This window comes from Lytechinus variegatus, chromosome 16 (assembly GCF_018143015.1).
Source record: "Lytechinus variegatus isolate NC3 chromosome 16, Lvar_3.0, whole genome shotgun sequence".
Taxonomy (NCBI): Eukaryota; Metazoa; Echinodermata; class Echinoidea; order Temnopleuroida; family Toxopneustidae; genus Lytechinus; species Lytechinus variegatus.
In genome coordinates this window covers 29,388,995-29,533,173 of record NC_054755.1, presented here as the reverse complement: position 1 = coordinate 29,533,173, position 144,179 = coordinate 29,388,995, and the positions used below count along the sequence as shown (strand labels likewise).

The 144,179-nt window shown below is 36.8% G+C and overlaps 3 protein-coding genes across 4 annotated transcripts in view; 1 reads left to right on the top strand and 2 right to left on the bottom strand.

Moving 5' to 3' along the window:
- LOC121430381 overlaps window positions 1-11,873 on the bottom strand; it is a 16,320-nt gene extending 4,447 nt beyond the window's left edge. Inside the window, exon 1 of the mRNA XM_041627666.1 lies at window positions 11,619-11,873. The gene's annotated coding sequence lies outside the window, so the exon portion shown is untranslated. The remainder of the gene's footprint in view (window positions 1-11,618) is intronic.
- Window positions 11,874-46,833: 34,960 nt separating this feature from the next.
- Window positions 46,834-114,286, bottom strand: LOC121429601 (guanylate cyclase soluble subunit beta-2-like). Of its 2 annotated transcripts, XM_041626711.1 has the most exons (16): window positions 113,656-114,286; window positions 93,347-93,420; window positions 82,498-82,592; window positions 79,712-79,975; window positions 68,989-69,194; window positions 66,945-67,004; window positions 64,117-64,128; window positions 60,968-61,373; window positions 59,669-59,865; window positions 58,732-58,855; window positions 57,630-57,778; window positions 55,916-56,062; window positions 55,213-55,367; window positions 54,161-54,369; window positions 52,052-52,180; window positions 46,834-47,246 (listed from the first exon to the last, which is right to left on the bottom strand). In XM_041626711.1, the coding sequence occupies exons 1-16, from the start codon at window positions 113,656-113,658 to the stop codon at window positions 47,038-47,040; spliced, it is 2,439 nt and encodes an 812-aa protein (XP_041482645.1). In that variant the 5' UTR covers window positions 113,659-114,286; the 3' UTR covers window positions 46,834-47,037. The 2 variants fall into 2 exon arrangements, with proteins under 2 accessions (XP_041482645.1, XP_041482647.1); XM_041626713.1 differs by lacking the exon at window positions 66,945-67,004.
- An 18,633-nt stretch (window positions 114,287-132,919) lies between these two features.
- Window positions 132,920-138,648, top strand: LOC121430060. Its single transcript, XM_041627334.1, has 2 exons — window positions 132,920-133,433; window positions 138,022-138,648. The coding sequence occupies exons 1-2, from the start codon at window positions 133,271-133,273 to the stop codon at window positions 138,567-138,569; spliced, it is 711 nt and encodes a 236-aa protein (XP_041483268.1). The 5' UTR covers window positions 132,920-133,270; the 3' UTR covers window positions 138,570-138,648.
- Window positions 138,649-144,179: the final 5,531 nt, after the last annotated feature.

Sequence of the window (144,179 nt, the reverse complement as noted above, 5' to 3'; positions counted from 1 at the left end):
ATCCAACACAATGGCAAACACACTCAACCACGTTGGAATGCAATCGCCAGACCAGACAGATCAGTACATACAACAAAACATGTTCCCCTGGACAGAAGGTACACTTTTAAGGATCCATTTTAATAATCTCGATATTTGCGTAAGACCAAATGCTGAATTTTTCCTGAATAATGTTAAAAAAAAAAACCTTGGAGAAGAATCATATAAGGTGTATATGGATCTCTACCAAGGGCGCCGGAAGCGGGGGGGGGGGGGGCAGGTGTGGCACTTGCCCCCCCCAAATAAAATTTTGTGGGGGCAAAACGAGATTTTGCCCCCCCAATGTGCCCCCCTGAAAGTAGAAAAATGATAAATTATTTAAGGACAAAAGTAAACGAAGGAACTTTTCTGCCTGAAAATTGTCATTTCCATTGTCAAAAATAAAAAAATTTTGCCCCTGACGGGGCAAATACATTATCATAGTAAGCCTCGCGTCTTTTGACGAACAGTTCCTCTGTGAAACATACCTTTGATAAGCCCCTTTTCCATCTTATTACAGTGTGAAAACGTTTAACCTTTAATGAATACATTTCAGACTAAAAGCGAATGGCCAATTGATAGTGGTCCACCAATTATAAGGTTTATAACTCTATGATGCTGTGTCGTCTAACAAACGCGCGGTCGCCCAGAAACGCTCAGACCGGACCCGATATCACTAACGCGCGTGAACACTAGTTACTCGAGCAACATATGGAATCTATGTGATTGGTGATTGATTGATTGATTGATTGGTGGTGATTTTTTACCTGATTGCTAAGAAAGCATGAATGCTTGTAAGCAAGAAACCAGAGGACCGACGGCTTAAGGTCCTCTCCGAAGGACCTGGTACTGAGGATTAATGCCTTACCAAAGGGCACTAGCGCACCAAGTGGGAATCGAACCGGGTCACCGGAATACGAATCCCCCGCTCTACCGACTGAGCTATCGCGCCTCCATATGTCATAGCTGTCAAGCCCAGAAACCATAACATCTCGAGAAACTTGTTTCAAATATTTTATTAATACAGTGATAACAAGTCAGTGCCCTAAAGAAAATATCAAGGTCATTTCAACTCAATATAGACATGTTATCAGAAAATTACACACAGAATAATTATGTGTAGAGGATTATAATTTATAATTTGTGAAAACGGTGAATCCCACTCGAAAGCAACTTTGAGATAATGTTTAGACATGAAAAAAATAAAATCATCTGTGAAAGTGTCTTCTTGACCGGACTCATATTATCCGAGATATGAATAAAAATGTAAATAAAGAATATAAAAGAAAAAATAAGCGTTACAGTACTGCTCTACTATAAAAAAATAGCCCCGTTTTTTCCTCTATTCCTTTTCATTGGCATGATTGGAAGGCGTTTTGTCTGATACTATTTCAGCTCATATGATATAGCACTTATGTATTTTAGATTCCAAAACTTCTTCCCATTACCTGTTACTAATCAAATCGAGATGGCAGCTATGTTCTCTGGTTCATCCCAGCTTTTGTTATTCATGGACGTTTGCAAAAAAAACAAGAGAAAAACAATCCGGGAGCGGGTGGGGCTGCAAGACCTAAATTTTCGAAGAAACTTAAGAGCGAGGGGGTTTGTGATGGGGGAGCTTTTGCATTTTCTAGAATAAAATTGAAGGATTTCGTTCACATTTTTGGTGAATTTTGCCCTCTCGATCGGCGGCCCCCGGCTGCGTACGGTCATGTTTGTCATAAGTCTTTAAAAGGCCTATATTACATTGGTTTGAAACAATTTCGTTTGCAATAAGGCTCGTTGGAAGGCTGCTGGAACTGGCACCCTGATCATGAAGAAACACCATTCTGGGTCAGAAGGGAGGAAGCAGAAGGAGCAAAAAACTCCAAGACTGTTTAATTCTCAAGAAATTTATTGCTCTTAGAAATGCAACCTTTATACTCCATTTTTACACAAAGTCCTTACCGGGGGGGGGTCCCTCAGCCTCTCCCACTCGATCGTTTCGGTATCTCACGCTGTCAAAAATTTGTGCCCCCTTCGGGATTTTGCCCCCCCAAAACTGAAAGTGTTCCGGCGCGCCTGATCTCTACATATTTTTCCTTCGGCTGGAATTTTTCCAAAGCTGCTGCTCTCGACCCACTGACCAAGATGTGGTGAATGGGTACATGAAAGGATTAATTTTTGAGCGCCGTGGACAAAGTGTTAGCTTAGTGTTAGTCGCCTTGTATCCTCAGACAAAAGCGCTATATAACATAATGTACACAAACAATCAGTTACACTTTGAATTACTGAAGAGATTCAGTCCCTTCAGTCTGTTCGTCCACAAACCAGACGCTATTTTTCTGGATAATGTCATTGAAAACCTTGAGGGTGGAGAGTGGAACTGTTCCTGTATGCACAGAAAGGAGTATTCGGATGGATTAAAGTGTTCTTTTAGCCGCCGTTATCTAATTTCTTATATTTTTTCGCAGAATCCTCGGACAAGCGGAGAGATCTTGACAATAGGGGGCTTACGATTCGGATGGCAAAAAGTTATTTTTATACAAAATTTTACACAATCCTCAGGCAAGCAGCGACATCTGACAATAGGGAGCTTACGATTTATAACGGGAGCAGCTTAAATTAACGATCCAACACAATGGCAAACTTACTGAAGCACGTTTGAATGCAATCGTCAGACCCGACAGATCAGTACATACAACAAATGTTCCCTGGACAGAAGGTTCACTTTTACGGTTCCATTTTAATAATCTCGATATTTGAGTAAGACCAAATGCTATTTTTTTTAATGATGTAAAAAAAAACCTTGGGAAAGAATTATATAAAGTGTATATGGGTCTCTACATATTTTTTTTCCTTCACCAAGGAATTTTCCAAAAAACTGTGCTGCTCTCGACCCAGGTGTGGTGAATGGGTACATGGCAGGATTAATTCCTGAACACCATTTACATAGTTAAAGCCGCGGAGCAAAATATAGTTTCTTTGTATCCTCAGACAAAAAGCGCTATATAAATGCAACCATTATTATCAGTGTTATCATAGTATGTTTAAACTTTCCCGGAGTGGGGTGGTAGAGAACAAAAAATGGACATGGAAGAGGGGCAAATAAACATGTAAGATTTCTTAAAAGTTTGGAGGAGTATTAGAGTTTATAAGTACTTACAGCTTGAGCGTAATGCTTGTGACAGCATGTACCTACTATTTCAGTCTATTTACGAATTACTCTTTTTTTGATTTTTTTCCTCAAAAATTCTTGGGGGCAAATGGGTGAGGGGGTAATGGTTCCGACTGGATGAATGCCCATGCCCCCCTTTGGTGCCTCCAGTTGATCGTTAATACTTTTACAGCGGTCATGACAGTATTTTAACGTTTAGCTCTATTCTAAAAGATACTGTATTCATACATAGCTCTTTCTAGTCTTCAACCGTAGCCCAGTATCATTCATGCAAGTAAAATGAGACTACTTTTGCTCATGAAAATGGGATGTAAATAATAACTCGTCAGTAGGGAATGCACAAGGGCATGCATTAGACTAGGAAATTGAGTGAGATGTGGCACAAATGTAAAGAGCACCAGCAGACCATGTAAAGGGTATGAATGTTTAAATACCCAGCAGAACGCTTTGGGATTCGATGGACACTAACCGAGCCTCGGAGCTATCTAAATTTAGCTGATCGTAAACCAAGCTCTTCCATAATCTAAGTTATGATCTGGAAACATTATTAGTGCTGAGGCGACGATAAATATGCAAGGCGATTTCACTCATCTTCGTTTTTAAAGGGTATGTCAATCTCAGCAACCAGTTGATTTTAGAAAACATAGATAAACCAAACAAGCTTTTCAACGCATGCTTGTTCTGAGATCGGAGTTTGAATAAGAACATTATCATGGTTATGACGATTAGAATTTCCCCTCAGTACCACGGATGATAAATGAAAATCGGAGAGCTTGATTATGCTTCTGATTGTAAAACTAATAAAACTCATAGATAAAAAGAAAATTGGAGAGTCGGTGACAACACGCATCCGCCTTTTCGCTTGGTATCTACGTGTATTTCAATGGACTACTATATGTTTTATATATATTTTATTTGGGGGGATCCATATGAGGAATTTTTTTGAATAAGTAACGATCGTGACTCTACTGGCGATTCAACATATTCCAAATAATTGTGATGAAGGATTTTAAACCATGGAATCCCCCTTTACTAAAGCAATGAATAACAATATAAATATTTAGAATGTGACTTTATTGCATTGCTATCACTGTTGCGTACAGCCCGTGTTCAACATTTAGCGTTTTTGATTGAGCGATGAAATTCTTAGTGTATACCTTCTATTTCTGATCCAAATTTTGATAGGATTTTCAATGTTCTATCCGTTAGATCATTCTTTACTCTGACTATTCAAAATTATATTTTTAATGAGCCTCGCCTTTAATCTGTCAAGAACCATACAGTTGGATGAATAAAACGCCTGAGAAAAGTTCGATCGTTTAAATCCACACTGAGGAGGTGCCGTGGCCAAGTGGTCTGGGGCGCCTGGCTACATGCAGAGTCCGGGGTTCGATCCCCGGCCGAGGGAACATATGCCCGTGAGCAAGGCACTTGATCGACAATGTTCTTTTATACTGCATTCAAATAAATGGAAATGCTATTGGTAACTAGGTGTGCACTTGTTTGAAAAAAAGAAGATAATGAACCCGGAAACTCCGTACTTAGTTACATGTTTATATTCTTTTAAGGTTATCAGACTAAAATAATTCATCATCAACAATGAAGAACTTCATTCTTCGAGATCGGAAATGATCTATTACATAACAATATTGGTATAATTCTAATTCTCTCATGTGATTGGAAACAGTGCTTAATTATTGGTTTTTTATCTAAATATGAAGCGTTCTAATTTTTTTTTTACTCACCAACTTCGATCCTTCGATCCTAAATGCTAAAAAAAGTATGTACCGTATACAAACGCATCCCTCCCAAGAACACGGCTCGTTACTGCATGCATCACTGGCACTTGCATAGATAATTACCAAATTTATTATCGAATATGCACTTTGCAATTCGCACACGATTCAAAACCCATGGAAATTACCGTAGCACGTCCCAAATGCCTGGTTTCTTTTCATTCGCACTTGTTGAAAAGATAACAAGAGTAGGAATTCCCGATGTTTCATAATTATTTTTGGTTAGAACTTTGACGGTGTTTACAAACAAGTCTCTCCAGTCCACGCGGTGTTCCCCTCCCAAACAATAAGACATCACGTGAACACAACTCTGGTTTGATTTCTATTTTGGTCGTGTTTTCTATTTTTAGAAACCGGGTTGCATGGGACGAACAAAGGGAAAACTAAAGCTACCACAAGCTTCGAAATCCTTGCTTTGTTACGATGTTCCATATAAGATGATATTTTCTTTACTGTAAAATAGTCGAATAATCAGCACCACGCGGATGTCACATGTTTCTCTGTAAGTCTTTAGTGTGATAGCCTTTGGATTACTCTTGCTCATCCCAGACAAACAGTGTTTTTGAAAATAGAAAGACGAAACCAAACCATGAAATAAAAAGCAATCACGAGTACACGTGATATCTTAGTATTAATAGAGAGGTTGTAAATCGCGTGGCATTAAAGAGGAGTGTTTGTAAATACCGTCTCAAACTGTTATCGACAAGCAAGATTATTCCGTCAAAGGTAGATCGAATGAGTGTCCCGAAACACACGTTCAGAAATACCGCCACTGAAATCCCTTATTTTTATTTAAAAAAAAAAGAATTTCTTATAATAATATAATAACAACACGCTTATATAGTAGCGCATATCACTGCTAAATGCGCTTTCTGAAGAAGACAGTCAAATAAAAAAGAGAGAAATTTGCTGGCAATCCTGGCACAAACTCATTTAAACGTCTTTTTGAAATAAGTATGATTTCAAAGTGGATTTTAAACTTGGGTGTAGAAGGGTTCTTAACATATGATTGGGTGGTATTCCAAAGTGAAGGGGCAGCATGGGCAAAGGATCTTTCTCCATAAAACTTGGTCTGAGTACATACTGAACTAAACAATCATTACGATATTTTGGAGCCATTGCATGGATGCACTAAGAAGTTAAATATAGTACTTAAAACATTACACGCGAGTAGACAGGGAGCCAATGTAGTAATTTTTTGACAGGTGTGATATGGGAGTGTTTTTTTTAGTACGGGAGACTAGTCGTGCTGCAGAGTTTTGAATGACTTGTAATCTTTTTTATTTGGAAATCGGGTATCCTATAGAGTATACTATAATACAGTAATCTAGATGACATATTACAAGACCCTGGACAAGCTTTAGAGGATGTTTTCTGTACTGCGGTTCCTATTCTAAAATAGTAGAATAACAAGCAACAATCGGAAGTTTCCGCTTCACGACGCACGTTGAATTCAAGATCATAGAACACCCACTATCAGACATGTCTTTAAAGATAGCTGTTTAATTACATTGTCACTCTAAATAAATACTCTCCAATAACCTAGACAATATGGTGTATTGATTCCATTGCTCGAATGAACCTCTCACTGTCGAAAAACAGGAGAAGATGTGACAATCGTTTGTGTACTGTTCATGCCTGTGCCTAAAGCCTTACAATATCGTAATAACACATCGTCATGATTATATACGAATGCGTGGCACTGCTATGCTAGTTCATCATTAGTGAGACGCGAATGAATAATTGCAACTCAAATCAAGATTTTTTTTTCAATAATAAAAAAGTGAAAATCTATATTTTATTGTTCGAATTCGACATCAGAGCACCTCTTTCTAGATAGCCATAAATGTCGGCAATAATCATGATAAGACTGAAACGTGGGAGAAAATGCCACAAAGTGACAAGGCATTGTTGATCATAACGTACCTATGTGTTAGTGTATTGTGTAAGATTTATAATGGATACGCAAAAACCGATATTGCCTTTAATGCACAAAGCATTAATTTACTGTCAAAGTACCGTTAACGCGTGATGCATCAATATCCAAGACCTGATAATATTTACCAAAAAATGACCATAAGAAACTCATATCATTTGGATATGCTATATAGAAATCATCTTAATAGAAATCATTTCAACAACTCAGTCATTAACCGGATGGTCCATACTGAAAGTATTTATATCTTAATAAATAGAGTAGAATTCGCTGATCAAAATGCCGAAAATTTCATCAAAATCGGATAGCAAATAACAAAGTTATTGAATTTAAAGAATTCGAAAAGTAGAGATGTGACATCATCAGCCCACCTAATGAATATTCATGACGACTGTTTTGACAAAATATTTCTAAACCTTAAACTTCAATGACTTTATTATTTGTAATCCGATTTTGATGAAATTTTCGGTATTTTGCTCAGTGAATTCTACCCTATGTATTAAGATATAAATATTTTCAGCCCGGACCATCCCTTTAATGGTTGGAATTATATAAAGTAACGTGTCACGACCAGTGTGAGAAAAAATGGTGGATGTCTGTGACAGCTTCTGTATGTACATGCACATAATGACGTAGGCCTACATTATGGTTATCACTTTAACGGGCAGAGCATGTTTAATTTGAATAATCTTCTAATGTAAATGGAAATACAGAAGTATATTAATCTAACGATTATGAATGCCATCAAATTGAATGGAATGTATTATAACACCAGCATCCAATATTGTTGAAAATTAATATTCATGCATTACACAATCAGTCTATAGGCGTCAACAGCATTGATTGAAACAAAAATGAAACGATTCCGTCGATAGGGTTATTGAAAATGTCCTACAAAGGAAACGACCTGCTGGTCAAAAGGTTATCCTCTTCCTTCTTGTTCGTTCTCATCATCTTCTTTTTTCTTCTTATTTGCATTTCCTCCTGTTTTCTTTCCTTCTTTCTTCCCTTCATCTTTATTTCTTTCTTTTTTCCTTCTTTCTTCATTTTGTATTCTTCTTCATCATCATCATCTTCGTCGTCTTCTTCTCCTCCTTCATCTATCTCTTATTATCCTTCACATTCCCCTCCTCCTCCCCCTTTCCTTTATCTTTTTCTTCTTTTTTCCTTCCAATTTTCTTGTTCCTTTTGCTCTTTCATTGTACTTCTTCCCATCTTCTTCCCCGTGTTGCTTTTTCCTGATTCATTCTTCTATATTGTTTTTAATCGAATATATATATATTTATTTATTTAAGGATTAAATTCTATATATTAGATATTATCGTGAATGGCAAATTTAAAATATATTAGACATTTTAAGTTAAAATCTTGGGTTAAGATCTTTAATCATTATTTCTATTCATCGCTAACTGCAATCACACGAAACAAGATTTTATCACTGCAAACAAAATCCATCATGCCAAGAGAGAGAGATAATTATTTTTGCCACATTATTTTTTTCCCTATCCATTATTTTGAAATACCATTTTTCCTTCCCGGCTGCAGTAGATTCTAAACCTCATAAGAGGGACTTCGCATCACTTCATTATATCTAATCCCGGCGCCTCTGGGCTCATCATACCATTATGAAACTTGTCAAGATTATTTTCTCAGTGGTTAGCGCACTCTCAAGTGAGCGGGAGATAGGTTCTCCTATAAAAAGGTAGCTGACTTACCCAGGATGATCAAAATCTAGAGAAGTAATACATCATATAGATAGATAGATAGATAGAATAGGAGAGGGGGATGGGGGGAGCATTGCCTGACAACATTGATAAGATCATTATGATACCCGTGGCCAGAAACACAAAACTGAGCAGGCATCGTAGAACATGTTTTATCGATCGATTCTGTTGACTAATGTGTACAATATTAATAGTGAAAATTAAGCTTACGATTAATAACTAACATTTGTGTTAAAGGGAAACTGGATTTTCTCCGGAAGTCCTGTGAATTGATATTTGAAAAATATCTCGTTAGTATAGAATATTTACAAGCACACCTTATATGTAGTTACAGTAAAATGTCATTTCTGTAATAATACGGGAAATGAAAGATTCATATTGGCACATCACATCATCATTGTCGCAAAGGAGTTTCACAGAACGAAAATTATTTTCCAACCGTTATTCCGGGTGTCCCACTTTCTTTAATGAAATACTATTAATCCTAATGATTGGGATCTCAACTGTTTGTTCATTTGTTAGCAATTGTTTACCCCTTATGGATCCCATTATTTCCAAGTCACAGTTTTCTAAGGTGTTTGACCCTCACATTTTACAATGTAGAAATTCACCCATGTGATAATTTGCCTGACGAATGAAACTGAAATGGCATGAATTGAATTGAATTCGTTGAATTCCACATTTAAGTTCGCAAATAGTTTTATGAAATAATACCTGGCAGTGACATGGAACCATTACATTCATTTTTAAACACGTCCACATCTAACAAAGATCAAAGGATTATGAGATAATTCTTTCTTTCAAAAACAGAGAAGGGTCGATTTTTCATTTTTTTAAATTAAAAAATTCAGATCGGGTTCCAGTTGATGTGAACATTCTTCCGATCAACTGTGAAGAAATCTTGAATATATGCGAACCTTTAATCCGGCTACACATAAACTTGGCCATAAAATCGCCTCATCTTTTTAAACTTAGATTTAGGTGTAATGTTATCATTTGATTACTATTTTTATTGTTTCATTGCTATCTTATTATTTTCATCCTCATCTTCCTTCGTTACTTTAGTTCGCATTAGTTCTCCTTGTTTATACCTTCTAATTCGTATACATTATTCCGATTGATATTGTACTTTACATTTGACTATGTATTGTTACCCTTGATTTTGTTGTGCTTTGTGAACGGAAAATGAATCAAATCAAATCAAATCTTCATCATAATTATTTTTTATATTGTAACTCTTTATTATCAATATATCATGTTACCGTGATTTCTTTTAATGTATGTGCGTATAGGGATACTTGTGAGGTGTGTGTGCAAGTGTGTAATGATAAATGTAAAAATAGAAAAGGGAGATATAATGAAGAAAAAAGGTAGAGAGAAGAAAGTTATATTACGTTACGTTCGTTGCCCTACTCCGAAAGGCGATGCATGTGAACAATGATAAACACAGTTTCTGTCTTTTTGAAGGTTACATTATCGGAGCAGAATAGCGCCAAAATCGGGCACTCGGCCTTGCCTAATTCAATTTTAAACATGTTATTAATGTGCCCTTGACCCGTCATGCTCTGAGTTTGACACTGATGGCCACAATAATGCAGAAATCTCGTGCTAAAATTCATCTGACGTAAATTAATTTGAACGTAATGTTACTCATACAATAATGAATGTATATCTCCAGACTCCCAGAGCTTTTTTTATTTTTACCTAAAATTTAACAAATTCTGAATTCTTTCTTAATGGTCGTGTCATGAGTTCTTTTAAGTTAACATTTAAAAACGCATCATAAGCAGAACAGTGTTAAGTATTTTTTTTCCAAATATGACAGTATATTCAGGGGGTCCGTTGCAGAAAGAGTTGCGTTTAAACGCAAGTCAAAAAATCAATCGCAAGTCTCAAATGCGCGCTGTTGATTGGTTGAAAATCAAGTTGCGCATGATTTTTAGAGTTACGATTGATTGCAACTGTTTCTGAAACGGGCCCCAGATGAAATAGAAAAAAAAATCCTTAAGGTTTATTTTCCCTAGGGTTTTCCGATTTTTAGTCAGTATCCTAATATATTACGGCCTTGAGTGTGAATGAGTTTTTAGAGACGTATATCAATCAGATATGATTTTCTACGTCTGGACCGACCTTTAACGTCACCGTCAGATCAGAAAGGCGTGACCAGGGCTCGAACCTCGAACCTCTGCATAAATTTAACTTCCCCGCATAATTTGGATTAGAGGCACACGCCTCAACGCCTAGTTGTGCCATGCCTTGCATGTACTTAAATTTGTTGAAGGGTGAACTTACACCTGGTAACAGCTAAAACTAATAAATGGATAAACTTACCATTGGACAATGGATAAATTTAACCATTCAGAATACACTATACGTGTTTTAGAAGGGATGGTGGAAAACTGTATTCCAAATTTCAGATAAATCCAATAGCTTTATATTCATACATTTATTAATCAATAATAATAATCTAGCAGAGATGCTAATTTCGATAATTTATGGCCTTGTTCATTTCCCTGGAAAAAAATACAAAACATTACAACGCAACATTCTTGATGCTTGGAAAAAGGTTGAAGAGTGTCTATTTCGACATTGCTTTCTCTTTAAAGTGCTTTCATTCAAATTTAATGAATAAATTTGAATCTATAATTCATCTGCCATCTATGAAACCAACTCGAATTAGTTGGTAGTACGAATTCACCTTATGATCTTAGAACCAATTTGTTCACTTGCGTCTCTCTCCCGGTCTCTCTCGATTCTCCAAAGGCATTGACATTTAAGCTGTTTTATTTTATTCAAACAATTGGGTGAAAAAAAAAATTGGTGCCTTGAACACGTGTGCTACCTATGAAAATGAATATGAAAACCACGAAAAAAAATCTATTGGGTTTGTTTTAATTTGACCCAATTTTTTTGCACTTGACGTATTAATTTAGATGAAGGCAGTGAAACGGAAGTTTAGGAAAATACAGAAATAGTGTAATTCTTACCTCTGTTCTAACCTAATTCCTGCCGAGGGATGGTATTGTCGTCACAGGTGCATCGCCAGGTTTTATGTTCACTTTTCTCCCGCTAATTCTGATTTGGCGTGTTCGTCCGTATGTGTGTTCCTTTCATTCCATTAGGCTCCACGTAAATGACTCCTCTCCGTAAGCAACCATGTCACAATGAGACGCTTCCCGCATTTCAGCTTCCACGCTAGCCACCGTGCCACAGTGGGAACGTCACCCACGCACGTGATGTCTCCGCACTCGCATCCTCCACACACACGCGCGCGCACACACACTCCGTTTTCTGTGGCAGACGAAAAACTTCCTACACACCTGTAAGCAAAATGTATACTGCGCAGGCGCGTAACTTGTGACGTCAGGACAACGATAGCCAAGCAAATAGCGAGAAAGTAAATGTCTATCCTTTCTCTAGTTTCCAGGGCAGATATAACTGAGCGAGCGAGAGTCAGGGAAATGGATGTGGTGACAGTGTTAAATAAGACAACAATGACGTCATTTACCAAGACAGGACTGGGTGATATGAAACGCGATAAAATGTTGTTTCTCAAGATTTTTTTTGCAGAATTTGGGCAAGCATGCAAATGTTATGTAAAGTGGTTGAAAATGGATTTTGCTCATTAGATGATTATATATATATATATATATAGATAGATAGATATATAGATAGATAGATAAATTTTATTTTCACACGGCAAAAAACCCAAACAGATACAGAATCTGATTTGCATTGGGGCCGTGCCATGGATAAAAGGTACAAAGTAAAAGGCACCCAATCTTGGTATACATGAATAATATATAAAACATAAAAATCGTAATAATTACCTGGTGATAATACAAAAAGGGTAAGTTTATACAAATAATTACGAATTGTAATCAAATGATAAGTTCGAAATATACAGAATGTCTTCAATATGAATGCATAATACAGAAAATATAATATTATTGCAGGGTGAAATATTACTCAGATACATAATTAAAATGGATTAATTTGAATGTCTAACACCACTGCACACTCACCCTTACACACAAACAGATACACCCCAGACACCCTTCCAAACACCCATCATCATTAAGTCTTATCCCTATATACTGTATTACGCATACATGCAGGCATAATGGGTAAAAAAAATCATGTAAAACGTAAAAAAAGACTTACCCCCACCCCACCAACCTATCCCTTTGTGATTCATTTCCTTAAATTAGCTAAAGCCCTTTTAAAACTGGTAGTGGTATTAGATTGTTGCATTTGAATTGGTTCATTCATGAATAATTCCTGTCTGTGTACAAGTATTCAAACTTGTTTTGGAGGGGCTTTATTTTATTTATTTCTGAGAATGGAACCTTGTACTTCGATGGACTTTAAATTTTAAATTTGAATAAACAAATAATGTCTTCTTTGGATTTTACAAATTGCTGTCAAGGAAATATACCCATGATAGTCAGGGGTTCGATTGAAACAAGGAAAACAGAGATGGCCTACATGAAATAAGTCGCTGAAAAAAAAATAAATGTAATGGAAATGAATATAAAAGGGCATCCGTTTTACCAAACCATTTATAAAAGTAAACTAAGACGTAAGTGTAAACAACAGAGCATAATTACGTTAAGAAGAATTACCTGGAAATCTAATTTGGTAAAAAGAAAATGATTAAAAGTTATTAAACCATAGGATAACAGTGATATGATGTAACCATAATGCCAATTTTTCACTTAAGCAATAATGAATTAAAACATATGCTTGAAAAAAAATAACAAAAATACAATCTAAACTCAAGAAATATTGAGTAAAGGGTAGCAATACTGAGAAAGAGGCAAGGTGTCTGAGTTTGTAAGGTAAAGCAATGAAAATTCACGATTATTATGTAAAATTTAAACAGTTCTTTCCGTTATTTTATGAAACAAAGTGCATGTTCTCTCTTTAGTCATCATTTGTGCAAACTTTTATTTGCAGTGCATTCGAATCATATTCTATCCATGTGCTCTCATTTATGTGTTCTTATCTTTATAAAATCAATATTAATTGTGATTTCGTTTGATTTATGATACGTATGCATAATTATCACAAGTCAGCTGCGATTCTAAAACAAGACGAGAGTCAGTGGAGCTGTTTGAATGTAGGGGAGCTGAGACAAGGGGGTGGGGGGGGGGTCGGCTGAACATAAATATGACAATTTGATTGTCGTTTCAACATTGGTTCACATGGATGCCAAAAACTGTGGGATAAGAAGTCCAGTAACCACCCCCGGTTCTGCGGCCATACAAGAAGGGTCCTAATGGTAGATATGCAATAGGGATTTAGCAAGTGAACAAAAAAGATCCGAAAGAAAGTGAAGATATTCAGAGGGGGGAATTCGCATCCACATGTGATGATACAACGGAAACCACCAAGGTTAATTTTGACAATTTGGTCCGATGTATACAGATTATTTGAATTTCATTTTTTTATAATATAGAGACTGCCAGTTTTGTCTTTTTTATCGAATATTGTTACCAGGATTGAACTCCCCTTTAAAGTATTTCGTAAGCACTCCAGATTTAATAAAGAACCAGAAAAGAAAACAAAGAAGATACAAACACAGGACTCTATAAAAAGGTCATCTGCTTGTAACTCTTCCTACGAAGAGAAGTGTAGTTTCGTCAACAATTGTCATTTGGGGGTGGAAGCATGGATGCAAATACGTTTAGCCCGGGGATCGGGTGTCTTTATGGGTAGCTATCAAATGTTCTCTTGCCGCCTTGGTTTATTAGGTTTCCCCCGGCTTGTTACCGTACTTGGTCGATTTCTTTCTCGATCAGCTCGCTATTGGCCATCCAGACAACGGCTCCATGCTCGCAAATTGGCGGTCATCTTCTGTTCCGTCGACTATTACTCCAAAAAAGACAACGACTGGAAGCGTGCTAATCATTTATTTGATTTTAACCATCCCACAAAGTGCAGGGTCTATTCCATTTTATTTATATGCGTACCCATTATCATTGCTCCTTAAAATTGCTTTTAGCATTTCTAGCTGAAGCTGCTGTCTTAGAACATGTTATTACAATGTTAGGTAAGGAATTTAAGTTAGATCAGAGCAGCTTTCTCTTTTTGTCACGTATGCTCCTTCTCCTTCTCTTTCTCCATCTTCTTCTGCTACTCCTTCTTCTTCTTCTCTCCTCCTTTTTTCCTCTTCTTATTTTTATTGTTCGTCTAGTTCTTGTTCTTCTTCTTCATCTGCTTCTTCTCTTTCTCCTTCCTCCTCCTCATCTTCTCTCACTTACTCTCTTCCTTGCTGAATTTTCTTTTATTTTTTAATAAATTGCCACGATCTTTATGTATATATAAAGTTATATGATTATAAAATGATAATAATAATAATGACAATGATAAAGTGTATTGATGATTTTCTCTATGTTTGTTTTATACATGGTTTTGGAAAAAAAATACCCATCCACTCCCCCGTTCCACACCTCCTGATGTATATCCACACAACAACAGTGTTGTACAAAGATTATACGGAAATATCCGATTTTTAATAATTCAATTCAATTCAATTTATTTCACATTTGCATGAAAAGACAATACATACAATTACAATGATAAAAGGCATATAATACGTGAGATCACACAAAATACAGAGAATACAAATGTGTGGAATTTAACAAAAGCCAAAGGCCTATCAAAGGCAAATCCCAAACGGTTGTAAGCAGGAGATATTCCTGTCGCAAACATATAACGCATGATGTAACTAATATGAACACGATGGGGTAGGTCAGGGGACCGTTTCATGAAAGTTGTCATCACTGACAGGATGTCTTTCTCCGACAGTTACCAGAGTAACAGTCAGAGGCCAGAGCTTCTCAGCCAATCAAAAGCAAGGATTTCACTGAAAAAGTCAGCACTGACAATTTAGTCAGTGCTGACAACTTTCATGAAACACCCCCAGGAATATTGCCTCCTTCCCATGGAAAAGATTGTTCTGCTGTCACCTTAATGATACAGTTACAGCCACCAACTGGACCAACTCCGAACTAACCGATATGTCATTCGAACGTAATATCGTTGATTGTTCTCCAGTCGGTTTCATTGGAGTGACTGTAGCAAGAAGATGTAGCATGTTTCTCGTATTCAGACATGTAGTCTGCTTAGAAATCATTACAGAAAAATGGCGATTATATCGTAAGGGTAATACCGGTAATTGAATATTTTATGCCAATGACCAAGGTGATCAAAAATACACATGTATACCTTTTTAGGACTGGTAAAAATGAAATATTGCCATATAGTCACATATATTATGATTGATTTAAAACCTTTACATGTATATGATTGTGGGACATTTTTTTCCAAGGTAAACTGTTCATTTCTTATCGTCCTCATTTTAGTTAAGAAGAATTGAAAGTTTAAAAAAACGAAATGTGGCCATTTTCAATAGGCTAATGTGATGAATATATCACATGCAGCCTTCCGTACCCATGAGAAGGACAAGAGTACATGCCTGAAGTGCTGCTAAAGACTCCATGTCCATATTGATCAGTATTTTATCACTTACGCTCAGGTGATGATGTTCTCACAATTCGAAGAGCTCATTCATTATTTCCATAAACTTAAACATGTTAAGGTGCCCAAACGCTCTTCTGGATCTTTGTTCTGTTTTCTATGGAGGTTTCTGAGTTTTTAAAGCACCCTTTTTTCCAAATTACACTCAAAATTGAAATCCGTTTCCAATTTTAATATCATTTGGTTTCTTTATCATAGGCTCAGGTGATGGTGTTTTCACAATTCGAAAGGCTCATCCATTCCACAAATCTAAGTCGCTCAAACGCTCTTCTACCATGTCTACAACTTTGTTTTGTTTTCTATGGAGGTTTCGGAGTTTTTAAAGCACTTTTTTTCTTGTAAGTTACACTCAAAATTGAAATCAGTTTCCAATTGTAATATCAGTTGGTTTGTTTACCACCTAGGTTCAGGTGATGTTGTTCTCACAATTCGAAAGTCTCATTCATTTCACAAACCTACGCCGCTCAAACGCTCTTCTACAACTTTGTTCTGTTGTCTATGGAGGTTTCCAGGTTTAATGTACGGTGATTTTTTTTCAAAATTACCGTTAAGAATTCCATCAGTTTAAATTTGAGAAAAAAAATGATTTCAATTGTTTCAATCATTGCCGTTTAAATCTAGATACCCCTTTTATTAAAGAAAGTGCTTTCATCTTTATTCCAAACGTACATGTAGATTAAGAAAACAATAACTTCCCAGATGTCTACACTACACAGGTTCTATTGGGTTAAAGGAGTGTATACACACAAGAGGCTTGTCCATGAAAAATGAACAAGCCTTTTACATGAAGAATGGAAGTGATACCTCCTCGGGGTTAAGGGTGAGGATAATTTCTCGGAACGGATGTCAACGATATGTATGATGATGATGATAATAATAATGATAATAATAATAATGATAATACTAATAATAATAATATAAAAAATTTATATAGCGCCATCTATCTAGAAATATTCTATTCCGAGGCGCGGTATTATTATCATTGTCACCCCGGCTCTAGCTCGAGCTGCCTTTCAGCGCTCATGCATTCAGCGAATTAGGCCTGCCGGGTATCCCTTCACCTCACCTGGGTTGAGTGCAGCACAATGTGGATGAATGTCTTGCTGAAAGGAAATTACGCCATGGCTGGGATTTGAACCCACGGTCCTCTGCTTCAAAGTCAGAAGACTAATCCACCGGGCCACAAGGCTCATTGTTGCGCTGTCATTCCCTCCATTGTATGTTACTTTTTGACACCTTCGCACGACATACACTACACAATCAAACTTGACTGCGTACCTGTATAAGGTGGCTTAAATCTAATATACTCTTGCAAAATTCGATCATATAACTGTGCCTCTGCTATTCATAAAGAAGGGAGACATCAGAGTCATTATGATTATGATTATATTATATAGCCCGCATGACCGGTATTAAAGTCACTTCATCAAGGAAAGGTATATAAAAACAAAATTAGACTGAAGTAGTAAGAAGTTGAACTGAACTATTTCAGGTTTTATGTTAATGTATAAATCTAGGAACAGAGTGATTTTTTTTACGAACTATGAAGTCAGATGCAATGTTCGTCACTCTGTAATGGATCGTTTATAATCACCTTTAAGAAATGCTACGAACGCCGTACGAACGACTTTTAAATCACTTCGTGTGATGGCCGCTCCAAACCAGCATTCGTGGACTGTTCGTAAGTTCGGAGCTACGTCGATTGTCCTGTCTATTATTTCTAACGTCGTGCGAAACCTTCTCCTCGTAAGAAGACCGTTCGAACGTCGTTAGAATATTATACACATATTGGGAGACAATTCTAGATGCCTTACAATCTTGCGATGATCGTATCATCGCCTTGAGTTGTTCACGGAGATTCGCACGGCGCCCTGCGAACGACTCTTTGGGAATGTAAGACGTTCATAATAGACTCGAAAGGCGTAAGTAGCCAATTTGTAAAACTGTTGAGTAAAACCTTCTAACGAATAACTTAAGAAAGCATGAGTTGCACTTACGATCATCTTGCGATAGCATATATTTTAAGAAAGATGTAATGTCACGACAAAAATAATTCAAGCATTATAAGAAATGAATTACGTATGAATTATTTGGCCATTTTATAATAAAAAAATCATTTCGTTTCTAATTGAGGTCATCAGTTGTTTTTAGGAAGACCGTACGAATTCAAGCCATCCATGAGTCGTGCGAACAGTTCGGTTCATACGAACACATCGTTCGTATGAACCTTTGTGAACGTAGCTAAAGATATCTTGGATGGTGCTACAGGAGAAAACCACACTCGTACCCTTAAGTATTGGGAAAAGAGCGCGTGAATAATGACGTGAGCACATGTATATATAAGACACAACAAAACATTAAGATGAAATGACTTTTAAGAGGGGAGTTAACATTATTTTTTTTTACTATAGATTCGTAAGGTACTCGTCATATACTGAATACGAGAGTAAGGAATTATGTGAAGTAGCCTCGAAATACACATCCAGGAAAATAATTAAAAAAGGAATGTTACAAAGTAGAAAGCGTGGAAAAGAGGGTCGAAGTACATGTATAGTACAAGCAGCGGTTAAGACACGTGAGGGAGAAACATGTGAAGAGCAACAGACAAAGAGTAATTACACCTACATTCGAGTCTCAGCTGAGAGAGTTCTGCTTTCATTTCTAGAGTAATTCAAATTCAGTTACATGGGTTGCCATTAGACAGCTTTGTATAAAAGTGTCTATTGACTCCCTTTTCCTTGTTATCGATACTCGAGGGATATTTGGCGGAGTATCGTCGAATATTCCTTTCTTGTCCACCCCATCTCTGTTGCTACAGTGAAATCATAACATTAAAATGGTGAAATTAAAGGTCACATATTCCTTATACAAACAGATGATGGCATTTACTAATGGATGTTGTAACTTGGATGCTATTGTACGGAAGATTGCGTGAAGGTCAAATAGCTTGTATCCGATTTATAACAGCAAATAAGTTAATTAGATCCATGCGATTTCACCTATATTCAGTGTAAAATAAAAACAAAGAGGAGAATTTTAATGGCATAGAGGTACTAGAGAGCTTTCGCAATGCGAGGCAAAACATATTCAAGAACATAGACAATGTATTGTCGAATGCCTTTACTGCCGATGGACAACCACGATTCCATTAAGTCTTTGTCGAAAATTGGTGAATTAAAAAAGCAATTTTGTCCTGGAATCTGGACATAATTGCACTTTTTCGTGAGCTTCGAAACTTGGGAAGAATTGCTGTTCAGGTCCATCAATTTTCGACAAAGACCTTCCAGCTGCCCACTGCCATTTGGGCATTTCTAACAATTAATGAGTTCTTACAAAAATACACACACGTATTGTATATATCTATTTTTGTTAAAACAAACGATGTATTTTTTTATGAAAACCTTGATTACCTACGAATTCCATCTTAATGAATCAACATCAGAGTAAGATTTCGACCGATCAGTTTTGTACTGGTTTTGAGTGTGGGTACGTAATGCATTTTGAGTGGGGTATGGGTTATTTACGGGTGTGAATCTGCAAGCGTGTGATAATGTGTTGCGCGCTGTTGTGTGCGTGCATGTGAGCATGATTATGATTTTCACTTTGAAACTGTCATATTTGAACTAAAGTATAAGGGCATATTGTAAAAAAATGCCATTGGATAATGTCAATTTCTTTATTAGGAGCATGGAAGCAGCGTAGATGATAACTGTCCGTATGCACGCGGGTCAGTCCTGCGGGGATTTGTAGAGCAGTTAGGTATACCTGCGCCCACTTGACTCCAATCGGAGATAGCTGGAGGCGCAACTGGTGCCATTTCCACCATCTTTACACACCGCTGTCATGGAAATTGAGTGGTAACTGATCCCGTTCCTGACATAAATTGCGGGCGTGTATCATCTAAAAGAATGATTTACACCAATCTAACTTTATCCCGGTTGTCTAGATTCCCCGCTCTTCTTAGTAGCGTGGTATACGAGAGCTCTTCGAGAGCTACTCCCGGCCTCTTACGAGTTATCTGATGTACGGAGTCGCCATTCGTCATCTATTTCATAGTTCAGTTCGAGAAATTAGGCTAAAAAGTTATTCACTTTGTACTCCTTGAACCTGTAATTAAACTGTGAACGAGGATAAAGTTATCATTGTTAAATTCAATCTTGGTAACAAGATCAATTCTATAGGCGTAAAAGAAAATTCCTAATTGGTAATTATTTCGATTGTCTAGCATTCGAATTCCAACCAGTAGAAAAAAAACAGCAGCTTTTATTTTTGTTTTCATTTTTAAAGGATATGTCGATTATTTACTCTCAAATCAAGTCTATAACCAGTGAACTCTTAAAATCTAACCAAACTGATTCAGCTGCTCCGGGAGAACATATGTTTTGATGTTCAACAAACGCAACAGATGGAGGAAGCAAAAGCTATGATGTACCCAAAGGTCCCGTTCTTGGACCTGTCCTTTTCAACGTCTACACCAATGACCAGCCAATGCATCCAGGATCCTTGAAACTCCATCTATGCTGCTAACTCTGGAATTATCATTATCATAACTTTGCATATATAGAAGCTTGCAGATACCCGTTGACAAATCCAGTTCATATTATTAGAAAGCCAAACACTCTTAACATGGAGCTACTAAACACAGTAGTTCCATGCATGCTCTTACACTCTTAAAAATGTTGGGCAACATACATTCCAAACAACAATTGGATAGAACTTTATCCAATTATGGGTAGTTTAAACCAATAATGTGTGCTTTGGGTGAAAACTACATAATATTGGTTGAAAAGTACTCAGAGTTGGAAATTCATTTTAATCAATTATTGTATGGACAATACGTTCCCGAACATTTTAAGAGTGTACACTCGGACCACCTTGTTCCATCTTCAAAAGCATTGCTGTTAGGCCAATTTTCCTATATATATATATATATATATATATATATATATATATATATATATATATATATATATATATATATATAAATGCCATAATCCAGTCTACGTCGGAGTGATCCTCAATTGTCGTCTTTCCTACAAAGGTGAAGGGAAAAGTAAGAACAAGAACAACTCATTTCAAAGAATGATCAGTCCTCCAAGGTACGAAAACCAGTCCCATTGGAGAACTACTGCCCTTACACTCTCACATTCTGCTACAGGATGTGCTTGCCAGTATTTGATCGATTAGCTAACGCAGTAGGACTTGATGAACCCCTTGCCCTTTTCATTTCCACTAGGCCAGGTCCTACCGGTTGAGGTAAAGGAACACTGCCGTTGATACTGTCGAACCTCTACTCCATCGATGTCCAGCTACCTGAATGACCTTGTAGGATGGAAACGATTGACTTCTGGCTATAAATACGATAAACCTGGGTATAAATCCTAAAAGTATATGTTAACCGGCTTCGTTTCGGATTATGTCAATGGAGATGCGCTTTGGCAACATATTTAATGAAAGAAATGACTTTGGCCTGTTCGAAAAACCTCTTATCATTCGGCAACACTTTACAGCTTAGTTTCTGGGGAACAGTATTGGGTATACGAAGGGGCGAATTCATTGCAGGTCATACATGTAACATAATGCACGTTCATGTTTATTAAAGGGTGACAAAATTTAAATCATGAATCTTCAGGAACACTAGACATCCATTTGTCTGTTTTGAGAGTGAGGTGCATATCAGGTATACAAGAGATCACGGCTTTGACGAGAAACTATGCGTTCGTTTTCATTTCCATATATTCCTTCTACGGTAAGGCTTTAAGTTTAACTTTTTAGGACCATTCGTCACATTAACAATGGGGTGATTCCATACGTGTCGTACGGGGACATTTAGAGAACATTTGACAGTTTTTTTATAAGAAAAAACACAAAATATTCCAGTAACTAAAGGTGATCCCAAGTACTACAAGAGTGTTAGAAAATCCGAGACTTAACATGACTTGAATTCACATCCTGTATAATACAGATTTAAAATAGTAATGTGTCGTACGGACGCAGAAAAATTGTCTTTTTTACAAACCTCAAGTCTACTCAAAAGTCTGTGAGTTGGGCAAATAATTTTCATAGAAACTGAACTCAAATTGATATTCAATTACCCAAGAACAAACACATATATGAAAGAAAGCAAAATAAACATGAATAAATAAAGCAAATTACAATTTTCGAGAACATTGTGGCGTACGGGACACTCAAAATGTGTCGTACGGGACATCTCTAAATTGAAGCCAAACTCTCTCACTTTATGTCTCTTTGACCTCTTCAATCACATCATTTGGCTGATGATAATGATAATTCTATCAAACTAAGACATTCATTATGATAGAAACCGCTATTGGCTGAACATTTCTGTCAATATATCATAAAGAAAATAATGTGTCGTACGGGAAACTTGTGTTTTGTACAGGCACTTGCGTGTTGTACTGGGCAGCCTGAATAAAACAATAATCTTTTTATCAATAAGAAGGAGCATTGCCCCCTAATTCTTCCTTTTTAATGAAAAGTATTTTAATAAGTAGTCATTCAGGACAATATAATCAATTGGGAGCAATATGTTATCATTTTTTTCATGATGGGAAATGTATCAGTGTTCACAGCATTTTTACGAGCTGAATAACTTGAGGTTTTGTGTGAAGTTATATTTTAGTGAATTGATGATTTCCAATACACCATTTAAACAATGAATGAAACTGTTTGTGTAAATTATTGGACTAAAATGCTATACATGTTCATATAAAATGCATATATACATGATATATGTCACAACTGTCACTTGTAATTCCACAAAATATTTTTTTCTACAGAAATGCGGTTCTACTTTTTTAAACCTATCCGCATTTCATGAAACCACATGGTTTGTCTTATTTTCCAGATTTTTTTACAGCTTGAAAAAAGTAAGGAGTTTCAATAATGTATATACAAAAATTAGTGATCATCAAAGGAAGTCCAAGTAGATGATCATGATGATTGATATGTATTTATTTATTTTTTTTACATCTTATCATAATTCCACATTAGCATGGAAGAGGAAGTCATCTTCCAGACTAGGGTGAATTAATTGTAAAGGCTCTCTTTTCATGCTCAATGACAAAGAAATTAACTTGCTCTGACCAGTGAAAATCACCAGTTTAGCTGAAGGGATTCACAAAAGAATAAGCCTACATGAAATCAGTTAAAATGATTAGAATCACCTTTTTCATGTTCTATGGAGATTAAAAAAAGTACTCTTTCAGTTCACTTTATGTAAAATCAATTAAATGAATTAAAATAGGCCTACTATGCATGTTTTCTGAATCCAAATCCTGCAATTAAATGCAGTATCGTACGGGACATGTCCCGTACAACACAGCGTGTGTACATTATTCCATTGACTTGCAATATTTTCAATCTTCTCGTGCTTTGCAAATAATTGTTTCAGGCAGTGTTTGTACTTGACTATTCAATTAGCAACATTATTGAAAATTAAAATTCCATTGTCCCCCCCCCCCACTCCCCCCCAAAAGCTATATCTGTCTTCACTTTTTGGTTAAAACTCACAATTTTCATAAAATCTAGGTATCATAGTAAAATATAACACTACTTATGACTTATTGAAAGCATGTTGAAATTTAGGATATTTTTTAAGTTCTAGAGTGGAATCGCCCAATGAGTCAAAGCAAGGTACAGCGACCCGTTTCTTAAAGATTAAACACGATTGTAACTGTGCCAGTGTTGTTACTATCTTGAAAACCTTGAATGTGAATTGTTACCATGGATACTGCCATGATAGTTGCAAAGTTACCACAGTTATAATTTTAATGAAACGGTCCCCTGAACCTCGCCCCCCTCCCTCAAGACCGTAGTTACCCCATGGAATCTCTACCAAATACTACGGAAACAGAGCGTGAAGCGAGACATGACAGTCGTGTGTTTGGAAAGAATACAAGCAATGAGGCAAACCTGTTCAAACTCGGCAGCAGTGTGTTAGTTGTCCCAGTGACGTACGTGCATGTTTAATGTGACATTTTCGGCCCCCTTCTGAAGAATATACATACAAGGTGAAACATGCAGTACGGCGACGCAAATGAATTTTGTGAAAATTTAAAGACATGAGCATTAATAATGTTGTTGAAACTGTTAAGCAGCATGATGAGGGTACATCAGGGATGACAATTTAATTTCCTGTTCGTGTTTCACATGTACCGACAGTACACCTTTGCACAGTGACCACCCATCCCCGCCGAAAAAAATCAACATCTCCGACTTCTACCTTCTTCCTCCCCTCCTCCAAGCTAATGCACCACCCCCCCCCCCCCCGAGAAATGTCATTCTAAAGACTGAGTTACTTTTAAAAGAAAAAAAAACACTTTCTTTTCAAACAGCACTCTGAAAACGAAATCGACATACATATGAAAATATTTGATGTGCAAGAGTTGGATAGACTTAATTGTCACTCAATCTTGTTGTGTTTGATGAAGACAAATACGATGTTTGTTTGTTGCTTTACATATGTGATTTTGTTTACTTGTTTGTTGACGTTGATTTTGTAGTTGATGTTCATTAAAGTTTATGTAATTTTTTCTTTTACTTCTTAATTATATAGTCAATGGATGGTTTTGTAGCAGTACAGGCATAGAAGTTAAAGACAACGCCCCTTTCCCATCATGCTCATCTTGAAAGTTTGTATTTTGATATCGATCCATTAGGATTGAACCAATTATTAATGGATATTGTTTCGCTATACAATCAAACATGGATAATTTTGTTTGTTCAATTTTTGTTTCTGTTCAATCAACTTACTGTTATTTTCCAGTGCACTGTTTAGAATTTCTGAATTAACCCACACAAATCAAATTCCTCGTAATGCCGAGTCTTCTCCTTTTCTTACCTCTTCTTCTTCTTGTGACGCGACGGATGATCACGGCAACGACGAGTGGGGTCAATGACCGCAACAAGAATTGCATCGCTTTAACCCCTGCTTGCCATCTACTAAACATGTGATAATTTGTGGTCGAAACAAATGGATCCCTTACCGCTAAAAGCATCCATTAATCACACCTTCTTTCCAGAAATCCTAAGTCACGTCATGCACGTAGATTATGTCGATGTAATCACCGCCTCGTATAGACATGTGTTAGTTGTGGTATTTTGCGAAGTATACGGATCTTCATTATCATTAATTCATTTCATCAATTGTTTTAATGTTAATCTCACAGAAGAAAAAAGAACGAAATTGCTTTAAAATAAAGGATAACATCGCATATTGCGTTATCTTCATGAACTTTCATGCCAACGGGTATGGCAGGAGTTTGAGCTTTGAACCACAACAAATGAAATAATTAAAAGAAGAGAACAATTGAATGCGTCAAATACACACCTTTTTAATTGGAAAACAGGAAAAATGAAAATCAACACTTGATGATACTCCTCCATTCTTCTGGTAACGCATCTTTAAAAATATGATGACGTAAATTGACGATTGCATGGTGTCATACGGACACTTTGACAACTTACAGCTCTATCTTTTCGAAATGAAAATAAAGGAATTATATGTTCTTGATCGATTTTCTTGATTTACAGATGGGAATTTTTTGCCCTGGCACTACGCCTGAAAACAACTACGTTACATCCATTTTGGAGAGATCAATATTTCAGACATCTACTCTATCTCTCACTGCTTTAGCAAATTGTATCCTGTATTATAGAATGGGAAGTTTTCTTGCTCGTTTGCTACGACAGAAGTCCTAGTCCCAGAAAATACCCCTTTTCATCCCACTTTATAAATAATTGCATCTCACGAATATCTCTCGCATTAATTATTCATCTAGTGAGATAGGTATAATGTTCATAAATCTTTGCAAATAATACTTTAAAATGTACTTTTCAGGTCAATATATCCAAATATTTCAGCTTGCGCTTCGCGCGCCTGCATTATTTCTCTAACAAATTTCCACGCTAGAGGTTTCATGTTCCTGGTTACCGAATGTGAATAAAAATGTCCTGCTGTCATTAAATTGAGTTCTCACTTTGCATTTGCATTATCAAAGATGTTCAGAAGATACATGTATACTTTTTTACGATTGAAAAATGTCCCGTTTTTAAATCATGGGATCCAAAATTTCAGTCGCAGTCCGTGCTGGCATTAATTATGAGATATGTATCATGATCATCATTTCCAATCATACTGTGCCGCTTAAAATTTCTTCCGACAGACCTGTTTGGGCCCGTGAAATGCTTTTCGAGGCCGTCACTGTTCATGCTGTTTGTACCGGCCAAAATTACACGTTGTACGGTTTTTTTTTTAAAGTTGGGCTGACAATGATCTGAGATTATCAAAATGAAATATTTGACGTTATCCAATCTATAATTTACTGTATTCCTAAGTAAACATAAAATGCTGCCAATAAACAACTACAGAGCATCATGTGGCCCACATCGAGTATAAGCAACGGAAAAGGATGGAATAGTAGAACAATGCGTTGAGCAGTTTAGTATGAAGTACCTCATGAAGTACATCATGAGGTTATACAAGCACAAAAGGTGAGAATTAATTAGTGTGTGCACTCATTGTGCTTTGGCTGTTCTAATTGCCAAAATCAGTCACCAACGTCATTCTCTTTTACATTTTGGCGGATGTTTTATTGGAATCAGTAGTGTCAAAAGGTATAGATTTACAAGAAATTAATAGTAAATAAATACATTACGGTAAATTTGTAAAGAGATAATTGGATAGATGGATGGATAGATAAAGATGATATGTCCATTTGTATAGCGCAGTTACTATGTGCATATACTCAACTGCGCTTTGATACTTTGTATCATACTATTTAATACCCCGGCTGTAGCTGAGCCGCCATATTAATAGGTGCTGAAGCGTTCAAGGAATAAGTCCTACCGGGTACCCATTCACTTCACCTGGGTCGAGTGCAGCACAATGTGCATACATTCTTGCCGAAGGAAATTACGCCATGGCAAAGATAGATAGATAGATAGATAGATACCAAGACACACATACCCATCCACACGCGCACATCATCACACACACGCATACACACACCGTCATCATCACACACACTCACACACCCATATATATATATCCTTAGAAGTGTAGATATGTCGATGATTGTGCAAAGTGCTCATTGCCATATACGGCAGAACATAACATTCATACCTGTTGGACGTCTGCAACTGGAGGTTTCACGCCCTTCCTTAAGGCGATCTTCAGGCAGACTGACGTTATTGGCTGTATGTTTGGAGTGGTGGGTCAGTTTGACGTTTCGGTGGTTACCGGTCCGGTCTCGTTCGGTGCCTGTACTTTGAAATCAGCTCAGACCTTTTGCTTAGCGAGTTCCTGTTTGTTATGATGGTTACATTCTTCTCCAGATATTAATATTGCACAAACCGTTTTTTCTTTGTTTCAATTGAACTGTTTGTCGATTTCCCAAGTTTGTTTGAATTCGACGTTTTCTTCTTTCAGGTACGTGTCAAATGTACTTGTAAATGAGAGGTGGGTTTCCTTCTGGTATCTTCCATGCTTAAAGGAATTAATGTGGTGTATATATCTATCTTTGAAGGTCACCCAGGCAAGAAAGAAATGGTGCTTCTCTTCGTTGCCATGTCGGATCGTCGCCTTGTATACCAGAGCCGTCCGCATACACTTTCCTTGTAGTGGGCATCGGGTTTTTGCCGACAATTGCATTTTGGCCTTTCTTCCGCACATGGATTTCATTGCTTAAGGCCTGGTCCCACTGGCAGACGGACACAAAACGTATTCATAACGGATACAGCGGACAAGCAAATATCGGGGTGGCTCCTTCTGTTTTCATCCGCTCCAGACAATGTAATGGGAGAACAATGAAATCACAGTGTACGGATGCTCGATGGATATAGAGCGTATGAAACACGAATGCAAGGAGTACACAACGGATGCATAACGTTTTCCAAGGGATGGCAAAAAATGATTCTTTTCCGTGTTACATCCTCTCTGTATCCGTAAGTGCGATGGGACCAAGCCTTGAATGACTTCAAAAACAACCTCCCAGGCTAAGTACTGCGAGACTATCGTCGCTCTCCAGGCATAGCCTGCACTATATGTGTTCAGTCTTTGTTTAATTGTGAAAGAGCATATAATCCTACGAGCTCACTAATCTCGGCTCCGTCGTTGACACCCATGGTAACGTCGAATTTCATTCGGCCTTCTTTTGTTCCCAACGCTTTGTTGTTGTCGAAGAGCAATGTTATCCTTGCAGGCATGAGCGTTTCCATCTCATCATCTTCTATGACCGTGATTTTTGTTTGTCCCAGCTTAGACAGGTGGACAATAGCTGAATGGTGATGGACGGGTATAGAAATCAATGATGTCAAATACAATAAACAACAATGATTCCTTATCTGGGAGAGTTGTTAACCATTGTAGTACATCGGCTGTGCTGACCGGATGGATTGGTTATTGCTTTTATTTGCTGTTTAATGCATCAAGCATTATTTTGTGAGCTCGATCCTTCTCCGGTTTTGTGGGGTTGAATAAATTGGTCTGCAGGTTTTTTCTAAGTCATTAAGCAATCAAATCCATATGCGGAAGAAAAGCCAAAATGCAACTTCCGGCAAAAACCAAATGAAAGTGTAATACAGAAGGCTCTGGTATACAAGGCGAAGATCCGACATAGCAAAACAAAGAGAATCCCTATTTCGGACATGAAATACCTTCAAAGATATGTATAGAAACCACGCCAAATCCTTTAAGCATGAAAGATGCCGAAGCGAAGCTCAACTCTCAAAGTACATACGGGACCAGAAAGTAGAAAACACCAAATTCACACTAACTGGGAACATCGAAAAAAAAAATCAAATTTAAAGGTCAAGTCCACCTCAGAAAAATGTTGATTTGAATCAATAGAGAAAAATCAGCCAAGCACAATGCCGAAACTTTCATCAAAATCGGGTGTAAAATAAGAAAGTTATGACATTTCAAAATTTCGCTTATCTTTAACAAAACAGTTATATGAACGAGCCAGTTACATCCAAAAAGAGAGAGTCGATGATGTCAATCACTCGCTATTTCTTTTGTTTTTTATTGTTTGAATTATACAATATTTCAATTTCTATGAATTTGATGATCAGGACCTCCTTGCCTGAAGCACAAAATATTCAAATAATGGAATTCCAGGTGTTCAGGGAGGAATGAAACTTCATTTCACATGATATTGACGAGAAAATCAAAATATTCTATATTTCATATAATAAAATACAAAAGAAATTATAGTGAGTCAGTGATGTCATCAGTTTCCTCATTTGCACACCGACCGAGATGTGCAACTTTCTTATTTTACATCCGATTTTGATGAAATTTTTAGTGTTATGCTTGTTGAATTTTTCTCTTTTTTCAAATCAAGTTTTTGTTGGGGTGGACTTGTCCTTTAAACTAAAGAAAAAGCGTTTTGTGCAATCTTTGCCTGGAGGAGAAAGTAACCATCATTAAAAAACCCCGAAACTCGCGAAACAATAGGTGTGAGCTAATATCTAACTGCAGGTACCGAACGAGACCGAACCGGAAACCAACAAAACGTCAAATAGACCCGCAACACCACTCGGCCATAACATCAGTCTGCCAGAAAATCGCCTTATATGTAAGGGCGTGAAACATCCGGTTGCAGAAATTCAACAGGTATGTATATGTATATATATATATATATATATATATATGTATGTATATAACAAAATAATGCTGAAGATAATGCCCTCATTGCCAATAATGTTTTCCATCTATCCATTGTAAACTCCTGAAGAAGACGGAGGATCGTCGAAAATTCGAGTGAACAATAAAAACTTTATTGGCAATGAAAGCATTATCTTCAGCATTATTTTGTTACCTTACAGAAGCCAATACGTGAAACTTTTTGTATGGGTAAATGGGTGTTTTCTGTGTATTTGTGCGTGTTTATAATGGGAAGATATCCAGATAAATAAACAAGAGAAAAATAGAAACGAAAATAAAGAAGAATATTTTTGAAAAAATAGAAACAAATCTGTTTGTGATCCTTTTGACTGTCTCAGAAACAGTGTTCTGCCAAGGGGAATGTAAAAGGTATCATTGCGTTTTTTCTTGACATTCCATCCTCCTTCGTCATCCACCTTTTAAGTGTGAATTCAATGTGGAGGCAATATAGAGAATCACACAAGCAAATGCGATTTCCTTTTCGTACCTTAAATTGGATTTAATCTTTCTGTTTGAGTACGCTGAAACGAAAACGACTTTTTCGATTCTATTTTCTTTGATAATTTCAATTTGTGTATCCAGGCAGCATGCCCAGGTTTACCCCAACATTAGAAGCTACCAATCTGTGCCTGTGATACAATATAGAGATAGAGATTGGGCATTTTACTTTCGTATCACATTTACTCACCAAGTAGGTATAACATGCATAAAGCTTTAGTTTGAAAATAGTCCTGGAATAATTCACACTTGTGATTCATTTTAATGGCAACTATATCCTAAGTGAAAAATGGTTTTTCCCCCTAGAGAAGCGCTCATCCGCATCATCAAGATTATGGGAAAAATACAATTGCCTCGAAAATGTAATTGGAAAAACAAATATAAATTGTAATAACAATTGTAATTTGGTTCAAATAATAAGTAAGTTCTTCCCAGATAGAAAAATCGTCAGTCATTGTAGTCTGGTTTATGCGTTTAACTACCCACCTTTCACACGGTAAAAAAAATCGTAATTTGAATGATGATTCCGGTGAAATCTTAGGCTAATGACGGATTTTTAGCACGTGTAAAACCATGCTAGAATCACAAACGGTAATCACAATCACGAATTCAAATTCTACTCCAGAGGCGACTTCCAGTTAAGTTTCACTCTAACTACGGTACGGATTTTACGTGTGAAAGGTTTGACCTCCAAAACTTCTTTTGGGGGCGGAGCTTAATGTCCTTTCAAGCACTTACGTAGATTATACAATTGTCATGCAATCATCGTATCGATGCAGTGCTTTGATTGACAAGTCACCAACATGACCAAGGACACATGCCGCTTTCGCTCGGTAATTCGAATTCAAATCACAGTTTTCGAGTGAGCGTGTGAAAGGTCCGACGATTCTAAAGACGAATTTCAATCAACAACCAACAGGTTCCCCATTTTCTCACTTTTCCTCATTTTTAATTAACCCTTTCTTGTTCTTCTCACACGTAAATCTTGATTGATATTGTAATCGTGACTTTGATTGGCGTAGCTTGGTTTTACACGTGCTAAATATTCGTTATTTCCATTGGAATCATCATTAAAATTGCGATTTTTTTTTACTGTGTGAAAGGGTGGTAAGTTCTTTTTACTTTTGTGTTTTGCTCTCTTCTAAGCGCCGTGAGCATTTAATCAAAATAGAAAAGAAGCTGTATAAATCATATGTATTATCATTATTATCAATACAATGATGATTCAAGATCCACGTGTGAAAAGGCCCTTAATGTTCGTGAGTTATTGTAACCATGCTCCATCATCATATCCTACGTTAGATCGCTTGCGTTAAATAACTTATCGTTGTATTTCTTGAGTTATAATTTAAACATGACACAAATAACTCAATCTGTGCATGAAATTGATAAGGGGAAATATATGATACAATAAATAGATGGATAGATAGATAGATAGATAGATGGATGGATGGATGGATGGATAGATAGATGGATAGATGGATGGATGGATGGATGGATGGATGGATGGATGGATGGATGGATGGATAGATAGATAGATAGATAGATAGATAGATAGATGAATAGATGGAATATTAGATATATAGGATGAATACTAGATGGATCCAGACAGATAGATTGGCAAGTATATAATAGAACAGATAGACAGGTAATGGTCCTAATATTATTGACATCGAGAAGGAGAGTCTCATACAGAATATCGACCACTGATTTGGGTTTGACGATGATTACGCTTGTTATTCTACTCGTCGTAATTACTGACATCGCTCGCTCCGTTTTCTCTTTTCATACTAAGACCATCGATCAGAAATACCTCGTCAGAAAACGTTAATCATTATACTCCATACCTGAAGGTATATTTTATAATCATTTCCAAGCGATCATAAAGTACGATGGCATTCCTGCAATCGATAAGTTTTAAGCACGAGACGCTACCTAAAACTCGAGACTGCCTTAAGGTTTGTGCATGCAGTGGATATTTTGAACGAAGATCTACTGTGCTTCTCATAGGTAGCGATAGTTGTTTCATTTTATTTTTTTACTTTTTTATATTTCCTGGCAAACTAACATGTCAGGAGAGTGAAAATTATTTTGCATGGACATAGATGAAGAGAGAATTTTTAATACAGATAAAACCTGCATATAAAATCTGCATTTTTTTCATTAAATTAAACCAGTTTTTCCATTAAATAAAAAGATATTGTTTTACCAAATTTTGTAAAAGCCGCATTTTTTTTAACTATACGGTATGAGGGATCCTATTCTGACGCCTTTGGTTTCAAGCAAGATAAAATTGTAACATTTTTGTACAACTAATGCACTGATTAGGTGACACGACAATTGCTCCTGCGACATTTTCTCCGACCTCGTTATCTCAAAAGGCGTAGGGTTAGAGTTAGAATTTTATTTCAGAATAATGTAAAGATAATAAGGATTAGGGTTTATTTAGTGTTGGAGGTTAGGTTTTATGTTTGATTTAACGTGCAGATTTTCCATCGGAGCAATAGTCGCCGGAGCAAATGTCATGGAACCCAGAGTTACGGGTAGCGACGATCATCTCAATGCCATTAACAGAACACCCAAAACAGCCGTATTTCATTAATTCCATATGAAATTTAAAATAACATTTATTTATACAACAATCGAATAATTCTTTCAAATCTGAATAAACATTTCCTTCTTGTAATCTTTCTTTTCATCTTCATCTAAGTGATATTTCCAAGTTTTAGGAAGTCTGTATTGTGGTATGTGATTTCCTATACAGGTGGTTCAATCATAAGGCACCCTTATTCCTATTAATTGTGACCCAAGCTTCTTCCATTCTAATCTCAATTCTAACCAGTGAGTAAATTGGTTTTCTCAGAACAAAAGCAATCGTTTAATCGTCATTGCTCGTATCATACAGCAACTTTCTTTTTTCTTAATTTCTTCTTTTGCAGCAGTTTCATTTTTTTTTATAAGTGGCCCCTTTCCTCCTCAATATGTGCACATCACTTGAAACGATGATCGTTCGGAACGTAGGATTTATACCTATAGGCTGCCAGTCTCGTACACCCCTTGAAAGGCGTGTGTGGATACCATTCAGTCTGCCAACTACTGAAAATTGGCTCGCTCGCACCGCTCGCTCACATATTGGCATGCAAACTGCAATTCAATAGTTTATGTCACAAAAAACAATTAAAACAGCTATGGACTAGAATCTTGATATGCCGAGGTACCGAGGCCGAGTGGTCAAAGGCGCCTGACTATACATGGAATGTCCGGGGTTCGATCCCCGGCCACGGCACCTGTGCTCTTTTGTCCTGCATTCAAATAAATGGCAATTCTTCACGCATTATTTGTAAATCGGTGTTCACTTGTTTAAAAAAAGATAAGCATTAATTATCATCATCACCAAAAGTGATAAATTGAATTATTTTGTACATTTTGTGTACCTCGTATACATAGCCATGCATGGATGTGCCCTAAAATTTGGAATTTTCAGCTCTTGATATGTTGCTATCATCCATCCCCCCCCCCCTTCCACTGCTCGGGACGGATTGACGCCACTGGCATAAATAGCGATTTGCTCACAATCAGAGTTGAAAACATGTTTACCGGTTTGTAACTGAGCTTGGGTGTCTCAGAAATGTTAGTGTTGGGAGTTGAATGTTTTCCAAATGACAGGGGTTTTGATCATCGTATCCTTCAAGAGGAAACGACTGTCATTCATTTTTATATGTTTATCTCCCAAAATAGTAAAAATTCATGGAAGAATAATAATGTCGTATCTTGTAGGTCGGAAAAAAATGTTCGGCGGTATTATTGAATTGCCATTCCCAGATGGAAAGCCGAGTTCTGACTAATCCTAACATAGAGGCTTATTCTACATACGGTACTGTAGACCATTCATATACCCCTCAATTTCATCTCTAAATTGGCTTGTTGCCTCATCCTCGATCAATGTTCACGTATTTCGGTAATGCTGGGGAAATAAAAAAGCAATTGCCGTGAATGCTTTGAAATGTAAAATGGGGATCTAGCGAATTGAATGGAAAATGAAACTTCAGTTGTGTGCGCGCGCCAATTAATTTTGAAAATTTAACATGGTGCGTGCACACATGAATATACGTGGATGCAATCATGTCATGCCCTGCCCCCCCCCCCCCATGCGTAGATCAATGCAATGTTACGCGTTATTTGCGGCATCAATCCTTTTTAATATCTCTCCAATATTGGTAGTATTTTATTTTACTTTCACATTTTACTTTCCCATTTTATGATATTCTTTATTCGTTCAGCCGAATGAATTTCCATGTTTACTTAATTTGTATTGCTTTGTCTTGTCTTAATTGCTTAATATAAATTATTTATTCAACTAGCTATAGGGGATCCACGCTCTACAAGCAATGCATTTTTAGTGGATCCCCTCATTTCCATATACGTTTTTTTATACAAGCGTTTGTTATATAATTATGCTAAGTTAAAATGATTTTGTGTTCGTACTTTGATTTGTATTTGTATTCGATTTATATTTGTTTTGGAAATGAAAGAAACTTCTTGAATCTTGAAAAAAAAGTATTGTGGACATTTTCTGCTTATATATATATAAACCTCCTGCAATTACATAACTATTGGCACTGACCCAAACGACCAATTATTGTGGGCTATCTTTAAAAAAATGATTCACAGGCGAAGACTGGAACCCCCGGAACACAAAAACGCGCAAAGTGAAGGATACACTTAAAAAAAAAGGTTTACCCGGGGGCCGTTTTAAAAAGCTGTTCGTAAGATAAGAGCGACTTTAAGAAAGACTGGTGAACCTTTCTTACGCGCTTAACCATCGCCAATGTATATACCATTTACCACAAGAAAGGATCACCAGTCGTTCTTAAAGTCGCTCTTAAGTTACGAACAGCTTTATGAAACACCCACCCGATATGTGGTAAAATGAGAACATGCATGTTTGTTGGATAAAAAGATTCCAAATATTTTGTAAGTTCTACACAAGGTTGCGTTGAAATTTACCTTTAAAACATGCATTTAGCCCAATATGGGGTAAAACAAAATCACCCAGCAAACATGCATGTTCCCTTTCTACCCAGTATTGGGTGAAATGTTACTCAGTGTTTTTAGAGCGTAGCGTTTAATCGATTTTTCGTCAACACAAATTGTGACTTTTATTTGGGGGGGAGGGGCTGAAAAGGAGAGGATGACACAAAGTGATAACCATCTAACAATTTGCGGTGTTCAGATTTGTTAAACCCAAGGCTGTGTCAGGGAATTGTGACGGTAGGGGAGGGGACAGGGGGGGGGTAAAGATGACCTAAGATGACCCACTTTGTTTATCAATTGGTTTACAGTTGTACGATAGAGCTATGATATTTACTTCTCTTTTGATGTTGTGTTCTGTCTCCCTTTCCTTCCCCAATTTACTTTCTCTTTCTCCTCCATTTTGTTTTACTCCTTTTTAAAAATCAGAGGGGCTGTTCCCTGTTTTTATTCCTTAAAAAATACAAAGGGGCAGTCGCCCCCCCCCCCCCCCTCTCCCTTAATACATGCAGTCCCCCACGCCGACAATATTTTCTTTTAATTATCTTGGTTCAGCTTCGTCCATATTATTGATATTCATTTTTTCTTATAATATTCATATTTTCTGTTTCACTCACGACCTCTTTATTAGGACGCTTTATTAATGTGGATATGAACATTCTATCCTCTTTTTCTTTCTCGATCCTCCCCCTATCCCCCCCCCCTCTCTCTCTCTCGATAGCTATTACCATTTACCCAATATTTCTCTCTTGTTCTTCCTTTTCTTCTTCTCTCTCTCTACTTCTCTCTCTCTCTCTTCCTCTCCCTCTCCATCTTTCTTTTCTAATGCTCCCTCATACGAACAGCGCAAAGCATATTTTCGTTATGATAGTGGTTAACATGAGAATTAAAAAAAAACATGAGAAAAACAAAACATTTCATGACTCGACAATGCAAAATATATCATCTTTATTTATATACGTGTGGAATGTAACACAAGCTGACAATTCAAATGCATTAGGGTATTATATTACAGGCAGTATAGGAAATCCAATATTCAAATCGATATGTACATTGATAAATACATCCATATATAATAATTTTGAATCATACATAAAATTCTTATTATTTTCTTGATAACTCAGGTGTGCCTTTCATCAATGCATAAAAATCAAGCTTATCTCTTATAATCACAATTCTGTTGTCTTAACTCGGTTTTATTGTTTTTATATCAATTATTAATATTTATTTTACTCTATCGAATCCTAATGAATTGCCTTTAAAAATTCTATGTGAAATTGTTATATTATCCAATTTTTTTTAGATACTCGATGTGAACAGGTAGAAATAAAAGAAATAAACAATACCACATTTTTTATCATCCAGTGGAAATGTTGTTCAAGACATATTTCACTCATGATGACAGGAATGTCATAGTTGAAAATATATCTATTGTGTCTTTCATTTAATATCCAAGGTATTGATCATGTTGATAGAAGTGTAAAATGAAAATGATAATTGGGGAGATCATGTAGATAAATATGTCTTAACAAAACGAAATCAATAAAAAATACGAAACTATATCGCGCGTCATATCAAAGTTTAGCAGCACTAATCTTTTTCTTTTATCAAACCAGTTCTTGTTTCATTATCGTCGTACGTGTCGCCTTTTACATTTTTTCAGTAACTTTTTAAGAAAAAAATTGGTGCCGAATTAAGGAAAAAATATAGTCTTTTTCGACACTATTTTCAATATCCTTAAAGTATGAAATAACAAAAGAAAATGAATATTTCACACAATTCTATAAAAATGAAATGGATGAAAAGTTTAGAAGTGTTGGCTTTTTATTACCATCAACAATTCAAATTACGCGGGGGCGCAGTGATGTTGTACGATGATACATCCCATGAACACGGGGAATAAAATCGTGATTGTTTTCCGTTGTGGCTGTTCATCACAATGTTAACACCCCGTTCCACTTTTGATCATTATCATTTACCCGTACTTTCAACCAGTTGGATGAACGGAATATCAAAGTACAAGCAATTTGAACTTGCGAATGAATATTAATGCGAGTTCCCTGTCAGGCAGTGGCTTGTGGTTTCATATCGTATGTCAGATGATATTTGTTGACGTATTTTTTTTCTTAAATCATTGTTAATATGTAATGCATTAAACGGATAATGAAAAAAAAAAATATGAATGCTAATTGTGTTTTTACCAGAAAAGTGTAAAGCTTCGCCGTATTCAATGCAGTTGTTAAAGTTCTAAACTTTCCATCGTTTCCCTTTTTAATGGATATTTTCACTACATCGGCTGTTTAGTTTTAATGTGCTACATTGTAACTGATACTACGCAGTTGACCCCTCCTTTAGTACACGAATTCATTCTCATCCTTCTAACTTTTTAAAGGTCAAGTCCACCCCAGAAAATGTTTATTTGAATAAAAAGAGAAAAATCGAACTAGAATAGCAATGAAAATTTCATCGAAATCGCATGTAAAATAAGACAGTTGTGACATTTTAAAGTCTCGCTTATCTTTCACAAAACAGTGATATGCACAACTCAGTGACATGCAAATGAGACAGACGATGACGTCCCTCACCATTTCTTTTTTTTATTGTTTGAATAATACATGTACAATATTTCATTTTTTACAATTTGACAAAAAGGACAAACTTTACTGAATCATCATTGAACAATGCTAATTCCACATATTCAGGGAGGAATTAATAGTTATTTCACTTGACAAAGAGGATAAAATTTGAAGAAAAAAAATCATATTACATAGTGGCATACAAAAGAAATAGTGAGTGCATGACGTCAGCAGTCTCCTCATTTGCATATATACCCACCAGGATATGCATGAAACTGTTTTGCGAAAAAAAACAAAACTTCAAAATGTCATAACTTTCTTATTTCACATCCGATTTTGATGACATTTTCAGTGTTATTATGCTCGATGGACTTTTTTCTCTTTTTAGTAAAGTCAACTGTTTGTGGAAGTGGACGTGTCCTTTAAATTTATCCAAGTTCGGGAAGGTTGAGATGACGGATGAACCCTTAACAGGTCGTGTTGTTCTTGGTGTAGGCCTATCTGTATCATCAAGTCGACTCGATGTTGACCTAAGTGGGTCTGCTTCGAAAACACCCGTCAGATTCCGTCTAAAGTCAAACAAACCTACATCCAAAATCAGGGCATACTGTCTTAGGGCCTGGTTTGTATTGATGTTCCTGACGGTGTATGGAATACTCATTTGGCGTGCTCATCCCTTTCCAATTCTCCAAATCTTGTTCAGATTGTTTTTGTAGTGTTTTATACTTCCTGCTGACTGCGAAACAGGAGCATGAGTTTTGTTTACGTAATACTGCGCTTCTTCTCTATTATTCTAACTATATTATTTGCTTTATAGGATTTGGCTTCATTTTAACGACTTTTAGCTTAATGGTAATCATATTACGAACACGACGGTACATAAATATGAAACTTAAACATGTTAAAGTTGCTCACTAATGTCTTTGCCACGATGTAAATCATTATTAAATGAGATAGTTATTGAGGCGCCTCTTAGACGATCAGAAATTATACAAATGCATACGCAAAAACACATTCTTCATTTTAAGTTATTTTTTATATAATTGTTACGCGGTTTCAAGTCTCGTAGCATCAGCGAGAAGTGTTCCTTGCCTGCAGTTCTTGCCACAAACTGGCGCTGAGGACAAAAACAAGAGGAGGGAAAAATGTACGTTTCGCACATTTTTAAAGAGTAAAACACAAAGTCAATAGCAATGCCTGAGGGAATCCAAACATTCACAATTCCAGTGGTTTGGGATTGCTTTCCACCCCCAAACAGTTGCCTTTTTATTGAAGGAGTTGTCTATCTTTCTTATCATGTTTCTTTGTGATTTGGATATGGTTTGAGTCTCCCCGTTGTTTGCTCGAATCTCTTCTGTTCAAACTATTGCTGTGGGAACACTTTGATGTCAAATATCATGAGTGATATTTGCTAATACTACGGTATTCATATATACACACTTTGTATCTTTCTTTTCAAAATGTATAAAAGTACTAGAAATTCAAGGTGAATGGCCTTTAAAGTCTATGCAGATGTTTTAAGGATCATCATTGCTTCATCTTTGGAATAAGCTCAGTATAGTACACTTGCTCGAAGAAACAACTTTGTAAGCCATCTCAGTTTGTTTGAACAATAAGCTATTATCATTTCGCATCAAAGTAGCCTATCAAAACTATATGAACAATATTTAGCTTGGTATCCCCCCCTTCATGCCTTCCGAGTGGCTCAAGGGAGACTGTTTAAAAACGACGATAAAAGAGTCCTGAAATGTTGAGCAGTAACTCTATACCTATATGCGTTTGATGCTGTTATTGCAAGAAACCTGGACAAATAAGAAAAGTTTTTCGACACAAAAATGAATTATCTCCCATGCAGTAGTCAAACTTGAGTCTCCTTTTCTGTGTGTGTGTGAATAGACTCAGCAACATTACTTTATGAATCAAGTATTCGATTAACATGGTTATGTTGAATGGTCTCATACACTCTAAAAAAATGAAGTGCTAATTCAGCTATTAAAGAGCGTGTATAGTGACTGCACTTCTGAGTGCTGATTTGTCTAGTTCAAATTTGAACGAGAAAAATCAGGACTCCGAAGTGCAGTCACTATACACGCTCTTTAAGAGCTGAATTAGCACTTCATTTTTTAGAGTGTACCATTGCAGTAATACTACTAAGAAAGGTACAATGTCCGATGAAAATATACCACACGCATAAATGTATATAGTTACGATTTGTACAAGTAATTCGACCCATGTAACTTATACGAGGTTTCAAGAAATACATGTATTCCGAAACAGGAAGTTTCATCATTTTTCTTTGGAGTAGGTCAATTTACATGATTTAGGGATGTTGCTATCAAGGCTGCACTCCGTTCGTTTCTCGAATCGCCATATCCACGAGAAATCGATATCGCCATGTAAACTTTCAAATATAATTTGGCTATCGAAAAAGGTTTTTTTTTAAATCAATTCATGATTACTTTAGCGGCAATTTTTTTTTCAATGATGTAATTCCCTCCATTTCGCTTCATATCCTTCCCCCATTTCACCTTCCTTCAAGTTTTAAAGGCCTGGGGGTGTTTCACAAAGATTTAAGTATGACTTAGAGTCGCACTTAAATATCGAGTTGCGTACGGTATGAAAGGCTTGACCGCATTGGTCAGATCGTCTCAAGAGGACGCGCACTACTGCGTATCTGTCAATAAGATCGCGCGTTGCATATCATGTACGCGTCGGCATTTAAGTGCGACTTAAGTCATACTTAAATCTTTGTGAAACACCCCCAGGTCCTACTGGCCGACGGACACAAATCGTATTCATAACGGAATCAGCGGTCAAGTAAAATTTCGCGGTGGCGCCATCCGTTTTCATCCGCTCCAGACAATGGACAAAATGAAATCCCATTGGACGGATGCTCGATGGATCGAGCGTATGAAACACGTATGCAAAAAGTACGCAACGGTAAATAACGTTTTCCAACGGATGGCAAGATTCTTTTCCGTTTAACACCCTCTCTGCCTCCGTAAGTGCAGTGGGACCATGCCTTAAAGGCCTGGTCACACCGCCCGAGCGTTGTTGGAGCGGTCGTGGAGCGGTAGGGAGAGAGGGTCGGATTTCGCTCACAAAATTGGGGGAAAAATCGAAAACAACAATCGAAAAAAAAAATCGAAACCGAAAATGGTGAACGGTAGGGAGCGGTGATGATTTTTTCTCTCCGCTCCACGACCGCTCCAACAACGCTCGGGCGGTGTGACCAGGCCTTAAGTAAGTTCAGTTCAGAAAGGGCAATGAAGCCAGCAATGACAGAGTGATCCTTTACCACTTTGCATTATCATCGTTACTTTCCTCTATTCAAAAAAGAAACTGACCCCTGTCTCGTAAAAGTTGCCTTTTTCACAAGACAAATTACCCCTAACGACCTTTTAACTTATTGAGAGGGATGATACTAATCGCCCCAGGCTTGATGCTTTTCCTGATCTATTTGATAAATCGGCGGGCAAGAGTTTGGCGAAAGAGAGGCGTATTTCGAGGGTCAATTTCTACCGGGTTTGTTTTACGCAAGTGCATAAGGTGCCATCTTTGGGTGAATAATTTACTCTCGGTCGGATAATGTCACTCCGAGTATCATTCACCTTTGAAATTTTCATACTGTACGTAGGACGTGCATGAATTATGTTATATCAATTTATAGATTTGAGGTAAGTTTACTGATTTGTTGTCGCTTTAGCGCGCCAACGCCAATCGTCAATCTTCTGATAACTAGGGATACCATAAATCTTGAGTAATTTTGTATGTCCCGATACAGATTATAGTCTAAATCGAACTCTCATTTTGCCTTTCAATCCCTCATGTTTTTATAAACATAGAAGAATAGAAATTGAAATCAAATTACCTACTTTTCATTTTGGATTGAACGCTGATGATGATGATTTTGATTGAAGCATTCACGTATTGTCCATTGACATGAAATGAAACATGAAATTGGACGCGTGGATTGAATAAGAAGAGTTTATTTGATATGGACTGTGCATTTTTTTTTCTTTTATAGTTTATGATTGAATCGCATTAAAATTGGAAGAAAATATCAGAATTGAATTGCTTACACAAATTTACCGTAAGATATTCCGAGGGTGTCGGCAATCATTCGGAAATGCCCGATTCTAATGATCTCGACTAGTGACGACACGATTGCATTTCCACACATACTTCTGAAGTGACTTTCAATTTCTTTTCAAAACAAAGGGATAAATTTTCGTCATTCAAAGGGTAATTTTAAAAGTCGACACATGCTGCCATGAACTAGAAACGGGAGCCTGAGTATGAACGTGTCGTCCGGGCCTCGGGGATTGTTAAGATCGTTGCAAACTCAATCCTAACCTCTTACTTGGGTAAATAGAAACGGGTCAGAATTTTAGTTGATCGGGTGGTCTGTTTAGTTAAGCGAGACGCCCCGATGTGTCCCTGCATTAGAAGGATCATATTTACCAAAGGAACACCTTCATTTCCGTGCCTATATTGACGGAAGATCCCCCCAAAGAAGTGTCTGCTTGTTTTATTTTGGTTAAGCGACAATACGTAAAAACACAGCTTGTTGATCGGCGGTCAACATTTTTAAAAGAAGAAGGTCACTGCTACAAAATACGGTAAAACCTGCGAGCGGAGACTGTCATTAATTGGTTAATCGTGGGCATGGTGAGGGCACTGCTAGGTTTTATTTACCGAGGAGTTGAAATTGAATGTTACACTTACACTGTAAAAACTGTGGTGTTTAAACTGACACCAATTGGTGCTAATAATAGAGGACCACACCCTTAGGTGTTAAAATAACACCCTATAGAGATTGAAAATAACACCAAAGAGTGTAAGTGTAACAACCATAGGTGCTGTAATAAAATAGGTGTAAAACTAATACCACCAATTTAACACCGGTGAAAAATAACCGGTGTGGTCCTTATGTACACCGATTAACACCACAGTTTTTGCTGTGTACTCTAATGCGGCGTCGGTATTTCAAAGGGGTAAGACGACCTTTATTTTTTTCCTTTCGATTACATATAGGGGTAATACAGAAGAGCACGACACAAACGCTTCATTGGATGCCCCCTTGGCTTTTCAAATCCGTCTTCTTCCTCTTTATTTTTTTTTCTATGATTTGTTTTCTCACTGCATTGGGGCGGTCGCCCATTCTGAGCTCCCCCCCCCCCCCCCTCCCCGAAGTACCACCCCTGCACGTAATGGTGGTCGTATTATTTCCTCAAAACGCGATTGAAATTTTATTATTTTATGGCCTAAAATTTTTTTAAATGATTTTACTTATTATTTATCTAACCACTTCTTTGACTTAATATATCATCAACATTCAGGGCAATAGAACCGGTTGGACTATCATCAGCCTCGGTTTTGTCCCGATTCTCTACATAGACAATGGAATGCATTCCAAACCAAGTGCTTTTAAATGCAAATTGTATACAGTAAGGTGTGCAATTGCTCGCTTTTGCCAAGGTTTTCGATACTGATTCAATGGGCTCCCAATCTACATAATTTTTAGCCAGTCCTTTCTGGGTTTAATAAAACGGGATTCAATTGAACTATTTTGAGCTGTCAGACCTGTACACGTCAACATGCCTATTGTCTAGAGGAAAGTAATGGAACATATTCGATAATTGGCACGTACCGCTTAAAAGTTATAAAATAAAAAATGAGCTGAGTGTAAATCATGACCTTTGAATGTTAACCTACATCGGAAAATCACTCTCTCTGAAGGTACACAAATATATTGCAATCATTATAATTTTTTCCAAAATTTTTAGTAGGAATATATATTATTTACACTCTAAAAACAGAGAGTAAAAAATTACCCAATATTGGGTTGAAAGGGAACATGCATGTTTGTTGGGTTATTTTCCCCCTCATTATTGGGTAAAATGTATGATTGATGGGTAAATTTCAACGCAACATTGCGTAAAATTTACAAAATATTTGGTATTTTTTACCCAACAAACATTCATGATCCGATTTTACCCAATATTGGATAAACCTTTTTTAGAGAGTATAAAAAAGGGTCTCCTAATCGTATTGCAATTATGTACGCAATGATATTGCTGATTTAAAGAAATTGGTAGTACAAACTATATAAATTAGTAATGCCGTCGGTTGTCAATTGATTAATCTGAATACAAGGAATATGAATGTTTTCGCCAATTACGCTTGATCAATTTATACTAGTAGTGAAAGAATTCGATAAGCGTTAACAGGGTAAAAGTGTGTACGATCGCCTATATGGATATCACATTGTTCAAATAAAGTACATTTTCCCTATTTATATGTTTCGTCCAAAAAAAACAGTCAAGTAGATGTCGCGGGATTCCGCTTTACATTAGCCATTCGTACATGTATTATAAACTTGTATCGTCACTCGCAATATTAATTGATTCGCTTTTATTTTTCGATTTCTACATCATTTTCTCTTTGTAGTTATAAAGGTCATTTGCAGATACCGTATTTTGTTAAACTGCCTTTGTGCTGATAAAATGAGAGTTGGGCGTTGTTGTTGTTTGTGTGAGTGCTCCGATACGCCGGGCGGATTCAAAGCAAACAGGAAATGTATTGACAAAGTCAATCAAATGGCAATGTACAGCTAAGAGATCTTTGTCGAAAATTGGAGAAATGGAACAGCAGTTTCGTCCTACACAGCAAAAACTGTGGTGTTAACCGTTGTACACAGAGGACCACACCAGTTATTTTACACCGGTGTTAAATTGGTGGTGTTAGTTTTACACATATAGGTGCTATTACAACACTTTTGGTTGTTACATTTACACTCTTTGGTGTTATGTTCAATCTTTGGGGTGTAATTTGAACACCTCAGGGTGTGGTCCTCTATTAACACCGATTGGGGTCAGTTTTAACACCACAGTTTTTACAGTGTAGGTTTCGGAGCTGACGAAAACTTGCAAATATATAGTTTGCCCGGAATCAAGGACAAAACTGCTGTTTTTATTAACCAATTTTCGACAAAGCCTTCTTGGTTGTTCCTTGTCATGAAGGGCGTTTGACAATACATTTTTTAAGTTTTTAAATCCAACGTGCGTCGTTGAGCTACAACTATCTAATTATTCGTCGATTCATCAAAATCGTAACTAACAAGCCCACATACAAGTGGCATAAACATTGGGCAGTAAATCCCCTGGTTCTTTATGTCAATTCAAAGGAATAAATAAATTTATTTACGTCCATTCATCAGTGCCGATATATACCGTTGATCGTACTGGTGGGGGATAAAGTATAAATCATATTCATATGACTGTCGAGGTCAAAAGTTTACCTATCAACATTCAAAGCGTGTTTATTCTCATTCCAATTATCGATTGCCTATGCGACATTCACGACTTTGAGGTACCTTTGTGTCTTGGTCAACTAAACATCGTGCTTGCCGTTCTTTTTAATTTCTTAGCCGAAATAATATGTAGGTTAAGCAATAAAGGTATACGTAGCCAACTGGCTAGTCAAAAGGTCAACGTTTGCAATCAACAGTCGATTATTAACCTTTATCACCCGAAGGTGTAATATTGATTGGGTAATAGTAATAAATATACAATGGATGTTTATGCTTCATTGGCTATAATGACGGTTGGCACGTCGACCATACTCAGACATCATCATCACCATTATGATAGTCATAATTGTACCAGGATCGTCAACATGTCGTCTGAGATTTTTTGATATCGAAATTTAAAAAACAAAGACGAAACCTTTCGGCCTTCACCTTTCCGAAATGCTTAATTCTGAGTTTGTATTGAGAAAAAAATACAGCTATAGTAATTCCGAATGTCCGAATACTCCGAAGGTTCGATATTACGAAAGTTCAGTAGTCCAAGAATTTTTTCACCCGAGAACGAAATAGGGTTCGATATTACGAAAGTTAGATATTCAAAAAACAAAGCAAGGTTGGTATAGTTTCATCAGTTGGTTTCGTATTGTCGAACCTTATTTCATTTACGAAATGTATGACAACTTTTTATTGCATTTTCAAATTATCGGACGTTCCGTATAACGATACCTTCGGTATGACAAAGCTAATTTTATTATCGGATTAACGCACACATCTTATTTGGCGTTATTTGGCGTGATTCGGAATAGCGATCAACTGGAACATTCGAACGTATGGAATATTGGACTTTCAGAATAAACGAACGTCACCGCTGCCCCGCCCACCATCCGACCCCCCCCCCCCAATAAAAAAATGAACTGCACGACTACGATCCTAAAACACAATTTTACGGGGTTTTCCTAATGTGCCTATTAAAAGTTACTTCAAAGGCTATTTCATCATTGTGTAAAATAAATTGATTATCGTTGGAATGGACGATAACGGGATGAGGGTTGTCTCTCCCTTTTTCTACACAAAAAACACAAAAATCGGCTGTTTGGAATACCAGATGTTGATTTTCACCAAAGTAGTAAAATAAGTGTGTTCAACAAGTTTTGAAACGTTAACAAACCTACAAAGTCGTTATAAATTGCCTAGTTTTTTCGGGATCCCTATTTCCCTACTCTCTTTCTTTTTTTGTGGTCGAGTATACTTTTTCAAACTCTGATTCCAATACCACTAACGACTGTTATGTTAAATTCACAATCCAACGTATTTTACAATGCCTATTTTCCGATGAAGTTTTGATTTTGGTCGTTGCTGTTAACTTAAATCATTGACCTATTCGATGTCATCATCACCATCAAAATAGCCTTTCTTGGGTAAAAAAAGGGATCTATTTGATTAGGAAAGAGGAACCAGCTGTTAGGAAAAATGTAGAAAACATATATCTACCAAGACTTTATTTTTGATTTAGAACCTGAGTTGAATAGTTTATTTTTTTATTTTTTATTTTTGCTTTAACCTTACTACAAAACCTTCACTCTGAATAATGAACAAAAAACAAATCGAGTTTCGACGAAGACAATAAATGTAGGACAAAATTCAACTGATTTCTAATTGTCTTTCGTTGGCTAGAACATGGCGCGTAGATAGAGCTCGTTGAAATTTACATGCAAAATGCAATGTTCAGTGTTCTTCGATAAAATCCGCGTGCGTCATAAGAGTACGCATGTCTTAGAGCCCCGGATGTCGGGAGGTCGACCACTTCGCAACGGTCGCGTTTTCGCTGATCCTTGACCGAGATATTTGCTTCTGCTGGATACGTTGTCGTCATCGTTAGTCCTCGCATCCTGGCCGTCTGCACCGGGTCTGGACGTGGCAGCACACGCTGCGTTAGCCATATTCGCTGCTTCCTTTGATGACTCTGCAAGGTTAATAAACCGGTTAGTTTTATACTATTAAGCTTTTACCCATCCCCATTGCACACCTAACATCTTTAATTAGCAAATATCAACACACCGAAAGTATGTCATGAACAGTACCAAGTGAGTAGTGATTACAGAACGACGGATCAATTCAGTGTTATAGTATTGCCGTATCAATCACGCAATTAATCATTATGATAATTCTTTGTACAACTTATCCAATAGATTTTTTTTATTAATAATTTGAACATCAAACAATGTCATTCAAATCAAAAGATGCCCAGTTCTAGAAAGAAATCATAACAAAACGTTATATTTCTTTTTAACTTTTATGATTTTTCATTCTGCATCATCATCAACATCGATATTTTCTTCAATACTATACTATTTTACCAGCACCGCTATTATCTTGTCGCTTCCATTTCGCCATTTCCATGTTCATATATGTCTTTATGAGTATTATGTTTTTTTAATTTGCTCTATCAAATGATAGTGAGAAGAAATCGAATGCAAGGCATTTCCGTGGCCTTTAAAAAATATCGGCATGAATAGAGTTTTTGAAAGGTGGTTATTGCGTGCGCATCGTCAACAGAGGGCGTTGCACAACTTGAGCTGGAGTCCGACGTTGAACTTTCTGTTGGTTCATTTGGTCGTTTATTGCATTGAAACCACTAAATAAGATCACTGTATATTAGAGTTTTAACAGTCTCTATATTCCTTTTCATCTACTACATTTACACTTATTAAACAGGATGGGTCAAAGTAACCAATCTGGGCGAATATGGGTCAGATCAATACTCCAGGTAGATTCTATACACCAACATGTTGTTTGATTTTGACCTTTTTGCCGGAGTTTACTTCCACGAATAATTCCTCTACTACCTTTACTACGACGACTACTGCTTCTTCTAATACCACTACCACTACTACTACTTCTACTACTATTCCTATTACTACTACTGCTAATACGTCTTCTCCTCACTTTGACCATACTTCTACAAAAAGGTCTACTCCTCCTCCTCTCATCTTGCCTTTGATTTCTCTCCCCCTCTCTCCACCCTTTTCTGCCCTCCCTCTCCCTCTCTCTCTCTTTGCAAACTCACACTACCTTACTCATTCTTTGGATCCTACTACTCGTAGACAAGTAAGGTCCATTATCATCCGGGCCCTCTTATTTACGTTTAGTTTGTGCGCGCCCTCTTCTGACGACGCTCGACCAATGGCGAGGAAACGACAAAATAATTAAGGTGACCGCCTGTCAAGAAATAATCTACTCATTTAGGAAGGGGGACGAACACATGGAGATGCAATATATTTCAAGCAGCAATACAAAACCACGGCAAAAGAGAAACACAAAATAATAATGAAAACGATAAAGCAATTCAAAATAAATGCAAATTAAAGAAAGTGCAAAGGTACTTACGAGACGTTTATTGCAAGCAAAATCACATGCCCTTATTCGGAATAGAAATAATAAATACATACATATATATCTTTAATAACAAGAGGCGACTTGTACAATGGCTATGTAAAAGAATACACTACCGACTGAATACAATAAGTTAACATGCACAGAGTGTTTAAGAGTATTTACAATAAAAAAAAATCAACAGTTCTTTACACACAAGGAAAAAAGATATTTGATACCATTATCAATATTAAATTCATTCAATAACGATTGCAAAGCTAACGGTGATCGCGATAAGCTCTTTTCAAGATTTAAAACAAAAAAAAGAATCAATTACGAATATTGTTCAAAATATGACAGATGTACAATAAAGGCCAGCACTGAGAGGTAAAGAAAACAAAAACGATCATTCATGTACAACGAATTATTCCAACGAGCCCCTTTCTTATGTACCCTGTTCGTATGCGAGATAGAAATAGGACCCTGGGAACGATTTTTTGTTAATGAGGGGTGCTGGTTGACACCCCACTTCCCAGGGCAATAAGCATTGGCCAACTGAAAGGTTTCCTATATACGTAATTTGAAAGAAAAGCTAGTCCAACTCCTTATCAAGACTATTCATAGACCAAAACAAAAAAGAAAGAACCCACATATAAAAATGAGTCTTTATAACTCTAGACGACTTACAACTCTCAATGTAAAAGATACTGCATCTTTAAAATGGAAAATCATAAGAATCATTTGTACTTTCTTTGTAATTATCATTGTTTCATCATGATTTTTTTTGTTTCTCTTCAAACAACAATATGGTCATTTATGTATGGACAATAGCACGATTATGACGAAAAAATATGTTGCCGTTCTTTAATGGACAATGGTGTTACTGTGATGATATTTTTTCTTTGATTTGTATATTCACTTTTTCTGGGGTAATGACGCTCCAATCATTGTATTCTGTATGATCTCTCACTAAGAATAAACTATCATGACAATCATAGATTGTAATATTGATATTAACGTTATTCACTATTACTTTTTTTATATTTTATCATCACCATTATTATGATTATCATTATTATCATTACTATTATTGGTATCATTATTATTATCATCATAATTATCAATATTGTTATTATCATCATCATCACCGTCATTATTATTGACATCATCACGATCATAATCATCAGCATAATCATCACATACATTAGAGCCTGAGCTAAAAAAAAGATTCGTAATTAAAGCATTAGAAAAAGAAGAGACCAAATATATATATAGATTTATACAATATACATATCTCTATGACAATATTAACTTGGCAGAGAGTATAAATTTCTGACTTTGGCAAATAGTAAACGGGCAACAAAATATATAATCATGCTCAGACGATCTTGCTCAATAGATAAAAATAAACGTGCCTATCGTTCATATTACCATTCGGTTTGGTACATGATATAGAACGTATCAAATGATATGCATTGCAAAGAAAATGATATTCATTCGAAATAATTTAGTTTTCAAATAGGAGATAAAAGAAAACGTAATTTGTACTCAAGAAATAGTAGGGCCTACATCCTTGTCCGAATGTTGGCAACTATGGACAATGTAAGGCATTACATTCCGAATTTTTTTTATTTAAGAAGAGTGCTTTAGGGTAAATGCAATTCGAACTACCAGTTATATTAAAACTAATCAATACTTCATCGTCGGTCAAATGTCACAAACTGTGGCAAAATCACGTCCTCTGCGCGCGCTGTATGCGCGCACATGAGCCTAATCGTTAATTGGGTAGGTCGGATCGAAATGGGAGTTGTTCTAACTTGTTTCACAACTTTTCTGACATTTTTTATCTTCAGTATTACCACTAATATGAGTGTCCGGTATTCGTTTCGATCTATAGGAGGACTTGTCCTGCTAAAATACGAATTCATGAAATATTGCCCCTAGGGTGGCATTTTCATACTGTCATTTGGTGTGAAATGCCTATTGCATAAAAGCTGACCCGAAAGATAATATTGCCCAAGGAATTCTGGGTAATCTAGTCTGTTGTTTGTATAGCGGGTAGTGTGAAAGTCTGCAAGACAGGTCAAAGGTGAAATCACTTCTGCAACTGCACTGACGGATTTCGAAAGTAGTGGCGTATCCGAGACGTGTTTACGAAGCCTCAGATTATCGGGACATTGCGTAAAAATTACAATCTTTAAATAATTTCCAGGGCTAACCGTTTGGAGCTTCCCAAATTATTTAGGGAGATCGGGGGGGGGGGGGCCCGGCTCCTTGTTAAAATCGTCCTGGTTACGCCACTATGGTATTGACTACAAAGTAATAGTATGCTACATAAATCAAACCAAAATCATAACATTTCTTGAATATTCATACAAAAATAATGACATGACAAATATCACTACAGAGTAGCATTTCAAAGGGAAAATTACATGCAACTGAGGATTTCTTTTTCAGGAATGTGTCCATACATAAGTTTATTCTGTTAATCATGGTGTGAAAGAGCTGGATTGATTGAATGAATGATATCGGGATCGTAATCATTGCCGATACTGGTTTTCAATTAAGCTGTATGAATAGTTGATAAAATAGAATAAATTAAACGATATATATCTCCTTGTTTATCTCTTTCTTTTTTTTTGTTTTACAGCTGTAATGCAACGTTACCTCTCTGTAATGATTGGGTTTTCGCATATCCTTAAATCATCTGTGAATTATCCACATCATCAACCTTGAATATTATACTCTTACACAACCGACACTTGTATGGACACACTCCAGATGGCATGCATAGCGAAAATCATATTGATATATGTAAGCACTCTATACATGCAGGGTCAAAGGTCAAGATACCGCACGGAGACGTCACAGCATGGGCAAGAGTCACGTGTTCCCCGACTGATGCGCGCGCACGTGATAATATGCAACATATACTGATTGTAAATATATTAATTTTGCTCTCATATCCGATAAAATTGACGCATGGCCGATGTCTACTCATGTCATGGTTAGTATTATAAAACATTTAAAAAATGCAATTCGAAGTATTAAGTTTAAACAAATGCGTTTTTGTTCACATAAATCAAAAGTTTAACCAATATGAATATCTACACAACAATTTGTATTGCAGTGTGACCATTGATCATTCGTGACCTTCCAGTTAATTAGTTTTTTCACATTATACGAATTCATGCAACTATTCCCAAATTCATATGACGAAAACAAACTATTGAAGTTTGAAATAAAGAGAGGACTCTAAGGCACCGATAGCATTCTTGAAATGAATTAAACAGTGCGCGCGCGCTTTATGCTGACGCATTCATTATCTTGCGCAGGCGCACCAGGGCAGGGTATCACGTGATCAAGAAGCGGTTCCATCTGAGGTCTGTGTACTACCTGTGTCATTGGTGCTTGCATTGGGGAATATCGATGGAGCAACGTGGATTGTACTCCCGCCGTTCATGTCATTATCCGGGTACCACATGGGCACCACCACTGTGCTATTGTGGTGAAAGGAGGACACCCCTAATAAAACAAAAAGATGGGACAAAGAAAAGGTGGACTATAATACGGGAATCTCTAGGGGACGGGGCCAATGTTGTGCTAGTCTGTTTATTCATTATGCAGTGTAGCTACATGTACATTTCTAAATGATAAAGTAGCGTGGCTGTATTTTTGTGAGCATTTTTTTTGCCAAAATATATTGAAAGAGAAACTGAACTTTGTTGTGCCATTCTTCTGCTCTTTCATAAGATAGCGCTACTCGCAAAAATGGATGAACATGTATGTCTATAAACCATGATAAAGCAATAAATTGTTGCATGATTTAAAATGGAATCTTATTTGGCGCTAAAATCCTTTCTAGCAAGCCTCATTGTTATTCTGCAAGTGTATGTGCGAGTGGTTCTATTCGCCCATTCTGATTTTTTTTCCTGGGAGCGTGTTACGGTGGTGGTAACTGGGCAAATTATGGTGTGAGATATCTGCCCTACTATCATGGCTAAGTTTGTAATTTAGTTTTCTAAACTTGCTTTTGAACGGGAAATAAAGTGAGGGCATGCATTGAAGTAGAACAAATACATTTTTGTAATAACCGATGTAAAGCTTAGTCGTTCTAAAAAGTGAGAAACATAAACATGGAGTCACATTCATACGCGAACAGATGAAAAGAGGCGGTGAGTGTACAAGAAAAAAAAATCGAAATAGAAACAAAATTGATTAATAAATTGAAACCAGTACCAGTCAGATAAAGACGTAAAATTGATCAAAATGATTTATCAGCATTGTTTTTTTCTAAGTTGTCATGAATACATCTTCATAAGACCGGGCCACGGCAATAAGAATTCGAGTGAAATTTAAAGAATATGCACACTCTGGATAGGCGTAGATCACTTATAATCATTAAAAAGGTTAATGAATGAAGCCATATACAACATTGCAATAATGAATGCAAAACATACTATGCCTGTAATAACGCAAAAAAGGGTCTGAAATACACACCAAGAAATATTGCGAACAGAATTTTTATGTTATCTAGCATCATATCTTCGAAAGAAAAGCATAAACATATAACAAGAATATTTTCGAATGTAAAAGGAAGTGAATTTAAAACATCTTTGCTTTTGCGAAAGGTGCCTATTTTCAGTTTTAAACCGTTTCAAGGCAAATATATTAGCATAACACGCTCACAAAAATTTCATGAATTGAGACATAAAACTCGAACCAAATGAATAGGAACTGTATGACTTTGTCATATGAAGTCAAATCTTGACTTCCACGTTTCGGATTGGCTCCAAATAAAAACTCATCATTAAGGTTCCTTTGCACTTATCGTAATTACCATGCACTTTTAATTCTGATTGGCTACTAAGCCCTGTTACCATGGTAGTTGGCATAATGGCAAATAAAATAGTTGCAACTCTTTTGTGAAACGGGACCCTAGATTGATGAAAGATACCAAGGAGGCTGACCGCCTCAAAACAGCCGAAGACAGAAGGAAAGTTACATATATAACAGAACAGGGAATTTCCGCTCCGCGACGCACGACGGATTCAAGAACACAGTAGATGTATTGAAAAAGCCTGTCAAATGCAATGAACAGCTGGGAGGTCTTTGTCGAAAACTGGAGAACCGGAAGAGCATCTTCGTCCTAGTATGCGGAGCTAACGAAAATTTGCAAATGTGGGGTTTGTCCAGAGTCCTGGTAGGTGTTTTATGAAGCTATGAATGAAGATACGAATGACTTTACGCACGACTGGTGATCCTTTTTTGTGCTTTGTGATATCCTATACCGTTGATTAATGACCTAAGAACATGTTCCAGTCGTGCGTAAAGTTGTGCGTAACTTTACGAACAGCTTTATGAAACGCCCACCAGTGCGAAACTGCGTTTTGATTCAACAATTTTCGACAAAGACTTCTTGACTGTTCATTGTCATGAGGGGCATTTCTTCCTGGATCCGTTGTGCGCTATGGAGCGAAAATGATGAATAGGTGTGGATCTTACCATTGGCCATGTTGTTTGTTGGTGTCTCTGGCGGTGACTTACACCTATCCGTCTTCTCCGGGGTACTAGCCTTGGAACTGCCCTTACCCATAATCTGATCCAAGCTAGCCCCACCGTTCTCCTCGAGGAAGTACGTTTTCATCATGCCTTTTCCCTTCACCATTATTTCACCCCTCTCGCTGAAACGGAACGAATGACCCTCAAGACATCTGTGGTTTTAATCAAGAGTAAAAAGAATGAAATATGATATGAATATATAATGAAAATTATGAAGTGACTAAGATTCTATGAGGATGCCGCACGCCGTGAAGCGATAGCAAAATGTATTTGGAGAAGGTTGGGCTAGGTGCCTCCTATTGATTTTTTAAAATTTTGATTAAAGATTGTGTTAATTGAATACTTTTCAAAACAAAACTGCATTTCTAAAATCATGAAAACTTGTCAGAACCTTGACAGATTTAATAATAAGCATGGAAACTTATGTAAGCGTAATCCCTCTCTCCCGCGCCAGTATACTTTACAATAACCAGTCTGGTTGACTTGATCCCTTTTTCTGAATTCTGGGTATCTAGTGTTTACTATCAAATATTTTGTTTGCATACTTTATTAAACAGTTGTTTCCTTTTCCGTCAGTTTGCCGGATGTTTTCCAGAGAATATCCAGATATAGCAATAGCGAATGGATAAAAAAACTCAAATTATCGCAGCTCATTCATTACCAGCAGCTAAAAAGAATATCTTCTTCGTCGGTTAAAAGAGAAAATGTCTGTAGATGTTTTATTAACCGTTCATGGTTTATAAAAGTACACTTAGAAGCTTTTACTATGAGCTATACGAAAATTATTATTATATTCATGATCATATTCCGATCAAACACCATGTACTCTCTGGTTTACATCCCCTCCAAAGAGATAACCTATTCCCCATAAAAACTAATTGGGTGACCGTCTCATACTGTAAGGAGGTAGGCATAAGAGTCTTGTAATACAGTGATTTCATATTTCAGTGTATGAGCAACAAATGATTAAGAAATATGATCATTTGGTATTTTACCTGTAAGTATTATCACTGAGATGAATTTTACTTGGGAGACCGTGGCTCTCCATTCTTGAAGCAGTGTTGACAGTATCACCAAAGAGACAGTATCGAGGCATCTTCTCCCCTACAACTCCTGCTACCACGGGACCAGAATGAATACCAACTCGAATCTACAAGGAAAATGGAAAGAAGATCGTCATATCATCCATTGTCTCGATATGGTTCGACACCAAGTCGGTAGGCAATTGCTCTGACAAGATCAATCGTAGACATGGTAGAAGCCCTTAAGACACGTCGGTCCTGTTTTTTTTTACTACCAAGCATTTAACTGATTCATTAGCGAGCAGGTAAACAAAAAAATATGATTATGTCTCATTCAACAATTAATGTGTTAATGACCTTCAAAATCAGGGGCCGCGGAACGGTATTGAAGGGGGGGGGGGGCTGACCATGCAAAAAATAATCACAATCATAATGATCATTTTATTTCTACGTTTTTGTACACAGTTTTGGGAAAAAAGTGGTTCCGCGGTTCCTACAACTCACAGTCGGAATGGCTTCACCCTAACAAAACAAATGGAAAGATGAATGGTCGATATCCAGGACGTTGTTCCAAAGCTCTGGAGTAGCCCTCATCAATGCATTTGATTGAGAAAACATGGACGATTCGGACTCCTTTATGTCCTAAACTCCAAAAAATGCCCCCAAAGTTACTTACCCCGATAGGTTCCCGGGTGACCGGAGACATGACCTCTTTGCATATGACCATCATACCAAGTGCCTGATTTGCTATCCTAGCAGCGTGTGAGGCTACCGGAATGGGAAGACCACCTACTACCATGTACGCATCGCCTATTGTCTCGACCTGTCATAAGAAGGAAAAAAAACCAGTCACAGAACATGATCATATGCGTAACCTTACCATCTACAGATGGACACGCTAATCTAGCGGTAGTCTTATGATGTTATACATATTGAAAGCTACAAAGCCACAATTTTTTATCTAGAGATTGTGTGCACCATTAGAAAGAACAAGTGGAATGCCTCTGGCCGTCTCACCTGCATCACGCAGTTCAATATAGCAGCAGTGCTGACTTTGAAAACTACTCTAACTCGCACAAGATGTTCAGTGATACATGGTTACTATTATGTCCACTTTTTATGAACTAGACCAATAAACTTACAGAGATATGATGGTTATTCAACAAAAAAACCCAACATGGCCAAAGTTCATTGACCTTACATGACCTTTGACCTTGATCATGTGACCTGAAACTCGCACAGGATGTTCAGTGATACTTGATTACTCTTATGTCCAAGTTTCATGAATCAGATCCATAAACTTTCAAAGTTATGATGGTAATTCAACAGATACCCCCAATTCGGCCAAAGTTCATTGACCATAAATGACCTTTGACCTTGGTCATGTGACATAAAACTCATGCAGGATGTTAAGTGATACTTGATTAACCTTATGTCCAAGTTTCATGAACTAGGTCCATATACTTTCTAAGTTATGACGACATTTCAAAAACTTAACCTCAGGTTAAGATTTTGATGTTGATTCCTCCAACATGGTCTAAGTTCATTGACCCTAAATGACCTTTGACCTTGGTCATGTGACATGAAACTCTAATAGGATGTTCAGTAATACTTGCTTAACTTTATGGGCAAGTTTCATGAACTAGATCCATATACTTTCTAAGTTATGATGTCATTTCAAAAACTTAACCTCAGGTTAAGATTTGATGTTGACGCCGCCGCCGCCGTCGCCGGCAAAAAAGCGGCGCCTATAGTCTCACTCTGCTATGCAGGTGAGACAAAAATGAACGTGCTGATTAATCTAATCTGTGAAGAATGATCGAGATCTAAAAGTAGTATTCTACGATCGTTATTGAGTTGGACTTTCTTAATTCAGATAGTTGTTCATGATGAAGTGTACCGTGTTGCATCTTCGCAATGTTTTACTAACAACGAGTACAGAACTTAAAACAAATATACAGCGTAGTCGTTCATCTAATACATTGTAGGAGTATGTGTGGACGTGTTTGTGCGTTAGCAGCGCCACTGGTTTACTCCCATAAACATCTAACCTGTTTAAGTTTCTAGATTTTTCTTCATCTTTTTATCTGGATAAATCAACGGTATTTGAATGCAACTTGAAAGGACATATCAAATGCCTTTGGTCCCAAAGAATATTAGACAAGTTTGTCCTACGATTATGAGTCTAAATATAAGCTGCTCAAAATGATTTTGCATTAATTTGACAATCGTATTCGAAGAACTTGATGTATTTGAAAAAGAATCACATATATGAAGATACATTCATGTAGAATAGGAATGTAATGCTTAAGCGGCTGTTTTCGTAAGGTACATTACCTTCCCCCAGCTCAAATAACACGCCAGAAATATAAAGAGTATAAGAACATTACCTTATAGACATCGTGGACCGATGTAAGCTTGTCGAATCTTGTGTAGAGAGCATTGAGCATGTTGACAATATCAATGGGACGGCATTTAGAACAAATATTGGTGAAAGACACGATATCACTGAAAAGAATTGTTACCAGCTCGAACTCGCCTGTAGGATAGAAATTAATAAGATTCGAGATTGAATAGAGTTACACCATGAAAACGTTGTAGTATAGCAGTTTACCAGTTAAACTAATATAGTTTGTGTGTCATTGTCTAAATCACATTTTGAAGAAAAGAAATGTCTAAACAAACACAGCTTTCAGTATCTCTACTCCAAACTACAGCTGGTAAAATATGCCAGAAAGACGGTGATATAGCTGGGTTTCTCATCTGCATATCCAGGGGGATGGCGTGTTGGTGAAAACGTTAATCCTTCATTTACTTTTGATAATTTGCAGGCAAGAGAGCTAGCGATCTGGTGAAAATGAGAACAAAAGATTGATTTCCCAAAACCGAATATTGATGTACTATAATATTAACAAGATTCCATACCCCCCTCCCCACTGCGTCAAGCCAATCACCTCAGCATCCAGCTGTGTTTTAGCTGGCTGCGGCTCGAGGTGGATTGGTGTGTGAGGGAATCCCGGTAACTTCCCTCTCCCAAGGGCCAGCTTGATCAGAGCGAAACTGACTCCAGTCCGACCAAAATTCCTGCTACGTTATTTCCAAAAGCATAATCGGTCGGTTAGGAGTCGGTTTCATTGGTGAGACTCTTACATTACTCCGGACTTTTCGCATTTTTACTACGGAGACACACTCTACAACGCACCAATCCCTTTGAAAGTGCAAGTCAAATCACAGTGGAGAGCCAAGAGGCTTTTGTGGAAAGTTGGTGGACCGGAACAGCATCGGAATCTCTTGACTCTGGACAACGGCACATTTGCAATTGTTCGTCCGGTGCAAATCTTCGGAAGATCTGCCGTCCCAGTGCACCAAATTTCGACAAAAGCCTCTCCTGCTCTCCATCGTGATTTCAATTGCATTTTTAGAGAGTGTCTCCGTAGCAAATGTGAAAACTCTCTATTCTTAAACCTAGCACAAGAGTACGAATATACTTACCAGCTTCAACTTTCTTGCCATCTCGGAGCTGATCTGCAACCTGTCTTGGAAGCATAGAATGGAGCAACATGTCTGTCTTCTTCTTTTCCGCCTCAAGTTCTCCTAACGCTGACCGGAGCTCTTCCTATACGTAATCAGGGATTTAAGGAGATAGGAGGTCGTTACTGATTAAGACAAATTCAAGGCTACTTTTGCATCACGATTCTTGTTCACGCTGTTTCTACGGCTTTCGTCTTGATCTGTGTTTCTGGAAGGTGTCCATTCATTTTTAGACTTGGCTGCCAATGGCTGAGTCGTTAATCATGTCCAGGTCATCAACAAGAAATGCTAGATGGCTTATTTGCAATTATTACCCACCCGTGCCCCCCTTCAATGTGCAATGAATGTTGACATTGCGACCCGATTTTGTAAGAATCCTCTTTTATATAACGCTTAATACATCGGAACGACGTCTCTAAACGCTTTACTGATTTATAGATTTATTATTAGATAAAATATCTAATTGACCGTTCGATGTGATCACTAAACATTTAAAATCCTACTTTCCAAAGATCTAAATAGTCTTATGAATGCCATGAATTTAAATCTACAGCTAAATGTATAACAATATACTCCGTACCAATATTATGAGGTAAAGATATCATACAATGACAATTACCTGCCTAGGGCTCAAGCAAAAGTAGCATTTACTCTGATCTTATGATGCTTGCAACTCACCAAAACATGACACCAAAATATTGGGACTATCCGTATACTCTACTCTCTAAAGAAACTACTTCATTTACTTTTACATTTTAAGAATAAAGAGAATGTCCAATGTTCCAATATCGGATTGCAGACACGAAAAGCAGAACTTCAACGCATAATCAGTCTAGGCCTATGTGTATCAAATTATCCGGTTATGAAGACGCCCCTTGTATAACATGATGTCCCATACCTTCTTCTGTTCGAGCTGCTTCCCAAGTTCAATCTCTGCGAGTCGTTGATGATTGAAGAGGATGAGATCCCTGGTGATATCATGGAGAGGGATATCTGATAAATGAAGATTTCTTTCCTCTAGCTCCTTCAGACTGGCAACACGTGGTGAACAGGCAAACAACATGGCGTCTAAGGAGTCCATCCATATCATCTGACCTGAAGAGCAGGTAAAGAAGATAATTGATTTTGAAGCGGCACACATTGGTCAATAGGTATATTCTTCAACGGCATTCAATTCCATACTTTACAAAGAAAGAAAGATCTAACACCATAACCTGCATAAGGTTGTAACTTCTGAAGGTTTCCGTGGCGAAGAAATAGTTTAGTAGGTTTCTCGGTACACCATGTATCTTTCTTGGGCAGAGTGTTGTTCCTGAAAAGGACCACCCAAACTCTTGCATAAAGTTGATATGAACTACAAAATATGGCTTATTACATAAAAAGCCATTCGTAAGCATTGTGGTGTTCTAATTTACTTTACAAAAGATGGACTCTCTTTAAAAAAAATGAGTGAATCGTTTTCACCTTGTTCACTCCACTTAGTAGTGACGTCAAGGATCAGACAATTTGGTGTGAAATAAGAGTAAACTTTGGGATTTTAGTTTTCAAACAAATTTCGTCTCTCTTAATTACCCTAGGAGTGAATAATTCACTCGTTTCTTAGACATGTTAGAGAGTTGAATTAAGACAGAGTGATAGAAAATGGTTGATTTGCGGTGAACATTTACAGGAATGAACATTGGCGCCATCTACGTTTATTCATGAATATCTGCAGTGGCAATTCCGATTGGTTATGGACATGGAACCTTCGTAATCATCACCTCAGTCTGGATAATTTATTCTCATTAATGCCAATCCAGAAAAAGAGGCCTGCGGAATTCCTAGCTTTCAAATTAGCGAGGTATCAGACAAAGCAACGCTATTAACTTACCCTTCAAAGACGTCCAAACTTATTCACACCCAATTTTCCAGTGTGGTTGTTGAGTGATTTTTTTTGAGGATTTTTCTTAAAGGAAGCAAGTTATGATTAAGCACATGGAATCAAAAGAGTGGGCATCTTTCCAAGTATCTGTTTATGAGCTGTACAATTTACGATTATATATTTTCCAAGCAAATGGTGCTACTCAGTAACTGTTTTCCGTATTGATGTATGTCATTAATGTCAATAAATCTCTTGTTTCATATTCATTATATTTGGCTATTGGATAAATCGTTATCTTAGTTGATATGGGCGATGGAAGAGGGGTGCATTTGTTACCTCTTAGTTGGAGCATAGGCTGTTCTTCCCCCCATCCAGGTATTATCATCTCTCGTTTCGTCTCCAGGACAAATTGCATATTGATAAACTTGCGTATACTGGGCACGCTCCAGTCAATCTGCGGATGCAACATGTTGAAAAGAATGTCCACTGTGGTGTCTTCCATGGTCCGCAGCTTGGGCAGCGCCCTCTGTATGTGAACGCCAGATTGCAGAAGTCTGAGGTTCGAGTCAAAGACTAGGTGATAGGGGAAGTATTCACAGAACATCCGCTGGTCCAGCCAGAGCTTTTCGGGATACGAAGGGGAGAAGCTTCCATAGTCGTTTGCGAGGGAGACCAGAGATTGGACATTGAGGGTCGCCGGCCGTTCGTTGTTCGGTTTAAGATCCTGCCTTTGTCGAACATTCTGTTGAAAATGGATTTAATAAGTCATTGCATGAATATATATATATATATGAGTAGTAAAATTTACCATTTAAGGGCCAAGACTTTAGCATATCATAATGTGACAAAACATTTGATAATATAATATAGGATATTTATATTGCGCACATTTCCACCTTGTTAGGTGCTCAAGGCGCTCCTATATTACCCGGCTAAGCTAGGCGTTCATAGCGCACACAGCTTCTTAAGGAATTACTTCCTACCGGTACCCATTTACCTCACCTGGGTCGAGTGCAGCACATCGTGGATCAGTTTCTTGCTGAAGGAAATTACGCCATGGCTGGGATTCGAACCCACGACCCTCTGTTTCAAAGTCCGAAGACTAATCCACTGGGCCACAACGCTCCACATATGGATATGGAATAAAACCGCATGGAATTATTTTCATCGATCAACATGCAACAACTAGCACAGACTCTGATCAATATTCCATGGCTGATCACGGCTGACCAAGTAGAATAATTATTGATCAAATTCATGAAAGGTTCAGTCGGCCTCACAAAAAAATACATAACATTGTTCTTAGAGATTCACGTTCTCCAAATCTTCCGTATGGAAAGCAGTTTGAATTGGTCCTCGGACATGAAGGGCAAAGTTTAACAACAATTCTGTTAACATGGTTAATGTCAAAATACATGTTTGTCAGTGAATCGTATGAAATAAGGTATGTTTCTTCTAAAATTAGAGAGACTAACTTTATAGGGGGAGATATGTCAAGATGGAAAGCCAGTCAAATTATTCTCTTAACCACTTCAGTTCATCTTTTAAGTGGTGGAAAGACATTGCGGCTAAACGCACCTCTTTCCGAGTAATAAACCCTGGGACACTAACCACTAATGTTGAAAACCACAAGAGGCTCAAGTTTGAGAAACTAGAATTGAATTTAAAGGAATTCCTTTTTATTCAAGAACAGTGCGGTATTTTCTCAAATAGTTATGCGCATAGAAATGATCAGTAAGGAGTGTCGGGTTTCTGAATAAAACATACAATTTCAAAAGTGCTTGTTTTTTCATAATAATTTTCTCTATCTTCTCTTATTTTCTTTTTTACTTACTTCCTGGTCCTTTTTTACTTACTTCCATGTCCTGGTCGTTATATTTTGTTATTGTTCTTCTTCCCCCCCCCCCCCCAATACCATTTTTTTTGTATTCTCTTACTTCTAATAATGTCCTCGGGATATTTTCAGTTACCTGGAGTACTTTTTGTAATCAATTCGCAATCACGACGGAGACGGATTCTACAACGTAGAAAATCTATTGTCAAAAGCCCACGGGAACAAAGCGGTCTTTGTCGAGAATCGATGAATAAAATAACAGTTTCGTCATGAACTCTCGACAAACGACAGTTGGTCAGTTTGTCGTCAGCTCAGTATGTTACGACGATCAGCTCACCCAGTCTCGACTAAGACCTCCTTTCAGCTATTCAATGTGTTTTGATGGGCATTTTCAATATATTTTCTATGTTGTATAATCCCTCCCCGTCGTGATTGTGAAAGGTCGCTAATAACTAATAAACATTACTAATGCTGTGCTATATTTTCATCCCGGGATAGCTTTGAAGCCGTTGAAAGGGATTACTCTTCAACGTTCAAGGCTCAAGGTTATATTACGATACAGGATTACCTAATATTGGTTAAAATGGGGAAAATGCATGTTTGTTGGGTAAAAAGAAACCAATATTTTGTAAATTGTACGCAGTGTTGCGCTTGAATTTCCCCTTCAAACATGCATTTTACCCAATATGGGGGGGGGGGGGATACCAAGCAAACATGCATGTTCCCTTTTTACCAAATATTCGGTAAATTTTCAATCTCTGTATTTAAACTGCAGTCAAACGGCAAACCCACTCAGACCCCCCCAAAAAAAAAAAACCTTTACACATAACGTAGCGCAACGTGTACATGGTGTATTATTCTCCATGGACACCACCCACAGGTATCCTTGAAGATGTGTAAAAATTGAAAAATGTTGCCAAAATGACCTTTATTTTGTAGTGAAACACTTATCCCTTTTAAATTTACGTCAGTACCCCTGGTAAAAAAAAATTCCCCATAAATAAATTCAATTTTCTTTCAGTGTATCTGATGAATTTTCTTGTCATATTCTTTTCTAAAAAGTGTTTCTGATTCTTCAATTCTATGACTTTCTCTCGTAGGATTTCTGCCTCAACAAAAACTTAATGTTTGTTTTTGCAGTATTCCTCAATTCCATCCTCTTCTTGAAATCTATGTATCACTTTATGTAACATAAGCATATTTACATGTATATCTTTATAATTTCTCTTTTTTTTGTTTTGACAATCTGTTATTTTGCCCACATGCATTTCTCTGCACATATCTTTTTATCGAAATTAAATTAAAATGAATTGAAAAAAATTGATTTTTTTTATATCATTATGATTCAACATCGCAAATTAAACGACTCGGCAGATGGAGAATTGGCATGAAACTATATCTTTGCATATTCATGATAAAATGCAAACATATGTTTCATCAAAACATTCGAAACCGATGAAATCTTACTCCGCGGTTTGTATCCAATTCAATATTTGCAACGCGTTACTTGTGTAAATTCACTCTACTTATTCAACTCGTATTAATTTCGGCCTGGAGTATCCCTTTAAAATTTTCTAAAAGATCCCAAGAAAGCGGCAAAATATCATAATACATCACCATGAACATGAGCAAATTGCAATTGTTTACTTACGTGGTCTTCGTCCTGGAGAAATATTGGCGCCGAAAGTTGAGGAAGCAAATAAAGAAAATTACCGACATTAATCAGAGATAAAGCGAGGCTTAGAATCAAAAGCAAAATAAACAGCGCTGTTCTTTATTTCTTGTTCTAAACTAGAGAATATGATACACAAAAAAGTAGCGAGTTATTAGGATATATACTGTTATTTTTAGAATTAAGATTTTAGCGATTAATTAAAATGAGAAATAGTTAATGACGATATCAGTTACCAAATTTTAAAAAATATATATAATTACAATCGGAAATTTAAGATGAATGAAGAATTATTCAATATTCATTAATGATATCGTTTGACTATAATTACTACACAGTACTAATTATATTAGTAATGGAAAATGATAAAGAATTATATACTTTTATCAAAACAACTGTGAGAAATTTCCTAAAAAAAGTTATTATCATGATTCATTACCAGTAGAAATAATGAAGGCGAAAATTGGTGATATGTAGGGAATATCTCAGGTAAGCGAGTGAAACGCCATGTGTATTGATATGCAAAATGATTATATTATGGTCATGATCACAGGGTAGTAAAAGGTGTCAAATTATATAGGGGTAAAGATATGAAGATATGATTATATATTTGTGAGACCGTTATGACGGAATGATAAAGATAAAATGCACTGTAATTCATGCAATGTACTTAATGTAATAATGCATTGTTATATCCTGCTAGTAAGTACAATTAAAAAAAAACCCGGATAAATTCATTTCATGCTGTGTTTAATAGGGAAGATGCAAATAACCCTTCGTTCATGCTTTTAATCTATTCATGCATAATTATTCATAGACTAGTTTGCCTACATATCAGTAAAGAGGTTCATAACACTATTATATATGATTAACATTCTAAACAAGAGTATTATCAATCACGCTTTGTTTGAATTATAAGAAACGTGCAAACTAAGTCCATGCCTATCCTTATGGGGAGAATCTCGATGTAAAGGAACAAGGTGGTTGCCACCATTTTAAACGAGTCCCAGTCATCCAAAAGGGGCAAACATTTTGAATTGACAGTCATAATATTCATGACGCGAGCAAATGGGGTGGGGTGTATAAAATAGGGTACAACGGAAATTCAAAGTAAAACCATAAAAAAAAATATTAAGCGACTACTTATACTCACGAATACGCAGCATTTCCCAGAGGAAGTGTCAAAACGACTCGCCATTCCCCAAGATCTTTGTAACAATGGTTTTCACTTACTAAATCGTTCTCGTAATTTCACAATTCTGAGCTCATGCAATGTAGGCCAACAAGATGGTAGCTCGGCTAGCGCCGGTTTGCACCCCTTATACCGAGATCTGAAAGTGATTGCTTTATATCAAAGTGGCGACAGGCCTAATCGGAATCATTCCAGAGCTTTGATCAGCCTCTCTTCCATCAATTTGGACCAGATTAAGAAGAATGAGCAGAAATTTCAACCCTGAATACTAGTACAACACCATTTTATTTACGCTTCTAGAGACTCAGCACACAGCCGATTCGAATGTTAAGATTCTTTGTGTTTTGTGAGATCTTTACGACACACTATTTGCCTAAGAAGCGGTCGATTGGGGAGCAACGAACTTTCTTTTATGATGCGTAGAAACTATTTAATTATTAAGACGCTCTGTAAGTATAATCGTGTCAAAGATGTAGGAAAAGGTCATTGTTGTAAAATAATGCTAAAAAGAAGATACAAGTCTTATTTGGGTTACTATGGTAAAGCATTAAACCATATGAGATCTGTGCGCATATCGCTTGTGCTTGATACTTATTTAAATAAATCAGCAAATATCTTTGTAGACGGTCAGCCCTGCAACTTCTTACAGATTCTGCGAACACTAGGATTTGTCCTGTTTGTCGTCGTGATAAATTTAACACAGAAATCGTAATTCGTTAGTAAGATCTTTGTAAGACCTTTGTAAGATCTTTGTAAGATACTAATGCTACACATGATAGAGGCGCGGGTGCACTAAAAGTTCAGTTTCAGATGTCGCATTTTCTTCTCTCTCATGTTCACTTCCTTTCGACAATTAACTTGAAGGACCATTGAACATTAGGTGAGTGCTACGCTTGATAGCTAATCTTCGAACCTAGTGTATGATTACGGCGGGATTACATGTTAAGCATCCTTAGAATGACTGATGAGAACCAATGTTACTAATCACCGATAGTTGCCCTCTTTAACGCGTCCATCAAGAGTTTCGAGTTACCGTGTTTACCGCTCAAAAGAGCTGCTACCGACGGACCTCGCTCAACGCAAAACCAAGTACACTTGCAACGAGAGATTATTCTTAGATTTATCATCTATAATTCATGAACGTACGTTGGCTTGTTTATCGTTTATCTTTTAAATATATTTCACGCTATGTTGAATTTTCCTTGCTTTCTAGTTCCGATTACGATAATTCTAGGGCTTCCACTGTCCTTTAAGTTTATGCATTATGGTCAAGTCATAATGTTAGTGATGTATGTTGTATTTTTTTTCTCAAATAGATATCGATATAAAATCAATCGCAGCTCAATGTTGTCATGGTAACAGTAATAATCATGTTTTATGTACTGTTTATTAGTGCTTGGTCATAAATTCTCTTAGGTCGACTCGAACTTTATAATCGAGAGAGACACTGATACATGTTTTTGTATAACAACTTTAAGGGTAAATACGACGTTATGTGATTATTTCGAAGAGGTATAACATGTTGAATGGGAATTTAATGTGTGTGTTTCATTGCCTATAGGGTGATGTTGGATAGTTTCGTTTCATAGCCATCAAAATGGATTACGTAACTCACCCATTTATAAGGCACCCATTCTGATGACGTCACCGATATATTATCATCAGTAGTGATGTTCTAATGAGAGGGTAAAAGATGGAAGTCATGATCACGTTGACCAATCACAGCTATGGATTATAGTCACGTGACGTGCAATAGCATGCATGGAAAAGAGCAGAGATTCCAAATTCTCGAGGAAATGACCAGATTAGCCGGTTTAAGTGTGGAATATTCACTCTGTTCTAAACAATAAGTTTGCCTGGTAATTGTCACATTTTCCAAACCGGAGAGATGGTTGGAACATGTCTTGAGTAAATATGCAAACAAACGAATATATATCTGAAAAGTTTGCTTGAGCATTACTTTACGATCGAAAGTATTATTCAAAAGCATATAAATTGAATCATGTTCAACGAAAGTGCTTGTATCTCTCTTTCTAATGCAGTTTTCTTTAATCGAATTGGATACCATTCCCTAGAGCAAATGATGACGGGGATATTGATGCTATTTGGCGGTTATTTTTCCAAATATTAAAGATCATTCAGTTTGATAGATACTAATGGAGGCATCTGACATCGCAATAGAATTCTTTTTGCAAGCTTTATTGAAATCGTATACGAAACTAGAATGAGAATAAGGCACGAGGAAAACACATAAGTCTCTATTAAAATGCGCTTTTAGTACAGGCTGGAGTAAAATATTCATAAATGTCATAACGGGTGAATATGTGTGAAGAGCACGTTTCTGTGATTCTTCATTTCTTTTCTTTTTCACAGAAGACATGCTCATCATGACACTAACAGAGACTGTTCATGTTTAATTAATTGCAGGGATTTAGTATGTTTGGAGGCAAGGCTGGTGGAATGAATGAAATTCAAGGGACTTTTGGTTTAAGGTTTCTCTGGTTTTCTCCTGGCCATTTTAACTTCGAATTTGGAATCTCTCTCGAGGACAAGTGCTGGATGAGAAGGATCGAAAAAAAAGATGGTAGAAAAATGATAGGATGTACAAGATGGACTGATTCCCCGAGTGAAAATGAAAAGAAAGAATACAAGAAAGAAAATATGGATTCTTAAGAACAAAGTGGTCATAATATTAATAATGGCATTATGTAAAGAAAAGTACCACGTGCATTATCATTCGTATACTATTGTGGTAAAAAATAAAACTACAAAACTTAAAGCAGGCATTTACTTTCCAGCGTACTAAAACCTTGAATAATAATGATTAGGTTTATGAAATCTATTATTATTTTATCATTAGAATTATTGTTATTCTTGAAAGTGTTATTATTGTTATTCAGGGGCCGCGGAACGGTTTTCAAAGGGGGGCTGACCATGCAAAATATCACAATCATATGGTAATTCTTACGTTTTTGTACATGGTTTTGGAAAAAAGTGTGGGGGCTGAAGCCCCACCCCCCCCCCGCTTCCGCGGCCCCTGTTATTATTATAATTTAAATTATCATTATTATTATATTAGCATTTATCATTATTTTTAACATTTTATTAAGTCAACTCAACTGGATTACTAAAAACAAATATCAATTTTATCGTAAATGAGTCATTTATGATAAACGAACCATTTGATATCATGATGCAATTATTTATGATATCGAGAAAAACGAAATTTAGAGTTTGATTTTAGTATATTGCTTACAAAAATTTATAAAATCAATATGATCAAAAGTTGAATATTAATCTCCCCCTTTTGTCCGTATTAAAGCAATTTGTCAAAATCGACAACTATTAAGACTATTTTATCTAAAATTTCAAATTTACCAATTTCAGTACTGTTAACAAAATAAAGCAGCGTAGTTAACCATTTTAGTACGCGTTAGCAAAATAATCTAGCAATTTCCATAGCTATTGTCTTAGTTACTAATTGTAGTCTCTTCAATTGAAAATTATTAGTATTTTCTAAAGAAAAAAACTATGTGAATTTGCATTTATACGACCAGTATATGCAAATTTAACTTAAAATCCTTTGTTTATCTGCTGCAGAGTTTTGTTATATATGTACTGAAAAACCCTCCTTCAGTTAGAGAGTACACAAACTCTACCTCTTTATTGTGTTCCGACTCGCTCTGCTGCGTTTTATCGGATACCGATTTTGGCGAAGTAGGATCCTTGATTCGTAGTTTCTTTTGAAAGATGGCAAAAGTCACGTGTTCTTTCTTCCCGTTCCTCTCTTCCTCGTGCGTTTCATCTAGGACATCCATTCTCACTTCACTCTGGAAAAATTCCCTTGCTACCGCTCGAACAATGCCTGGATAGATGAAATATTGTTCAATTACTATGGAAGCTTAAAAGTGCCACCGAGATGTTGAGATAATTATCTCGGGAAGTCGACATCTTGATAGCAAAAGATAAGATGACGAGATCCTGGATCTCATCATGTCGACATCTTTTAGAAGAGATGATGAGATGACAAGATCCCGGATCTCATCATGTCAACATCTTTTCGAAGAGATGTTGAGATGGCAAGATCCCGGATCTCATCATGTTGACATCTTTTAGAAGAGATGATGAGATGACAAGATCCTGGATCTCATCATGTTGACATCTTTTGGAAGAGATGATGAGATGACAAGATCCTGGATCTCATCATGTTGACATCTTTTGGTAGAGATGATGAGATGACAAGATCCCGGATCTCATCATGTTGACATCTTGTAGAAGAGATGATGAGATGACAAGATCCTGGATCTCATCATGTTGACATCTTTTGGAAGAGATGATGAGATGACAAGATCCTGGATCTCATCATGTTGACATCTTGTAGAAGAGATGATGAGATGATGAGATGATCTTGTCATCTCAACATCTCTTCTAAAGATGTTGACATGATGAGATCCAGGATCTTGTCATCTCAACATCTCTTCTAAAGATGTTGACATGATGAGATCCAGGATCTTGTCATCTCATCATCTCTTCTACAAGATGTCAACATGATGAGATCCAGGATCTTGTCATCTCATCATCTCTTCTACAAGATGTCAACATGATGAGATCCGGGATCTTGTCATCTCATCATCTCTTCCAAAAGATGTCAACATGATGAGATCCAGGATCTTGTCATCTCATCATCTCTTCCAAAAGATGTCAACATGATGAGATCCAGGATCTTGTCATCTCATCATCTCTTCTAAAAGATGTCAACATGATGAGATCCGGGATCTTGTCATCTCAACATCTCTTCGAAAAGATGTTGACATGATGAGATCCGGGATCTTGTCATCTCATCATCTCTTCTAAAAGATGTCGACATGATGAGATCCAGGATCTCGTCATCTTATCTTTTGCTATCAAGATGTCGACTTCCCGAGATAATTATCTCAACATCTCGGTGGCACTTTTAAGCTTCCATAAATTACTCAAAAACAAGAACGTATTCTTGAATAACCGTTTCATTGTGTAAACGTGCCATGGCGCAAACGTTTCATCGCGTAAACGTATCTGAGTGTAAACGTGTAATCGTGCAAACGTGTATTAGTATCAATCGTAAAAATCAATCGTACGATCAATCGCTAACCTTTGTGTTACGGGACCCTGCTCTACATGCTAGTAAAGGCACACTCTCCCGCTATAAATTTCCGTTTCACCTCTTCCATTCACATTTATTAACATGATCACATCAAACCTCGCGGTCCATTTCAGACGAACTATATATGGGGCTTTGGGGTTGCTATTCGCGCTATGCACCCCTAAACATTTACAAAATTGAAATGTAAACTGAATATTTATATTCTTCCCCTAAGTAACAAAGAACAAAGGAAATGGAAGCTAATGCATTTAATACTAACAAGACTAAGAGGCAGCAGAGCAGTAATTAACATAAGAAAAATAAGCCCTCTGGTTATTGAAGAGACACGTGCCCACTATCCACTAATACCAGTATAATACAAAATGTGAGCAAAATAAAGCATTGTATTTAGTAAGTGACTGTATGATTTCCAATGTCAACCCCCCCAAAAAATAATAATAAATAAAAAATTGGGGGTGGTATACAAATAATTGTATAGAATATTAATTTGTAAAAAAAAGACAAATATGAATATTACAGAATTAGTTCATATTAATATTAACTTGTCACGTGAAAATTATACTGCAATAATCAAAATTGAGCAGTTTCAGGGGGGGGGGGTTGTTATTCGAAGACATGTCATTAGTTCTAGTTTTATCCAGACGGTAATCCGGATAATGATTGAGACTGATATCCCGGACGTCTTATTTCGCTCAAAAAACATGACTATTAATTTCTTAGAATCCGTCTCGTTCTACTTCATTCCGTAACCTTTATCCTTGAAATTCAGACTACATTTCTTGAAATCTTCCCCGAGGGATTTAAATTACGAAAAACAATAGGCGTATCGATGCGTGCACGTAGAGACGCGTGTTTCCAACGGAGTGGGTAATGACCTGCTTTTTAGCAAGTCGAACCGTATGTAATATTGTGCAACACGTCGAACGTTGCGAAACAGCAAACACGTTTTCTTACTCTCATTTTCTCTTCCTCTCCCTCCCTCTACCCGTCTCTATCTACCTCTATCCCTTTCTATCCTACTAGTATTCTATCCTATTTGTCATCTATCTTTACATATACACAGATGCGCGCGCACACACACACTCCTTCTTCACACGCACTCATATCCCTTTTCAAAATCTATCTCTTTGGTTTTTTTTTTCTTTCTCTATATTTTTTCCTCTCCCCCCCCCCTGTTGCACCCACAAATGTAATAACGCCCACAAATGTAATAACACTTTACCCACAAATGTAATAACGCCCACAAATGTAATAACACTTTACCCACAAATGTAATAATTTCACCCACAAATGTAATAATGCACTTTACCCACAAATGTAATAATTTTTGATCGCCCACAAATGTAATAATGACTTTACCCACAAATGTAATAAATTTGAAGGGATTTTTGGCAAATCCGTTCTGAACTAAAATCGTATAGTAATGCGTTCATATAGCACAAAAGTGCAAAGTCTCTTTTCCTGACCCGGTTAATTAACAAATTATACTATAAATCCAAAGTCTTTATTCCAGACCCGGTTGTTTCAAAAATAATAATATGAACCCAAAGTCTTTATTCCAGACCCGGTTGTTTCAAAAATTATAATATAAGTACAAAGTCTTTATTCCAGACCGGGTTGTTTAAGAAATAATCATATGAGCCTAAAGTCTTTATTCCAGACCCGATCGTTTCAAAAATGATAATATAAGTCCAAAGTCGTTTCTCCAGACCCGGTTGTTTAAAAGATTATAATATAAATCCAAAGTCTTTTTCCAGACCCTGTTGTTTCAAAAATTATATTATAAATCCAAAGTCTTTATTCCAGACCCGGTTGTTTAAAAAATAATAATATAAGTCCAAAGTCTTTATTCCAGACCCGATTGTTTCAAAAATGATAATATAAGTCCAAAGTCTTTTCTCCAGACCCCGTTGTTTCAAAAATTATAATATAAATCCAAAGTCTTTTTCCAGACCCGGTTGTTTCAAAAATTAGAATATAAATCCAGTCTTTATTCCAGACCCAGTTGTTTCAAAAATTATAATATAAGTACAAAGTCTTTATTCCAGACCCGGTTGTTTCAAAAATTATAATATAAGTACAAAGTCTTTATTCCAGACCCAGTTGTTTAAGAAATAATCATATGAGCCTAAAGTCCTTATTCCAGACCCGATTGTTTCAAAAATGATAATATAAGTCCAAAGTCTTTTTTCCAGACCCAGTTATTTCAAAAATTATAATATAAGTCCAAACTAAGATACAATAATGATATTCCAGTGGAAAAAAAAAGAAAATCGAGCTTAGCCTTTTCTCCAAACCCTGTTATTAAAAAATTGTAAATAACAATACAACAACAACAAAAACCGTATAAAGACCCCATAATCTTATTAATGCTGGATAACATGGACATATAGCGTAGTCTTTCAGCCAGACCCAGTCATTTGTTTTTCAAAATAAGGCTAAGAGTAAAAATATAAATAACTCCAAATCTAATACCAAGCAATCCTTGAACCTAAGAACATGTTTTTGAAAAGAGGTTTAGAATGTTGTCTTTATTCCAGACCTAATTATTACAAAAATTACGAAAAAATCTAACATAAGACCCTATCATATTCTCTTGGAACAACATGAGTTGTAAAACGTACTCTTTCCTCCAGACCAGGTTATCTAAGAAATGAATTAAAAAAGAAAATCAAATCTAAAACCAGTTTTCAAAAGTTACACCCAGTAAAAAATATGTCTGTACCCCACACCCAGATTCTTTTGTATAATAATACTAAGACCCCTACAAACATTGTAATTATGCATTTGCAAAGAAAACGTCCATTTTCCAGACTTGGTTATTATTTAAAAATAAAATTGTCTAAAACAAATACCCAATAATCTAACTACTGTGGAATAACATGGAGATCGATTGTAGACTTTCCTCCAGACACAATTATTTCAAGAATAAAAAAACACTAAAACCCAACCCCCAACAACGAATCTAAGAACCAACAATCCTCCAAATTAAGACCAAGTACAAAAGCACATGTTTAGAGCGTTGTCTCTATTCCAGACCCAGTCATTTAGAAATTAATTCAAACAATCTTAAAAACATAAGACTTTGTGATATTCTTATTCCTGTTGAATAACATTATTATTATGCTTAGACCTTCGTCTAGACCCAGCTATTTATAAGATAAACAAATATTGAAAAAAAAATCAAAGCTAAGACCAATCTTTAAAATTAAACCCAGTTAAATGCTTGGGTTTAGAGAGTTGTCTTTACCCCACATCCAGTTCTCTTAAAATACAAATTAAGCAAAAGATTAATCTAAAAACTTAGACACCAGCATCTCCCAAACTATAAAACCCTGTGATAAGGCATACCGTAAGCTGGTATTCAACTTGTTTTTGTTTGAGGGAAGTGAAATAAATAAAATTGAATTGAATTGAATACCACAAAAACGTCAAATTAATAAAAAGAGTAAATATTCAGATCTGAATGGTACGCGCCTTAAAAACCCAAAATAACAACAACAACGTTATTCTACATCAATGATATTGTGGCGTCTTGGTTAATATTGTTTGTCTGTTTTTATCGTTTCTAATAATTTCCTATTTTGAAATAACTGCATGGGTCTAGAGCAAAGACTACACCATATTTAAAGACTGGGCGTTGTGGCGTGCGCCTGTAATCCAAGCTGTGGGGAAGTTACAAATTGATGCAGGGGGTCGAGGTTCGAGCCCTGGTCACGTCTTTCGGATGGTGACGTTAAAGGTCGGTCCAAGACGTAAATAATCATATCTGATTGATACACGTCAGACAAAACTCAAACACACACACACACGTTTGCCCCCTGGAAAGATTAAACCTCAAGATGTTGATGGACCTGAATCCACCGACGGGACAGCCTAACTCCGTAACTCTGGTACGGGTGTGGGAGGGGGCCCTTCTTTGTTTGCCTGTCTCTTTTTCAGTCATTTCAAATCAGTTTTTTCCCTATCTTATCACTTCTTGATCACATAAATCCTCTCTATCTCTCTTTACTTACTTAACGGGTCAATATAACCCCAGAAAATATATCTTAGGCCACTGAGATTATTGGAATTGTAACTAATAAAAAGAAATGCTGAATATATTACAAATGGTGCTTGGTACACTGAAAATTTAAAATACCGAAGAACTTGTTAAAACTTTATCCCCTCTTGCTAGAATGATTTTCTTTTATATAATATCTCATAGATCGTCGATCAACAACCTTATCGTTTACGGGAAGTAATCCCCATATTGTGTGCTGATATCTTATTCCTCAGTTTTTTGTTTTATATGTATTTAAAGGTTTTGTGTTTTTTTTTCATAAAAAAAGGAATTAATATACAAGAAATAATAATAATAAACAAGTGGAATGCCTCTGACCGTCTCACCTGCATCACGCGATTCAAAATAGCAGCAGTGCTGACTTTGAAAACTACTATAACTCGCACAAGATGTTAAGTGATACTTGGTTACTCTTATTTCCACGTTTTATGAACTAGACCAATACACTTACAGAGATAGGATGGTAATTCAACAAATACCCCCAATGTGGCCGAAATTCATTGACCTCACATGACCTTTGACCTTGATTATGTGACCTGAAACTTGCACAGGATATTCAGTGATACTTTATTACTCTTATGTCCAAGTTTCAAAAGTCAGATCCATAAACTTTCAAAGTTATGATGGTAATTCAACAGATACCCCCATTTTGGCAAAAGTTCATTGACCTTTGACCTTGGTCATGTGACCTAAAATGCACACAGGATGTTCAAATGATACTTGATTACTCTTATGTCCAAGTTTTATGAACTAGACCAACATACTTTCAAAGTTATGATGGTAATTCACCCCCAAAAAAAATCGGCCAAAGTTCATTGACCCTAAATGACCTTTGACCTTGACCATGTGACCTGAAACTTGCCCAGGATGTTCAGTGATACTTGATTACTATTATGTCCAAGTTTCATGAATCAGATCCAAAACCTTTTTAAGTTTTGATTGTAATTCATCAGATACCCCCAAATCGGCCAAAGTTCATTGACCCTAAATGACCTTTGACCTTGGTTAAACGTAAAACTCATGCAGGATGTTTGGTGATACTTGATTAACCTTTTGTTTAAGTTTAATAAACTAGGTCTATATATTTTCTAAGTTATGATGATATTTTAAAATCTTAACCTCAGGTTAAGATTTTGATGTTGATTCCCCCAACATGGTCTAAGTTCATTGACCCTAAATGACCTTTGACTTTGGTCATGTGACATGAAACTCTGATAGGATGTTAAGTAATACTTGATTAACTTTATGGCCAAGTTTCATGAACTAGGTTCTTATACTTTCTAAGTTATGATGTCATTTCAAAAACTTAACCTTAGGTTAAGATTTGATGTTGACGCCGCCGCCGCCGTCGCCGTCGGAAAAGCAGCGCCTATAGCCTCACTCTGCTATGCAGGTGAGACAAAAAGAAGTAATAAAAATAATACTAAATAAAATTGTTACCCTACTTCTCATACAGTGGTTGGCAAAAATAGTCAATCATGACTTATTGCCAAATAAAAACATGGAATGGAATGGTTATCCCCTCTTGTTAGAATGTTTTTCTTTTATATAATATATCATAGATCGTCAATCAACAACTTTATCGTTTTCGGGAAGTAATCCCCCTATTGTTAACTGATATCTTATTTCTCAATTTTTTATCGTATGTATTTTAATGTTTTGTTATATAGTTTTTTTCATAGAAAAAAGGAAGGAATATACAAGAAATTATTTTTTTTAAAGGACAAGTCCACCCCAACAAAAACTTGATTTGAATAAAAAGAGAAAATTCAACAAGCATAACACTGAAAATTTCATCAAAATCGGATGTAAAATAAGAAAGTTATGGTATTTTAATGTTTCGCTTCATTTCACAAAACAGTTATATGCACATCTCGGTCGGTATGCAAATGAGGAACTGATGACATCACTCACTCACTATTTCTTTTGTATTTTCTTAAATGAAATATGAAATATTTTTATTTTCTCGTCATTGTCATGTGAAATGAAGTTTCATTCCTCCCTGCAACACGTGGAAATCTATTATTTTAACATTTTGTGCTTTAGGCAAGGAGGTCCTAATCATCAAATTCGTAATAATTGAAATAATGTATAATTCAAACAATGAAAACCAAAAGAAATAGTGAGTGAGTGACATCATCGACTCTCTCATTTGGATGTAGCTGGCTCGTTCATATAACTATTTTGTTAAAATAAACAAAACTTTGAAATGTCATAACTTTCTTATTTTACATCCGATTTTGATGAAATTTTCAGCATTGTGCTTGTCTGATTTTTCTCTATTGATTCAAATCAACATTTTTCTGAAGAGGACTTGACCTTTAATGGTTGCAGGGTCTTTGTTTTGTTGTTGTTGTTGTGTTTTTAATGACTTTTATAACTGGGTCTGACAGAAAGACTACGCTACATTTCCATGTTATTCAACATAAATAGGATCGTGGGTCTTTGTTTTTTTATAATTATTATAATTTTTGAAATAAATGGGTCTGGAAAAAAGACTTTGGACTTATATTATAATTTTTTTAATTAACCGGGTGTGGAAAAAAAAAGATTTCGCATTTTTGTGCTATATAAACACATTACTATAAAGTTTCAGCTTTTAGTTACCGGTCTGGAGCAAAAACTATGCTTGATTTTCAATTTACCATTAGCGTCTGGAGAAAAGACTAAGCTCGATTCTCATTTTTATTCCACTGGAATATCATTAATGTATCTCATTTGGGACTAAAATTATAATTTTTCAAATAACCGGGTCTGGAAAAAAGACTTTGGATTTATATCATGATTTTTTAACACCCGGGTCTGGAAAAAAGATTTTGGATTCATATCATGATTTTTGAAACAACAGGGTCTGGAAAAAGACTTTGGACTTGCATTATTATTGTTTAAACAATCGGGTCTGGAATAAAGACTTTTGGCTCATATGATTATTTTTTAAACAACCGGGTCTGGAATAAAGACTTTTGATTTATATTATAATTTTTGAAACAACAGGGTCTGGAAAAAGACTTTGGATTTATTTTATAATTTTTGAAACAACCGGGTCTGGAAAAAAGACTTTGGACTTATATTATCATTTTTGAAACAATTGGGTCTGGAATAAAGACTTTTGGATCATATGATTATTTTTCAAACAACCGGGTCTGGAATAAAGACTTTGGACTTATATTATTATTTCCTAAACAACCGGGTCTGGAATAAAGACTTTTGATTTATATTATAATTTTTGAAACAACAGGGTCTGGAAAAAGACTTTGGATTTATATTATAATTTTTGAAACAACCGGGTCTGGAATAAAGACTTTGGGCTCATATTATTATTTTTGAAACAACCGGGTCTGGAATAAAGACTTTGGATTTATATTATAATTTGTTAATTGACCGGGTCAGGAAAAGAGACTTTGCACTTTTGTGCTAAATGAACGCATTACTATACGATTTTAGTTCAGAACGGATTTGCCAAAAATCCCTTCAAATTTATTACATTTGTGGGTAAAGTCATTATTACATTTGTGGGCGATCAAAAATTATTACATTTGTGGGTAAAGTGCATTATTACATTTGTGGGTGAAATTATTACATTTGTGGGTAAAGTGTTATTACATTTGTGGGCGTTATTACATTTGTGGGTAAAGTGTTATTACATTTTCATGGCAAACTTATTTGTTTTTGTCTTTTTATATATTAAGTTTTACAATTCTTCGTGTAATTTTAGTGGTCTGGACTTAATTGATGTAGTTTGTATAGATTTCTATAGGTGTTTTTCATATATGTACATTGTTGTCAATTACTGATGTAAGGACCCCATTGGAAATAAGCCACCTCGGCTTTCATGGGCAATCCTGTCAAGGTATACACTACTGTTCATATTTTCATGTACTTGTTCACAGTTACCTGACAAATAAAATCAATCAATCAATTTGTGGGCGTTATTACATTTGTGGGCGATTATTACATTTGTGGGTGTAACACCCCCCCCCCCCTCTACTCCTCCCCAAATTCCATATTGAAGTTTTGACTGACCTTCATCAATGCCATGGTATAATACACTTATAATCAGAGCAAGATATGAAACTACTGCAACCCAATATTTTGATCCAACTCCAGCAATCTTCTTTTTCTTAACGTGTTTGATGGTCAGTGACCGGTTGCTTCAGGGAGAAGTATTGTGTAACATTTTTTATTAAAGAATGGACCACGGTTTATCATTCCTTGTTGGGCAACAGTTGATCCAATGACTTGGCAGGATGCAGCAATTGAAATGTGTAATATTACACGGAGTGGACGAAGGGCAAATTTCCTGAACACCATTTGATCTGATCGCAGTGTATATGCTAAAACGAAGAACTGTGATGTAACATATTTGTTTACTCTTAGTTTCCTGATACACGTCCGAAATATACTCCCCTTTATATCACAATCTCTCTTGATTTCTCTCTCATTTTTTCACCATTTCGCTGATTTCTTTTTATATTCCCGCTTATTTTTGTTTTATTTTTATACATTGGTAACAATGATTCTTGTAGCATTTTCATTTATCTTGATGAAAGAGCACTGTTGATCAAATGCCCTGCTCAAGGGCACAGGTGCCATGGCTTGGGATCGAACCCCGGACTTTCATGCATCCAGTCAGACACCCCTTCATATTAATCAGTTTTTTCCCCCTCTCTCCACACTTACTCATACCTTTACTGGCACGCACACATATCCACCCACACCGCCACACACGCATATACAATTTTTCTTTGTTCATACTCTGTCCCTCTTAGTCTCTTCCCACTTCTTCTCCACCTCTCTCTCCCTCTCTCCCTCTTCGTTGATGTATAACAATGTACTATTGTTATCAGGGTAAGATATGAAACTAGTACTGTAACACACATATTTGTGGGTGTACAAACACCCATCCCCATTGATTATTTCCGATATTTATGTCTTACGTATTACTGCCTACTCGTTATTTCCTTCTCCTTGCATAACGCCTGTGTCTCTCAACATCTGCATCGTCGTCATCAGCGCAGTCATCACTACCACCACCATCATCATCACCATCCCCATTTTCATCCACTACCACCACCATCATCATCGTCATTATCGTCGTCATCATCAACACCATCACCACCATCATCATCACCATCGCTACCACCACCGTCGCTAAACTTAAATTTGGCATCCTTACCAACTACTATGGGGTGCAATCCTTTCCGATGTGAGTAGTAATGCAGGATGAGGGCGCCGTCCGATTGCCTCCTCTCGCACCGGAAGGAGGGGGCCTCCATCTTCTTGTAGGAGAAGCTGAGGTACGAGTGGAGGGCATCCAGGTTCTCCAAGAAGCTCTTGAGGTTTGACCCAAGAACCCTCAGCATCTCATCGTATCCGGATCGCTGGCAGAATGTGAAGAAGAACTCCCCAAACAACTCTAGGATCACCGGGATTGGTTGACCTGGTCAAAGGTCAAATAGAAATTATATTTATTCACTTAATTAACATCCGCTGTATATTTCGAATGTCCATAAATACTAATTATTTGTTTTGGCACACTGTCGACACCCGGAGGATTTCCAAGTTGAATGTAAGTCAAGATGAGAACTTTATGTATCTACGGCCTTCAGAACAGTTTGGTTATATACATATTTGCAAATTTTCTTCTCTTTCCTAACAGATGAATAAACACAGTACATACTGAATGAAGAAACAAAGTAATATGCCATCATCAGAAACTACACTGCAACCAGAACAAAAAAAAAGAAATGAAGAATCTTTTGACATAGAGTATATCATCCGTTTCATAGATATTTTCATATTTTTAATTATTTCATGAAATTTGTGAATTACACAATGCGTGCCTTTATAGTAGTAGTAGTAGCAGCAGTAGTAGTAGTAGTAGTAGAGGTAGTAGTTGAAGTAGTAGTAGTAGTAGTAGTAGTAGTAGTAGAAGAAGTATTACATGTAGGGTCAGCGGCAGTAGTAGTAGTAGCAGCAGTATAGTAATAGAAGTAGTAGTAGTAGTAGTAGTTGTAGTAGTAGTAGTAGAAGTAGTTGTAGTAGTAATAGTAGTAGTAGTAGGAAGAGGAAAAGGAGAGGATGTTAATAAAAGTTCATATTATCTAATTGCGCTGTTAAAGGTGGCTTTAAATATACTTTATAAATAGGTACATGGTTACGTGGAAATAAAACTTTTAAAAGAAATTATTAGTGGTTACACTGACAAGGGAAAACCGGGTGACGCGATTCTATAAACACTGCAAAAAGAATATCACAACTTGAAAAGGGAAAATAGGAATAGGAAAATTGGTTCGGTCGATAATGGGTGACAAAACTAGGTCTCGAAAAACAATTCAAACGTGTCTATGGTCAATGAATAAGAATTGAATAAAAGAAACATGGAAATGTTAGACAAGATAAGCAAATGCGCAGATTGTATAAAAACCAGAGGATTGAAATTTTTCACGGCTATCAGATCAATCGATGATTATAATTGTTCCTTTCCTGGTTAAAAAATACATCATTTTTTAAAAGTGAAATTGTAATTTGTATATATTGATTCAGAATCATTAACGAAAGGCATGGCAGTGTTAAAAGGCAGGTGTTTTCGGAATAGACACGAATCTGCTTAATGTGATTAACTATTGATTTTAGAGATTGTACAACGCCCTTGCATTGTGACAAAAGAAGAAAAACAATGTCACAGAACAGCTGGAAACAAATGATTGTATTAATTGCGTGGTCTTGGTATTGTTAAAATGATGAGGTCAAAAGCCATGCAGGTGATTTTATCCTTTGTTTAGATTCGATTAGCATAATTAGATTGACATGAATTCTCCAGGGCTTTTGGCGAGGCTTTTAGATGAAGGTTACGTTTTCGATTTGTTTTTGTTCGATCAATGTGATAGAAGCAATATAAGTTATTTTAAATTTACTCATTGTAAACAATTCGATAAAGACGTGTTGCGAAAAACCGGTTGTTAAACATGGAGTTAGCTATTGTTTTGGAGTGAGAGATCTCGAACGCAAGTTTTCATATGAGTATTAAAAAAAGAATGATTGTTTACTTTATTCAGCTCAATTCTGAAAACAACTGAAAACAAGAGTTATAACATAACGACATCCAATTGTCATCATAAATGTAACACATGGTCAACAATACACATGGAACACGTGGGTGACACTTTCTTACACAGAAATCCACTAGATTTTAACATGATAAAAATGTAGGGCCTACAATACTTCTACTTGCATCAGACAAACTCCTATAATTATTCAATATCTTAGGGTATATCTTTAAAAGTTTGAAATTCAGTGTCAAACTAAAGACGCTTGCAAACTATACAATAAGAATCAACGTGGCCATTCACATGATTTGTGTTCCTTTTTTCCTTCCACATTGTAGAGTCAAATTCACTCCCCTTAAATTCCACAGTGACACTAATGAAGCCAGCTCCATGATCCCATATCATTACGGTCACTAATTCAGTGATCGTACGCTTGATTTTCACAATTGATTGTACATGTAGTTAATGCATCGTTAAAACAATGTACGATGATTGATAATCTTTGGACTACGTGGCCCAGATGGACTGCGCTATCTTGAACGGGATATGATCGGTCGGATGCGAGTTCTGAACCCCATCTTACAAAGATTACGATTGATCCAATTAACCACAACTATTATGAAAGATCCAACAATGTCATAATTTTTTTCCTACAGGAAATTTGCACAATGTCATTTATTAAACATAAAAGCACTTTGAATATTCAAGAAAACGATGAATACCGATGAATATACATCATATCTAGAAAATATTTTGAACATTCATGCATTTTTTATGTCGACGTTGCTGGCTTTCCATGGTTGTGGTTGATTGGATCAATCGTAACTCTTTGTAAGACGGGAACCAGGCATAAATTATTCGGAGTGGAAAAAGAGTGACAATCCACTCTTCCTCGGTGCGTATTATATCTCACCTGCAACATCACTAGCTGCTTTGACTAGTTTTAACGTAATCCCATCTGTATAGGTTGTGTGAGAAATGAAGCTGTCATCTACTCCAGCCAGTGTCCTGTAATGAGAACAAATTGTTTTAAAGAAATTTCTGACTTGAATACCGTAGTCCAAATCTTAAAGAAGAATCAAACCTAACTAAAATGTTATTGTTACAGGAAAACACAATTCAGACAAGTGTAGATATGACTAAATATGAACAGCATTGGATGAACAATAAGAAATGATTATGACTCAGTTTTTTTAAAGTTGTTAAAAAAACACTCTACCCATGAATACTTCAAATTGGCTGTATCGGTGGTGTCATAGTGACGTTAAGCAAGGATCATCGCTGGCGGGCTGATAAAATCTCAAAATTAAAAAGAAATGAGGTCAGCTCAAAATATTAAAAATATGCTGTGTTTTATTTAATTATAGCAATGGTGTCTGTCTCATATTATTGTTCGAAAACATTCTCGTGATAACTATGAAGAACTCTTTCGAGGCAAAAGAAGGTTGTTACCCATGTTTTTTATTCGAACATCTAGCTTATTCTGAGCTGTCATGAAAAAAAACATACATTTTTAGATACGAAGTTCCCCCCCCCCACCTGCTTTATACTTCCACTCCGATGCACGAAATGGCTAATGTTTTTTTTTTTCAAAAAGTTTCAGTACTTCAAATTATCTTTTTCTTTCATTAGGACATAAAATAATGTGTTACCTTGGTTATATTTTGATTACTGCCCCAGGGGATTAGGTACTTCGGGGAGAACACAAATCCATGATAATTAAGTACATAGCCTATAGGAACGTTGTTCCTACCACTTGACATAATTTACTACCCCAGTTGCCAATTTGAAAGTTCCAAAGTCTTAAGGATATACACTTTGAAATAGCCATAACTTTCTTATCGCTTATCAGATTTCCTTGAAACTCTCGCCATTCCTTTTTACTTATTTTTCTCCTCTCTCACTAAACAAAACAACGAAATTGGATGCCCCGTTAACATTAACTTTAAGACTCCATCATGGCTAATGGGGAAGAGTATTTACTGCGACCAAATCATATTCCATTATGTCATAAGAGATTGATATTTTTATTCTAAAGTACAGTCCTGGATGCTGACTCCAAATATTACATGGGAAACATTATTCAAGGAGTTGGAATGTCATGGCAGAGCCAGCATACACGTAACACCGTTTAGAATGTCATGTTGCTTTTGTTTCACGTTAATTCAGCCATTGGCGTCAAGAGCATGCCGCCATTGCCTGAGATTAAGACATTTTTGGGGCTTGATAATATGGGCACATTCGCGAAAGATACGAGCTGAAAAAGAGAGGAACCCTTTCGCCCAATAACAGAAAAGAGCATGTCATTCTTGGGTTACACAACAATCCGGCTCTCTTTCAATCACCGATAGAAATAGCTGTAGACAGCCCAGAAACATATATCCGCGGAAAGAGGAGTGAAAATTGAGAGAATAAGTCCAGAGGGATTTGCAATACTCCCATGATATCTGAAATTGAGAGGCTGCTCGGGACCCGAGTTCAAACTAAACCCGAACGGTGCTATTTCTTGATAAACGGATAGAGATTTCGTAAGAAGGACCTTCGAAGCATCTTCTCTTTTTATGCTTCAAATTAAAAAAAAAGAAACTCATAAAACATGCGCCGAAGATAAATATGCAGCGCAACGGAACCAATGCACACTGGCGTTGGTGGCTAAAGCCTCATGATCTGTCATGCAAATCCCATTTTATGAATACTTGGGTGTCACATTGAACATGGAATACTAATTGAATTGTACGTCAGATCAATTAAGAAGGCGAATTGACATGAATAACTTGGTGGGTTGCTAAGAAACATTGACATTAAAAGCACTACAAATATGAAAATAGTATCACAATACTATAACTATCATAGTGGCATATTCATAAATGACTCTGTCGTCCGTGTCTTCTAATACATGGTGACACTGGAATTGAATAAATTCCATTGTGTTAAGCTCACAAGTTTTAAAATAACAGCTTCACAAAAGGAAATATAAAATTTGCATCTTAAAATAAAGAAGCCCGAAATAGGATTACAAGGACAAGAAAAATAGTGGCAGTGATGAAAGAGGGGAAATGGTTTCTGACAAACAGAACATGCAGAAGAAGCCTAGCAGACAATTTTACAAAGTATATCCCAGACAAACAGAAAGAAGTCTGAAAGATCCTGTTGCCCTGACGTCTTGAAGCTAGAATTGCATTTTTTTCTCTTATTAATTTTCTTCTCTTACTATATATTTCAACAATCGGAGCGCGAAGCGCAAGCAATTTTTTTTTTACATTCCGACGTAAAAAAAATGGTGATAAAGATTAAGTATTGAGTAGATTAGTTGATCAATTTTTTTTTCTATTTGTCACAAAATAGAAATTTGACATTACTGCACCCACTTGACAGAAATATGAGAAAACAAAAACCGTTATTTTTTTCGCCACGAGGTCTATTTTTTTAATATCTCTTTCGAGGTACAATGAAAACTTTCGAACATAGAAATGGATATCAGCAACCCCATGGTTATTCGAAAAAGATCATGTACGATTTGTAAAAAGAATATATATATATATATATATATACATGTATATATATATATATATATATATATATATATATATATATATATATATATATATATATATATATATATATATATATATATACATATATCCGACGTCACTATTTCATTTCGCATTAAATTGACAAAATATCAAATAGGAAATCAGACATTTTCGAACACTAAATAGTGTTTACTGAAGAGCAAAATCATCAAACTTAAATTTCATACGCAATAAGTATTAACAATTTAAAAGGAAAATAGATATTCTCACTTTAAACCGTGTTATACAACTCCCAAAACCGAATACTTAAAATTTTCTTCATTCGGCAGTTCTAGACACTAAAGACTTGGCTCTAATTCATTTCCCCCATTTACCCAAATCGATAATTTAGAGAGAAATTATGGTGTTCTAGCTTATCATCCTTCCGACTGCACGTCCGTTGCCAAATTCTTTTGCGTTACGGTGACGGAAGCGCTGCTTTTAAGCAGACTTTTCGGGAGGAAATGAACAAAAATGTCTCGCATCTAGTTCCAGGCGGAATCAGAGGAAGGAAAAAAAAGATCCCCAGACCGTGTTTGCTCATACGTCATATTCAGAGTGTCATAATTCTGAGTAAATAGGTCCCGTCAGCGTATTAATCACGCCTTAAACCATGCTTCGAAATGGCGTAAAATGACATGGAAGAAACATCAAAGGGTTTAAAAGGTGCACATTGTGCGAAATTTCACGAGACCTGATGATGTTGTAGTGATGAAATTGTATGTTTGAGGGATTATTGATTCATGCACAACTAACATCTTATTTCGTCCGTTCTATCATACAGCCAGGTTTTTATTTTAATCTTACATACAGCTGTAAACTGACTTTTTAAATCATTAAACACGCTTCCGAAAATAATTTGATTATTTTGTGTCAAAACTAGATTCATCCGTGAATCAGCACGTTAATCTCGAAGACACGGTGATACCTTCTCGAAAATATGGTATACGCAGTATAAGCATGATAAGTCATGATAAGTTTTTCTTTGATTTATCGACATATACTGATTTTCATTCATGACTGTTAAAAGTGGCTGGGGATTAAAGACTACAGCCAGTGACAGCCATGACAGAGGTAATCTCAGTAGCCTGATTTCCACACCATAATGTCCATAGCTCGCTCTGTCAATCTGCTCTGAATTTCGGTCATGTATTAAGGCAGTATCTGTTTTCATTAGGAGCGCCTCTTGATGACCCGAAGCGCTCGGGAATACGGTGTTGGTTTTCAAGAACGCGTTACTTCTTCAAATGAGAAGTAAACCGTCTCAATGATTAAAACTTACTTGTTCTACCTTAACCCGTCGCCTAGTGGATGCGTGTGGCCCTGTGATATCACCTGGCGAAGTTGCGATTCAGGTTGTGTATGGGTTTATAAGGAAATGCTCGGCTGTTTGACAGCCTGCAAGTCACGTCCGTATACACGTTGGAACACCTCAAAGTATGATACCAAACTTTCTAACGCCACATTTGCCAGTACAGAACACTTGCGTTAACCCTTGGGGGTATCATAAGTCTTACAGGGCCAACCAATTAGCTAGTTTTGGCTTTATAATGATAATGGCCATGATATTGCCAGAGTTGTCATCGCACTCATTACTAAAAACCAAAAGAAAAAAGTTCCCAATAGGCTTCGGGAAAAGAAAGACAGAGACAAATTCACCCTTAAACCATGTCCCCGACAGCAGATCAGATAGCTTGAAATACTATTATATTGTTAGATTTGTATTTGATACTTAGTTTATTACAAAAAGTAACTCAAAAGGCATTAATCTGTCTCCGTTTTGAATATTGTCTCTGGGATCGAGATAAAGTAGCAAATTATCCTTCGGGAGAGCGTAGTTTATATTTCGACAAAGTATTGCCAGTAGGGCTGGCTTTGGATTCCTTTAAACCCAACCACACTGTTAGAAAATTCATCCTTAAAAAGTTCCTGCAGCAGAGTCTCAAGAACACCTGTAATCTTACCAGATTGCGTAATCTTACATTATATAGTGTAAAATTACATGAATTGATATTTGGTGTGTTGAACCTTGCAACGTTCACCCTTTTTCCCTCTTTTAACAGACCTGTTTTGTTAAATTGTAGACAGATTCCTTTATTAAGAATTTACCGAATGATCTGCGAAATCTTGTTTTTCTGTGAAATCTGGGGTTTTTTAAACAGTGCATGACTTGTATATTGTATTCATCATGTTAATATACAGAGTCATATTAAAGATGTCTATAATTGCTCAAAGGAACATATTCATGCAGGATATCAATCCGTCAATATTTCTCAATTAGAGGAGAACCATTAGAGATCAGTCATTTTCCCTTTATCATGACAGGTTAAATTAAACTTGGGTGTGGATCTTTCCCCTTACTCTGTACTTCCAAATGAAAGTTCTCCGAAACTGTGGCAGAGATATTTGTGATTGCTACGGATTCTGAGCCAAAAACCTCTTGAGAATGATAAAAGAATCGGCGAACTTGCACTGTTGTAGGAAAAGAGAAAAAAAAGAAAGATCATGGAGCTATTGATTGGTTTCTGGTGTGGAAAATACAAACAAAGTCAAAGAGCCTCGACAATATGACTTGGATGAACAGCCGATCTACATGAACATAATGATTTAGTGGGTTTTTTGTGACATTTCTCGCGACCAAAATGACCTTAATTTTATAGTAATTTTAATCCAGAACCCCTGCTATAAAGGGGCCCTGAATGTAACACTACATAGAGACTTTGGTGCCTGAATGACCGGGATTCTAATGCACCGATACTATATAATACATTCATATCTAAATTAGACGAAACCGTTTCCTTTTTGTTTTCTCGCGTTTCACTCGCAGGAATAAAGATATCGATTACGTATGTGGTAACAAGAATGAGGCACTTCAAACAAAGGAAACATATCTCGCAATTATGATGAAATAGATCAGTACTTCCACACATTGCTACATTAAGGTTATCATATTTCTTATGGAGTCCTTCGAGACACCATTATCATGCCAGTTAAAGCTTTACTCAAGTAGGTATTTATTTTTTCCTGGCGGTGCCGTTAACAGTTCTTAGCTTTTTTGATGATTTAATAAACTGATAATGTTCTATGTAATGATAAATTTTATTCGCCTACTAGACAGTCAATACCTTCTTCACTGCTGAGGAGACATATTAATGTTGTACAAGTACACGTCTGCGTGGTATGATAAAGAAGTCCAGCTTAGGTACACATGCTTGGTACCATAACGTATTCTGAATTTAATTTCTGCAGTGTAAAAAATGTCAGTAACCATAGCATCCAATGTTGAGTAAAATGATTATCCAAACCAAGTGCTTAGCAATTCTTTACAAACGTTGGTTGAAACTGGATCTTGCTATGGTAAGAAAAATTCGACCAACAAGTAGAAAAACATGATCCGTATCTATAATTATACACAGTAGTATGTGTATAACAAAGGCGGTTCAGAGGGGCGGCTCTCTCCAAGTCTCTATAACAGACATCATATGGACCCCACCCCATCCTGCTCGCCTCTCCTTTACGGATCTTTCAGTTTTAACCAACACTGCTACCCTCCATAAAATTATTCAATATAAATAATTCAGAAGTAAGAAGTAGGTTGGTGGGGCTTCATTGTAATAACGCTGTCTAGGAGTGTATGCTTGGTCTTATGAACATCGGATTTTTCTAGCAATACCAGAGAGCAGGGGGTGTTTCATAAAAATTTAAGCGTGACTTAGAGTCACACTTAAATGCCGACGCGTACATGATATGCAACACGCAGTCTTATCGATCCATATGCAGTAGTGCGCGTCCTCTTGGCATGATTCGACCAATGTGGTTATGCCTTTTTATACCGCACGTAGCTAGGCATTTAAGTGTGGCTCTAAATCATACTTAAATCTTTGTGAAACACTCCCTGCTCTTCGAATTCCCAACGGTATACTATAGAAGAAAAGAAAATTGAATACTCTGTATATTGACACAAATATGGGTTCATCGAGGATTGCAAATTTACTGACGACGCTAAATGAAATATTAGTTATTTAAGACGCCCGGCGTCATGACTTGTAACCAAATGATCGCATGGCAGTTTCCTGCAGACGGAAGAAAGGCGAGTATTTGAAACCGAATTTTCAAACAACACTTACGCAACTTAATTCGGATACTGAAGACTTGGGGTAAATAATGTATATGGCTACTCACCATTTCCTAATTGACTCATTAGTATTTTGGTAAATTCAAACACTGATTTAACAATAAGGGTAACATTGGGCTCGTTCCTCGATTCTATGTGTTTTGTTGTTCTTTCTTTATAAATCTTAAGTGATGTATGCAATTACTAACACGGCCATCTCAATGGTGCGAAACAACAGTTAGTAGTGAGAAAAGAAGGGGGAGCCCCATTCCCAACGACATCATCACTTGGACTCGGTCGAATACCAAACAATGGACATTGACGAACCATGACTCGCGTTCACCACCCGGCCGAAGCTTCAAGTGTCGCATGGGAAACGTTGGGTGTTAAAAGGGCCACGTGTAGTGATTTATTAAGCATCGTCATGACGGGTGAAAGAAGTAAACACAGGGGTTGGTTTCCTGTCTGATCTTCCATGCATAAAGGAAAGGACTGACAGACAAACAAGTAAATCGAGACCCACACAGTTTAAAAAAACCCCGATGGTTTAAAAATACACATCGTTGTGTACTCAATGAACATTGCAGTACAGGCTAGTTCAAACAAGCGTTTGAAGACTTAAACATATAATAAAGATTAATTTTAACATTTAGTTTTCAATACATTAAGCGGGTTTATTCAAAATTGTAAACACTTGTTAAACCTATTAAACAGCTACTTTAAAGTTAACATAAGAAACAGCGTCGTAAACAGTTTTTTACTGTGCATGTACACGTACATTAAACAATGTAAATCTATATCATAGTAAAGCTGATAAGATGGGGGTGATATAGGGGTAACGAAGCCCTGGAGGAAAAAAAATGCCGGATCGGTACATGTATATTGGAAAAGCGGTAGGCCTATACACATGGTTAAAGTTTGCACCATAAATGCGATAGTGGCAACAACTTTGGGTGCCAACTTGCTTCTGAAGTGAAAAGAGTGCAATTTTTTTTCTGTTTGCGCCCCGAAAGGTGCAACTGTGCACCTTTTGGGGTTTAATTAGTTTTTACATCCAATAGGTAAAGAATTGAACCCTTCTTAGAAGGTACAACTGTGCTTCCTGGAAATGATACAAAATGGTGAGAGCTGCATCATTTACGGAACATAGTGTTTATTAGGGTTTAAACTTGCACCCAAAGGGAACTCCCAATGTGGTATATGTAAGATGCAAACTGCGCCATGTTTTCCAAGTGTGGATACTTGCCAATGATCGCAAAGATAGTCAAGCAAAACAAATATCATCAAATGGCATGTCCTTCTATGACCTAACTTGCCGAGCACGGCGGGAAAGTTGGACAGGATATTAAAGAAGCGTTGGTCACTGGTCGAAAAATTAACTGGTCAACATTAATTGAATCTCTGCTCCTATGTCCAGCGATGTTCCCCAAGGATAACCAGCTCAATTGATTCAAGCGCGCGAGCTCAATGATCTACTGGTATAATCATACCCGTGTGCACTTGCTTACTTCTATATAATTCGTTTCCGCACAAAGGGTAATAGGTTTGGTGCCGTGAATGAGGTCGGCAGTGCTTCCCCCCATCCCTTCAATTCATCAAAAAATATTCCCACTTTTCAACGAAAAAAAATAGAAATTGTATTTTAGGAATCAAAAGTGTGAAGTTATCGTAATTTAAAAGTCTCAGCCACTTCATGTGGAAACACTATTGTGTGGGAGTTATGATCATTTACGATTGAACAAAAAATCCTGAAAGTGAAATGTTTAAAATGCAAGAGGAATTGCTTCTTAAATTGCCAAAAACATTTAAAGTATTATCATATTGGATGACATAATTTCGTTTATAAAGGTCATTTCAAAAGCGTCTTTCGAGGCGCCATTCGAGTTCACCCTTTGCAACTTTCCCGTTCTTGCTGTAAATACATATTTTGGAAGAAGGGAGGACGAGTTGGCTAGGCTGAGAACAAGTATAAAAATAGCCTTGAACTACGTCTCACGTTTCTTATATCCACCCTTAACAAGATAAAGGTTATGAAATCAAAGATTGATGCACGGAAATGAGAAAATCGAGAGACTTGGGAAAAGCCATGAAGAGGAAAGCATTTATCTTCGTTAACAATAGAGGTATCTTGTCCGTAGGATTCGTAGTTGTTTCCAAGAAATCTGAGTCTATTCTTTTTGCTGTTTTACATATTTTTTTAAATGGAACCCTTAGAGGCTCAATTGCTAATAGCATGTTATTTGATCCAGGCCAGATCGCAGTTGTTCCAGTGTAAAGGTGGCGAGTAATTTCCGCTTCTTACGTAAAAGTAGAAGTCTTTCGAAATAAATAACAGTAGGCATATATAGCCAGAGTTTAAAGAGAGAAAAGGAGAAGAAAAGAAAGAGCGAGAAAAAGAGGGAGAAAGATGAAAAGGTGAGAAGGGGAGAGATAAGATGGACAATGAAAAGAAATATAAAGAAGGAAAGCGAAAATAGAAAACGAAGAAAAGGGAGGAGGAACTTGAGAGGAGGAGGAAAAGAAGGAGAAGAAGTAGAGTAAAAGAAAGGGAACAAATTGTATGTGGGGAGGGGGAGACCAGCTTCGTGTGAGAATGGGGCTAAAATCGATGGATAGGTACAAAGAAAACAAGAATACTTAAAAAAGTAAAGCGGTGATGGAGAAGAAAGAGAAAGAGCAGCATAGAGAGGGGTAAAAATAAAGAGAAGACGTGTGTGCGTGTGTGAAAGAATATGTGCAGTCGTGTGGGGTGTGTGTGTGAAAGAGAGAGAGACAGGGAGTAAGAGAGAGAATAAATAAAATACAAACGGACAGGAAAGAACGCAAAGAAACGATAAGCATATAGTGACACGGACACACACAAAACCTCACGCACACATTCATTGGCAATGGTACGAACCAAAAATAAAATAAAAATAGGAAAAGCAAATAAAAGCTTGCCAAAATTATGTATTAGGTTTCTATGTACAAGGTTCTTCTGATGGCCAAGACATTGAAATAGGGTTACAATCGATTTCAGATGGAGATGGAATGAGTATTGGAATCAATCCGAACGAAAGTGAGTCGAAAACGAGAGGGACTGGTGGAGGGGGTGATAGATAATGGGAGCTGAGAAGGGGGTAGGGGGTAATGATGTTGATGAGTAGATATGTCAGAAGATTTTTGAAGTTTGGAGGATGAGTAACATAATGCAAAAGTGAATACTAAGAGAAGAAAATAATAAAAAGATATGGCCACATAAAGATGGAAAAAAATTAGACGTCGCTAGGAAGAAGAAAAAAAAGCGAGAGGAAAATGAGAATAGAACGATCCTACGTCACTCGCCAAATTTTAATTCGCCCCAGTCCCGCATGTGCTAATAATTTGCGGCAACCCGCCATTGACTTCATACCCCCAAAGCCCAAGCGTCTCATATTCTGTTGACTTATCTCTCTGTTACATGATGGAGTCGAAAGTGCCTTACAAAAGGAGCTTCTAGAACGCCACTAGCACCCCGTGGTTCGACCATCTTTTACATTTAAAAGATTGTCGCAGAAATTTCCAATCAGTTTTTAGAGCATTGCTTTATGATAATGGTGGGTTTTTTCCATAGTGTATGATAAGTAAACAAACTCTTTCAAAATATTCGACCATACAGTCGGTGGGTTAATGAATTAGCGCCGATAGAAGGCCAAAAAGTTAACGGGGACCTATATCGACGTCGCTATGTCACCTAACAAAATTTCGGGGAAAGAAAAATATGACATAAGTTTTGCTTTGTATACCTTTTCCGCATTTAATGCTCGCCCTACATCTCTCTCTGTAAATTGTACCTCCTGAACAAATGTAGACCTTGTATAACATGCCCGTTAGCAGGGTTATTAAAAAATAAAATCCAGACAAATTTGATGCATGACTAAAATCACCATAATAAGTTTAATTTAATTGTGCGTTTATGCTTTTTGCACTGTCAGTGAAAACACTAAAGTTTATATTTAGTTTCGAAAAAATACATTCATATTTGATGTACAGTCGTGGGTGACTACGGCATGAGTGGCCAGCCATACATCCCTTGAAAGAAGAAGGGAACAACTTACTTGATTTTGATCCATGCTTCCTCTCCGAATTTCTCTGTAACCAATGCCTTGACACAAATGTTAATGAACCCGTACTGCCGAAAGAGAATGAGGAAAAACAGAAAGTCGTAGTTAAAAATCACGGCGTTGTTAATATAAAAGTCAAAATAGTTATACAACTTTATTTTCTTACGACTCCTCGGAGACACTGGCGTACAGATGGAGGGGGTTGGGGAGCTTGGGGGCGCTTGCCCACCGCCATATCTAGCCCCCTCAAGATTATTGGCTCATCACGCCACTGCTCGAAAACTAATTTTTTCAGGAGATACAGTATATCTGAGACGCAGCGAAGAGGTCGCAGAGACGTCCTTGCAACTAGCCAAATTTGAGACGAAAACTCGTCGCGAGCTAGTTGCAAGCCTAAAGAGATGACCCCTTTTTTGTTAATTTCTTAATTGAATGTTCTTTCTTCGTATATCGGTTACGTTACATTGAGATGAACTTTTATTGCGCTCGTCCTGAACTCATGCAATCTTTTCAAGGTAAGTGCAATGCAAGTAACCTAACACTTAAGGGGAGCCAATGCAAATAGTTGTAATCATCATAATAGTGTTATATTAATAACGCCGCTTACAAATCACGAACGCCACTCATAACCATGAAATTGATGATATATAGAAATGTGAATTTCTATTTCTTTTTGGATTCATCGAATACTTGATTAAATGATTTCTTTTTAATGTGCATTTTGTGAAACACCGTTGGCTGATGCCCTTGCATGCAAAATTTTGTCGACTGCAGTTGCTATACCAGGCAATCTTCTTTTCAATATTTTCTATCGGAATGAACGCCGCTCAGCTTCGAAATTGTTATATCTTTGAAAGAAAAACAAATAATAACAGGGTTTATACCTCGTGTTTTGATATAAACTTCTAGACTTGCTTGTAATTTCAAAAGAATAAGTTTCAAATGTGATGTATACATGTGTATGTCTTTTTAATTTAGTGTGCCAGCAAATCTTTTAAATGATGGGTAATATATTCCTCTCGACGGCACTGTTGACGTGCAAAAGGAGTAGAATTAGAGAAGGTTGATCAACATGGTCCACAGCAAAAATTTCAAAAAGGTATATTTGCCTACCCAAAGTGATCACTTTCAATTACATTCCATATAACACGTCCTCTTCGTTAAATATAGACTTAAACGCTGATATTGATTGGCTAACAGAATATACCGTGACAACGTCATAAATACATCGTGGATGTGACCTTTCAAACCTTGATAAGCTTTAGACTTGATAAATCTGGCACTCATTTCCAATCGAAAACCAATTGACAATCAATTAGGGCAATATACACAATATCAAATATGAGAATACAGTGCACGCACATTGATCACGAAGTGCTACCGGGAAATTGATGGGATGAAATGGTTTATTCCGTAACGTACAACCTATTTTTTTTTAGTATTATCAACCAGTTTAGCTAGAATCAAGTTTTGCTTTAAACAAACAAATAACGTATTGTTTCAATACTGAGGAACCGTATTACAAGCCTGGCTTCCAACGCTCTCCTCGTCTTCCTTGTCTTTATATTACATTCCTTTAATTATCGATATTTGTTGCTTTTAAACGTTTTCGACATATGCGTTAGCATATAATTGTACATAATACATTGTTATATGTTACTTTTTCAAGGAGGATCAATAAAGTTTATTCATTCATACTACATGTACTATTGATGTGTCCTTTATGTTGTACGCTCTTTCTTTTGTGGTGGTTAAACGAGCATTTTTAGGATATCGTTTTAAAGTATTTTGCAAAAGTTCACACTACACGATTCCAAACGTCTCACATGTACCATTTTCACTAAATAATTTAGAATGTAAGAACAAATATCAATGTACATCTATGAACAGACACGTGATTTGTCAATTTTCATTCTCTCTTTTATTCAGTTATATTTATAAAATAATTATACATCAAAAAAAAATTACATAGAATATCACACACAGCATTGCAATATAAACAAAGATTTAATAATAAAAAAAAGAGTAGAAAAGGGAATAAGACAGCGACATGAATTTCAATACATAGGCCCGTATTCTGAAGTCGGGTGTAACTTAAACTCAGGTTTAAAGTTGTGGTTTAAGTATGGACAGCCAATTGTCACATAATCACTAACAGTAAAGATATCATACTTCAGCTCATTCGGTTCTCATATCATTTACTAATTGTGTAGGAAGTATAAATAAATGATTGTCTTCATCATCGATGAATCAGGAAATAGCACAGTAAACATAAGAAACATACAATTTGATGAAATTTTGATATTTTTGGCCTTCCATACTTAAACCACAACTTTAAACCTGAGTTTAAGTTAAACCCGACTTCAGAATACGGGCCATTGAGATTATTAAAATATCCGTGAACATTCACAGCAAATTAAACTCAAATCTTCATTTGCGAAAATGAAGAGTTATTTACCCTGCTTTTTGGCTACTATCCTATACTCTGTTTCTTTATTAACATTCAAATAAATTTTCATTTAAAAAAAAGGCTATAATGGACTTTGTTTAGAGTGATCGATGTGATTTTTTATCATGCCCGGAAATGAAGTACTTAGGGATTGTCATCAATGGTTAAGTACCTATATAGGTCGAATGAATTGAATATCTTTATGATACATGTACATAGGGATACATGAATGATGGGGGAAATAACGCAATCTTCTACATTCAAGCACATATGAAGGAGGGCGCCCTTTCACGGTATATTGATAGTCACGACTTCAAAAACCGGAGAAAAAAATCCCTCGATATCTCACCAATCGGACTACGAATACTCTTTATAAGGACTACATAATTTTCAGAAACACTTTGTCGACCTGTGATCTTATCGTTTTGGAGGATTTGGACTTTACATTGCCTATATTTTTGAACTTTTCTACAACCAACTGGGTAGTAAGATGGCGGCTAGTGGGCTTTCCCGAGGTTCATCCTACGCTAGCGCCACGAAAGCAGGCGCACACGAACATGAACGTCACGCTATGAACACGGAAGGTAAGCCTGTTTTTATCAAGCAGAGTGATATACCTTTGTCCAAGGACAATGCCGTAACAAGCCAGGAAATGTATAAAGCCCTGACTAAAACACTTTCCTTCACGAAATTACGTGGCATTCAGAAGATAGGAGGACTTTGGAGGTTATACTTGTCGGATCAGAAAAGTAGAATTGACCTCATATCAAAAGGTCTAGACTTGCGAAACTCATGTGTCACTGTCTTTGAGCTAAACCCATACCTACCTGCTAGCCAAGGCAATCTAACCAGAGTACTGATCAAAGATTTGCCATTATCTGTTCATGATGATGTTATCTTGAATGAATTCCAAGCTAAGAAATTGAAAATAGTGGGAAAGATCATACTGCAAAGACTTCGTGTTGATGGTAAACTGACAGAATGTCTAACCGGGGACAGAGTGTTATACATCGAAAACCCCTCTCAATCCCTGCCAAGGTTTGTCAATTTTGGCGCCTTCAAAGCGAGGGTGTTCCACCCAAATCAGATCACCAACGACAATTCGACCACGGTTTGTTCGAATTGTCTGGAAAGGGGCCATCACCGTTCCAAGTGCAAGAATGAAGTGATCTGCCGCTTTTGTCACAAACCTGGCCACTATCAGAGAGACTGCACGACTACGGACCCAGACCATTCCCCCGCTCCTCGTGACGACACTGCTCAACCCGAATACAGGATGCCTCATCACCATCTACCAAACGAAATCAACCGCCAAATGTAGCACAACAAAGCATGATCACGACATTCTTGCAGAAAGAACGAGAGGCAGTTAGCAAGGTCACGGAAAATGTGGTTCCCATCTTCGAGTCGCAATCTTCGAACGACGATTCTAGCAACGACGGGGATGACGAGAGCGAACCGTCAAGACCCACCCGTAATCGCGATCGAGCATCAAGCGATACAACATCACAATCGAAGATAACACGTTTCGTCTCCGCTACACGCAACCCGCAACAAGATATTTTCAGCAACAACTCGCCTCCTCTACAAGACCAAGCGTCTGGAGTTTCCTACAGCGATACACCAGTGCAAAGTCAACATCACGCTAATGGTCATGTTGATTCTCGTTTCTCTGATGTCTCAGCTGAGTCACCAGAGTTTGTTCGACCTCGTTTAAGATCTGGAAGCGTCAACAGTCAAAAAAGGAAGCAGAAAGGAATCAAAAGACAATCAAAAAAGAAATGAGCATATTTGAATACGATTCAACACATCTACATCCATTTTTCAGATGTCAGTCTGTCATTTGATCAGTCTTAATGTCCGCGGACTTAGAAATAAAGAAAAGAGAAGACAGATATTTCGATGGTTCCAACGACAAAAAGCTGATATAATCTTTATACAAGAAACATATTGGACAACTGATATAGAGAATTTAATCAGAAATGAATGGCATGGACCATGTTACTTTTCACATGGATCGAATCATTCATCAGGAATTGCAGTTCTTTTTAATCAAAAATTTGATGTTGATGTTATTTCTGTAAAACAGAATAATTGTGGGAGAATGTTGCTTCTGAAAATTGTTATTGATACTATGCACTATTCTCTTGTTAATATATATGGACCTACATCAAAAAAGGATAAGGAGAGATTTTTTAGAAATTTACAACTTTTTCTTACTAGGAATGGTGTGAATTATTCAGATTCTAATCTCATCTTAGGTGGAGACTGGAATTGTGTATCAAATGCTCGTGATGTCCAAGGTACTTACAGTAAATTTTACAAAAAACCACGAAATTTTTGTAAACTGTTAAAACAATATTCCCTTTGTGATATCTGGAGAAAAATGAACCCATTATGCAGGCAATTTACATGGAGAAACCAATCTCTACGAATCGCATCAAGACTAGATTATTGGCTTGTAAACAAAAATGTACAGCCCAGAGTAATAAAATCAGATATTAGACCGGCAATAAGAGCCGACCATAATGCAATATCGCTTAAGATTAAAATTAAAAACAACAATAAAGGTCCTGGTTATTGGAAAATGAACACTAGTATTTTGAAAAATGAAAACTTTCAAGACAACATTCGTAATATTATATGTAAGATTCAAACTAAAGATTTTACTTCTTCCGAAAAGTGGGAACTATTGAAAATAAAGGTTCGTGAATTCACACAAAAATTTTGCAGTAAAAATACGGAAAGGAAAAAGGAGAGAAAAGATTTTTTACAGGAAAGAATGGATTTTCTTGGAAAACAGATTGATGAAAAAAAGAATGATATTGAAACAGAAATGAATTATAAATCAGTAAAAGAAGAACTCGAAAATATTTATAAATTTGAATCAAAAGGTGCAGGTATTCGAGCAAGAGTAAAATGGATGGAAGAAGGAGAAAGAAGCTCAAAGTATTTCTTAAGTTTGGAAAAAAGAAACGTTTCTCGAAAAGGTATAAACCAAATAAGATCAGTAGATGGGAAAAGAATACTCAATAAAGAAAATGATATTTTAAAAGAAACAATGAAATTTTATAGTATTTTATATACTGATGAAAATACAAATGACGATAGTTTTGAAGAATATGTGCAATCAAAAAATATACCGTATCTGAATGATAATGATAAAAATTCCTGTGAAGGTTTGCTGACAATTACGGAATGTAAGCGTGCGATTTTCTCCATGCAAAAGAATAAAGCTCCCGGTTGTGACGGAATTCCCGTCGAATTTTATCAGGTGTTTTGGTCCGACATTAGTCATATGCTTGTCGAAGCACTGAATGAATGTTATAGTAATGGAACTATGTCAAACACTCAGAGGAAAGGTCTCATTACACTTTTATATAAAAAAGGAGACAGACTGAATTTAAAGAATTGGAGACCCATAACACTTTTAAATTGTGATTACAAAGTCATAGCAGCTGTGTTAGCCCGCAGATTACAAAAAATTATATCTCGGAATGTTAACCCAAATCAAACTGGTTATGTTAAAGGTCGACTGGCGGCCCATAATGTACGACTCGTAAAAGATGTGATTCACTATACAATAAAGAATAAGAAAACTGGAGCGATCATGTTGGTAGACTTCAGTAAAGCGTTTGATGTTATTAATATGCAGTTTGTAAACAGTTGTCTAGAAAAAATGAATTTTGGACCTTACTTCCAGAAGTGGGTAAGGGTTCTTTATGCTAATATCACAAGTTCGGTCATTGTAAATGGTTGGATCTCGGAAACATTCTCTGTCAAAAGAGGGATACGTCAAGGCTGCCCCCTATCGGCACTCTTGTTTATATTAGCAGCTGAATTTATGGCAAATAGAATAAGGCAAAATGATGGAATTAAAAGTATTGAATTTAAAGGATGCACTTCCGTCTTAAAGCTTTTACAGTACGCCGATGACACTCTTTTCTTCGTTAAAGATAAACCGTCGTTACTTAATATATTAAGTGAATTAGATTTATTTGGAAACATTGCAGGTCCAAAATTGAATAAAGACAAGACTGTTGTTTTTTGGATTGGGGATACCAGTAAAAGATGGCATCTTTCTGATTTGGATCTTAGTTGGACAACAGAGCCTGTTAAATATTTAGGGTATTTTATATCCACGGACCTCTACTATTCAATCAAAAAAAGTTGGGAAAACAAATTGTCGAAATTACAGAAACTCCTAGATAACTGGAGGAGCAGATGTTTAACTTTTTTCGGAAGAATTACCGTTGTAAAATCGCTTGCTTTGAGTCAAGTAATTCATCTTATGACAGTAGATGTGACTCCGCAAATATATATCAAGAAACTGAATAGATCAATTTTTAATTTCATTTGGAATTCTAAGGTTGAAAAAGTAAAAAGATGTACACTCTCACAAGACTATAGCCAAGGTGGATTACGAATGATTGATATCACCAAACAAATACTCAGTTTTCGTTTAAGATGGCTTGGAAGACTGTTAGATGATAGTGATGGTCCATGGAAAGATATGTCTCATTACTTTTATAATTGTATCGGTGGCTTAAATCTTCTGTTGCACTGTAATTATGATTGTAATTTATTAGACTTTCGAAGTGTTCATATACCTGATTTTTATCTGGAAATCTTAAAAGCATGGAGTTATGTAAACAATAATACTACATGTGAAACTGGTTCTGTTAGAAACATGTATATTCACAAACAAGTATTATGGCATAATAAGAACATTGTTTGGAATAATAAGTCTTTGTTTTATGAAGATTGGTTCAAGAGTGGGATTATTTATGTACAGGATCTTTTTGAGGAAGGACAGTTTGTTTCTATGGAAAAAATTATAGTTCGCCTTACAACAAAGAAAGGCAAGCAGAATATTTTATTTGATTATGCAAAGTTAAAGAAAGCTATTCCAAAAGTGTGGTTAAAAGAGTTTTATACAAATATACAGACAGCAAATGATTTAAATTACTTTCTTGAAACTCCTACTTTTTTAATTGGAGAAAGGCTCGTCGCAGCGAGTGACATAAGTAGTAAACGTTTTTATAATCTAATTTGTTTAACACCGAATTATACAAATAGATGTTGTATCTTTTGGGAAAATATACTGCAGACTGATATTTACTGGTCTTCTGTGTTTAAAAGAAACTTGACATGTATAGGTGAGCTTCGTTTACGAGAATTTAATTTTAAACTTTTATACAATTTATTACCCGTTAGAAGTAATCTTTTTAAATGGGGTCTTTCTGACGATAACTATTGTCCGCACTGTCATGTAAAAGAAGACTTAATACACGCTTTTATTGAATGCGATTTGAACAAACAATTCTTTTCTTATGTTAAGAGTGTTGTTATGTATACTTTTAAAGTCGAAATTCATGTGAATACTTTTTGTTTACTAAAAATCAATACTGATATAAACACAGATATAACAATGACAGTCGCCTTTTGGTGTATACATAAAATATTGCATAATAGAAATAGATATGGTATAGACAGAAGAGATTCATATTTGAAATACCTTTTTGTAAGAGAAATGGAAAATAGAATAATTACAAACAAAGAATTGAAGAAGCCAGATAAGAGATTGCCGGAGAAAATGTTAAATATATTGTGATGTTGAATTTATTATAACATGTGTGATGAATTATGAATAAATCCCTCGTTTAGAGGTACAAAAAAAAAAAAAAAATAACGGAGAATGAGCATGTACATAAATACATATGCAGTCATGATTAATCGGTACGACGTGGCTGCTTAAAAAAAAGAATAAATAAATATACTTAATGAAATTTATTGCAATATAAAATTGTTCTGGTATGTATCTCAGAGCAATGAATGAATAATATGTGTCATAATTACATCTGCTTTTAGAGCGTATAATAGTTTTGTATTTATTATTTTTTATGCGCTCTGCAATAAATGCAGGTGTCCTGGCAGATTCCCATTAACCTCACCTTGGTTTAGTGAAGTATAATGTGGATCAATTTAATGCTGACTGAAAGTAAGGTCATGACCGGGAATCGAATCCACAGCCCACTGTTAGTCCAGATATCAATCCCCTGGGCCACAGCGCTTCACAAAAAAAAACACGTTACCTCAGCCGATAATTACATAGCTCAATGTCTGTCTAGTAAAGATCGTTTCATGTTATTAGGTAGTAAGCAGGGGTAATGAGATGTACAGTATATATTTCATTTTGTGGAGGATGGTTTAATTTTATTTGTTTCCAATTTTTTCTTTTCATCACCATTTGTTCCATCTTTCATAATTTAATTTGTTTCCAATTCTTTCTTTTTATTATAACTTGCTCCAGCTATCATAAACATATAATGAAATTAATTCGAAATCTAGAATGTGTTCCCAACCCGATTGGGATCTGACCAAACATATCATTAAATTTCGATTATCTCCACACGTTAACTATTCCCAAGAGATCCTAGTGACGAAGGCTTTGATTTAATCAATTCATAAAAAGAATTAGTACGCGGTATCATTGATTTGATTACCTCCCATGAGAAGAAGAAAAAATAATATGCGTGTGTGGAAAGTGTGTGTCAATCAATAAAGGTGCGCGCGTGCGTGCACGCGTGTGTAGGTGCGTGTGTATGTTTTTAGTAACGGTAACGTCATTTAGATGAAGCTGGGTTCTGGGATGTAACACAATGGAATTGGAACTCACTTTAATATCAGGGTTTATTACCAGGAACCAAGGTAGCCCTTTGCGAACAGAGGGACAATTGCAAAAGCATATTCGTCATTGGTTATAACAATAATAATGGTTACAGTTAACATGGGTTCTTATTGTTTTTCCTCTCGAATAGGACAATTCCGGTGTTCCACAACTATTATTCCGCGCCGTTTACATGTATATCACCGTGATATCCAAAATCGATTAATCTGTGTTCGTTTTTTTCATCTATCACGATTTAATTTGAAATAAAAAAAAAACTTTTCAGAGTAGTATGAGAGTGTATACAATCTGGTTTTAATATATCTGGTTCGAGTTCGTTAGAGAGAGGTGTATCAAACACTTTGTACAAGCTCTTCGCTTTCGAACGCTGCTTGGCAACGTAATTTTTACATCAGAACTCACTATCCGTTTTACTATGGGATGTTGAACTTAACATTTATGTGGTTGAACAATCACTAATTTATTAACGGCGACATACTTTTATTCATTGGTATTATAACTTGTTTAATTGGTGGTGTGAATGACATAAATGTAAATCTTCTTGCGCTAGGGTATATGCTTAGTTTACTAAATATCAATTATTCCGTTGCCAGTAAGCTGTCCTCAACCATGTTATATACAGATATAACAATCCAAATAGCTTTAGAGCGGGAAATACAAATAATATCTGGAGGACATTTATTACATATATGGATACTAATTTGGCAAAGGTCACGTAGTAAGATTTGCGCTCAAATCTGTAAAGGAAACCAAAATAATGATTACCCTTTGAATGAAACCTTTCAGTCGCACAATTAAATTTTAATCCCCGCCATAATTGGTTTCCATAGTTCCATTCGTGAAGATAATCGATCCACGCAATAATGTCAATCTACGTAATTTAAAGTGAAGTATAATGCGACAGAGATTATCGCGAGTTGACACTTATACACCACAAGGTTGAAATGTCGAGGTTCTGACAAATAAAATATGAACATGGGAGCGGCTAGTGTACAGTGTTTTTTTTTTTTTTGGTCATTGAATCGGAAGGTCTTAATAATGAAGGGGCAAATTGGGAAATGTGTGTCTGTGCGTGGGTATGGAGGTGGTTTATATGTAAATTCTTTATATAATTATCAAATACAGAAAAAAAACATTCCCCGAAGAAGGAAGAGAAAAAAGATCAATACATATATAGGTCTATGACACCACGTTTCAGGTCAACAATGTTGACCTGAAAAGTCGGGTCAACAGCGCTTTCGTAACGTAATTCGAAACCACTGATTATAATTGATATTAACACCTAGTAGTAGACATTCTTTAATCTAAACTTCATATTCTGAGAGAGGATTTAATACAATCATGAAATATATTCAAACCAAAATCACTCATCACACAAGTGTCATTAGCCGATTCGGGGCAGTTGCCATTCCATTTCGATCTATTTTTTTTATTCGGGGACTGTTTATTCTGTTGTTCTTTTTTATTATTATCCAATTTTTTTTTGTTCGTTGTCTTTTTTCTTTTACTTTCTGATGTATGGTCTATATATTTAAAATATTAATGTAAATTATACATATTCTTGTGAGAACTTTTATTGTGCAAAGAAATATCAGGCTTTTCCAAAGGTTCTCCCTTTCCGCTATCAATCTTTACAAAATAATCATTCTCCATACATTAAATGTTCATTTTAATATTTGTACATACATATACATTGATTGTAATAATTGTGTAAATACGTTTGATGAGAATTAAATAAATAAATGATAAATTCCAAAATATTTATTTTCGATTTTACTAAAGATGCTTTGTTTTACAATAAAATGATGAATAACAGAAAAACGATTTTTTTTTACCATTTCTGTTGATGGTGGTGCGGATCGTAACAGATGAAAACTTGAAAAAGAAATTGAGTTGTTGGCAGGACTAGCAGGACTGATAGCACACACGATAATAAATAATTAATCATAGTTTTTATTTATTTATTTATCTATTTATCTATTTATTTATTCATGCATGTTCACAATGTACAATGTAAAAGAATACACAATTTGATATTTAAATATATATAAAACACAAGTTAATAATGAACATACAAAGGTGTTGCAACATAAGCTAAAGGCTTGATTGGTTGAAGCAGCTTTAAACTGGTTTTGCATCCAAGAAAACAAAATAAAATTGTAAGAATAAGAAAGAGAGGAAAGAAAGAGAAGAATATAAACGAGATAGACTGCCAAGATATAACAATTAAGTTTCAAGTTGTTATGAATATTTGGTAATAGTAATTCGACAAAGTTGAATGTTGTAAATCTAATGCACGCAATCGCCGATGAACCTGATACTCATTATTATATCTGCCCTATATAAGGGGTTGGTGTCGGACAAATTAAATGGTTCAGATTTTAAAGGCAATAGGTCAATTTGAAATGTAAACAGTTCCTTTCCTTAAGAGTGATCGTACACAGTATATGTATCTATAAAATGCTACTGTTCGTAAAGTCGTTAAACTGAATTAATTCGTTGACCAAAAAGTTTCTGAAACCTGACCTTCACACTTTACCTATTTCTAATCAATTCACTTTATTCTTAGAAGTCATCACTTGCTTTTAACGACTTTCCTGCCAGCATGGTCTTTGAAGCCGGCAAACGTGTCAACAAATCCTTCTTATCATATTGCCCAGTTATACGAGTAAGCTGACCGGGCTTATTGCTATCCGAAAATCTCGCCGTTTATTAAAATAAATATAATACGAGTTTTCGCTGAGTAATCCGTCCTGTCCAGTATGTTTGCTTACATGTATTTGTATTACTGCCTCACCAATGTACTATATCTCTTATCGTTATTACTCTTGATCCTATAAAGAACACGGGTCGTGGCCAGCTTTAGTGTTTGTTTTTCGTTATCTTATCCATGCTGCTATCTGCTGAAGATATTAAATCATTCACAGGGAAGCGTTTTTCATCAATATGAGAAATATTGTTCATCATGCCAATTTTATATGTTTTTTTTAGCAGAACTTAATATGTATGGTTGGTACCATTGGTCTATAAGAACAGGATAGTATATGGGAGGGAGTTCCAAATATTGTTTTCACACACAATAGGCATCATAAGGGGGATGAATCATTCGAATAACTTTCAACCTCATAATCTCCATCTATTTTTTGTGAACTTCATAATCATCATCTATTATTGCAACACGAAATACAAAATGCACTATATCTGCAATGTATTTAAGCCATCTTTATGTTATTATATTTATCATTGTATTATTGTTGTATTTTAGCGGGGTTTTGTGCTCACTTTGTTACCACACGAATTTTTAAACACAGTGCACTGTATATCCAATACCTCCAAATCATTGACTCATCACACATAAACTTTTTTATCATTATCTTGAACATCGTCACATTATACTAAACAAAAGAAAAACGTATTAAATTATACGTTTAATTTCACCAGTTTTCTTTTAAGACACGAGTGCGTGATTTCGTTTACAAACAATGACTGATTATAATATACATGTACTCCCTTACTCTTTCTCTTTGATACTTTAAAAAAAACTTTTTACTGAAGTGCATCACCTGCGTGCCACACTAGAATATTGATTAAAAAGTCGCTATTGATGCACAAATTATGATCCCATTTTTATTTTCATGTCATTACGACTTGTAAATGTTGGCCCAGGATCTAGATATCCAGTTCTATTTTGTGTCTCTGGTACCTCTGATCCTGGCAACTTCCAAAGGGCACATTTATCATTCAGGTCAGAATTTGTCTAAAACTATTAACGCTCATTCCCCGTTTGCTCGATGTGTTGCACACCGCCACTATTAAATTTTTCCGGTCAGTGTATGAAATGTTCATCAGCCACTTGTTTGATCTGCATACAATGACATATATAGGGCTATCACTGTTGAAACGCGGTTAAAAATAATAATATTGAGTAAGACATGTAAAGGACGGGTTCAATGGGTGTAATCAAGTAAAGGTAATGACCCATTTATGGAGCTAATTAGACGGTTACACTGGTAAGCACCCATATGCGATCGCACAACATCGACGAGCCACCAGCACACTAACAAAGCAGAGTGGGTTTATCTAGCCATCTCACTATACTTTTGATTTTATTATGTACATACATTTACCTTGTATTGTTTTTACACAGCAAAAATTGTGGTGTTAACCGGTGTACATAGAGGACCACACCAGCTATTTTACACCGGTGTTAAATTGGTGGTGTTAGTTTTACACCTATAGGAGTTATTACAACACCTTTTGTTGTTACATTTACACTCTTTGGTGCTACGTTTAATCTCTAGGGTGTAATTTTAACACCTCAGGGTGTGGTCCTCTATTAACACCAATTGGTGTCAGTTTTAACACCGCAGTTTTTACAGTGTAACATTGTGATATGGAAAATAAATACCAATACCAATCTCCGCCATACCATTAAATCGATTTATTAGTATCACTTCCGAATTTTCTATCTGAATCCTCAAAATAGTATTCCTAAAATAATCAAAACTCGTAAACGATATATTACCGTAGACTTCTTAACATTTCACCATTATTTTTATAGCACAATTCATCACATGGTCAATGCAAGTGACCCTGTTGACCAAGGCCCATTATCATAAAAATCATAGCAATCTTGACCGCCACACTACTATGAGAAATCGTTTTTCAACCGATCGAATGACGTAACAATACTTTGACAGGTTAGGGATGTAAGAAGCGGAACACATTAACCTGTTAATATACAACATGTACAAGTATACACTCTTTACCAGAGGTAGGGGAGGGGAGGGGGTGTCCTCAACATTTTTCCTCTGACACGTTATCTCGCTTTTATTATGATTGGCTAAGAAGAAGTGTTACCATGGTAACTATCGGGTAACGCACCTGATAAGTCCTTTCATTCAAATGCTTCCCGGGTATTAAAAAGAATACCCTTTATCAACATGGTCAATTTGGGGGTAAAAATTTATTTTGGGTTTATTTCAGATATAGTACCTGATTTTGTTATTCATGCAACTAGGTCATTTTTTATATGAGTCAATAGTGCCGTGTGAAATAAGTTTCACTAATTGTTTTTTATCCACCATAACAACATCACGTGACCGACTAAAACCGTTCCATTGTGAGGTCACAACTGACTAATTCCTATATTGGAAAGTGCGCCTTTAACATCACAAACCTCTCGAAACTGACATACTTGACGGAGTGATATGACGGATCATCGATAAAAATAATAGAACGATATTATCATCACTGAGCGGTCTTAGAGTAACCGGAAAGTCAATTTATTATCAAATGGAGCAGTCGAAAGAATATGTATAGGATTCGTGAAGCGTTTCAGACTAGTCATTAAATGAATGAAGAAAATTCGACTCATATGTACATGATCGATTATGTGACAACCCCCATGACAGAAAAGATGGATAGTTTAGACTTGGCAATCCAGTCACAATCGATCACTTGGCTGTGGAACGTGTTTTTTTTCTTACTCAAATTATATTTTGTCATACTATCGAGGAATTTCATCGATTCAAAAGGATCAATGTTGGTATAGAATATATTCTATGTAGCCCGTGTGCTAAGAAGGGGGGATACTATGATCTAACCATATAATTTCTAAAAAAAAAAAAATCAATTTGGCTCAGTTTGCCCCCTTCTGTCGCCCCACCCATTTTTTTTAATTATTTTATATGTCTTTCTATTCCTTATGTATTTGTATTGTCCCAGATATTCAGGATTAGAAATCTCTTCTAGAAGGCCGAGATCTATCTTGATTTCATCAGGAATACATCGGAAATAACCGTGCCGATGAATACACAAGAGCATGATGGCTCTTTTAAAGGAACGACCAACAGAGAGGTGACAGGGCTAACCCATGGCAAGCATAAAATACATGGCTTCATGCAAAATAAGCAAATGCAGGCATTATTATTTGATTATTCACACTAAGATAACAAGTTTCCTTATAACCTATTTCCTATCTCCCCCCCCCCCCTCTCTCTCTCCCCCGAATCATATCCAAACACATTCAAACTACACATACTTTCTCTTTCTCAGTTTTATACATTTTCCCCTCCCCCTTGCTCTTTTTTTTTTCATTTCCACTTTACCCACCCTTTTATCTTTATATATCTCTCTCTCTCTCTCTCTGTCTCTACCTCTCATTTATATTTTCTCTTCTCTCTTTCTCTATCTCTCTTGCTCACCCTCTCTACTATCACCCCCCCCCCACACACACACACACCCGTGCGCACACACCCTGTCTCATTATCTCTAGATGTTTTTTTTTTAAATCCCCTCTCTCTCTCCGCCCCTTAACTCTCCCCCCCTCTATTTTCTCTCCCAGACACACACACACACTCTCCTTCAAGATTTTCCATTTTTTCAGATTCCGACTATGTAAATAGTCTAGTCAATATAGGGTTTGACCCACGACTAATTGCAACACAAGATATTCCACTGCAATTCTTTCAAGTTAGGTCCCCTAAACAACGTACTAAAAGTCCAAAGAAATCCAAGCAGTGGAAATATCTGAAATTTGCATATTATGCAAATCAGCCATAAAAAGTTAGAAAAATAAGGAAAATGGCCCAAAGATTTTAAATTTAGTGTCCAAAACAGTTTAATTTGAGCGAAAATTCATGATAAATAACTATATTCAATGTTTTTGTCAAAAGTGCAAAAAATCTACCTCATTTGCATAATATGCAAATAAGCATCCTTATATGCAAAAATGTCAAGGTATTGTGATTTTTCTCTCATTAACTGCTTGAAAATTTCATTAATGTTGAAATCTACATGCTGCAATTACTACGGACGTTGAATAAATTTGTATTTAGCTTAGTGTCTGTAGTGTAATTTGCATACATGTATTATGCAAATAAAAGTATCTAACATGTTATGAATATTCAAGAAAACACAATATCTTGACACGTAAGGATGCTTATTTGCATAATATGCAAATGAGGTAGAAATTTTTGCACTTTTGATTAAAAACATTAAATATAGTTATTTATCATGAATTTCCATTAAAATTAAATTGTTTTGGACACTTAATTTGTAAACTTTGGATTATTTCCATTCTTTATCTAATTTTTTCATGGCTAATTTGCATAATATGCAAATTTCATAAATTTTAACTGCTTGGATTTCTTGGTACTTTTAGTATGTTGATTAGGGGCCTTCCTGGAAAGCATTTCAGTGGAATATCTCGTGTTGCAATTAGTGGTGGGTTAATTACCCCCCTATTCTGGCTAGATTGACTGGACTATAGACATTTAAAAAAAACATGAATTTGAGAACTTCCGCTGACTCGCTATATACAGATATCACCAATGTATACCATCGTTTTACCTTTTCATCTCCTCTTCAGGTCCTTGCCCCTTCAGGGAATCATTCGTCATTCTTTATGATTCATTCGAAATAAAAACCCACAAAATAATCTGAATGCGGTACAGGACGGATTTGAAACTTTACTCAATGTGACGTTTCAACATGTCCGATGCCCATTATGATAATATTTTAGTAAATGGGGTTGGAGTGGTTGGAAAAAAAGCCTGAACCACGGGAGGCTATGTGGTGAAAATGAATTGATTCTACTACATTTTTTGATCGTTTCTCTCCCTTTTATGGCGTCATGTATTGCATAAACTACGTATGTCATTAAAGGGTCCATTTTCTTTCAAAATCATGCATGAATTTATTAAATAGTTATTATTTGATTATGCAAACTCCACGAGGTTATCAAAACTGCATTTATAGCCACTTCTTATTTCGTCATTTAATAACTTTGAAAGATACTTTTAAACAGAATGATATTCTTTACCATTCCATATTCAAATTTTGATTGTGCAATCATAAAATCATGTTTAAAATACAATTGGCGTTCGATTTATTCATGATGTCTTAATGAACAATATGACAATCTTTAAAAATGCTACCATGGTCATGATGGTTTATTGAGGTTTATTTTTCAGATTACCCAAAACCTAATTCGGGGTTCGAATCCGGCTACCAATTCGAATTCACATCGATCCTAATTCCAATGTCTCTTCGCCTAATGACTATGGTAGCCAGCATAGATGTGGTGCAGTCTGAATGTAAAATATTAGGGTATTTTAGCTATTAATCCGCAGACGCTTTCTATAACGCAGGGAATCTTTTGTCGAAAGCTCATCAAATTCCTATAACAAAGCAACTTTTAGTAAATTAAGAGGCTTTTATAGGAGGAGATTATAATTTGTTTAACAAATTTTCGGCATTACTCCTATTTGTTTAAGATCAGTATGCTCGATCTGTAATGAAAATCATAAGATCAGTATGCTCGATCTGTATGAAAATCATAAATCATAAGTCAGAAAAAATTGGAGGATCGAGGGCATTTGAATTCCAGTTCATCGTGGCTTAACCGTGAACCAGAATAGCCTGGTGGTTGAGTCGCTGCCCGGAAAGCAGTAGATGGCAGGTTCGAATCCCACTGGTTCCAATTTTTCTGACTTATGATTTATGATTTTCATACAGATCGAGCATACTGATCTTATGATTTTCATTACAGATCGAGCATACTGATCTTAAACAAATAGGAGTAATGCCGAAAATTTGTTAAACAAATTAAAGCAACTTTTGTCGAAAATCGGTCACTGAAATCGGCAGTGTCCTTTTAGACGCTGGACAAACGACATATTTGCCCTTTTTAGTCTAAAACGATGTGCTGTCCCGGTCCACCAACTTTCGACAATGTCCTCTAAAACGTCCATTGTCATTTGACGGCATTTTCAATAGATTCTTAACGTTTCAGAAAGCGTCTGGGGAAAGTGGATGCTAAAATGCGCTAATATTATCATATTTTAGGCATAAAGCATAGACAACGTCGTACACTCTAAAAAATGAAGTGCTAATTCAGCTCTTAAAGAGCGTGTATAGTGACTGCACTTCGGAGTGCTGATTTGTCTAGTTCAAATTTGAACTAGAAAAATCAGCACTTCGAAGTGCAGTCACTATTCACGCTCTTTAAGAGCTGAAGTAGCACTTCATTTTTTAGAGTGTATTATGTATAAAACACACAAATATGATTTTACTAATGCAATCAAACAGCCAGACTTTACGGTCATCTTAACACGAAATAGCAGGGTGACTGATCATAAGCTAAACTATTAATCTTATAAAAACATGTAAGAACAGCTTATATTACCACGCACACGTGGTTTTCGACCTTCATACCCACATTTAATGGTGTTGTCATGGTTACAAGATATGACAAGACATAGATTTATTTCGATTTTGTGTTTTTGAATGAAGTCGAGGATAACATACAACGGTGAAACAATTTACATCATCGACTGGCGTCAGATTGAAGGTAATAGCGATGAAAACATCTTTCCTACATGATATAAAGCCCGATACCACTCCATTTAATATATTATTATTTCTTTACATATTATTTTTGGTTATGACAGGTGGGGGCTTATAATCATAGGCTCGGTGTTTTACGACCCCAGCCATTCGGAAAAAAACATCTTAAACGATTTCTTCAAGAACACTTTTAACACCGAAGAATTCAGGATAATATCAAAAATATTACAATTTTGAGAGGAAAATGAGGCACCTTTCTTAGTATGTCATAATATATCCCCATTTGACAGCTGTGATAAAGGTAATCATTCTATCGTAATTGCAATTGGTAGGATAATCTTGTTTCATCGGGATGATTTCTGTGAGCGTTTTACACATTACATTCACTGCTTCGGTCATTGGACCCAATTTGTCAGAGGATTCCGTCGAGATTACATGTATGGTAATTTTCATGCTACACGTATGGTGGTAAACATGGTAAAATGTATATTGAGGTTTTGCAAAGTGGCGCAAGCCGCTGGATTCGATCAACCATTCTGTATGATTATAGGGCGAGGGTCAGAACCAATGCGGCTTCCACCAAATCACTTAAATTTTTAAAAATCACTTAAATATTTGAAAATCATGTTTCATGATTTTCCGGTAATTACTGTGAACATGGAGAAGACAAAACTTAGTATTATTTGAATTGCAATGAGCTCACTAAAGCAAAAAAAGTGGGGTGAATTAAATATTCAGCTTCTTAAAATGGTTTACCATCAAGAATACGATCACGAATATCTTTAGGAACTACTACGAACACAGTACGAATGATTTGTAGATCACATCGTAGGATCTTCTCAAGAATCCAAAACAATGTTTGCAGACCAATCGTAGACCGTTCGTAAGTTTGCAAATTGGTCGATGGTCTTGTCCAAAAAATTGTTTACATCGTACAAAACCATCTTTTCCTGAGGTGTCCATAAGTACCATGCAAGATTTGGTATGATCGAGAGCCAAAGATAATCACCGTAAGGAAATTCGTACGGCGCACTTACGAACGACTCTTGATGTTTGTAAGATGTTCGCAAGGAACTCGTAAGACGTAGTTACACAATTTGTGCAACTGTTGAATAAAATCTTTGTATGGATTACTGAGAGTGCCGTGCGCTGGACGTACGGCCAACTCGTGACAAGAGAAATCGTAAGATGGCCATAAGTCTCACGAAAGAATAATTCAAGGTATTCTTCTGAAAAAAAAAACAGTCGCATTTTAACTAAGGCCAGATTGCTTACCGAAAATTACTCGATCTCCCATGAAGGTCTTAAGCTGCTCGCAAGAATATACGTCCCATATACGAATCTTTACGAACCCAAAATTTCGAACGCATCGCTCGTACCTATCTTTGCGACCGTATGTAGCTTAAACTAAAAATAAACATGATAAATTCCTCAACAGCAAAGAAGAACGGCGTTGACAAAAATGTGTATTTTATTTATGCTTTACTTATTTGTTTGTTATCGAAAATCAATAGGCAAGAGAACGTTGCTTTACAAAACTTAGTTCGAGTTGTTTGTTTCTAACATGTCTAATATTGAACCTTAGGAAAATGTATTTATAGCCCAGGTTTTTTAAATCATTTAAAATTTGAGACAGAATATGCTTATAATAAAGCGTAGAAAGAAACACTTTATCTTTTTTTTATTAAGTGCAAGTCTTCCAATCTTTGCGACAAAACAATGGCTGTTTCGTCTATTCCAAACAGGAATATCTTTTCAATAATAACATGAATAAGATGATAGAAATTCAGGATCAATTTCTGTTTAACTTACCATGTCGGCTTAGCTCTGCTTCCTGTATATCAATTCATGAATCCGTATAATATGTTCAGTTCAGTCGGCGACAATGCGGCGGGAGAGAGACGGTTAAAAATTGCATGAGGTACCGTTGGGTAGTCTTCCGCAGCAACACAAATTCAAAAGAAATCTCCTCTGGAAAATTAAATTCTGGATTCATCTACGTTTTATGGTGATGTTGTTTGTCATCCAATGTCGCCCTATCTTGGGGAAAAGTAATTGTCGAACAAACAACGATGGCTTTAAAAGTCCATTCTCCCCGGGTTTATTGGTTTTTCAGGTTTTATTATTTTTGCGGGTTTTCGAAGTGATTCGTCGCTTGACGCGGTTGAAATCAGAACTTATTCAACTGCTCCGCATATTCTATACTCATAAGACACCGTCCAATGAATCCCACGGGCTGAATAGAGATGTCGCTTATAAGTTGGTGGAAGTCATAGAGTCCGGCTGCTCTCGATAAAGTGTTGCTGGTTGGTTGTCGATGTTGCTATGCCGATGACCTGGGAAGGTGTGCTAGTTAAAAAGCAGGCACGATGATGTGGTTGGTCGAATATTTGATGGAGATGAGCGTGATTAACTTTTCCGTGAGTCCAACGTCACAGCAAAGTTTTCCTGCGGATCAACAAAAACACAGCCCATGACAACCTGGTTATACACATAATGACAAATTAACCAATTTCTATTTTTGAGTGACAATGGCATTTACTCCCAAAACCATATGTGTTGGTCTTTCGTTACTAAGCTACGATGCCTGTTTAACAAAATTAAACGCTATTTCTTTCAAGAAAAATTTACGAATAATGTATCAGACTTTAGTTCCTATACTAATTAAGAACTAGTAACATCTGAGAAAATGACAATGGGCCTTCCGTAAAATTCTTCCATATTCAAACTGACTTTGATTCAACATTTTAATTGACAGAATCAAATGGCGTTATTGATTTTGAATGGAATTTGTGTCATTCTATTAAATACCACTCTGCCGCCCCCCCCCCCATTTCATGCAAAACATTCGATTTTCCATATTTCGGTTTAGAGCTAGCAGTTTTAGATATTCAAAATATCATTTTCAAGTAGTACATCGCTATGATCAATTATAATCCGATATCATTGTCATCAAGTGGAGTTGTCTTGGCCGAGTAGTCTAAGGCGCCTGACTTTACATAGAAAGTCCGGGGTTCGATCCCGACCGCGGCACCTATACCCGTGAGCAAGGCATTTAGTCGACAATGCTCTTTTATCATGCATTCAAATACATGGAAATGCTGTGCGAATTCTTGGTAACAAGGTGTGCACTTGTGTGTTTGTTTTAAATTCGAGATAATTGCAACTAATATGAAGCCCATAATATAAATTCAATCCAAAATTAAATCGTTGTTGATCTAGCAGACCTTAACGTTAATTACCAGTAAGGGGAATGGGAAAAGTGAGGTTACCATTAACGTATTAAGGAGAGGGGTGGATGTACCCCCTCCCCCATTCTCTCAAAGGATTGGTATTTTGAATGTTAAGTCAATGTAATTTGCTTATGATCACAACAATGTTGATCAAATTTCATACCACTGCAAACTTATTGACAGAACAAAAGAACTATGAAGAAATACCAATAAAGACTCCTCAATTTACTGTCATTATTGTGGAAAAAAGAGATAGTCATACCTATCAAATGCAAAAAAAGTGACATAATCTGGTATGGACGCATGTTTTTCGCAATGGATATGAAACTACGGACGCACTGATCAGTGAATTTGTTGGTGTACATGTACAGCAATGCACTTTTAGTCAATTGCAGTAATTTAGTTGTTCCTCACAAAGAAGATGGCATATACTCTTCGGTTTCAAACCCACTATTAGACATGATTGAAAGTGAAATATACATTGCATATATGTTGACTGAAAGGATGCATTTCTTGGAATATTTTATTAAAAGTAAATTTGCGAAGGAAATAAACAACCGGTTGTGATTCCCATGACAGCTGTGGGACGAAAATAAGCCTACCAAAAACTTAATTTTGTAACAAAAAAACCACATATATATGTCTAAAAGACGCATTTCAGAATTAGGCTAGTTACAATTCGATTGTCATTTCTGCTTGAGGGTAGAAATTAGGAAATTGTTCCTTTTCTTTGTTGCTTTTCTTTATGTATTTTTAATCCATCAATTTATCCACTATATGTTTCCATATTTTAATCAGTGTTTTGTGATAATAATTAAAAGGAGAGTATAGATAGCAACAATGACATTGATAGTAGTAATGGCAAAAGCGATAGTAAGAGTAGGGATGAAAAGAAAGACGATGATGATAATGATGATGGTCATGATGATAATAATAATAATAATAATAATGATAATGATAAAAGTAATAATGATAATGATTATAATGATAATTATAATAATGATAATAGTAACAACAGATATACAAATAGTATCAATATCATCATTTTATAATAATAATGACTAACATTACACCAACAATCTTGACAATAAAAAGGAAAAAATTGATAATAATCATAACAAACAAATAAAATTGAATTGAAAAAAAAATAATTGTGATCATAATAAACGAACATTAAAACAATAGTCATTTTCGGAAGTGCTATCATCTTCCACTTGCTCTCCTTTGTTTATTTATGTTTTTGTTGTTGTTTGTGGAAGTTCATTTCTGTGTTAATCAATGGACCTATATACTGACAGTCGACTGGGAATATCGGTCACGATGCAAGTCTGGTGGGGGCCGGTTGCCCAGAGCGGCGCAATCAAACGCACAAATTCTCAATATCATTCACAACTTGATTTTCAACCAATTAGACGCGTGCATTCGTTACCTGTGCTTGATATTTTGTAGGTGCGTTTAAACGCATCTCTTCGTGAAACGGGGCCCCCTGGTCTGCCTGGATGATAAATAGGAACACAGTTCAATGGGCGCCTCATCGTATCGATTAAAAATCATATCGCGGTCACTCATCGCCATCATTCTCTAATATCAAGCAAATATTTCACCGCTTCATTAAACCATCCTTTTTCTTTCTTTTTCTGTTTGCACCCCCTTTCATCTCACCCCTTCTTTTTTCTCTCTCGTTCTCTATTCATTTATCTAGTTTCTCTCTTGTTTCCTCTCTCTCTTTCTCTTTCTCACTGTTTCTTGAAGACTATTGTGTTAATTCTCTCGATCACAACCCCCCTCCCCTCTCTCTTCTTTTGAGCGCAGGCACACATAACGACAGCGATCATCATACCCTCTCTCGCTTTCTCTTACATTCTCCCAATAGCCCATCTTTCTCAAAACTGCTTTCATTCTTTTTATTTATATTTCATCACCTCCCCTCTTTGGCTCTTCATGTCCATCTTTTTCTTAATAGTCATAACAATTAAGGAGCAAATAGCAATCGATCTGTCTTCCAACGACAATATTTAAGGGATTGTAATTTCTCTTCATCTTGTGCTCCCTCCCCCCTTCACCCACATTTAAAACTTCTCATTTTAAAGCATTCAAACAATTAACCACAAATGCATCGGTGATCAGTAATACACACTCCCTGATTTAAAGGTCAAGTCTACTCCAGAAAAATGTTTATTTGCATGAATAGAGAAATATCAAAGTCTTGTATAACGCTGAAAATTTCATCAAAAAATTTCGAGAGTCAAAAGGGGCCTAAGCTTTCGATCCTAGCAGAATCTTCTTCGGAGGCAAAATGACCCAAAAATAAAAAAAATCCATGTATAATAGGAAAGTTATGACATAAGTTTCCCTTATTTTTCACAAAACAGTATATTATGCACAACTCAGCGACACGCAAATGAGACAGTCGATGAGGTCCCTCACTCTCCATTTCGTTTGTTTTTTAATGTCTGAAGTATACAATATTTCATTGTTTACAGATTTAACAATAAGGACCAACTTGACTGAACCATATAATATTAAGCAATGCTAATTTCACATGTTCAGGAAGAAATTAATTCATATTACACTAGAAAATGAGGAGAAAATGAGAATATTTCATATTTCTTCTAATAAAATGCAAAAGAAATAGCAAGTGGATGACGTCATCAGTCTCCTCATTTGCATACCGACCAGGATGTGCATATAATTGTTTTGTGAAATCAAGTGAAACTTAAAATATCATAACTGTATTATTTTACATCCGATTTTGATGAAATTTTCATTGTTGTGCTTGTTGGATTTTCTCTTTTTACTCAAACCATTTTGGAGGGGATGAACTTGTCCTTCAAATTTTCGAAGAGGAAATAGCATGGTGTAACTAAATTATGATTTAGGCCTATTTATACTTACAGGGTGCAGCTGTGAGATTTCAAAAGAGGATCGGATGTCCATGACAGATTCATTCTCTGATTCAACCTCTATTTACTTATATTTATACATCTCTTTTAAAAAGCTACAAAAAAAATAATTAAACTTGTTCCCTAGAATTTATGGTGTATTTTTAAAAAGTGTGACTATGAAGTAAACATAGACAGGCCTATTATAATCAAGACGATAGTGGAAAGTCGTTGATTTGACCATTTCCGGAGGTTAGCAGGAGTTCTCAGTTGGGGATTTTTTTTCAGAAAGCCCTGGCTTGTTTAGCAAATAATATATGATATTATGATGAAGTGTGCATTACACCGGCCGCTTTGTCATGTTTCTGAGTACCTCAAAGGTGACACGACATTTTCTTCGGCGACAATTACTCCGGCTTTATTATCTCAGAGGGCATAGGTTAAGAGTTAGGATTTTTATTTAGTTTTTGGTCCAGAATAATGCAAGATAAAGACTAGGGTTTATTTAGTGTTGAAGGTTGGTTTTTATATTTGACTTAACGTGCAAATTTCCATCGGAGCAATTGTCGCCGGTGTAGCGGCAGATCTGGTTCCACCGGCGGATACGGGATCCGGATCATTCGTAACGGCAGATATCGTTCTTTACTCGGAACCATAATCTGCGGGGTTGACGCTGGTTGATTTTCTTCTGATGTATTTTCCTATTAAATTAAATAAATAAAAATGGTATTTCCTATATATATTTTTGAAGGGAATGGGTACCGTGTGTTTGCAGATCGAGAAACGATAGCACGAACGATATCTGCTGAAGAGAAATTGGTTCTGATTCCGCAGGAGTTGGAACACGCTCCGCCGCGAGATAGTGTTCCTAGAACCGTATCTGCCGAGCACCGGATCCGCCGCTTCACCGGACCAAATGTCATGGAACCGGTCGAAAATATTGTTTGTCTCAATGCTTGAAATTACTTCGAATAAGGTAGACCTGTCATCTAAAACAGGAAAAAATAACGATCTATATGAAACGCATCCGATGTAACTGATTATTTGTATTTTCCAAATCATTTGACGCCCTTCCTTCCCCCTACCCCAAACCTTAATTATACACCCTCCCCATTGCACCTTCCCAGTTCTCCGCCCCTCCAAACTGCAGTTATGAATTGATTGTCTTCGCCAAATTGCTCTTTCTCCAAAGAAACGGCTCAAAGTGATATTTGATAAGTTTAAATTCGATTTCAGACAAATCCTAACTCTCAAGGTTGCACTGAAACGATACCAATTAAAAACACTTACCAGTCAAGTCATAAATAAACACCTCAAATCAAAATGATGACCGATGATTGCGTTTAGTTTAAAGTCGGTTTGATATAGTGTAACCGGGTATACCTGCTGAGACACTGATATCATGGGTTGCCGTGTCATGTCGAATATCATATCATGAAATCCGTGCTTGAATGTGTCATCTGATACAACAAGGTCCCATCAATTTTCTTATAATATTTCACACATTAGGGGTGATATCTTCAATCCAACTTTTAAAGACGACTAACTGCCCCATGCAGAGCTATTGCACGCAAGCCTCGAAGGAAATTCAATCCAAGGATCTTGGTTCATAAATGTATTTGCGGTGTTATTCATTACTTTTCAAATCCCCTCTTATTCCTGCAAATCAAAGTGGGAAGAAACACAACGAATGAAAACGATGTTTGAAACATTAATCACCCAATTGTTATCCGATTTATTTGAAGAGAAGCGATGTTGCTTTGATAAAACGTCGTTCTATTCATAATACCCCCTCGAACATTTTATTTACATCTCTAACTCTCTATTGTAGTTTGTTTCAAGTTTCTTTTTTTTCTTTCTGATATTCAGTTTGAATCAAAGTCATTCTTCATCCCGTGCCACCCTACTCTGTCTCTCTTGCTTTGTTTATTTCTCTTTTTCTGCTTCCATCTCTTCTATCTTTCTACACATATCCTCCATTTATTTCACTTACCAAATACAATTTGGATCACAAATGTCTTTATGATAATGATAATAAAGAAAGTTCATACCACGTGTTAGGCATGTTAAAGCGCAAGTCAGAAAAAAGCATGAAAGTAAAAAAAAAAGAAGTATGAATGGTACAAGAAAAAACATTTTGGAATGTATATAAAACAACAAAGACTATAAATGTCACAAACATGAATATCGAAATCATGTTCTAACATGTCTAAATTCTTCTGACACAATTAGTGATGGTTTATCACGCTGAGATAAAGAAACTGTTAGACATCTTCTGGAAATTTAATCATTATGTTCAAGAACGTGAACAAAAGTAAAGTTTTTATGACATTTCACCAGTGTCTTCGGCAAGTCGATGAACCCCTTAATCAGCACCAAAAGACTGTTATCCTCTCTTCGACAAACAGATGAACACAATCTTACTGGGCCATCTCACTGAGATGTGGCAGTTAAGACTGCACATAACGTAAACACGGCGTTCCTCGGATCATTGACATTCAACTAAACATTTACAGTTTCTAAAAAGAGATAGATCTTCAGCTTGTCTTAAATGATGATAATAAACATGTTCCTCATCTTGAATATGTCTTCCGTCGTGAAGTGAAGTTTTAGAAGTTGGTACTCTCTTCTATTATTGTACATTACCAGAGATGAGAGACCCTCGGTAGACCAGCCGTACCATGATTAATCGAGTAGGCCATCTCCGTTTTATTATCTTTTTTATATCACATACATGTACATCGTTTTCATTTGTATCGTTAGTTGTTCTTAGCGGAAATGAATTAAAATGAAATCAAATTAATGCGAGTTATACCATTATATTTTAAACGTGAACAAGATAAGCAGGTGGTGTACAATAATCAATCCCACGTTTATTTCAGGACAACACAAGTTTTCCTCAGTGCTACACAAAAAATATAGATTAACGAAACTTTCTTTGTTGAAGAATTTATTGACTTACCATAAAATGACAATAAAAATGAGTAAGATTATCTAAGAAAGGGGAAATGAGGTCAAGAAGAGCTTCTTCCAAGAGAAAACTTTTTCCTCTTGATCATCGTTAACGTCCATCTTCATGTACTTTTCGAATACAGTACAAGAAATAAAGAATCCATCGATGTATCGAAAATCTCCCGTCCTAAGTTTCATCCCTCCTTTTCTAGCTTATCGCTCTTTCCCTTCCATATCCAAGTTACAGTGTAGCTTACACTCCCCACCCCCAAACCCACGAAACTACATATATCTACAAGTCACTTGTATACACCAATGGCCATACAGAGATCCCCCTGTAAAGTTTAACCTATTTTTCACACTTCAAATGGATCCACACAAAGGAAGCATTAGATTATGCTATTATTGTTTTACACACCATCGTCGACGCGCTTGTTCATATTGCTCGCTCACTTGAATGTTTTCATCGATCATCAATCTATTTCTGTCCACCCCCCCCAAAAAAAAAAAACCCACTGTATTCAAGACCTTTCCTATCCACTTTCACATGGTAGCTTTCGGCGAGATTGTATCAACTATCTTCACAAGATCCTTTGGATAGAATCCAATCTACCCCGAGGTATTACACTTCTCTTTGGGCACACGCCTCGCCTGCACCGACCTGGACAAGACACGTGGGATTGATAACGTTTATCAGTGGCGTTGACTCCATAGCCTACCAGCAAAGTGGAATCACCCAGGAAAAGGGACTACGCCAAAGGAGCGCCTGGCTGTACGGAAATGCCATGCTGATCATGGTGATGTAAGTATCAACCAAGTTTCCAATACTTTCCCGAATGTAAAACAGAAAATATCGAGAAAGAAACCTGATAATGAAGACTTGACCAAACACAAGAAAAGAGAGCGGTTCTCTTTCGTGTCGTCACTGACAAGTTGCTATTTGGCTTTAGAAGAGATATAGGCTTTAATGAATGAGATGTACTAAATCTTTATCAGTAAAACCAACGTCGTGAAATTACGAACCGCCCTTTGACACGGTAGAAAATCGTAATTGGGATGATGATTCCAGTGAAAAATAAGGCTAATGACGAATATTTAGCTCGTGTGAAACCACACTAGAACATGATTGTTATTGTAATCGTGACTGCGATTAGCGTTCGTCATTCAAATTATGTTCTAATTTGGTTTCACACGTGCTAAATATCTGTTATTACCCTATTGGAATCATCATTCAAATTACGATTTTATTTTATTGTGTGAAAGGGCGATAATACATGTACATAATTGCTTATTCTTACACATCTTTATGAAGAAAAAATGCTCTAAAAATCGTCGACCTTCGGATTTGGGATCCAAAAATACTGCATGAGATGGTAAGTGGCGCCACAGATTCTTTTCTGGTGCAAATTTGCATTGATACGTTTCTTTGTTTAAATAGTCGAATGCGAGTCTTTCGACCGTAGATCAATTTAATCGTTTTGTGTAAACTTGACTTCAGGGTGGAGATCCTTTTGGTTTTCAAATCATCTCTTTCACATTTTCCTCCACATGGCTCCGCTCAGGCTATTTGGGGACCGGGTTAGAAGCGTCGAACTCGAGTCTGTAGACGTAGACTATAATACAAAAAAGAATGACGAGGAGGTGTTATGATGTCGACCCGTGGGGGTAACTCAAAACGACACCATTGATTATGACATGATTATGGTAGTCGCATGGATCCCCGAGATAACATCATCGGGGATTTCCCCCTGACGTAGAAACTGGTCGGAGACCACCCCTTACCCGCCGGCCTAGGATTCCAGAGAATGATCCTTATCCCAAAGAGATATACATACTATCTTTATTTATACTTATGAATTGAATCAGACGCAACTTTATCATGGTTAGATAATATTCAAATATAAGAAGAGAAAGTGAATCTGGTTTCAAATAAGTCCAGAATATGCGGGAAATAGACTGTGTATAAGGGATGCTATAAAGAAAGGGACTAAATATAGAAGACGACAAATTAACCACCTCTCAATGACAAACATGTAATCGTGCCTAAACTTCGATGCAATTAATCATTGAATGTTCGAATGCTTCCCCAGGGAGTGGAGAAAGTGTGTATATTGTGATGACAAGCCAGGATCCGATGACCAAATATTACCAGGTTAATAGAATAATTGTTAATTAATTAGAGACGTCGTTCCTATGTATCAAATAAGGGTGTGTTTTTTTTCAAAAACATTGCATATTCCCCGATCTAGTGGGCTTAAAAATAACGATTTCATTCTAGTACTAGATATCTTAGTGTATTTAGTTATTTCCTTCCAAGATGACAAATCGAATTTCCCAGCCATTACCGCGGTTACAGAGGTTTTTCAAATTTATTATAAACCTACTATACATCGCGCGTTAGAATGATTAAAATCAGGTTAACTGAGGGCATTTACTGGTCAGTCCTCACTTTTCACTTAGAGTATTCGTCAAGTGCTCTTCAAATACCGTCTTCATTTCACCAAAGAGATCACATGACTTCTTCCGAGATGTCACAAATTACAGGTCATGTGACTTACCGTATACAGATAGTCAGATGGTAATGACAAGGAGCGATTACCAGCAATCAGGAAAAGAGAAGGAAAAGGTTAAAATCAGTAGCGTATACATGTATGAGTCAAATATTTTGAGGGGGTAGATATGGCGGATAGAGCGAAATTCTAGGAAGATGCGAGCGAGCGAAGTGATGGAAACTGATGGACAAAAAAGAACACATCTTCAAAATATACTTATAGGTGCACCCGATTCCATTGGAAAATAATTATTTCTCAGCAGAGATCTAGAGAAAGTGAAACAGGAAGATTAATCTTTGCTCGATTTCATTATTTTGTTTAACAATAATAGTAATAACAATAAATTCAAAAGAACGACTGGTCAATTTTAAAGCAATAATAAATAAAGAAAAAACTGACATTTTAATTTTCTACATTTATGTATGAATTTTAGCAATATCTGATCAGATCACTTATTGGTAATTCGTTGTTTTCCAAAATGAAATTTAGCGACTCAGCGGGATTCGAACGCTGTCATCGGCCGTGCTTTTTTAATGCTAAAAATTGGTATCCGTATAATCTGATTACATATTTACATTATTTTTGATGGATTTAACTTACTTATTGGTAGAGTTTCCTTTGTCATTTTTTTTCAACTGGATAATTTGTTGCGCATTTCATATCCCCTTTTCCAATTGAAAGGCATTGTACATTATGTATTCTATTTGGATGAATGTGTAAATAACTTCATGCATTTCATTTGTATTGTTGTAATGACCCGTTTTCATATGAATATAATAACGAAACAAACGAACAAATTGATGTTATTACAAAATTATTCCTGCCGCCTTTGTGATAGATTTTATTTTCTTTTTGTGTATAACTTTTCCACCAAAAAGCCAAACACTTAAAGAAAAAGTCAAACAAAAGAAACTGAGCCGTTCGCCCTTTTCTTCCAGTCGAGAAAACAATGCTGATTAAAGTTCCATTTCGAAGTTCCAAGGAACAAAAGATATTGCGTTATTTCATAAATATAGAACAATTCTTCCTCGCAAGAGATCAATTAAATCTCGACGTGCTCGAAACTGTATTCCGCGCAAAACCCGCAATGTGTAATTGTGTCTTTATAATTCCCAAGGCGAAGTAAAGGTGTGCATTTCATGCGCGCACCATATCACGAAATTGAATACAAAATTATCATGTGCCTTGTTGAATAAAAATGTTATCTTATTTATTTATAAAAAGCGCGGTTTTCCACGAAAATCAGATGATCATTGGACAGAAGCACCGTGGAGACGACTTTTGGGGGCAAATCCAAGAAGTGCTCAAATGATACTCTACTTTTATCTTCAAGCAATATCTAACCGTCGAGATCGCAATTGTGTCGAGGACTTAATCAAATTGATTAGAATTCTAGGCAGAAGTTCACATGGGAATAGTTTAGCTTTCGTTTGTCAGTTCATATTCCTATTGCGTTTAAAATTAGATTCGTTTTTATTTTATTTTATCTTTTTATTTGTTTAAAAGTGTGTTTTGTTGTTGTTTTGCTCGACGAATATCATTATTTTTGTTTCATTACGGTATAATCAAATTGACAACCGCCCTGACGCGTGGGCGCGTCGTGGTCTAGTGGTTCTGACTTTCGCCTTTAAAAACAGAGGGTCGTGGGTTCGAATGAAAGGTCAATACTCATACCTGGAATTAGTGTTCACGATGGCAATCCCATGCTTATAATAAATACTACACCCAAATATCCAAATCCAAACCACGAAGTGTATATATGTATGCAAAAGCAGGCTCAACTGGCATTAAATCCGAACTGAATGAATTCAGTGAAGAGCTCTGTTCCCCTGGTCCAGATGACGAATCTGTGGAACAAATGTGGAATGTTTTCAAAGCGCGTCTTAAGAAAATAATGGATAAATTCATTCCTACCAAGGTTATCCGTAAACAGAACAAAACAGAATAGATACCAAAAAGTGGTATTAGAGGGGGGGGGGGGGTCATATTCACAGTGGGCTAAAATACAGTCAGGCGTCCGCAGGGCACAGTGCTCGGACCCTTATTGTTTATCATCTATGTAAATGACCTACCAAACGACTTGACCTCTACTGTCATGACTGTACGACTTTACGCGGACGACTACATCATATACTTTAACATCAAATCCCAAAATGACGCTACTAGACTACAGAATGACCTGGACAAACTTTCTGCATGGGAAAATAAGTGGCAATTGAAACTTAACCCAGAGAAATGTTTTGTTCTGCGGATAACTTCTTCTAGATCACCTCTCACAACCAAATTAAACTTGGGTGGCGTAGATCTACAGGAAACCACCCACCATTCATACCTTGGTGTCAATATCTCTCAAGATCTTAAATAGGACAAGCATATTTCCAAAATCACAACTTCTGCAAATAAAGTCAACGTAACTTGTTATTATGCACAAACACACAAAAGCTACAGCTTACACAACTTTAGTCCTACAGCTTACACAACTTTAGTCCTACCCGAATCTTAGAGTATAGTTTTAGCGTTTAGGACCCGTATACAAAGGAACTTATTTCATGAAATTGGTAAGGTGCAAAGAAGGGCAGCCAGAATGGTATGTAGTGACTATAGGCAAACCACCAGTGCTACAAAACTAATGCAGGGGTTAGGATGGGATTTCCTTTCGACAAAAGGAAAGTTTCGAGGGTTGGTATACTGCACAAGGCCTTGGGTGCACTTGGCCCTGCCGGTGTCGGACTATCTACGTCCGGCCACTCGAGCTACCAGACGCACATTGGAAAAATCTTTCATCAAGTACGCAACTCGCACCAATTGCTTTAAGAACTCGTGTATTTCACGTACCATCAAGGACTGGAATTTTCTACCCCCCGACATCCAATCAATTTCAGTCCAGGGCCGTCACCAGCTTTTTTCTAGGGGGTGCTTTTTATGAAAAAAAACACAAAAACAACGTTTTTTTCAAAAGAGCCCTCAAGTATCTTTTTTTTTTTTTTTTTTTTGGTTCTGAAGGGGGGTGCGTTCGCACCCTCCGCACCCCCCCCCCCCTGGCGACGGCCCTGCAGTCTCCATTAATTTTAGAACACAGGCAACTTTCTACTTTCGCAACAAAGACTTAAGCAACAAGGACTAACAAGAAACAAAGTGCGCACTTACAATTCCTCCTCGGGTGGTTCCTCTAATATAGGGACGTTGAGGAGTATCATCAAGAAGAAGAAAAATAATCCTAGCCATGGCGTGTTTTCCTTCTGCATGAAATTTATCCACACTGTGCTGCATTCGACCCAGGTAGGTAAATGGGTGCCGGCAGGAAATAATTCTTCAAAAAGCTTGCGCACCAGAATCTGTAGACTAGGATAGCCGGGGTAATGTAGGAGCGCCTTGGGCACCTAGCAAGGTGGATACGTGCGCTATACAAATCCTACATCCTACATACAACCCGGTTTCCATTCAAGTTCTTAACTGTTAAAATATTGAGTGAATTATCATTCATTTTGCTTTTCGTATTAAGGATAAACTTGAGTAAGTATATGAACATCAAATTAACTGCGTTGAAGCAGGTTAGACTGCCCATGGATCGTATCCTAGTCATCAAACAATACAGATTTTTTTCGGTTAATAATTCTGCAGTATAATAGTCTTTCCAAATGTTGAAGCATATATTATTATAATATATGGATATACATGTAGACAATATATATGTATAATAACATATATATATATATATATATATATATATATATATATATACACACACACACATATATATATATATATATATATATATATATATATACTCCTCAGTTTTTTTTAAATACTGCAACAGATGATGTAAGCTCTAAATACGGTGCAAAAATATGTGAACTTCTGTCCACGGATTTAAATTGATAACAGAAACGATAGCTGCCAGTCCTTGGGCCGGGAATGGGTTTGATTTGGGAGTTTGTGTTCCGTTGATCCTCACTATATAAGAAGCAATCATTGAAAAGGGCTCCCGCGGTGGGATCATATTACCCCTAGATCAAGACACCTGTATTGGTTTGCCTCCCTCCCGCAAACATAACACGCTTGTCAGTGCAAAGACAGGTGCTTTCAGTGGGCAGAGTATCCGATTGTTTGTGCCCTTGACATAGACCGATCGAGGAAGGGTTGCTGTTTTGTGTGTGGGGGGGGTGGTGTGCGCGCGCGTGTGAGGGTGTGTGGGCGTTTGAGGGTATGTGTGTCTGAGGGTGTGCGTGTTGATATGAAATCATTACGAAAGAGTCCAGTACCAGTATACATACAATATATAAAATCCTCATTATCGGAAAAGCCCCCAACTTTCCACTTATTCAGAATCAAGAAACAATCGTAAGGATTACAGTTATATTATGTTCTCAAGTAGGCCTACAGGTCACCACTTCTCCCCTTAGTGCGAAAAAATATATGACACCACCCCACTCCCCACACAACACACCGAAGACGTAGCCTTAAATGGACCCCCCTCCCCCACGAAATGCGTAAATGTAGAAGGTACCCTGAGGACTGATGCAGGCCTATAGGCAGGATAGGTCACGACTTCTCCACCTAGTAAGAAAAAATATATATGACACACCACGCTCCCCGCAAAACACACCCACGACCTACCCTTGTCTCCTCTTCAGCTCCCACACAGGGACCCCCCCCCCCTCCCATCGAGATGATAAATGTAGAAGGGACCCCGAGGACTGATGCTGGTGTCTGTGTTAGTTCTTGAGACGAAATCATGGAAAGTTTCTCGTGGAATATGCATAACAAAATATGATATCGATACACTCATTTCATGATTTTATTTTATTGGAATCAGATGGCACTTCAATTAACAAAAATGCGGGTAAAGTAAATTCCCTGATTTACGTTCTCCATTAAAGTTATGAAGTCACGTAGCCTTGAAGAACGTAAAAATGAAAACGTGGAATAAGTATGGAATTACAGTAATAGAAATATCATACTCAGAATCTACTATTTACTTTTTTTATTACAGACAAAGGTACACAAAGCAGTCAATAAAACGGTTAATTACAATCCCATAAAACATAATCGCAGTCAGACGCCACTTTACAGATTCGAGAGCCAAGTCAAAGCTGCATTGAATAAAATTCAATTGTATTGATTTTTTTTCTTTTACCGCCAAGAAAATACAAATTTCAGTGCCATCGCCGATCTCGGTCAAGTTTGGTTGAAGAAGTTTCAAGTTGCAATATGTGGTTGCGTGTAAAAGATGGATATACTAGACTTTGTATGCTTGCCACCTCCGACCTAAACCAATTCATACAACACACTTGGGACTGCTGCTGCTATAAGGTGCTAAGATTATCGTAAATTCCAGCTGAAAAACAACGTCTTTCCAAAAATATTCATACATTTTCTTTGGTATATCTACAAGAACGATGATTGGGTTTCGAATTGAAATGGTGTTATAGAAGTCGGTACTCCTTTAAAAATAGCAACGTTGTTGGTCGAGTAAATATTTTGATTGAAACAGCGGCTCGCCGCAATCGCGAAAAACAAAAAAATATATATTGAAGAGTAAACAAGCTCAAGAAGCTGAATTTCATATGGTAGATCTATACTAAACTGAGCTTCCAAGTCTGAAGCTAGAACTATAGCAAGAAGACATTTGTTTTTCAATAATGAGCAAATAATAAGCTTTGAAAAAAGTTGTGAGATATATATAATCATTTCCAAGACATTTTGAATGTCCAGTAGCTATATGTTTCGAAGCGAAGCTGAGGACAGATAGTTTAGACATTCATCAAAGAGGATGTGACAGTTTCCTTATTCTTTTTTATCTCATCGACGGAGATTAAACAGTGATTATTTGCTTTATATTTCTTTATTGAAGGAAAATGGAGCATTTATTTAATAAAAAAAATCATATTGCCCATCGTGACAATTTGTCAAGTGATTTAATTTTAGACAATCGGAATGAACATTTGAACTGTGTGGCAGACAATATGAATAATGAGTCCAACAAGAAACTTGAAAAGCGAAATTTATACAATATCAATGGTAACAGTGGTGATGCATGATGTTGATGATGATTGTTGAAATGATGATGACGATGATGATGATGATGATAATGATGGTGGTGGTGATGATGATGATTGTGATAATGATGATGATGATGATGATGATGAGGTCGCTCATATTGCGTGCATAATTGCAGGACGTCTGTGTAGGAGGAGAGATATTTTTTTTAAAGCCACAAAAAATGTTTAAAACTCCTCTAAACAGACTGATTTCAGCTGTCGAGTATCAAATGAACACACAGATGCGACAGTCTTAAGTGAAAAAGAGGACGATGTCCGTTTCAGCATGGACTAGAGTAGGTCAATGGTTTCAGGAAGAACATGTCATTTCATTCGTTACACTTCCTCTCTGAACACCTGGCTCGCTAGACAAGCATAGAGTTATGAAATTCAAAAATATGCACCGACCGGACATTGACCGCGCATCGTCCGCTCATCAGAAACACAGACACACCCGAACCAACCCCAAAGCGATCGACACTTTGGCATTGGAAATAATGCAATCGTTTAGATCGGCCTTGAATCGATTTATTTCGTGTGACTGAGTCATTTTACTCGTAGCCTGATCATAGCAGGGATGTGTTACGAAGGATAGGAATCTCTTCGCTTTAGTACCAGCCTGCTTTAACCCCATCTGACGAGCCGACGACAGGATATTGTCTTTAAACATGGGTTTTAACAATGTCTTTTCAGGTGTTTCAACAATGAAGACATTTTCATTTGTCGACAGATTCCCTTAGCAACAAAAGAAATTCGGATTTTAATCTGGCTGGTGCAGTTTTTGATAATGCATTAGTACGTACATGTATAATTGGTATCAGCGAACAGAAATCACCATAATTCGAGTAATATTAAAAGCTAATTATCTCAGAATCACGCATGACCACGAATGAATTGTTATACAAAATATGTTCATAATCATATATTTTTCAAAATGACTGAGCTCTTAAATAGCACAAATTGTCGGAAAATGCTGAAATTTGTCAATTTTGGAAGTAGTTATAAAATTAAATATGTCTTTTTTCACGATTCTTTTATATCATGTTGGCATGAAAACATCACAAGAGCTTCTCTTTTACTGTCCATAACTAATTTGAAATTTCCAAAAGAGATTGCTGAAAAACAATGCTTTTAGAGACAAAAGGCGTAAATACTGATATTTCGCTTTGGCAGAATCCATTCGGATCCGAAGGGTTAACATCGGCACGCCACATGGAATATCAAACCCCCGTGGAATGCTTTGTCAGTGATTGGGATGCTCTTGTATTCCTATACATTTCGAATGTATCGTGCTTGACTTTCCTATCCTTCCTAAAAATTAACACATCCCTGATCATAGTTACTACGGACAGATGTAGGCCTTATTATAGTCTGAAAGTGACAATGATACTCCGTATTTCAAGTTTGATGAATAGCACGGGAGGTACTATTTGTCAGAAGGGGGTTTAAAGTTTTCGCAGAACAGGGTCTCGTTTCAACAAGACTTGTTATAATAACAAATGTACGATTTCTATAACAAATTTAATATCAGCCAATCACATTGAAGGATTTCTGTAGCTTTCAACTGCTATCATTAATGTGTTAATATAACAAGTTCTATGAACATGATGAAGCGGACTCCAGATATTTCATCAGTTCTCAGTCGCTAGTATGCCTGAATTAAAAGTCGATTTTGATTTATTGCTTATTATGATTTATCCCATATCGCTGTGAATGTGAGGATTCTAGAACAATTACATGTACTGCGTAAAATGGAAATATATAATTTCATTTTCATTTTAATTGAAATTTATCAAACCACTTTTTTATTCACTTATATATTCTATAATGGTACACTATCGCTAATTATAGCAAATTCAATAACTTAAATGAAGCCACTACTCCAAAACCATTCTGAACAGCGCCATCTCAACACCTTAACTACATCTTTACCCAAGATGCAACATCGGACATGTACTCTTTAGAAATAAAAATGTACTCGTAAAGATGGATATCTTTCTAATCTTTACATCATAAACAAAGTTGACACAATATTTGCATCAAAAAGAGTTGTTTGAATATGCTTATAGGAATTCCAGTTTTCCAATAGTGATCAAATGGCCATAATGGGTGTCAAGACTCTACCAGGTCCCCGTGACAAAAAAGGGTTAGCGATTGATCACTAACATGAAAGAACAATCCTGCCTAGTTCCTACAGTCAGTATATTGAGCATAAACAGATCCATTTACGTAATCCTTTGGCAGAAATTGAATTGAATTGAATTGAACTTGAAATTGAGATTTTGAATTAAATTGAAATTCCACTTCGTTCCGAGTTCAGTGTCCCTTTAATGATGGTTGAGTGTATTACAAATTCCTATTATTTTGAACTTTCATGACATTTCTCATCAGTCACTTGATAAACCAATGGACTGGATAAAAATTAACATCTTATTGACTCATACAATTAGCATCCAATGCCTCTATATTGAGTACCAATCCCTTTTATTTACAAAAACCCCAAGAGACTGAAGTATTTCCGTCTAAACTTTGTCGAGAGCTTCCATCATCTTCAAGTCTGTATGTATTCATTTGGAGGCGTATTTGTTGTGTCAATATGATCACCCTTTCTGCAAACGAACCCCGTAATATACCAAGGAACGTTTATATTTAATTTCTCATGTTATCAGATTTCAGCAAAAATATCTTTATGACAACAAAATGATATTGAATGATTGAAGGAACATTCAACATTAATGAACGGAATACAAACGGATGCTCTTTTCAGAATTTCCAAATCGATGAGGGAAGCTAATTGTTGCTACCGAGCTGGAAATGCAGCTTCATAGAAATATTTTCGCTTGTCTAAAACAAACTACTTTAAAAAGATGATTACAAATGTCTAGCTCTCACCAATTGTTATTTCGGTCATATTAAGACTATTTGATATTCACAATTACTTAAAACCTTCTTTTTACGAGAATACAGTAAAAAAAAGAATTGAGGAGACATAACAGGTTGCACCTGTCAATCTGAGTGCTTACTCATTTTAACCAGTTTGCTTTTGGCCGAGGGAGTGAAATTCGATGCACACCATCCCCACCCCCCCCCAAAAAAAACATAATAATTATTGGATTTTAAAGACGGCTTGACGATTTAAAATGATTTATTAGCGGGCTAGCAAAATACACATTTTAGTTTGTTTTGATTTTGAAAGGGGGCGTGGTTGCCCGAGAAAGGGCTCGTGACCCGACCCGTAAAGGGCGGGGCAGCGCTTTTTGGCGCCCGCGCCAAAGAATTTGGGCACAATGCCAGACATTTGCCGCGGTTGAGCTATGCGCGGATAAAAGTGCGGGGAATGCTTCATTTTCGTTTTGGCTTTCAATGAAGAGAGATGACGGTGCATGTGTAAAGCGTGCTTACAAAATTTTTTGAAAATTTTCTTTCGGCACTGGCAACTAGGCCTAGGTGGCAGATATTTCGACATTTGTCTAGCTACCTATACCGGATATCTACACAAAGGATTCATACTTTTATTGGATTATACAGACGCTGATTTCAGTTTTTTACTGTCTTCAGACTTCAGCCTCAGGAATTGTTGCCGTAGAACTAAGACTAAGTTAGCTGTGCCGATTTGTGGACCTAAAAGATTCAGTTTGCAACTTCAGGATTGAATTTTTTCTTGGCGGTTCGCTTGATTGAACTTTGGAGGTGATTGCATCCAGGATTCATTGGACTTGGGCTGAGTGACGGAGCTTCGAGTCTAACTCTAGTTTCGCGAGTTGATCATGCCAAAGGTTAAGGCCAAGAAAATAACGACCGCAGGTGCGAGGAAGGGAGATGACACACCGAAGAGGAGGCCGGGTCGGCCGAGAGGTCCACGGGCGACGTCAACCCCCGCAAGTGTGGATCTGGGGCTGGGAGGCGGCAACAACGGGCCAGGAAGGAGCGGTGAGTTAAATCCCTCTCAGTCTCAAGTTGTCGATGTTGATGAAAAAAGTGGTAGGCCTAGGTCTAAAGTTGGTGATAAAATGGCAGAGCTAGATCTAGATCTAGTGGGGCGGGAAGGCCAGGCGCCCGTGGGCAGATCTATTGCTTGGCATGAGATAGTAGCTCAGGAGTCGGATACCGGTAGCTCGGGGCAGGCTCAGCCAGCAGTTTCAGTGCCGGCGCGGTCGGCAGGGGTAGCCGAAGATCTAGGCCTAGATCTAGTGGAGGTCGGTGTTGAGAGATCTGAGCCCCAGGCGCCTAGGCTTTCTGCCGTGTTGGGGGCACCGGAACCATTTATTAGCGCATGCGACCCACTAGGTGTGGAAGTGGCTATCTCACTGAAGGAAAAAATTTGGGCAAGTGAATATATAGATTTGGGAGTGCTCCTTAAGCATAATAATGCACGTGATGAGTTTGGGGCCTTGAGTGTAGGTGACACCACTTTGAGTTTGTGTCAATCGGGATCTGGTCTTGGTTTGCAACTTCAACCTCAATCAAAGGCTAAGAAAATCATGTCGGTAGAGCAGTGGACTTCGGTGTTTCTAGTATTTGCCTCAATTTACGCTGAGAAGCACATTGAAAGGAGCAGGGAGCTCATGAAATATATGGATTTGATAAGGCATGCAGCCCGTGCGTTTGCAGGTTATGGCTGGCGTGACTATGACACTCAGTTTAGGAGCAAGCAGGCGCGTTTACCCGGGCGATCCTGGGCGAGCGTCGACGCCGAGTTGTGGTTGATGCTGGTGGCCTCTAATGGTCCGCGGCAGCGCCACAATTTACCCCATGCCCCTCGCCATCAGTTCTACAGAGGGGAGTACGGCGCGAGAAAATCTTTTCCCTTCGGAGGAAAGGGACCCGGAGCCAATGGCACACCCAGCCGAGGCGTGTGCTTTGCCTTTAATAGAGGCAAGTGCATGCGAGGCAAAGCTTGCATCTATGAGCACAAGTGTTCCCGCTGCCAGGCGACAGGTCATGGGGCTAAGCAGTGTAGCCAAGGGCGGGCCGGTTCCAGTCCCGCTGGCAGTAAATAGGTCTACGGCTAGTGCGGTGTCGTCTATTGCTCCGACCCCTATTAAGTTAGCACGTTTGGTGCCCATGTTAGCTACTTATCCTAATCAGGAGCATGCTCAGTGCTTGTATAATGGTTTTAAGTTTGGTTTTTCATTACATTTTGAAGGGGACAGGGTCCCATTGGTTGTTAAAAACCTGAAATCAGCATTCGAACACATGGATACGTTGAAAAAGAAATTGAGGGATGAAATAGACTTAGGTAGGATAGTTGGGCCTTTTGTTGTTCCTCCCTTCGAGAATATGAGGTGTTCACCAGTGGGGTTGGTGCCCAAAAAGGCCCCAGGGGAGTTCCGTATGATTCAACATTTATCGGCACCCAGGGGAAATTCAGTTAATGATGGCATACCGGAGGGGCAGTGTACAGTAACATATTCGTCCTTTGATTCGGCGGTAGATATTGTGACGCAATTGGGGCGGGGTGCCCTTATGGGAAAGACTGACATTAAGTCAGCTTTCAGGCTCTTGCCTGTTCACCCAAAAGATTTTGAGTTGCTTGGGATGTATATAGATGGTCGTTACTATTTTGATCGTTGTTTGCCGATGGGCTGCGCAGTTTCTTGTTCCACTTTTGAATGTTTTAGTACTTTTTTAGAGTTTTGCGCGAGAAAAGTTGCGAAGTCGCAAAATATTGTCCATTATTTGGATGATTTCTTTTTTGCAGGCGGCCCTGCCTCGGAGGATTGCAGGCGGGCAATGCATTGTTTTGAAGCAATTTGCGAACGATTTGGGGTGCCCATAGCGCGAGAAAAAACGGAAGGCCCGACCACACAGTTGTCATATCTTGGGCTGGTAATAGATAGCGTTTCTCAGCAGGTTCGGGTACCGGAGGACAAAATTGAGAAATTAGTAGGGAAATTAAATTGGGCGGTACAGAAACAAAAAATTTCCCTAAGAGACATTCAGTCGATTGTAGGTAGTCTAAACTTTGTATGTAAGGCAATTGCTCCAGGGCGAGCATTCATGAGACGGCTCATTGACTTAACTAAGAGCGTTAAGCGTCCTTTTCACATGGTTAGGTTGACGAGAGGGGCTAAGGCTGACTTGCGGGTTTGGTTGGAGTTCTTGGCACATTTTAATGGTCAAGTTTTCTTCCGGGCTCCAGGCTGGTTTGGAAGCGAGGAAATTCAGTTTTTCACTGATGCGGCGGCTGGCATTGGTTTTGGAATTTTCTTTGGAGGCAGGTGGGCTCAATCCAGGTGGCCTGCTGATTTCCAGGCCGGTAGGAGGTCTATAGCTTTTTTAGAGCTATTCCCTATTTGGGTAGGCTTGGAGATTTGGGGCATGGAGCTAAAGGACAAGAATATATTGTTTAATTGTGATAATCAGGCCGTGGTGGCAGTACTTAACAAGCAGTCGGCGCTATGCCCTGATATTATGGTTTTGGTGAGGAAGGTGGTGATTATATGTTTAAGCAATAATATAGTGTTGAGGGCTAGGCATGTACATGGATGTGATAATGGTATAGCTGATGCACTATCTCGATTTCAGATGCCGAGGTTCCATGCGTTAGCACCGGGGGCCGCCCGGGAGGGCGTGGAGGTTCCAGTCCGTCTTTGGAAGAGCTGGCTATCGAGAGAAGTCGACTGCTGATGGCTTCTAGGGCAGCTCGAACACACACAACTTACTCTATTGCCTTGGGGGCATACGTGAAATTTTGTAAAGTGTACGGATACGACCCCCAGCTACCCCCTAATGTAGAATGGGTGGCGCAGTTCATTTCTTATTTATCCTTTATGGGATATGCAGGGTCTACTATTCAAACATACATATCTGGGTTGGCATTTTATATGAGTTCATCTGGGCTAAAGGATGTGACCAAGAGTTTTGTGATTACAAGGTTAATTGAAGGGTGTAGGCGAAGTACTTTGAGAAGAGATGCTAGGCATCCAATCACATTGTCTGTGTTAAATAGAATGCTCGCCTACTTGAGGCATGTTTGTGGTAGTCATTACGATGTTTTGATGTACTCTGCTGCTTTTTCAGTGGCATTTTATGGTTTGTTGAGAGTTAGTGAGTTGACAGTAGAGTCCAGGCATAGATGTGAGTCTATTCTGCAGCACACAGATGTTAGGGTCACTGGCGATGCACCGCATCGCAGGGTGGAATTATTCCTAAGGAAGTCAAAGACTGACCAGCGGGGAAATGGGTGCACCATTTCGATACCAGAGTTGGGGACAGTTAGCTGCCCTGTGATGGCGGTTATTCGTTATTTAGAAATCCGCCCAAAGAATGGTGGAGCCTTCTTTTGTTCATATGGTGCTCTCCCGCTAACTAGGCGTGAATTTGGAAACATGATAAAACGATGTTTGACATACGGGGATATGCCGGCGGCAATGTTTTCATCGCATTCCTTTCGTATTGGGGCGGCTACGACCGCTGCCATGGCCGGTTGCTCGGATGAAGAAATCCAACGCATGGGGCGTTGGGTTTCGAGTGCACATCGGAGATATATAAGACTCGACATGGTTAAGTAAAAAAATAAAAAAAAAAAAAAAAAAAAAAAAGAACGAAAATATATATGAAATGATGATTTTAGGTTATTTGACATTTTGACCAAAATCAGGTGTAAGTTATCTTCCAATAATGTCACAACGCGTTTACTTTACACGAGGACATGTGCTTTAATCAAAGCCGTGGCCGATGGGTTGTTGGATATTTGGGTGTATAATTCTCAATATATCTGCTTACATGGTATTGTTTTATTTTATTCAGCCCTATTCAGAAGCAGGGTGGTATGTTCAGTGCCAAGAGGCTTGTTTACAAAGGAGCCCTTGTTACAGTATACATTATACATTGTACATTATGCATCATATATTATACATTATACATTATACTTTATTACATTCTTTATACAAAATGAAGAAAGAGATGGTACTATATTGATGGGAATGTGTTTATACGTTATACATTATACATTATACCTTATACATTTTACATTATACATTATACCTTATACATTTTACATTATACATTATACATTATTATAAATTGATTGGAATGTGCTCAGACATTATACATTATACATTATTATATATTGGTTGGAATGTGTTTATACATTATACATTATTACATTATACAAAAGGAAGAAAGGGATAGTACTATATTGATTGGAAGGTGTTTGGAACATCAGATTGATCATAACGACCCCCCCCCCCCCCCCTGTACATGTTGATATCAATATACATGTATCATCAAAATAACTCTGGGCTTAATATTGAATGAGTAAGTGCGGGTTTAATGATATCACACAATTACGAGCATTCTGCTTTTTAGAGAGAATGTTACAACGGTATAATGACGTGTTTAATATCAATGCTTTCAGGATTAAGGGGAGGGGTCAAAAATGTGATTACATACATTGTATCTTGGAGGGGAAAACCCCGTGATGAAGGGGTGGTGAAGGGTAGCAGACCTTTCAGGGGGAAATTTTCATACTTCAAAATTCTGCCCAGCCCTCTTTTCTTGTTTTCTATTACAGGACCTGTGGTGTGGATCATAGGGGACTCGATAGTGTTTTGGGCACATCGCAGGGCGAAGAACACCGGCGAGGCTGACCTTGGACTTGGAACGTCGGTCCGCTGGTTGGGGAAAAGGGGGCTACGAATTGAAGGGGTAAGCGATTGGTTAGATAAGATGGGTCGGAGTGAACCAAAGCCTTCAGTAGTAGTATTGCATGTAGGAACGAATGACATTGAGGCACTGTCCAAGAAGAAGCTGGCTAGTTTGACGTATAGACTTTTTGACGCCAATAAGGACAAATTTCAAATAGTGTGGTCGGGCATTTTGGAGAGGGTTTGGTACCCCGCTGGCTGTACAGGAGATCAAGGTAAATTGGACTTAAAGAGAAGGGCGGCCAATAGGTACGCCAAGGCTTTAGCTGCAAGATTTCATGGTAAAGCCATACCGCATCCATCAATATCCCATAATGACATTTCGCTGTACAGAACTGATGGCCTACATCTGGCCGATGAAGGGTTGGACAGATTTATCAGTGAGTTAAAAGTTGGTCTTTCATATCTTCGTTGAGTATGTATTTATACATTTTACCTTAGTCGCTCCGGCGTGACCGACTCCAGACCGTCCGATCCGATAGTATGAATAAGGGTTTTGGCTGGTCTGGAGCCGGTTTCACCAGTGTGTCTATGCTTTCATAATGTATCATTTGTTGTTATTTAGCTGCTCATGCATTTACGTTCAATGTATGCATGCATTAAATCATGTTGGGGTCAGTTATGGATAACCTAGATATACATTGTAATGGAGGAATGAGCAATGTTCCCTGGTACCCCCCCCCCCCTGGTAAAAGCACTAAGGATGATAACGTTGGTGAATACTAGTAGAATGATCCTGTAATGGTTGCTAAGATTTATTGAATATCTTGGTAGATACGAGTAAAATTTTGACGTGTTTGTTGGCGGTCGATCATATATAAATAAATTATATATTCTCGTTTGGCGGTAATTTGGCAATTAGGCCACCTGAAACACGTATTTTCCAAGAATAATTGGGTATTTCTGGTCATGCCAGGGCAGGCATGTGGATTTTAATCAATTATGTTATGTTATTATGTAAGTTGCAGGTCCCCACTCGTTACCTAGGTGAGGGGGACCTATTTGTACATACAAATGTTTGAGAACGCTGTTAAACTGAAATAATTGTGTCATGCTTAAAGTTTAATCTTAGCCTGACCTGATCTTAAAGGCGGGCAGGCTGGTCTATAGTCATGGGCATTCATATATCTCTATATGCTATATTTATGTCATCTGTAATCCACCGATAGCTCATAATTAATAGCTGTGCTGGGATTCCGGTCCGGCTAGCAGGGAACCAGTGGGAAAACAGCCATGAATTTTAAACATTGAAGAACTTACGAGGGGGGCCTTCTAGCCGGGGGTTTAACCCCTCTCCGAGGAGCTTATTAAACAAGGGTATCGGTTGGTTACAGACATTATCGGTATATGTATATGTGATGATATTCATACACTGTACACAAAAAGCAGAATTGGTAAAGATGCACATTCATCTCTATTTTCATTAAAGCCACGACAAATCGCAATTCACTTGTTCTTGTTGTTTTGTTAGCCGTGAATAATGGATTTTAAAGACGGCTTGACGATTTAAAAATGATTTATTAGCGGGCTAGCAAAATACACATTTTAGTTTGTTTTGATTTTGAAAGGGGGCGTGGTTGCCCGAGAAAGGGCTCGTGACCCGACCCGTAAAGGGCGGGGCAGCGCTTTTTGGCGCCCGCGCCAAAGAATTTGGGCACAATGCCAGACATTTGCCGCGGTTGAGCTATGCGCGGATAAAAGTGCGGGGAATGCTTCATTTTCGTTTTGGCTTTCAATGAAGAGAGATGACGGTGCATGTGTAAAGCGTGCTTACAAAATTCCCACCTCCTCCCCATTACCATCCTCTAGTTATAATTAAGGGGGATGTTGACATATATATCGTGGGGGGATTCTTGCATATTATGGATATGGTTGTGTATTTATTGTCCTTGTGCATTCTTAATGTTATTTTGTTTATTTAGTTTTTGTTTGCAAGGAAGAAGTCAATTCGAAATTACTATGAAGCAGGTTATGCCTCAAACGTTCATGTGAGTTGTCATAAAAATCCAAGTTATGGATGGTTATAGAAAAAATCTGGGGATTGAAATTATAATTTTCTCAGGTCATTTGAGAAGAAATGTTTATGAATTCATAATTTCTATGTATGTTTTATTTTCCTCTACCATGAGCATTATATATGAAGAAATGTTTGATAAGATTGCATAGGCTTCATTTCAGATAAAGTTATTTCTCGGGTCTGCATCGGACTCCTTAGGAATTAGACGGAAGTATTGTCCCAATTTTTAGGCTTCTTCAAGTTCAGCCGAATGTTCAGGTCTTTAGGCGTAGTATGTTGGTATACTTATGTGAATTTGTATGGTAATTTTGTCATGGTGTATTTATTATTAATACTGCCCACCTTTGGTATAGGAAGCAGCTCACGCATCAGTCAGATTTGAGTTATGGTTTTTAAATATCTGTTGTGTGCTGCCCGTTCAGGCAGAAATTGTGAAGAAATGATCGTTTTGGGGAAAGATATTGAAGAAAATATTATTTAGTTTAATTGCATTGATGTATATGTTAATGACGAACACGCATTGGTCATTTACAACGAGTGATACTTTCGTACCTTGCTTCCCTTTGCCAGAGTATGGCCATATTAGTGAATTTCGTTTGGTGAAACAAATTTCTTTCTGAATTCAATTTCCTTTATTAAAGTTCCTTTAAGGGGCTCAATATTTTCAGTGGGATGAAAATTGGATACCTATAGTTGGCTTGAATACCAGCAGTAGTTGATCTTGGCAAAGTGTGATTAGGGGGGGGGGGGGGTACAAGTACTTTTGCATTTATATTTTCCAGGGAAGTTGTATTTGTTGAATCTATATGATACTCTATAATGAATGGTGTATGAAGTAGTTGGAGGGTGATGGTATACTTTTCATGGTTAATTTCAGAATCTAGGCAGAGCCTAGGCTGATAGAAGAGCGTAACACGAATCCAAATTCGAGGGTGTTTGACCTGGTCGCACACCAATCCTAACAACGATCGTCGTGCATAAGTGGGCCGTAAGGGAATTTTATCCTCCTGTCCTATTTTGGCCAGTGGGCAGGCGGGTTTTCGCCCTTACTCGTTTTTGGGAGGAGTGTTGACGCCTTGTGTGTTGTTGAAAAACAAGCAGTTGAAGTTCTGGGGGCATGATTTCAGTAAGAGGCGCATTATTAAAGTACCTCCTTTTTTCCTTTCCATGCCAGGGCAGGCATGTGGATTTTAATCAATTATGTTATGTTATTATGTAAGTTGCAGGTCCCCACTCGTTACCTAGGTGAGGGGGACCTATTTGTACATACAAATGTTTGAGAACGCTGTTAAACTGAAATAATTGTGTCATGCTTAAAGTTTAATCTTAGCCTGACCTGATCTTAAAGGCGGGCAGGCTGGTCTATAGTCATGGGCATTCATATATCTCTATATGCTATATTTATGTCATCTGTAATCCACCGATAGCTCATAATTAATAGCTGTGCTGGGATTCCGGTCCGGCTAGCAGGGAACCAGTGGGAAAACAGCCATGAATTTTAAACATTGAAGAACTTACGAGGGGGGCCTTCTAGCCGGGGTTTAACCCCTCTCCGAGGAGCTTATTAAACAAGGGTATCGGTTGGTTACAGACATTATCGGTATATGTATATGTGATGATATTCATACACTGTACACAAAAAGCAGAATTGGTAAAGATGCACATTCATCTCTATTTTCATTAAAGCCACGACAAATCGCAATTCACTTGTTCTTGTTGTTTTGTTAGCCGTGAATAAAACGATAATAAATGAATAAATAAATAAAAATATACAGATATACATACACACATAAATAAATGAATTAATTTTAACAAATAGATGAATAAATAAATAAACAAATAAATTAATTAATTGGTTAATTAAAGATATAATTACACGAGAAAAATAATAATTACTTATTTTGTTACACTTCTCATGGATCCATGCTGTGATCATCTGAAATTAGCTTCGCAACTGAGATATGGGGTAAGGATGCGAGTTTGGAGAATACACACACACACTTCTTTTATGCAGATTAAATACACTCAGATCCTCTCAGACAGTTGATTCAAGAGGATATTTTTGGATCATCCGCAAATATTTGCAAAATGATACAGAAAATTGGGCACATGGATGATATACAGCGATGCTACATGCGACACGGGTAGTGAGAGAAAGCCATCGTGACTATTTCTTATTTTGTAACACGCTTGGAATTTTGGGCAACGTACTGTCCACTATGTAAGGTAATGAATGTTGGTAAATAATATATATTTTCTGGGCAATTATTATCCAATTAAGCAAATTTATTACCCAATTGTTAGTTTTTATCACCCTATTTGGACAGATTTTAACCAATTGTTGTGTGGACAGAATGTTGCCCAGGCTTGGTTAAAATTTTGACATTTTTGTCCAACTATTTTAAGAGTGTATACGAAGCCACTTTTTCAAACTCGGAACTTCAATTTTTTAAGTAATTGATGGGGTCGGTTCAACGGAAGAAGGCGTATTAAATATGTATGACTAGTTTATTTTGAATGTTATATATCGGTCAACTCAATACTGCAGTATGTAAAATACTTTTTTGAAAATATTGATCATGAAGATGATATCAAAATCTGAATGACGTATCAATATGAAAATCCTGGTGTACTTTACTACCCTCAACATATTTATTCATGCTAAATGTTTTTTTTCGAACGCTCGCCATGCTGTCTCGAAAATACCTGCAGATCGTATTCTGTATCGAGACCCTCGGTTTCTCCTCTTTATGTAACTTAGTCAAGTGGTTTGCTTTTCGCTAATGCTTGAGATATTGAAACATGTGTATATAGAATTGCTGGTCGCTTATGTTGTACATTTATTTTCATTTTCTTTTTATCAAGAGACATCAGACCAAGAACACAAGTACGCAATGACATGCAGGTGTATATGTAGCGCATGTAAAATGAGGAACTAAAATAAGTTTGTGCATTATTCGATTGATCTATAAATGAAAAGAGAAAACATTATTGATAATCGAATCGAATTCGTTGATATGCTTGTGCGCCGGGATCATGGGGATACACCGACCGGGTAAAGGCCAGGGCTAATGATGACAAAATGCCCCTAGTGTATACGTTATCTGCAGAATGGAAAACTGTTTTTTATCATAAATTTATATTAGTGGCGGTTTTAGATTTTTTTTTAAATAGGGAACATGACGTCTGTAGCTAAATTTGTTACAGATTCCGAGCGAGCGAGTAACAATTTAGACCTTTTTAAAATGAAAACCTAAATTGGTTTTACGTATTAATCAGAAAATAAAATAATAAGTATCTCACTATCTTACTTTTCTTTCTTTTTCTCCTGTATTTTCTTGGTCGTGAAACACTTCATGGGCCGAATTCCCAGCCCCAACCCCCCCCCCCACGCCAGTGGTTCTTATATCATCATTGTTACTATCTGCCTAAAAGCGATAATGGGGGAGTGATGTTGGAACTTTTAATAATGGGAAAGAACAAATGAATTTCCCCTTTCGTAGAGTAATTATCATAATATTATTATCCGATCGAGATCTGCTGTAACCTTGTCTACGTAATTCCCCTGATGCCTATACGGATATCAAACTGGTATCCAATCAACTTTAATGATTGTAAATTGGCCATCATGTTCTATTAAGCTACATGTCGAACTAATGATTTCGCTATCAGAATAGACCGTTCACTCAATGGTTGCATGATGCTAGACAAGAGTTTGATAGCGGTAAATGAGTCATAAAACCCTTCAAATACCACGGTCGTTGTTCTCTTTATCTAGAGAATCAACAATTATCTACAACAACTCTGGACAGACTGGATAAAATCCTTCTAAATTGTAAACGAGCCACCCCACCACCACTACCAATGTTAACTATCTATCTTCAACAGGGAGTTGGAAGTCCCTGCTTCTATTTACAAACCCCATTTTTTCTTTTGCGATTTGTGAAAAAGGGTAAATAATTTTCTTTATCAATGCATATTCATCATAGAAAATGAAGGCAAAATCTA

Bases quoted from the DNA above. Each gene is read 5' to 3' on its own strand.
- LOC121429601 (XM_041626711.1), bottom strand. The intron at 59,866-60,967 runs GTAACAAATGCA...CCTGCTCTTCAG, and splicing joins GCCTATGCTCCAACTAAGAG to GTCAGATGATATGGATGGAC. The intron at 58,856-59,668 runs GTATGGGACATC...GATTACGTATAG, and splicing joins AGCAGCTCGAACAGAAGAAG to GAAGAGCTCCGGTCAGCGTT.
- LOC121430060 (XM_041627334.1), top strand. From the start codon at position 133,271: ATGCCAAAGGTTAAGGCCAAGAAAATAACGACCGCAGGTGCGAGGAAG. The intron at 133,434-138,021 runs GTGAGTTAAATC...TTTCTATTACAG, and splicing joins CAACGGGCCAGGAAGGAGCG to GACCTGTGGTGTGGATCATA.